Source organism: Emys orbicularis, chromosome 6 (genome assembly GCF_028017835.1).
Source record: "Emys orbicularis isolate rEmyOrb1 chromosome 6, rEmyOrb1.hap1, whole genome shotgun sequence".
NCBI lineage: Eukaryota > Metazoa > Chordata > Testudines > Emydidae > Emys > Emys orbicularis.
Window position 1 is genome coordinate 121,124,336 of NC_088688.1, and position 124,039 is coordinate 121,248,374.

Here is a 124,039-nt window from a genome sequence, read left to right on the forward strand (position 1 = left end):
GATTCTGCTCATAGTAGATTGTGCAGCTAGTCAAAATAGGACTGTACAGCTGAGTTCCACTGGAGCATGGTGTCACTTTGCTGGGACTTCAATATGCCCACTGTTTGTGCTATGTTCCTTGGCTAGGCTCCTTCTCCATGGAGATAAATTAAAAATGGTATTTCTTAGACACCACATTCTTGTGGCACCAATTTGAGGCGGCATTCGCTGCAAACTGTGCAGATCAGTGACTCTCCCTCTTCTTTCTCATACATGAAAAATGAAACATTGAGATTTAAATCATCATCACTGGGGCACCTGAGTTAACCCCTCCCTGAGATGAATAGAGCAGTTCTAAGCTATTGGTCCCAGCTCCCTGCACACTCACCTCTGCATCACTTATACTCAGTTCACATTTTTGAAGTTTTCTTTACAACCACAATAGCTAGTGACTTACTTTTTTTTTTTTTTTAATGAAAGCTGAGATTTCGGAGAATAAGATAGGCACCAGTATAGTGTATGGGAGTGTACCAGCAGATTCCAAGCCCAGATCTTCACTACTTTCTTTTTATAATATATATATATATAAATAAATAATAAAAAGCTCCCTGGCACCAATATCCCAGGGTTGGTCTACATGGGAAAACTGACCAGCAGAACTATGGCCGTATAACTATACCGATAAAGCTATACCAGTATTTTGCAAACTCTATTCCAAAATAAGTGTCTTTATTCCAGTATTGTTCGGCTTCCAAAATAATTTATCCAACCAGTAGACTTGGTATGCCAAGCTTCAACCTAGTGCTGAAATGGGATGCCAGAATTGAAATGAGCCTGGAAAAGAATTTACAGAGACAGAATCTAAACTTTGACTTGAGCAGCACAAACACACACTTTCAAAGGCACTGAAAGAATAATAAAACCCTAAAAGCGTGACATTTTGAATTCGAGGGCAGATCTTGAACTTTTATGGGTAACAATTTCAAAAGTGCCTAAGTAACTTATGATAAGTTTCATGGGACTTAAATGCTTTGGGAATTTTTACCCCATATCACTAGGAAAGAGGAGGATAATTAGACACAAACAAGATTATTTGTTCACAAGGTTAATAATTAGGTTTTATATACTCAAACTGAGATACTGGCACATAGTATCTCTAACTACCTGGGAAACCAGGATACTGTTACAAAGACTAAACATAAAAAACATTAGGGTGCACTAATAATGTTCCTGCACAGAGCGAATGAAAGTGACTGATCTATCTACTGAATCCATGTCTGTCTTAGGATAGACAAAGATGACTTTGTCTGCTTTCATTAAGGTCAAGTACAGTACATAGATACTATGACAGATACTTTAGAAATGCAGATTAGAACAAACCTCTCAAATTCTGGGTGGGGCGTCCTTCCTTCCAACTGAATGAAAGAAGAGAGGAAATCAGAAAAATAAAATGTAGGAATGATATGTCAGGCAAACAGTATTACTCTGACTGAGCTGACAAAAGAAATTAAGTAAAGAAGAATACTGTCAGTTCCATAATAATCTACAGCACCTCTTCTCAGGTGAAGCCAGACTCAACCATGGAAGACAAGCATATGAATCCAGAATGAAACAGGCTTTTTTAAAATAAAAAGGTCAAATGTTTAAAAAAACAAAAAAAACAGTTGTTTTTTAAACAGCTCACAATCTGTTTTCCAAATCATATAAAGTAGTTCTGAAAGATGGCAGCTTCGACAATGGACAACATATTCATCTCCTTCATTCTGAGAATGAACAGCCCTCATTCCGACTCTAGTCGAGGTAAGACAGGAAGAATAAGATTTCCAAATGCAGAGTCTTGGGTTATGAAATATCCTGAAGAATGTGCATGTGCATGCTGGAAAGAGGAAAACACTTGTTTAAATCATTAAACCCCCGCCAGCTCCATAATAATTCAGAGTTTAAACTTCATGTTTTGCATTTATTTTACATTTGTCTGAGCCTGCTCATAAGCTTTGGTATCAAACTTCCAAACAGATGAATTAGTCTGCTTCTAATATCCCACTGGGATTCCAATTGGGGACCAATTCCTGCTCCCATTGATTTGGGACCTCTATTGATCTGTGGGAACCAAATGAGTCACAAACCATATGCCGAGAACTGTCAGTATAGATCCCCACTCTTGATTGTGCTTGTTGTGTATGTGATGTTTCACTCCATATTCTTTATGAAAATATGCTTATGATATGAATGAATAACTGAGATGTACCTTATGCAAGATGGGTCTTGCAAGACATCATTGGAAAGGTTATAATTTACTGAATGTGATTATCCAATTTGCATGCCTGTATCATTTCTGTATCTGAAGTTAGGAATATTGACTATGTATCTGTATTTCAACTATGCTATTTTGGGTGATGCCTGCTGCTAACACTTCAGGTACAACAATGGAAAAGCCAGACAGCGATAACGGCCCATAAGCGAGGACAATAGACTGTGAAAAGCTTGGCCTTCCTGTGGACACTCCATACTGCCACTGACTCATGGACGCTGTGATCCTACAGAGTCAGGTGGTCTTGTCACCTGATACTAAACATTACCTGGGACTTCTTGTAACCTTCCACTGGAAGGGAAGGGGAGTCAAGTTTGGGAAACAAAGGATTTCTGTCTTATGTAAATCCTATTTAAGGGTGGGGAGGAAGGAAAATGGGACTCCTCCTCTCTATGGCCTGTCTGCGCACGAAGAAAAACTGCTAAAGCCACCTGAAGGGAAGGCCAGGCGGGAGTCCAGTCTGAGACAGAGGTCCAGTCTGAAAAGGAATATAACTGGAACTCAACCACAGAAACTTTGCAACCTGCCTAAAATAACATTTAGGGTGAGAATTTACATTTTGTAACCTTTCTTAAGTACATTGAGCTTAGCTTGTGTATTTTGCTTTATTTGGTCAGAGACAGAACAAAGCAGATTCATCTCTTATATGCACTTAAAAGTCACCTTTTGTAGTTAATAAACTACTTTCTTGTTTATAACATAACCCAGTTTATATGATTTCTAACTGGGTGGGCAAGGAGTTCTGCATATCTCCCTCCGCATTGAGGGAGGGGGTGAATTTCATAAAACCTTTGGGTTTCATAGATTCTAGGACTGGAAGGGACCTTGAGAGGTCATTGAGTCCAGTTCCCTGCCCTCATGGCAGGACCAAATACTGTCTAGACCATCCCGGATAGACATTTATCTAACCTACTCTTAAATATCTCCAGAGATGGAGATTCCACAACCTCCCTGGGCAGTTTATTCCAGTGTTTAACCACCCTGACAGTTAGGAACTTTTTCCTAATGTCCAACCTAAACGTCCCTTGCTGCAGTTTAAGCCCATTGCTTCTTGTTCTATCCTTAGAGGCTAAGGTGATCAAGTTTTCTCCCTCCTCCTTATGACACCCTTTTAGATACCTGAAAACTGATATCATGTCCCCTCTCAGTCTTCTCTTTTTGTACCCCTTAAAGGGAGTGGGCACCAGAGGGTTGGGGCAAGCCCCTAAAGCTGAATCTTTCCAGAGCAGATCTCTCTCTGTGCAGCTGGGTGTGACCCTGCCTGTGTGCTTGGCTGGAAGAGGCATGTGAGCCTAACCTAGCAAGGCCAAGTAATGGGAACCCAGGCTGGCAGAATAGTCTGACTCAGTGGTACCCCAGCACATCAGGTGACACCCCAAAGGGCCCAAACCTGTCAGTGTACTTAAGTCAGAGCTATCTAAAAAAGGCACAGGCCACCATGTGCATGCTTTCTTGGAGTACCAAGTGTTCCTATAAGGTCAGGTTAGTCGAAGCCCCAAGCCCCCTTGCTACTTCCCACTGCCAAAGTGATGAGGCCAGAGATCTCTAACTTCTCTCCACCTCTGCTTTTTTTATTGTGATGCCAGCTAGAATTTTGCCTCGAGTTCATTTGTGCTGCTAGCATTTGGGGGCTTTTTAAATTGTTTTACAACAATGTAATGGTGTAACAGCAATTTGGTAGTGCAAACCAACCTACCGATAGTGTATCATGGAAATAAGGAATTGGAGGCATGCTGCAGTCATGATGGAGGGGTTGGAATTTCATTTATGTTGCCAAATATAGAAAAATCTTTAAGAAGAAACCTTTCTAAGGATACTTTATCTAAGCTCTGTAGATACAAGGTTGTTCTCTGCCTGGGTTAAAAAACAGAAGTAAAACCAAGTAGAGGATCTGGACACTCACCTGTAATGCTGCTTTTTGCTGTGCCGCTATGTGCTGCTGCTCCGCATGATCCCGGAAATCCTTGTTCAGGGAAGATCTTGTAAGAGCAATGCTGTAATAAAGACGAGGAAGGTATAATTGCGCCTCCGTAAGAAACGCCGCATTGTTGTCATGTTGGGTCATGGGTAGAATGGGTTCCATGATTTTCTACGATTTGGGATTTGGGATTTTGTTTTTAAATCCATGACTTGACATTTGGGATTTTTTTTTTTATATGCAAGTGAGAAAATGCAATAGCACTGGCTGAACCATTTTGCTGAGAATACCAAATGTTGCCACACTAAACCCAGAAGCCTAACAGACTTGGAGCCCGATTCTGATCTCACTTTTCTTGGTGTAACTCCACTGATGTCAATCGAAATCCACTGGTGTCGTGCCAGAGTCATTTGACAGTCAGTTTCTTAACTATAGCTTTTGCCCTTTTCCCCATTGCCACCCAGTGACTCTCCTAAAATAGTATTTGTGATGAAACTATATATGTGATAAAACAATAGCACTAACCATGGGTCCATATTCTTCATGATGGGAAGATCAGATGTTTGGCAGAATGGCTGCAGAACTCTGCATATAGGAAAAAGGTTTCCTATTGATACAGAACTCAGATGAAGGCCCTTTTTTGCTAAAGTGTTAATAAGCTACAGAATATAAAATGATGGCTCAGATATCTGTGGGCAACAAATAATAATTTAGGCTTCAATTTGAAAAAATAATCATTGAGACATGAGTCCAAACAAAATATTACCTTTCCTTAATTTTTTTTTTAATTTAGAGCCCAATCCAGCTCACACTGATTTTGATGGGAGTCGGATCGGACCTGTAATGTCTAAAGTGCCAGATTTTTAAAAGAGCTCATCACCCAGCAGCTCCCATTAAGGACAATCAGAGTTGCTTCATGCTAAACACTTCTACTGAGCTGGAGGGGGGAAAAAATCTCTAAAAGTAGCAGTTCTCTTGTTAAGACCTATGTGAATACTTGGAGCTAAGTAGTGACCCTCTGACCAGAAGGATTTATAACAAACACTAAACTGCACTGCTTTAAAAAAACTGGAATAGAATACTATTTTCACTTATTTTATTAGGGGAAGATATTGTTTTGCTATCTAGATTTAAAAGGGTAAGTTTTGAAGCACAAGAAATAGCATATTAGCTTAATGAACATTTTCTGGGAGCATGCTCCTTTAAGAGGGCTTGTTTAGCAGTTGTGAAGCACCCCTATTTCTCTCTCTCAAGCGGAAAGCATGTAGGTCAAGATTCAGAATCCAGAAACAAATACAATCATCATTCTTGCACTGGTTAATGGGGACATGCAGCACACAATTCTAATATGTATTTTGTTTAGATCTACAGATGATTACCTGTAAGGAAAGAACACACTTGTACATCAAAGAAAATCAAATTTTGTCCAAACAGGTATATGAACATAAAGTACCTGGCTCCAGGGTGATTTGTGGAAGACTGGTTTTGCATAAGTAATTTTCTCTTCTCCTTGTCTAGTTCTGCCAAGATTGCAACCCTATTTTTATTCTGAAAACCTGGTAAGAATCAGAAAAATATTAGATTTGCCTTTTTACATGGGGCACCTATAACCTTATGGAATTAAAGTCCCTGCACAGAATGACATTATGATGAATATACTAATCTTCAAAGCTTTGCACCAATCTGAAAGGCTATTAATAAATAGGTTTTATTTTTCCTCTCCTCATTTTATAACATGAAATGGCTTCCTAAAGATATCATACATATTAATATATTTTAAAATATATTAGCTATCATCTCTAGTTAGGTTTTCTTCAGGAACCAGTTTTACAGCTATAGCCAAGATGTGTATCCGTTAAATATTTGGCTTTTTGATAGTGTCAGAATACAAATTAAATTTATCATATTATATATATATTTGTGAATGGACATACAATTTTAAAGCATGACAAGAATGAATGAATGCATTCATAGGGCATGATTCTTTATACCAGAGTCAGGGAGAACTCATGAACTATAATGAGAGTTTTGCTTGAATAATGAGTAAATGATCAGGCCTATTTGCTCTAAAATTAGACATATGACAAAATTCTCCTTTCCGATCCATCTACTCTAGCTCAGACGCAAGTATCCTGCTTTCTCTACACCGCCATAACCTCTCACTGAAATCAGGGAGTTTTGGCGTGACTGGTAATCAGAGTATTACAGTTAAGTTCTACTGTATAGATCTAAAAAAGTTTTGCCCTTGCTTGGTTCATTGAATGTTCTTAGGGAGCAGAAAGGAATCTTAGGCGCAAGGGATGGTTTCAGGTGACAGAATGAGTAAGGAGGGAAACTGGGACACACTTAAAATGGCTGCCATCTTAAGGAGCCACTATTTGTGTATTTTATATCTGCTTTAAAAGACTTGTACCAATACAAATCTAGGATAAGGCTGGATCCCCCGCAAGGACCAACTGTCAAGAACTTACTGCCTGTTACTTTGATTTCTCTCAGTGCCTCATTCCTAAATCACAAAACAGTCAAAAAAATAGCCCCACGTTTAGGCTTTCAGTGACCAATGCAAGATCAGTTGCCAAGAAAATGAGAAACCATCCATCACCCGAGGAACCCGATGTTGCCAGTATAACATCTGTCTAGATATCAGAGGGGTAGCCATGTTAGTCTGGATCTGTAAAAAGCAACAGAGTCCTGTGGCACCTTTAAGACTAACAGATGTATTGGAGCATAAGCTTTCATGGGTGAATACCCACTTCGTCATGCGTCTGACGAAGTGGATATTCACCCACGAAAGCTTATGCTCCAATACATCTGTTAGTCTTAAAGGTGCCACAGGACTCTCTGTTGCATCTGTCTAGATGACTCAGTTGCCCCTGCTCTGGGACAGCTGAGCCTCGGGAGAGGAAAACAGTTGTAATTTTTGCACTCTGATCTTAGATATTTGAGATACCAGTACCATCCCAGGGACATTTTAAGTACCTCTACATATTACACAAGCCCCGAGCTAAATCCAAAATGTCAACAGCGTATCTACTCCAGGCAGTCTTTAGCCACATGTTTACAAGTGAACACACTAGATCTGGTCAGTGGAATGGGGGCAGGCTTCGTATAGAGAACCACCCCCACTGCAATCTGATCTTTCTTAAAATACATGGACCAAATGCATACTTGAAAATCAGAGCACCAGATGGGGTAAATGAGGGACACATTTTTAATTGGTATTTTTAGCTAAGATTTACATTATGCTGGTTATATAAATTCATGGAATCATAGGACTGGAAGGGACCCCGAGAGGTTATCTAGTTCAGTCCCCTGCACTTATGGCAGGACTAAGTATTACCTAGACCATTCCTGACAGGAGTTTGTTTAACCTGCTCTTTAAAATCTCCAACGAGGGAGATTCCACAATCTCTCTAGGCAATTTATTCTAGTGCTTAATCATCCTGACAGTTAGGAAGTTTTTCCTAATGTCCAACCTAAACCTCCTTTGCTGCAATTTAAGCCCATTGCTTCTTGTCCTACCCTCAGAGGTTAAGAACAATTCTTCTCCCTCCTCCTTGTAACAACCTTTTATGTACTTGAAAAGTGTTATCATATCCCCTCGGTCTTCTCCTTTCCCAGACTGAACAAACAATTTTTTCAATCTTTCCTCATAGGTCATGTTTTCTAGACCTTTAATAATTTTTGTTGCTCCTCTCTGGACTTTCTCCAATTTGTCCACATCTTTCCTGAAATGTGGCGCCCAGAACTGGACACCAGTTGAGGCCTGAGTAGAGCGGAAGAATTACTTCTCAAGTCTTGCTTACAACACTCCTGCTAATATATCCCAGAATAATGTTTGCTTTTTTTTGCAACAGTGTTACACTGTTGACTCATATTTAGCTTGTGGTCCATTATGACCAGATCCCTTTCCGCAGTACTCCTTCCTAAGCAGTCATTTCCCATTTTGTATGTGTGCAACTGATTGTTCCTTCCTAAATGGAGTACTTTGCATTTGTCCTTATTGAATTTCATCCTATTTACTTCAGACCATTTCTCCAGTTTGTCCAGATCATTTTGAATTTTAATCCTATCCTCCAAAGCACTTGCAACCCTTCCCAGCTTGGTATCGTCCGCAAATGTTATAAATGTACTCTCTATACCATTATCTAAATCACTGATTAACAGAATCGGACCCAGAACTGATCCCTGCGGAACCCCACTTGTTATGCCCTTCCAGCATGACTGTGAACCACGGATAACTACTCTGTGAATGGTTTTCCAAACAGTTTTGCACCCCCAATTAATCTTGTTTTCATCATGAAACCGGTTATATGCTTCAATAATTTTAGAGATGTAGGATAAAAATAAGCTATTTTAAACTGCAATCCAAATGTCTGAAAAGGATTATGAACTAAGTATGATTAGCAACATATTTGCCACAGTGGAAGGTAGTATTATATATTGGAAACACTACAGGGGAACAGCAGGGATCTTTGTCCTTCTACTACCTCTTCTCTTTCCCCATCTCCCCAAGACTAAAGCGTAAGTGATTGTTTGCTCTGAAATTATATAGTCAGGCACAGCAAAAAGGGAGGAATAAAGCATTGGCAAGGCTGCTGTCCATTAAGCAATTTGATTCAGTAATTATAATTTTAACTGTAAGTAATCTGATTAATAGTATTCATGTAATTGAAGAGTGTTCTGTGGGGGAAAATACCCAAACATTTATATAAAATCACAGGAAAAGGGTCCTATTTAGAGAGAAACTGGCATCTTCAGTAAATCCATTCTGATCAGATCTGGCAATACTTAAGAGGAAGACAGTTTTGCTTAAAAGCACTTCATTAAAGACCAACTGAAGAAGCTAGAAAAATCCCATGCTGCAATTGTAATGTTTTTAATTCCTCCGTTCTGCCTTTATACAATTCCTATACCAAAATGTGGTTATACAAAGAAGCATATTACCACTGTCACTAAGGGCCTGATTTAAACATACAAATGCAAACGGCTTTAGACTAAGAATTCTTCTAATGAAGAACTTTCAATTCACGCCTTCACTAATCTGGTAATTTCCTTCTAATAGCACTTAGAATGTCTACACTTTACCAAAATTTAACCTCAGAACATCCCTGTTATGTAGATGGGCAAGAAGTATTATTCCTCTTTTGCTGACAGGGATAGTGAGATGAAATGATTTGCCCAAAGCCACATAACGAGTCAATGGCAGAGCTGGCTCTAAAACTCAGGACAAGATATTTACAGCTCAAATCTGCCCTTTTAAAGTTTGGCTTCTGTAACTTCAAGTGCCATGTTCTGAACTCAGTGGGTGAGCTGAAAACCTACTTGCGTCAATGTGATTTTTCATATGCAAAACAAGTGTGGAACATACCTTGAATTGCATGAGAATCCACTTCAGAGAAGCAAAAAGCACAGTTTACCAAAATTGATGCCCTAGAGGGCTTAGCTTACACAAGGGGGGAATTCGTGTTCATGGAATTCTGGACTTTGGGCCCCAAAGCAAGAGAAAGCAGCATGGATTTCTTTACAAACTATCTCCTGCTTCCCCAATGCCTTTTCTTCTCCCAGAGTGAACATGACCCCTACCCCAAGGATATTTTACAAGAAAATCTGAAACAATAAAAGCAATGACCTATGAAGATTCCCCTCATAAGACTTACAAGGCTTGAACACCAAGTTACAGATTGTATAAATGTGACTGATGGCCTAATTTGGCCCACAAAACCATGTTTCCCCTACTGATGAGGCTATGCAATGTGTGTGTGTGGGGGGGATCTTGACTTTAAAAGGTGAGGTTGAGATAGCAGGGTTGGCAGCTGGAAGAATCTTTTTACTTGTAATCTAAGCACATGTGAACTGAAAATCACCGAGAAACAATGAAACTCATAATGCCACTTTTTGGACCACTTTTCAGAACAGAGCCACACCTTGAACCCAGATGTAAATACATACTGTACACTGAGTCTCAGTGCATTTAAAAATATTCCACCACCACATTCCTCGTTCTTTCTGCTCAATTCAGAATACGTTTCAAAGTAATTTCTCTATCAAAATACAAATCATCATCATAATGGTGATCTTCATTCTATGAGGAAATATCTGAAATAGCAGAATCCTAACAACTTATGCAACATATTTTGGGTTTCTAGGCAATCTGTAAGTAATTACTCCACCATTTTTCATATGGCAATTGTGACTACTGCAATCGCAAAATACAATATAGCAGACTATTACACAATTTTTTGGTGGTAATTTACATTCTATGGTCTCACATATGTTCTGCAGCAGTTAAGCAAAATGAATATTAGTAACTCATTAAATTACACTTGAATTATTAAAGGATTATTAATATTTTATCTGTCCCTCATGACTATGACCACATATACAGATGAATATAATTTGTTCATTAGGTTATGGATGCAAAATCCTCCAGGGAATGTCAAATCTACTAATGCCCTCAAGGGCGAGGTTTTGCATTTGGATCTCTGAAGAGTTGTACAATTGCTGGATGACTCCCTCTTGATTACATCATCCAAAGCAAGAATACAATTTTCTTTTTACACTGTATTGTGGCTTAAGTTGGATTAATGATTCACAAGTTTCATAAGACTGCACTTGGCTAACACACTCATTTTTAAACCAATCCCTGCACCCTCTATATGAGGCTTTGTCAGCATGAAAGAAAAAATGTTTAACCAAAAATCGGTACTACTTAAAGTGAATAAATAGCAGCTAGAAGACATACAAGAGCACCTAACAGAGGGAGAATAACAGCACATAGAAAATTACACTTTTGGGCCAACATCAGTGCCTCAAAAGTTTATCTTATGTTAAATTGCAGAGCTCTGCTGTGCAGGTAAGCTGGCAGAATTTAGCCCTGTGAGAGAAAAATAGGCAGAACGTATTTCTTCCATTTCTCTGAAGTGGGGCCTAGAGGAAGAGTACTTTCTCAGAACGTAACTATTGTGTTGCTACCATCACACTAATGCTTCCAGGAAGGTCACGTGTAGAATAAAACCTATGATGCTGTCACACAAGACATATACCTTCTTTGTTCCCATCTTTGTGCATGAGTATATCATCATCAGCAGCAGCACCAGTCCTATTAATACATGTAACAAATGGTTAAGAATGTATTACCATTTATTGCCAAGCACTCAGTTTATTTCTTGCTTTAAAAGCTTATTTTCAAAGTGCACCACAGTGGTCTGTAAACACTTCCTGAGGACACTGTACACCACACTAAAAGCTTTTCCTTTTCTTTATTAGAGGAAATTTATAAGTGCTCCATGATATAAAAGCCCCAAAGTAAGGCTTTTATTCAGAGTCCTATTTGGCTTTGCAGTCCTCCTACACATCTCACCTTTGGAACTCCAATAAAGGAGTGCTTTTATAATGTGTTCCGATGAAACTAAAATAAACCTGTTTAGCAAAACCTTAACATTTATAGTTTGAGTTCACAGCTGTAAGGACATGGAGTTACACTACTGATAAAATATCTTTAAAAAAATGTTTGCTCAATTGCTTGGAGCAAAAATATACAAGACGATGTTTACTTATATAACGTACGCGTGTGCGTGTGTATGTGATTCTTTTGGTAAGTCTGAATAAGTTACCTGTTCAAAAATTAAGCAGAACGGGTGTGAAGTGAAGTCCTTAACCTTGTGCTTTTAATTAGGAAGCAAGGCATCAAAGAATAAATTCCCTGAATAGCACCAATATTGGTGCTATTCAGCAAGCCCGATAACAACAAGCAATGCATGAGCCAAGTGTGTCTATCAGTCTGCACCTAGGCTAGTACTCTTTGGCCAGGCAGAACTAGGAGATCATTGCTGAATCCTTCTGACTCCCCATTTCTTCTTTTTGTCTTAGAGTCCCGTTCTTTTGCCCATTTACCTTTTGGTTCTTTAAAGTTTTAAGAGGGTTTTTTGAATACTTTTGTTTATAATCTTTATACCATAAAATAAATATTCAGCCCCTTGAGTGATTCTTAAGGGAGTACTTGAGAAATATAACCTAGAAAGGAAAACTGCAATTATTTAATTTTAAGCTACCTAAACTTTGGGGGAGGAGGAAGAAGAAATCATGTGAGTCAGACTTGTAAATCTGTATTCAAATCTTTAGAAGTGAAGCTCTAAATTCAGCACTGGCATATTTGTTAGGCTCTGTAATGTGGAGTTAAACTGATTTTTATAGCCAAAACCAAGGTTTATCATGTATTTACAAGGGATGGTGTTTGAGACCAAATCCTGCAAAGCTGAATCCCATTTGAAGTCAATGGGACTATCCCGCCATTTTTTTTTTTTTTTTGCAGAATTCCACAAAGCTTTTTATAAGTACTTTCTTCTCCAAATCACCGCATCTGCCCCCCACCCCCAAATCCATCTATTTGATACAACAATCTCTTTCTTTCATGTCCAATATTGGTCTGGGCTTATAAACAAGTCCTTTGTTCCACTTCAGCGGTGGCTGTACTTCAGTGACAGGTGAAGCAACTTCTGTATTTAAAAGTCTGGTATTGCAAACACTTACGTGGGAGAGTAGCCCCACTGCATTTAGGTGTACAGTTACTTGTGTGCTAGGGTTTATAGGTTTGGGGGCACAGGCCACTACCCTGGAAGACATTCAGTGCAGGGGGCTGCTCATGGGACTCTACCTACACAGGACAACTTGGAATTGGGGCCATACTTTGTAAACCACATTGGGATCACTGTGTTCAACAAACCAGTATTTCCCAATAACCAAGCACATTATTTTTTGCCTCCTGTTGCTGTTCTTTTAATTTCAATTTTTGCCATGGTAACATGTTAAAATAAGCCAGATTTTTCTTTGGGTACTAAATTGGCACTTAGACAAATTTAAATATACAACAGTTGTCATAATATAAACAAGCTTTAAAAAAATAGTTAGCATTACTTTGTTTTGTGTTTCTTTATGGTCTCGAGCTCTTGTTATCTATTCTTGATGGCTAAGATCTCCTCTCATCTTTTGTTCTCACTTGCAGAACTGTGCCTCTTTGGACCTTCAGTATGCTCCCAGATGCACAGCTTGGCAACCAAGAGCCAAATTCAGTGTACAAGAGCCGCTGAGAATAGCAAAATAATTGGAACTTAAAAAAAATACTACATCACTGTAAAGTCTCATTTGTTTTCTTTTGGGATTTGAGTTTAAAGAGACATGCACTAACTCTGTACTCCCAGTATAATTAGTAGTTTTGTATTTCTCGTACCCCTTTTCCCCCCCCCACTTAAAAAAAGTTAAAACAAAAAAGGGAATCGAGTCCTATTGAGATCTTGCTTGTTTTCTAATCTACAATCTTGGAAACTGGATTCCTGCCTCAAAAAATGGCAGAAATTGTTTTCCCTTAAATTATACTTATAGGATGAAATCCTGGTCCCAATGACTTCAATGAGAACAGAACATCACCTCTAAATTTTCTCCTTAAACACACCTGAAAAATGAATGAATAAAACAAAAGCAAAGTGTCTGCAGTTGAATAGATATAAACAAGAATACCTAATTTAAAAATTACCTTGACCTGGAGGGTTTGCTGCCATCTTGCTACTTTCAGTAGTAATTACCCAATTACAGTTAGAACTCTCCACTTAATGCAAATCTGCAAAAATGGACAAAACATAAAATATTAACACATTCTTTGAAATTAAATCCTAGCTCTCATTCAATGTGAATTATGAAAGAGACTACTTTTAGCACCTGTTACAATGTGTCACTCTGATTCAATGCCACAGTTGATCAAATAGTTGAATTCCCTATTACAGAAGCTCCCCGACTTATGCAAGCGTTCCGTTTTGGAACGCCTTGTGTAAGTCAAATTTTGCGTAAGTCAGGAACGTATCTCCGACAATTACACACACACAAAAAGCAGCTTACGGGACTTACAGAGCTTTTTCCGTAAGTCAGGTTTGCGTAACCCGGGGAGCGTCTGTATTATATTGTGGGCTGAGTGTTATTTTGAAATCTGAGTTTTTACAAGACAGTCTTTTGTGACAGGAACCAACAGTGTCTAATATTTGTTTCTCCTACTCCTGTCTTCTACAGGGTTTACACCAAGAGAATATTTAGGTTTATTAAATGGGGCATTAAGTTTCACTTATACACTTTTCTATTATTAACTCATTTAGAAAGATTCCAAAGTGTTATTAGCTAGACAACTAAGTTCCTAATCAATGCATCATATCCCTAATGAGACAGCCAGAACCACTTTCTGACTCAGTCATGAGAGACTTGATTTTGCTCCCAATGAGTTCCATGATGAGACTTGCATAGACTTCAGGATCTGTTCCATACTTTCAAGTCTGTTGTAGTACCTTAGCTGCATGCAGAAATTAATTTAAGAACTTGTACTATGTGATTTATTATTGTAAGTTATTTATGTAGCACCAAAAACATCTAACACACTTTATATTTATGATTTATTATTTATATGGGATGTCTCAGGCAACACAATATGCACTGATCTCTTCTCACACACAAAATCCCTACCCTAAAACATTTTATTATCTAAGGTGCTGATTCTTCAAACCCTTATTACTAGGTTTGATGCTTATTACCTGTAAGGTAACAATGAGGTACTAGGGCTACACCTGGCAGTAAGTATTTGAAGCAGCAGGCCCTAAGGCTGTGTCATTAGACTTTATTCCCTAGCACTGATGCAGCTCCACCAAGGAGGCAACAGTGGGACTGCTAGCACAGACTGAGCCTTAGGGCTTGATCCATGTTGTCTAATCCTGCTCAGAGCAGGACTAGCTGCAATGGTAAGTAAGGTGCCAAGGACTCAGCAGTCACCTGATCTCACTGGTTGGTGCCGGTGATAGTAGCAATGGTGGGTTGTTTTAGGTAGAAATATTAATGCCAACAATGCCTAAGGGAAGGTAAATACAGAGGGGGAGGAGAGGAGCAGGTCAACCTGTGGCAGTAAGATCAAGTGGTTGCTTTGCTTATCAGGGCATGTAGTGGGAGAGCAACGTAGGCTTGTTCTGGCGTGGTTCAGAGGGGAAGCCTCTAGTATGGAGAGGGACTTGGGGAGGAGACAGGAGGTGGGGGCTCCAGGTGTAGGAGGGCTCGAGGAGATGGGGTAGTCCTGGCCTGGAGATGTCAGGGCAGGTACACAGAGGCTCCTGACACAGCCTCCCCTGCTGGCTGCCAGAGAACCATGCCGGGACTCATGTCCCAACAGTCCTGGTGGCCCGAGGGCCAGGAGTGCACATGGCCCATATCCCCCCAGCAGCCTGGGCACACCCACGCCGTGGAAGGCCAGTGAGTTCAGGGGCACCTACCCACAGGGCCAGCCACAGCCCCCCCCCCAATACCCATCGCCCCACCCAGCGCTGAGCTGAGTCCCACCCACCCACACTGACACTACTGAGGGGCAGGCCCCACTGGAGCTGGTCTGACAGCCCCTCAGGCTGAACCCCTCCCCCCCCCATGCAGCCTTGGACTCTTCCCCTTCCTTCCCTCCCGCCCCCGCTTCAGGAGCGGACTCGACTCTTCTCCTCTCTCCAGCCTTGGACTCTCCCCCCCCCCCCGGGCTGCAGGCTTGGACTCTTCCCCCTCCCTCCGCTGCACGGTTGGACTCCCCCAAAGCAGCTGAACTCACCCCACACCCCGTTCATGACGCAAAGCACAGGCGACACTCACGCCCGGCCTCCGTTTTGCTTCCCGGGCGATACTGAAACACGTCACCGCTCCCGTGGGCGGACTCAAGCTTGGTTTGACGGGCAGCCTTTGGTGGCCAATCACCTTGGGCGATGGGAGGAGCCATTCAAGTGGCGAGTCCGTTGCGCAGCGCCACCTTCCGAGCGCGTGGGGAGCTGGAGGGCGGGAGAGAGGGGTGGGCGGGGCCTGTGTCTTGGCAACAAAAAGGGGGCGGAGCGATCGCAACCTCGGCCGCTAATAGGGCGTGGTGGGGTGGGGTTGGGCGGGGCGGCTTCCTGGGGTAGTGGATGGGGGCGGGGCTCCTTGGGGAGTGTTCCAGTGGGAGGGGTTCACTGAGGGGGCACCCTGGGGTGGGGACCTGGCCATAGAGCCTGAGGGGGCACCCTGGGGTGGGGGGAATCATGTCACAGTGGGAGGCTGGGGGTTAGCTGGGGTAGATCCCAGGCAGAGGCACACCAGGGCACAGGGTGAGAGTGACCTCTGACCTGAGGGCAGCTCCCTTTCTCTCCTTGGCTTGGGGGAGTTGCACCTAATTTTGAAAACCCTAGGCCGCTGATTTCCTTCTAAGTTATGTCTTTGATTTTATTGACCTGACACTAAACCCCTTTTAATCCTTCCCTTCCCCCTGTTTAATCTAACGTTCCTGAGGCTGTCAGAACATTTAGGATACAGATTTTTCCTGTAACTGAAAATGAAATGTAAGGCTTTAGAGCCCTGGTCCTGCAATGTGCTTTGTGTGGTTCTGTGCCTGTGTGAACCCCACAGAATATGGGGTGCTATGCAGAATCCCAGGACACACAAACAAAAGGCAGAACTACAGACATTATGAATCATTGTTTAAAGGTATTGCAATGATTTCATAAATTCAAACTGAGAATGCAAGTGGCTTGTTGTTTGCTTGTTTTTCCTAGAAGGCACACAAAGGTCTTGAAGTGAAATAAATAGTACTGTGATTTTGCAAATAATAATGCAAGCCCCAGAAAAAAATATATAGAGGAACATACATTCAGGGGCTACAACACTAGGCCCTGATTTAGCACAGTAGTTGAGCATGTGCTTAATTTGTAAAGTGATTTTCCTTATTGAAGTCAATGGGACTACTGCTTAAATCCTTTGCTGGATTGAGGCTTTATTTAATGTTTAGAACCAGAGAATAGCTTACTTAGAGGAGGGTGAGTGGTTTCCTGGCTTACACTTACACACATTTACTTTTTTTTTTTTAATATGGCACTACAGAGTGTGACACTGGCAGACTAGGTGCCAGCTCTTGCCAAGGCTTTAGGCCTCAGCCAAGCACTGACAAATTCATTGGTGAAAACCAATCCAGCTCACCTGTGTGTTAAGGTGGGTATTGGACTTATAATAATGTGTTTAGACTTTATGAACTGCTTGTAAATGGCAATATGAATGCAGGAACAATTTATGGCAAAGTGCAAAGATCACACATTCTGAGCGTATTTGGGGCATGCTACTCACTAGCTAATTTTAAATGGAAAAAATGTGGTCAAGAATTGAACAGACCTGTTTAATTTTTAATGATGGCCATGGATTCTAGAAAGACTGTCTTGCATGAATTCCAGAAGAGTTTGTATATCCATGTTGTAAATCATTTTTTAAATTTTTTATTTATGAGCACCAAGTGACAGAATTGCAGATAAGCACATCCTTTGGTGGGAGATTAATGCTAACCTGAAGAACAATCATCCCATCATCTACAGATTAATTGTTACTTTACTTGGTACCAAAAATACTTTAAACCCATCAAATCAGTAATACTGTTATTTGAAGTGTGGTCCTTTATACGTGTAAGTTTGCTCACCTAAAAAAACCTCTCAAGAACAAATAATCCACTGCTAAAAATATAAATAAATATTTTACCCCTAGGCTGCAAACAGGTGTGGAAGGGAGGTTTAAATTTAGCAAACCAAAAGTAGTGGTTTTTGTATATTCAAATCTCTTTTCAGGCTGATGCCACATAAACTCTATTTAAGTTTTCAACTCCATTTTTTTTAAAGCGACAGCAGGCTTTTTCATGAAGTAAGGAGGATGAATTTTATGCAAATCAAGTGGAAAATATAAGTACAGAAAATGTTACAATATTAATAATGGCAAGTGTCAGATCAAAGGCTCTGACCAGCCAAAGCGGAGTTTATTATTGGCAATCAAACCTTGTAATATTGAGTTTTAGGACTCAGGTGATCTGAGTTAATTTATATGACAGACATCTTAAGAGTTTACGAAAATGAGAGACTGTTACATACAACTATTTTCTATGACATCTTTTCTCATTTGAGTTATTTTAAAGTATTAACCAGTGGGCTGGATGCCCATGGCAACATCCAGAGATTAAAAAAAAAACAAAGTTTAACATTTTTCCCTGTTCATGTTGTCTTAACTTGAACAGGTGTTTTGCTCTGGTTCACAGGACAGCTATCATATCATTTGCCCATTGTTGCTAAGGTAGTCATATGTATACCTGAAGCTTTGCCTGTTTGCTGAATTTGGTGCCTATAATAGAGGCAGTTTATGGGTGGTGGCATAAGCAAATTCAACTCATGTGCAAATGCAACAGTAAAATTGTGCAATTAGGTGAAATAGAAAAAGTCTGATGCATATGCATGAATTAAAGCTGTGTAAGTCTAGAAATTCTCAGAAAGAAGTTCCAGGACTTTGTTATTAGGTAGGAAACAATTCTGCGTGTTGCTGAGTGCCTCAACCAAAATGCTAGTGTCAACTCCCAGTCTGAATAGCATGTTGATGCTCAACACCTATCTACATTAAGTGTTTACAAGACTCTGGTTTTACTGTAGTATCTGAGTGTCTTACAATCTTTTTATGTATTTACTCTTACAGCACGCCTGTGATGTAGGTAAGTGCTATTATCCCCCTTTTATAGATGGGGAACTGAGGCTCAGAGAGATTGTGACTTGCTCAAGGTAACAGGGAATTGAACCTGATTATCATACCCTATCACTGTAGCTTTTTTCCTCTCTATTATTTGTTAGTGCTCATTACCTTGATGGATCAGGCTCCGAACTGGAACAGTGGCCCTTTGGCCCTTATCCACTTGCCAATTTTACTTAAGATGGAGGTTACCTTGCTATCTACGCTATTCCTTTGTACAGTATTTCCCTATACTTACTATAGGAAATACCTTGAATATATCAAAAACTGAGGTTATCTAATTGCAAATACTTATTTAATTAAGGTATATGGCAAGTTTTCAAGGTCCACCACTATAACCAGCTATGGAAAACAATGAAAAGCTACATATTTCTTGGTGCACAAATATCCTATCAATAATACAAATAAGTGAATTAAATTTATTTCAAACAAAATGCAGTCCAGTCCATCCCAATTCAAAGTGTCACATGTGCATTCGGACTCAGTGAGAGGAGGAGAATACTGTATCCTATTAACCAAGGATGCCCTCTGCCAGGGACATTTGTACATACTTTTCAAAACTTCAGTAAGGTTTAAAACTTGACAAGTTCCTCACTATCAATTCATAACTTTCAGGTTTATAATTAGATTATGCAACCAAAACCAACACCTGAACAGCAAATAAACATCTGGCAAATTTAGAGCTGCCTTGCTGTTTGTTTTAGGACAGTTTAAAAGTTATGCTAGTAACTTTCAACTATTGAAAGTAAATGGCTGACATTATTCTATGACTATCTAAATCCTGTTAAAGTCAATGGAAAAAACTCCCATTATCTGGGGAGCTGGATCAGTCCCTAAGGCAACAAGTTGACAATGTTTATGCTCCTCTCCCTTGCGCATCAGGGAGGGGAACAAAATTGCATTAGTGATTGTTCAAATGCGGTGGCATTCGGAGGGGAATGGTTGCTACATGGCATGTCTCTTCCATGTTCTTCTGCGTAACTACTGACAGCTCCCCTGCGCCAACAAGATACGATGGAGTTTAGTGTATATCCAGAGGCAGATGTAGGTGAAATTAGGGAAAAGCCTCTGTAAGTGTCATGTTCCCATAGGAAAGCGTTATAACATACAGAGCAAACTGACAGTGTAAATTGATGCTGAAAGTTTAAACATTAACTACTCCTGCAAATTTCATATGTGCGCAGAGGGGTCAAGGGACAACCTAGATGGGAGAGCAACTGAAAGACAAACGTAGGGACAGATATTATTCATGGCTGTAATGAGATCTCTGCGGTTTGGCCCACATTTCCTTGCAGATCCTTTAGGCTAACATACTTCCAGCCACTGTCTGTGGCACATTTTCAGGGCAAGGACTGCCCTCCTCTCCTTTCCTCTTCTAAACAAGTGTTGTTTTAGCAATTTGTCATCTCTTCCCTCATTTGTCAGTGCAATAGTTTGCTTTTCCTGGGGCTATCAGGTGCTCACTTGTTACTTTTGCTTTTGATTATTATTATGTTACTCTGTTACCTATACCCAGTGATCTAGATCAAAGTGTTTTTTGTTTTTTATAAAGGTAATGAACATCACCTACAATTGTAGCACTGAATATCTGGTTTTAAAGAAGACCCTATGGCTGCAGTTAAAATTAGCCTTCAGCATTAAAAATATTTCTTTTATCACTGAATCATGTGATGTATAAGCATGAAAGAATGTTGCTTCAAAAATATTGTTTAGGTGAAATGTTAATATTAGATTCCTTAAAGATTTGTATTGATATTTGTCATATTTCATGCACTGATAGGTTATATTTTAACAATATTGTGATAAATCCTATTGTTTTTCTAATTTTCTATAACTTTTACAAAAATTCATGACAAAATCTTAAATTAGAAGTGTCTTGAAACTCACCTAACCAATCTGACCATGTTTTCTGCCCATCTGCTCTATCTATCTATTTGTAAAGCTCCTGTCACCATAGTACTGAACATAAATGCAACACTCAAAGCTAATGAGCTACAGCCTTTCAGGGTGGGTTTGGCCAGCAGCATAAACATATTACCCACTAAAGGCTGCGTGTGGCTGGAGAAGTTAAGATACAGTTTAGGATAAATTTACATCAACAATTTACAGATTGCTTGGCATATGTGTAAATGGTATACATGATAGCTCACTGGGCTGTAAAGGGTTAGCAGGAGTTTGGGATGGATCCATTACTCATGAGTGACAAATCAGTGAGTTATGGAGGTCACTGCAAATACACCCTCTTGTATTCTGTATTTGCCATGTGTATTACAAAACAAACTATTCTAGGAATGTTTTATTGAGTTCTTAAACATTTTATGAAAGGTATTTTAGATCCCTTTGCCTGTAAAGCCAGATGCCTTAGGCCTGGTCTACACTAGGAGTTTATATCGAATTTAGCGCCGTTACATCGAATTAACCCCGCACCCGTCCACACCACGAAGCTATTTAATTCGACATAGAGCTGTCTTAAATTCGACTTCTGTACTCCTCGAAAACGAGAGGAGTAGCGCTAAATTCGAAATGGCAATATCGAATTAGGCTAGGTGTGGATGGAAATCGACGGTAATAGCTCCGGGAGCTATCCCACAGTGCACCACTCTGTTGACGCTCTGGACAGCACTTCGAGCTCGGATGCTCTGACCAGCCACACAGGAAAAGCCCCGGGAAAATTTGAATTCCTTTTCCTGTCTGGGCAGTTTGAATCTCATTTTCTGTTTGGACAGCGTGGAGAGCTCAGCAGCACTGGCAACGATGCAGAGCTCTCCAGCAGAGTTGGCCGTGCAATCTAATAGAAAGAGGGCCCCAGCATGGACTGATCGGGAAGTCTTGGATCTCATCGCTGTGTGGGGCGATGAGTCCGTGCTTTCAGAGCTGCGCTCCAAAAGAAGGAATGCAAAGATCTACGAGAAGATCTCTAAAGCCATGGCAGAGAGAGGATACAGCCGGGATGCAACGCAGTGCCGCGTGAAAATCAAGGAGCTGAGACAAGGCTACCAAAAAACCAAAGAGGCAAACCGACGCTCCGGATCCCAGCCCCACACATCACGTTTCTACGAGGCACTGCATTCCATCCTAGGTGCGGCCGCCACCACTACCCCACCAGTGACCGTGGACTCAGAGGATGGGATACTGTCCACGGCCGGTTCCTCGTCGGAAATGTTAGCGGACGGGGAAGATGAGGAAGGAGATGAGGAGGACGAGGCAGTCGACAGCGCTTGCACCGCTGATTTCCCCGACAGCCAGGAGCTCTTCATCACCCTTACCGAGATCCCCTACCAACCGTCCCCAGCCGTTACCCCGGACACCGAATCAGGGGAAGGATCAAGCAGTGAGTGCTTTAAACATCTAAACATGTAATTTTAACATAACTGGTCCACCGTGGTAACACACGTTCCCACGCCATGAGTCCAGTAAGTAGTCCGGGATCATGGCACGGCACAGCATGGCGGCATACGGCCCTGGCCTCTGCATGGTCTCCCGAAGCATTCTTCCCCTCTCGCTCTCCGAGATCCTCATTAGAGTTATATCGCACATGACGCCCTGCTTTAAATTAGGGAGGGGAATGTTAGTATTGGGACTGCTTTACAGCCACGCGGTGGAGGCGGCAGAGGGGCAGCATACAGTGATCTTTCCCGGGGACAGCCGCGAGGTGGTGGGACAGGGGCAGAGCTCATGCTTCCCTGATTGCTGCCAGCAGAGAGTGGCCTTGCATTCAGTGCGAAAGGAGCCCAGTGCTACTATTACATTTTTAAGCTGCCACAAGTCTACGGCTTACCATGTTTTCCTGCAACAAAAGTAGAGGTGTCCTGCCACGCTTCTCTGATAGCAACTGCAAGACCCCAGGCACTGAAGGCGAGGGCCGAAAATTCGACCTTGTCCTGAGTGCGCATGTGAAAGGTCCAGTGCATGGTGTTGTTCACAGAGAAAGACTATGTTCTTTGTTAGCAACTTCATTTATCTGTCTCAGGAATTTACTCCCTTTTTCCCATTCCCACAGACACATCTGCGACTGTCTCCCAACCCAGCCTGGCATCACACTCCCAGAGGCTAGCGCAGATTAGGAGAAGGAAGAGAAAGACGCGTGAAGACATGTTTTATGAACTTATGGAGTGCTCACGAGAGCAGGCAGCCCAGACGACACAGTGGAGGGAGAACTTGTCACAAATGCACAGAGCAGTCATGGAACGGGAGGAGAGGTGGCGCCAGGAGGACCAGCAGGCTACTCGAACCCTGCTTGGACTAATGAGGGAGCAAACGGAGACGCTCCGGCGCCTAGTGGATGTTCTGCAAGACCGGAGGCAGGAGGACAGAGCCCTGCTGCTGTCTATCTCTAACCGCCCTCCCCCGCCACCAAGTCCCACACCCCCCTCACCAAAAGTCCAAAGAAGGAGGGGCGGCAAGGGCCGTTAAAACTTTCAGTCGGCCCCTGCACACTGCTGCAGCAATGGAAGGCTCTTGTTCCAAAGTTTGAAAAGCCCTTTCCTACCCATCTCACAATAGCCCACGTCCAAGTTTCCTCCCCCCCTTTTCATGTGCGGTTCATAATAAAACATCTGTTTCTGTTAAGTACTGTTTCCGAGAGTGTCTTTTAGAGGGGATTCTGTCTGAAGGGGGGGAAGGGGTTTGTTACTTGGACAGGACAGTCACCTGTAGCAGGCTACAGAGGCGGGGGCAGGTCCAGCATCAGGACACATACACAGTACAGTCACCAGTTACCCTGGTCAGTCTGGGAGGCGGTTTTCATGTTCTGGGGTGCGAGGGGGTTGATCTGTGACTTTGTGGCGGGGGAGGGCAGTTACAGATCTTCTGCCGCGGTCCTTATCCTGGATCACAGAGCCACGCAGCAGGGGATCTGTTACCCTCCGCCCCCTGCCAGAAAGTCACTTGGCCGACACATACATGCAGTCCCGCCCAGGACTGCTGGCAGGCTGCGTTGAAACAACCAATCCAGCACTGCGGAGCCTGTCATTCCCGGACTTTAGAAGCATCATTTGCATCAAAACAATAAACGAGCCCCCCGCCACAGTCTGCGTCCCCGGTTTAAAACATTCCCGCGAAAACAGTAAGAAAGAGAACCTTGTTCAGTAACAAAACGGAACAGATTTTATTTGTTGGGAAGGTGGGGAAGGGGGTATGTAACTTGGAAGGATAGTCAACAGTAACTGGGTAAAGAAACGGGGGCAGGTTCAGTATCTGTGTCCACAAAGTGAACAGTCACTGGAGACCCTGCTCAGTCAGGAACCTGGCTTTCAAAGCCTCCCTGATGCACAGCGCGTCCCGCTGGGATCTTCTAATCGCCCGGCTGTCTGGCTGGACATAATCAGAAGCCAGGCTATTTGCCTCAAGCTCCCACCCCGCCATAAAGGTCTCCCCCTTGCTCTCACACAAATTGTGGAGCACACAGCAAGCAGCTATCACAATGGGGATATTGGTCTCGCTGAGATCACAGCGAGTGAGTAGGCTTCTCCATCTCCCCTTGAGACGGCCAAAAGCACACTCCACCACCATTCTGCACTTGCTGAGCCGGTAGTTGAATAGTTCTTTCCCTGAGTCCAGTGCGCCAGTGTAGGGCTTCATGAGCCAGGGCATGAGCGGGTATGCAGGGTCCCCGAGGATGACTGTAGGCATCTCCACATCCCCAACAGTTACTTTGTGGTCCGGGAAGTAAAGACCTTCCTGCAGCCGTCTACACAGACCAGAGTTCCTGAACACCCTAGCGTCATGAACCTTGCCAGGCCATCCAACGTAGATATTGGTAAAACGTCCCCGATGGTCCACCAGTGCTTGCAGCACCATGGAAAAGTACCCCTTTCTGTTGATGTACTGGCTGGCCTGTTGGTCCGGTGCCAGGATAGGGATGTGAGTCCCATCTATAGCCCCACCGCAGTTTGGGAATCCCATCTCGGCAAAGCCATCTCTGATGAGCTCCACGTTTCCCAGGGTCACTACCTTAGATAGCAGTAGCTTGACAATTGCCCTGGCTACTTGCATAACAGCAACCCCCACGGTAGACTTGCCCACACCAAAGTGGTTAGCGACGGACCGGTAGCTGTCTGGCGTTGCGAGCTTCCAGAGGGCTATGGCCACTCGCTTCTGGACAGTCAGGGCTGCCCGCATCCGGGTGTCCTTTCGCTTCAGGGCAGGGGACAGCAACTCACACAGTTCGAGGAAAGTCCCCTTCCGCATGCGAAAGTTGCGCAGCCACTGGGATTCATCCCAGACCTGCAGCACTATGTGGTCCCACCATTCTGTGCTTGTTTCACGGGCCCAGAATCGCCGTTCAACAGTATCAACAAGACCCAGTGACAGCGAGATGTCCTGGGCGCTGGGTCTCATGTTCTCAGAGAGGTCGGAGCTAGTGTCCGACTTCATGCCGTCACGGTGGTGCCGTAGCCTCCTCTCATGATTGATCTGCAGCTGCCTCTGGTACAGGTGGAGGAGAAGCTGCGAGGCGTTGAGAACTGCCACAACTGCAGCGATGGTCGCAGCGGGATCCATGCTCGCACTGCTGTGGCGTCCGCGCTGTCAGTAATCGGAAAAGCGCGCGAACTGATTTCCCGCCGGCGCTTTCAGGGAGGGAGGGAGGGAGGGCGTGAGTGACGGACGGATGACGACAGGTGCCCAAAAGCACCCTCGACACATTTTTTTACCCAGAAGGCATTTGGGGCTCGACCCAGAATTCCAATGGGCAGCGGGGACTGCGGGAACTGTGGGATAGCTGCCCACAGTGCACCGCTTCCAATGTCGACGCTTGCCCCGTTAGTGTGGACTCACAAAGTCTCACAAAGTCGAATTACTGTCCTTAGTGTGGACACACACGTTCGACTTAGTAATATCGATTCCACATAGTCGAATTAACTAAAATCGAAGTACTCTCGTAGTGTAGACAAGGCCTTAGTTACCATGAATCCAACTGTGCAAGTTAAAGGCACATAATCAATTCATTTCTTGCTTGACTGCCTTTTATCACAAGCTTCCATAATTTTTCACATGCTTATTAGCTTCACACAAGTGCATGTATTACTTTCACAGCTTTAAAGGCTTTGGCCCGGCAAAGATTCACAAACAACACTACATGCTTAACTTACATGTACATGACTAGCCCCACATACTTCAATGGAACTTCTCCCATGTATAAAGTTAAGCATATATGTCAGTCTTTTTAATAGGGGGAGGGGAGCAAAACCATATCCTGCAGCTCTGCAGGGCAAGAAACAGGAGCTGCATTCTGTTGGGAAGGAGATATTCTGTCCTTCCCAAAGGGACACATGAAGTCATTGTACCTTATATTCACGAGTCATTATGTATTATATATTTCATGATAATTTTATACATGCATATACGTGTGTGTGTGTGTGTGTGTGTGTGTGTGTGTGTGTGTGTGTGTAAAATACCTACATAGATACTATGCCTCTCTGCAAATAGAACAAAAAGAAAAATGATGAATAAGGAAGCAGATAAGGGAGAGAGTCAAGGGAGGAGCATCAAAAAGAGGGGACAGTTTTCATTTGCAGACATGACCAACTGGCTAAACTTTAAGATACGTTTCGGACACACTCCAACTCATCTTATCTACAGTACCTTTACTGTAGGAAGCAGGGTGGATTTGATTTAAATCACTAGTCAGAAAGAGTCGATTTAATCATGGATTTCTACATAAAAGTGCATTCTTGTTGGTTGTTATAACCTTAATACATATTCTTCACAACTCAGAGATAGATGTAGGTTTCATTTTTAGAAGGTACACACTATACATTTTTAAAGTGATTTATTTGGAAAACTTTTCAGATTTGTTTTACAGCTATATCAGAAAATGAATGATTGTTTGGTTATTTCATTTACCAAAGGTAATTGAAGCAGATATTTATGAAATGATTGGGTGGTGAACTATCTCCAGTTCAACAGGTTAATCATTAATATTTGGAGGATTTTCTTGCCATGATGTATTCGGAGGAGAACATCACCAGACAGACATTTAAATTGTTTTATTTAACTAGAACAACAACGTTATGTATTCTGGAGTTTTTTCTTCAACAGCAAACATAATATTTTAACAAAACAAGCATATGAATGTTTGAATTTAGTTAAACATTCAAGTTTTTGAAAATCAGGTTTGTTTTTCTTAAAATTGTTTTTAACTGAAATAGTTAAATAATTTTAAAAAATTAAATTGACTGTGTCAGCCAGGTCAACATGAGAAACTTAAAATATTGGCTTCTGCAGCTCAGTCGTCTTCACTTTCATTTTCCTGTTTGTTCATAATCTGGAAAAGAAAAACAAGCTTTCCTGCTTTTTCAAGTCCCAAATGATTTCTCAATGTGGAATGAATTAGTCCAAAGGAAGAAAATATTCTTTCGACATGGGCAGAAGAAGCTACTGCTGTTAAAAGTGAGATTATCACTTCAACAGTCTCTGAATCCAAGTGCTTAAGTGACTTCCACCAGTTCACTGGTGTGACTTTCTTTAAAACATCATCAGCAAACATATATTTCTTGAATGGTTCTTATTCCCAAACTGGGTCTCTTTCATGGCCTGCTGCCATTATAGTTTTTCCCATCTAGTGAGAGAATGGTATGGTAGATCTCAAATCAATGAAGGCTACACTCAGAAAGACCTCAAGACTTCTGGAATATGCTGCTCAAACAGTTTCACTTTTGTTTCTACTGACTGTCCCTCCCTTCTCCCATTTATCTCCAGACTTCTTCTCCTTGTCCAGATCTATTCTGTCCCCAACAATCTATTCATTGAACTTTTTGAAACTTTGCACTTTTAGAGAGAGGTAAGGGATTGACTCTGTGTACACAAATTTGCACAGGGACAATAGGGTTGAGGTCTGTTATTTCTCACCTCTATATTATTTATTTAAAAACATTTTTGCTGTTAGAACATAAGAACGGCCGTACTGGGTCAGACCAAAGGTCCATCCAGCCCAGTATCCTGTCTACCGACAGTGGCCAATGCCAGGTGCCCCAGAGGGAGTGAACCTAACAGGTAATGATCTCTCTCCTGCCATCCATCTCCACCCTCTGACAAACAGAGTCTAGGGACACCATTCCTTACCCATCCTGGCTAATAGCCATTAATGGACTTAACCTCCATGAATTTATCCAGTTCTCTTTTAAACGCTGTTATAGTCCTAGCCTTCACAACCTCCTCCGGTAAAGAGTTCCACAAGTTGACTGTGCGCTGTGTGAAGAAGAACTTTCTTTTATTTGTTTTAAACCTGCTGCCTATTAATTTCATTTGGTGACCCCTAGTTCTTGTATTAAGGAAAAGTTATTTACTTATTCCCATATCTACTTTCTCCACATCACTCATGATTTTATATACCTCTATGATATCCCCCCTTAGTCTCCTCGTTTCCAAGCTGAAAAGTCCTAGCCTCTTTAATCTCTCCTCATATGGGACCCTTTCCAAACCCCTAATCATTTTAGTTGCCCTTCTCTGAAACTTTTCTAGTGCCAGTATATCTTTTTTGAGATGAGGAGACCACATCTGTACGCAGTATTCAAGATGTGGGCGTACCATCGATTTATATAAGGGCAATAATATATTCTCCGTCTTATTCTCTATCCCCTTTTTAATGATTCCTAACATCCTGTTTGCTTTTTTGACCGCCTCTGCACACTGCGTGGACATCTTCAGAGAACTATCCACGATGACTCCAAGATCTTTTTCCTGATTCGTTGTAGCTAAATTAGCCCCCATCATATTGTATGTATAGTTGGGGTTATTTTTTCCAATGTGCATTACTTTACATTTATCCACATTAAATTTCATTTGCCATTTTGTTGCCCAATCACTTAGTTTTGTGAGATCTTTTTGAAGTTCTTCACAGTCTGCTTTGGTCTTAACTATCTTGAGCAGTTTAGTATCATCTGCAAACTTTGCCACCTCACTTTTTACCCCTTTCTCCAGATCATTTATGAAAAAGTTGAATAGGATTGGTCCTAGGACTGACCCTTGGGGAACACCACTAGTTACCCCTCTCCATTCTGAGAATTTACCATTAATTCCTACCCTTTGTTCCCTGTCTTTTAACCAGTTCTCAATCCATGAAAGGACCTTCCCTTTTATCCCATGACAACTTAATTTACTTAAGAGCCTTTGGTGAGGGACCTTGTCAAAGGCTTTCTGGAAATCTAAGTACATTATGTCCACTGGATCCCCCTTGTCCACATGTTTGTTGACCCCTTCAAAGAACTCTAATAGATTAGTAAGACACGATTTCCCTTTACAGAAACCATGTTGACTTTTGCCAAACAATTTATGTTCTTCTATGTGTCTGACAATTTTATTCTTTACTATTGTTTCGACTAATTTGCCCGGTACCAACGTTAGACTTACCGGTCTGTAATTGCTGGGATCACCTCTAGAGCCCTTTTTAAATATTGGCGTTACATTAGCTATCTTCCAGTCATTGGGTACAGAAGCCGATTTAAAGGACAGGTTACAAACCCTAGTTAATAGTTCTGTTAACAAGCATGTTATATCTGAAGACACAAATCCACAGTTTGAGAACTGCAAAACTAATCATCTCTGATGGTATCTTCTAGACTGAGCATTGAGTCCCATTGGGTAGATAGAAAGATTAACCTAAATAATCTATACAGAAGCCCCTGAAACCCCATAAGATTGGGTCCCCAATCCATGAACTATTGGAACTCATTTACAAAACTTTTCTTAAACATTACATGACTATATTGTCTCATACTATAGAATTAGAATTTATAATCCCTATTCCATGATGAGATAGCTTTGAGCTATAATGTATCTTAATTAAATCAATCTTTAGATAAAGTTTTTTTCTTCAAAACCTATCCAAAAAATCCGATTTAAATAAAAAATATCCGATTAAAAAAAAAATCATTGATTTTTATCCACCCTGGTAGGAAGTATGCACTGGAGTAGGCGCCTAAACACTTACATGTTAATGTTAATAACATACTAAACAATAAGATGTAGAGCTATGGCAACTCCTGTAGAGCAACAGCTGTTCTGAAAAGTAAATTCAACCTGTCATTCCTCTCCCCGCTCTCTCCCTCTACAATCATTATAAGGCTAGGTGCCATTTTACACATTTATCCTCTAAACAACAAGGTAAAGATAAAGGCAAAGATACATAATCAGAAGAGTTCTTACCATGTATTGGAAGCTAATTGAGGGACTCCTTGTCCCCCACACTGAGCAACTGTGATGCCATCTGCCGTGGTAAATACATACTTGGAATAAATACTTGATTGTCTGCAACTCCAGGGACAAAATAGCAGTTTTGCATCAATGCCCGTTTATGTGCCTACCCTTGGATCTGTAAATGGGCTATCATGGAGGTATTTTCCCATTACTCAATAAGAAGATTAATAGCAATTGCTACAATTCCTGCTGTGAATAAAAGCACCTTATTACCTAAATGTTGTATTGCTGACTTTGTTAGTGCTGGTGCTTGTTGCTGTTTTTATTCAGTCCTCTTTTCTCCTCCAACATATTTTAAAATTGTAATAGATATAAAAATGTGTAAACCTATTAGGGATTTTGATTGGCAGTAAATGAAAGACCAAATTCTGCCCCAAAGTCCCCTGTGTATCTGAGGGTGGCGTTTGTCTATACTAAGATTTTTGCATATAAATTCCCACTCTTGCTAACGTTGGCCCATTTCCAACTATGGTAGGTAGCAACCATGGGAGCTGTGGTGAAGAGGAGGCGTCTACCGCTGTCAGTTTTTAACACTGTGGTTTAGACCTGCTCTGAGGAGGTTAAGACGATATAGCATTAAACACCAAAAGCAGCACTACCTTGTCTACACTAGTGCTCCCACGATTGCTGCCACCAGTTGAAGACCAAGAATGGGACTTTTTTCCCCTAAAGATCCCTAGTGTAAACACCCGTATATCCGAGTAAGGCAAGATTTCCAAGAGTACATTTTAAGCATGTAGTTGGGGCAATGATGTCCACATGCAAAGGATCAGAATTATGTTCAGGAGTTAATTGAATCATGTGCTGCAAATCAAAATGTAGGCTATAATCTGACCTGGTTGTACACTGATCCTAGAACCATCCACTACATGAAGAGCTCCCAATGAAGGCAAATGGAGTGGGTGCGGGGTCAGGGCCAGGCCCCTAACAGTCTGAACAGCTTCTCAGATTTTCAACAAATGTCAAGAAACGTAAGTGTCCCCAAGTGGACACCTGTCCATACCCACTTGCTCATTAACATAGGGGCCCCATTCACTTTGTGCTCTCATTTGAGCTGCATGTCAAATTGTGACATTTAGCCACATGTCTGAATAGAGGTAGTGCAGAGCTGAGCTGCCCCAAGGAGCTCAGGGCTCTTTGAACACTAGCCAGGCCCCTGTGTCCACACAGTATCTGTGATGGATGGTGCACTATCCAGACCAGTCTGTAGTGGAGAGAGAAAGTCCTAGCCCCAGATTCTCCCTGCCCCCTTAGGGCCACACTGAGAAGCAATCCTTATGCTCCCCCAAGCACAGAGCCTACCGTCATGTGAGGCTCTTTGCTAGGGTTACCATACGTCCGGTTTTCCCCAGACATGTCCGGCTTTTTGGTAATCAAACCCCCGTCCGGGGGGAATTGCCAAAAAGCCGAACATGTCCGGGAAAATACCGGCCGGGCACTTCCCCCTCCCGTGGCTGCTCTGCTCCTCCCCTGACTCTTCGGCTCTGTTTAAGAGCCGAGCTGCCCGAGCGCTACCGGCTTCGGGCAGACCCCTTGCCTCCGGACCCCAGCCGCTGGCCGGGCACTTCCCCTCCCGGGCTCCAGCTGCTCTGCTCCGGCGGCGCAGGGTCTGGAGGCATAGGGGCTGCCCGAAGCCGGAGCGCTCGGGCAGCTCGGCTCTTAAACAGAGCCGAAGAGTCAGGGGAGGAGCACAGCAGCTGGAGCCCGGGAGGGGAAGTGCCCGGCCGGGGGCGCAGGGTCCGGAGGCATAGGGGCTGCCCGAAGCCCAAGCGCTACTGGCTTCACTGTTTGCCGGGCAGCTTCCAGACCCTGCGCCCCCGGCTGGGCACTTCCCCTCCCGGGCTCCAGCTGCGCTGGGGAAGCGCTGGCCAGGGGCGCAGGGTCTGGGGGCTGCCCGGCAAACCGTGAAGCCGGTAGCGCTTGGGCAGCCCTTTTCGTGTGTCTGGGAGGGAGGAGGGGGAGTTAGGGCGGGGACTTTGGGGAAGGGGCGGGGAATGGGTGGAGTTGGGGCGGAGTTGGGGCGGGGCCGGGGGTGGGAAAGGGGCGGGCCAGGGCCCCGTGGAGTGTCCTCTTTTTTTATTTTTTAAATATGGTAACCCTACTCTTTGCTCACTCCCTCCTCATGCATCCATGTAAAGACCTATCACAGCCTGGCCCTGCTCAGACAGCTTCTATCAGATCCTTTCCTCTCCTCATTTAAGCAAACAACAATTCTTGCATTAAAGGAGGGAAAAATACCAAAGTAGCATGTGAAAATTTATGTGAAGTGATGCAGAGATAAAAGGTCTTCTTGCAAAATAGTCATTGTAGTTAGTACAAATTATACGATATCTGAAATTCTTGATCCCCTGAACCAGCTCAAAAACTAACCCTTTGCCTGTTTACCCAATTATAGCAGCATAAAAATGTCCTCTGTTCTGTTTTGTTGTTTTTCAATAGGTATGATGGAAGAATGAAGAATTCTTAGGATTTTGCTTAGCGTGTTTGTCAGCTTTTCATTTGGCATGAGAGAGAGAGAAATTGAATTTGAGCCTCTCTTGAATAAGTTATTTGGCATGTTAATTACTTAATTTTCATCTCACATGCTGTATTTCGATAGGGTTGTTTGTTTGGCAGCTGATTTTCAAACTTGGTAACACCCTAATTCAAAATAAATTAAAAATAAAAAGAGCAATGAAAACATTTTCTACATATGGTCACAATCAGATTCATAGCATGCTAATTTGACCTATAGGGAACAGAACAGAACATTGCAAACAGCACTTTTAAATCACAATTTCTTAAGTATGAGATCCCTAGACAAACTGTAGGAGCCAATTTCTGTACTCCTAACTATGTAGAAAATACACTTTTCTTCTTCAATACTTGGCGGTCACTCCCTAGGCCTGCTTGCATAGGGCCAGATCTTGCAACTGGATCATTATGAGACGATCCATGCATCCCAGTCTCTGATGTAATAGGAGTGCTGTGTGGGTTGAGGGGTCCTGCCACCTGGATTCAGGACCTGGCTGTATTCTTTTGTTCTTTTATTTAATGCACAATAGGTTTTGGGCTTCTCAGTGCTCCCTGTTGAAAAATGTTGAAGCCCACACAAGTGCTTCCAATCAAGATTATAACAGTGTTGCCAACTCTTGTGTGTTTAACACAAGTCTCATGATATTGTGGGGTTTTCCTCAAAGCACCAGCTCCTGGAGTCAAGTGATTACATGACAACCTCAGCTCCCTTTTAAAAAAGAAATTAAGTTCCTGTCTGTTGCAATTCAGGAGAAAGCTGGAAAGTGTGACTTGAGTGTATCCCAAAGGCTCCGAGACCAGAAAGCAAAGAAAAAGAACCCAAGTGTTATTGTTATTTTTAAAAAGTCCCTGGATTTCTAAGCTAATTTAATGAATTTTTGAGGCCTGACTCCTGATTTTTGAACTTTTTGGGTTGGCAATGCTATGTTTTGTACCTGCAACTCAACCGGCTATACAAACATCATTGGAATAGGAGCGTAAAAATATCTTTGAGATCTGAACCCTTCACCTTTAAGAGACTCATGTTAATACTAATCAGTACAAAATTGTGGATATTCAAGGTTTTGCAGAACACAACTTATTAAGAAAAAAGTTATTTGGCAAAGGTTCAAAGTTAAATAACCCATGAATGATGCAGCAAAGAGAACTACTGTACAATTAAATTTCTTGGCATTCTAGTAATGTGCAGAAAAATAAGAAACGTGTAAGTGAAGCACGAGAATAATTTCTGTCCCTCTGCACTGCAGGACATTAAGAACATAACAAGAACAAGATAAAAAGCAAAGTGTGGTTCATATAATCTGAGATTTGTATGAAGACTTGCAGCCTTCAATCTGGCAAAATTACCTGTGGTTTAAATGTGGTAGTGTTTGTTTGTTTTCCTTAGTATGAACTGCAGGATCAAGTGTAAAGTTATCTAAAAGGAGGAAAAAACAAATTTTAACTTTGCATTTGATCTTTTCTAACAAACCCAGTACACTGCATGATTTTCACAACATGTAAATTTAACAAAGCATATTCATAGAATCATAGAACTGGAAGGGACCTTGTAACCGTGCCTTAGTGGGTCATAACTGAGAATGCCAAATTCAGGAGGAACTGCTGAGATATAGGGCAAACACAACCCAAAACTGGTGGTTATTCTTTTATAAAAGATATACCAAACCAGCCACAAAATTAAACTCCTGTTTCACCACACTGGCTAACAAGAAAACATAAAGGCAGTTTCCTCAGGCATTCCAGTTCTTATATCACCACCAAAAACACTGGATTCAGAGATGAGTGGTTCTTTACAACCGGTCTCATCAAAGAATAGGTTCTTCTGATCCCAAAGGACCAGCCACACACCCAGGTCAATATATAACTTAGGCCAGGGCTAGGCAACCTATGGCATGCGTGCCAAAGCGGCACACAAGCTGATTTTCAGTGGCACTCACACTGCCAGGGTCCTGGCCACCGGTCCGGGGGGCTCTGCATTTTAATTTAATTTTAAATGAAGCTTCTTAAACATTTTAAAAACCGTATTTACTTTACATACAACAATAGTTTAGTTATATATTATAGACTTATAGAAAGAGACCTTCTAAAAACGTTAAAATGTATTACTGGCATGCGAAACCTTAAATTAGAGTGAATAAATGAAGACTCGGCACACCTTCTGAAAGGTTGCCATCCCCGACCCCTGACTTAGACCTTCCCCAAAAATCACGCTGTTGCCAATCCTTTAGTAACTAAAATCTACAGGTTTATTCATAAAAAGAAAGGTGAGAGTTAAAATTGGTTAAAGGAATCAATTACATACAGTAATGGCAAAGTTTTTGGTTTAGGCTTGTAGCAGTGATGGACTAAACTGCTGACTTAAGTCTCTGGAGTACATCCACAGGATGGGTCATTCAGTACATTGTTCAGAGCTTCACTTTGTAGCAAACTTGCTCTAGAGGTAAGAAGCAGGATTGGAGACAAAATGGAGAAGATGCAGATGCCTTTTATAGCTTTTGCCATGTGGAGGGCATCCCATTGTTCTTACTGTGGAAAATTACAGCAACAAGATGGAGTTTAGAGTCACATGGGCAAGTCACATGACCATGCATTTCACCTAGTCACAGCAGGAAATTCCATTAAGTGTAGATGGGCGTCTCCCATGGTCCATTGTCAGTTAAATGTTCTTTGGATGGGCCACTCAATTTGAATAGTCCCTCCAAGATGTGCTGGCTAATTACTTCATGGGCATTACCCCAGGAGCAAACATTTGAAATCCAAGTATAGAGCAAATACTTATAACTTCACATACAAAAATGATGCATGCATACAGATAGCATAATCATAACCAGCAAATCATAACCTTTTCATAGACACCTCACTCTACAACCTTTGTACAATATTCGCTACAAATATATAACAGTGGTTGCAACAATGATCTATATGGTCATATTTTAATCAGATAACCTCACAGACCTCAAGAGGTCATCTAGTCCAATCCCCTGCATTCAAGGCAGGACTAAGTATTATCTAGACCATCCCTGACAGGTGTTTGTCCAACCTGCTCTTAAAAATCCCCAATGATGGAGATTCCACAACCTCCCTCAGCAATTTATTCCAGTGCTTAACCACTCTGACAGTTAGGAAGTTTTTCCTAATGTCCAACCTAAATCGCCCTTGCTGCAATTTAAGCCCATTGATTCTTGTCCTATCCTCAGAGGTTAAAAAGAACAATTTTTCTCCCTCCTCCTTGTAACAACCTTTTATGTACTTGAAAAGTGTTATCATATCCCCTCGGTCTTCTCTTTTCCCAGACTGAACAAACAATTTTTTCAATCTTTCCTCATAGGTCATGTTTTCTAGACCTTTAATAATTTTTGTTGCTCCTCTCTGGACTTTCTCCAATTTGTCCACATCTTTCCTGAAATGTGGCGCCCAGAACTGGACACAATACTCCAGTTGAGGCCTAATCAGCATGGAGTAGAGCGGAAGAATTACTTCTCGTGTCTTGCTTACAATACTCCTGCTAATACATCCCAGAATAATGTTTACTTTTTTTGCAACAGCATTACACTGTCGACTCATATTTAGATTGTGATCCACTATGACCCCTATGTCCCTTTCCACAGTACTCCTTCCTAGGCAGTCATTTCCCATTTCGTATGTGTGCAACTGATTGTTCCTTTCTAAATGGAGTACTTTGCATTTGTCTTTATTGAATTTTATGCTATTTACTTCAGACCATTTCTCCAGTTTGTCCAGATCATTTTGAATTTTAATTCTATCCTCCAAAGCACTTGCAACCCCTCCCAGCTTGGTATCGTCCGCAAATTTTATAAGTGTACTCTCTATACCATTATCTAAATCATTGATGAAGATATTAAACAGAACCGGACCCAGAACCGATCCCTGTGGGACCCCACTTGTTATGCCCTTCCAGCATGACTGTGAACCACTGATAACTACTCTCTGGGAATGATTTTCCAACCAGTTATGCACCCAACTTATAGTAGCTCCATCTAGGTTGTATTTCCCTAGTTTGTTTATGAGGTCATGCGAGACAGTATCAAAAGCCTTATTAAAGTTAAGATATACCACATCTACCACTTCCCCGCATCCACAAGGCTTGTTACCCTGTCAAAGAAAGCTATCAGGTTGGTTTGACATTATTTGTTCTTGACAAATCCATGCTGATTGTTATTTATCACCTTATTATCTTCTAGGTGTTTGCATATTGATTGCTTAATTATTTGCTCCATTATTTTTCCGGGTACAGAAGTTAAGCTGACTGGTCTGTAATTCCCTGGGTTGTGCTTTATTTCCCTTTTTATAGATGGGCACTATATTTGCCCTTTTCCAGTCTTCTGGAATGTCTCCCATCTTCCATGACTTTTCAAAGATAATTGCTGATGGCTCAGATATCTCCTCAGTCAGCTCCTTGAGTATTCTAGGATTCATTTTATCAGGCCCTGGTGATTTGAAGACATCTAACTTGTCTAAGTAATTTTTGACTTGTTCTTTCCCTATTTTAGACTCTGATCCTACCTCATTTTCACTGGCATTCACTATTTTAGACGTCCAATCGCCACCAATCTTCTTGGTGAAAACCGAAAAAAAGAAGTCATTAAGCACCTCTGCCATTTCCACATTTTCTGTTATTGTCTTTCCTACCTCATTGAGTAATGGGCCTACTCTGTCCTTGGTCTTCCTCTTGCTTCTAATGTATTTGTAGAATGTTTTCTTGTTTCCTTTTATGTCCCTAGCTAGTTTGATCTCATTTTGTGCCTTGGCTTTTCTAATTTTGACCCTACATATTTGTATTATTTGTTTATATTCATCCTTTGTAATTTGACCGAGTTTCCACTTTTTGTAGGACTATTTTTTGAGTTTTAGATCATCGAAGATCTCCTGGTTAAGCCAGGGTGGTCTCTTGCCATACTTCCTATCTTTCCTACGCAGTGGGATAGTTTGTTCTTGTGCCCTTAATAACGTCTCTTTGAAAAACTGCCAACTGTCTTCAGTTGTTTTTCCCCTTAGACTTGCTTCCCATGGGATCTTACCTGCCAACTCCCTGAGTTTGCTATATTCTCTTATGCAAATAAAACTACCTGTCTCCTATGTCAAGAGCTATCCACTACCCAATACTAAACTCCAGGCACGGGACAGAGAGGAAGAGAAACAGATATAGCACAAATAGAAAGAACAATTGATTTTATTATACAACAGATGCAGAATGGACTTACAACTGAGTCTTACTATAGCTGGATTTGCCTGTTTGTCTGAGTCAGGGAGGCCCATGTTAAGTGCCTTTGCATTTCTTCCAACAAGACTTCAGCCTGTTTGTATCCTGGAGTTCATAAATCTTCTTGCATCTAGTGAGACAATTTATTACTTTAAAAATTGGTTTGGATCTAAAAGACTCCTTTTCCTCAGTAGTTAGTGTCAGATAGGAGGATAAGGATGACATGTATCAGATCCAGTTAGACACAGTCCAGGCAACTTACAGAAATGAGATTAGTAAGCAGAGAGGCAGAAAAATACATTGCTTGCACATACTACATTCTCTAGACCAATAAATAAATCATTGCGATGGAGCTCTGAGTTTGAACCATGTGCTGGGGAATTATACTAAGTAGTGACCTCACAACATCGTTCTACAAACCGGTTGCTCAGGCATAGTGGTGGATGTGATTATTAAAATATGCCTAGATAGATGGGTATAAATGAGAACGGTTTTCTGGTGTAATTGAGAGCAGAATTTTGCCCCAGAGAGGCAAGTTCTGAAATCACGGCGTGCATGCTTCATTTGGAGATTTGGTCTGGAACTGGTAACTCTACTCAGTGACTGTGATTGAAGGAATGGATGAGAAGAACTGCTGCTAACTGGTAAGCCTCTGGTAAGAGGTATGGAGTCCAAGGTTGCCCAAATCCTCCTCTGAGGTCACCCGAAGGAAACTAATTCCCAAAAAGCATGCCAGATGAGAAAACCTGCCCAATGGGTGATCACAGTGGTTTCCACATCATCTGTGTAGATGTTAGTTACACAGGAAAATAATTTAGAGAGTCTATTAAGATATGTGTGAGATGATTCATGGTATTGGTATTGGGTTTTTTTCTGAAACAGTTGTTTAAAAAAATATAGCTAGCAAGATATATAGTACAACACACATAGCATAATGGCAACTGGATTCTAACTGGGGCCTTTTGAGTGCTATCACAACAAATATTAAATAATAATAAAGTTATTTATAGTAGGAATTCAATTTAAAATAATAAAATAATGTATGGAGATATACCTATCTCATAGAACTGGAAGGGAGCTTGAAAGGTCATCAAGTCCGGTCCCCTGCATTCACTAGCAGGACCAATTTTTCCCCCCAATCCCTAATTGGCCCCCTCAAGGATTGAACTCACAACCTTGGGTTTAGTAGGCCAATGCTCAAACCACTGGGGCACATCTCCTGACCAATTAGACCTGAGGACTGGAGACTTTTCAAGCTCTATCACTCAGCGGCTCTGTCACCACTAGTCAGTTTCACCATCAGGTAATGTATTTGACTTCCCTGCAAAGGAACACTTACATTTTTTTAAAATTTGCATTTTTAAAGAAAATATATGTTATAGCTTTTCCTTCACAAAACAGCACTTCCTTGTGTAATGAATGTGGATTGTGCTCCTATTCCTATATTTATACCTCTGCCATATTTATGTAGGCCCAAATCTGTAAACACTCACATGCTTAACTTTACACAGTCAGTATGTACTACTCACATGCAAAAAATTACATACCTGCATAAATGCTTGCAGGATCAGGAGCCTAGACTGTAAGATTTTAAAGGGATTATAATCAGAAGAGTTTTGCTTAATAGTGATCCTCTCTCCATAACATACTACTCTATTACATCTAATTAGTGCTGAACAAATAACAATTTATCCAACAAATGTAGCTTCTTTATCTGCTCACGGAATATTTGAAAACAGACCGCAATTTCCCCCAATTTATTAATTATTCAAAAGCTTTCAGCACATTTTTAACTCTATGCATTGATAGCTAAATTCTCTCTGAATTTTTGACACAGGCTATCCAAATTATGTTGGTTAGTTATGAAAGTTCACACAAATCGCTCATGGGTAAAGGTGCATAGGCATATAAAAAAGGCTGAGTTAAATAGTCCCAATTTAAGTTTGTTCAAAAATAAAACTTTTTACAAAAACTAATATAAATAAAAAATATCAAATATATTTTCTTTAAAAATGCAAATTTTAAAAAAATGTAAGTGTTCCTTTGCAGGGAAGTCAAATACATTACCTGATGGTGAAACTGACTAGTGGTGACAGAGCCGCTGAGTGATAGAGCTTGAAAAGTCTCCAGTCCTCAGGCCTAATTGGTCAGGAGATGTGCCCCATTACTAGGCCAGAGTGGGGTTTGGAAGTCAATGAGCTAATTAGCCAAATAACAGACAAGGGGTTTCAAAAGAGCACAGGAAGAGGAAGGAAGTGAGTGAGGAAAAAGGGGAGAGTGAGAGAGTTAACAGAGTCTGACAAGGGGTGCTCTCTGGTAAAGGCCTCAGCAAAGGTGTGCTGATATGTATTGGTGGGGGGAATTAGACACTGTAAATAAAGTATATACTGATGTTTTCGAGCAAAATGGATTCAGAGCCATTTGTGTTCGTGGAAGAGGTAGGGGCATAGTGGATGTACCCTGTCATGCTACTCTAGTATCACTGTTCAAGTGGAGTGAAAGTAAACACAGGAGGAATACTGAAAAGGGCATTCTTTTATTTATTACAGAAACACCTAGTGGCCCCATTTGTGCAAGGCTCTGTACAAATACACATGTCAGTGTTAGATACTCTACAGATACAGAGCTGGTTACAACACTTCAAAATCTGGAATTTTCAGTGAAAAAAAGGAGAAACATTTTCCTGGTTTTTAATACCAGCTCCTTTTATAGTCTAAGGCCCAGATACTGTATATCAATGGAGCTGCCTACAGTGCATAAAGTTAAGCACATACATAAGTCTTTACAGAATCAGGGGTTAAATAAACAAGATGGAGAAAGGAAAATTGAGGGATGAAGTGACTTGCCTGAGATACTATAGTAACTCAGTGGTAGACTCTAGGAGTGAAATCCTGGACACACTGAAGTCAATTGACTTCACTGAGGCCACCAGGTCTCCTGAGTCCCTGAGCAGTGCCCTATCCACTGGACCACATTACCTGTAAGGGGACCTATTGCTACTCCCATTAAATTACATGGGATTTTTGTTGAGCAGAATTGAGTTCAGGGTATCATATATTTGTTATGTTTTAGGAATCTGAAATTTTATCCAAAATACAGAAAAGGCATTTGTTAAATATATGATTTTTACCTTGATAGTGTCTCTTTTTTACAATTACTGGTGACCATAGATTAACATAATTTGTTGGGAAATAGTCAACATGTTTTTTGTAAAGGGAAATCATGCCTCACCAATCTACTAGAATTCTTGAAGGGGTCTACAAGCATGCAGACAAAGGAGATCCAGTGGATATAGTGTATTTAGATTTTCAGAAAGCCTTTGACAAGGTCTCTCACCAAAGGCTCTTAAGCAAAGTAAGCTGTCATGGGATAAGAGGGAAGGTTCTCTCATGGATTGGTAACTGGTTAAAAGATAGGAAAAATAGGGTAGGAATAAATGGTCAGTTTTCAGAATAGAGCGAGGTAAATAGTGGTGTCCCCCAGGGATCTGTACTGGGCCCAGACCTATTTAACATATTCATAAACGATCTGGAAAAGGGGGTAAACAGTGAGGTGGCAAAATTTGCAGATGATACAAAACTACTCAAGATAGTTAAGTTCCAGGCAGACTGTGAAGAGCTACAAAAGGATCTCACAAAACTGGGTGACTGGGCAACAAAATGGCAGATGAAATTTAATGTTGATAAATGTAAAGTAATGCACATTGGAAAACATAATCCTAACTATACACATACAATGATGGGATCTAAATTAGCTGTTACCACTCAAGAAAGAGATCTTGGAGTCATTGTGGATAGTTTTCTGAAATCATCCACTCAATGTGCAGTGGCAGTCAAAAAGTGAACAGAATGTTGGGAATCATCAAGAAAGGGATAGATAATAAGACAGAAAATATCATAATGCCTCTATCTAAATCCATGGTACGTCCACACCTTGAATACTGCGTATAGATGTGGTTGCCTCATCTCAAAAAAGATATATTGAAATTGGAAAAGGTTCAGGAAAGGGCAACAAAAATGATTAGGGGTATAGAAAGGCTTCCGTATGAGGAAAGATTAAAAAGACTTTGACTTTTCAGCTTGGAAAAGAGGCTACTAAGGGGGGATATGATAGAGGTCTATAAAATCATGACTGGTGTAGAGAAAGTAAATAAGGAAGTGTTATTTACTCCTTCTCATAATACAAGAACAAGGGGCCACCAAATGCAATTAATAGGTAGCAGGTTTAAAACCAACACAAGAAAGTATTTTTTCAAGCAACACACTGTCAACCTCTGGAACTCCTTGCCAGAGAATGTTGTGAAGGCCAATACTATAACGGGGTTCAAAAGGGAGCTAGATAGATTCATGGAAGATAGGTCCATCACTGGCTGTTAGCCAGGATGGGCAGGAATGGTGTCCTTAGCCTCTGTTTGCCAAAAGCTGGGATTGGGTGACAGGGCATGGATCACTTGATGATAACCTGTTCTGTTCATTCCCTTTGGGGCACCTGCCATTGGCCACTGTCAGAGGACAGGATACGGGCTTGATGGACTTTTGGTCTGACCCAATATGGCCATTCTTATGTTCTCTGAAATTCAGATTCCCCTTGCAAAGATTTGTGCACATCCTTAACAGTTATTCACTGTGAGTATTCCCACTGAATTTTTGAAAATATTTATGTGCATAATGGCCCTGACATGGTCTCCAGTTGGGCAAAGATTTATCTTTAAGTATGTGAGTAGTCCCCAATTAAGCCCAGGTGCAAATTTTTGCTAGATTGGGGCCCTAACCAGACAGACAACGACTGGCTTCAAAAGTCTTGCTTGGTTTGATCATCATTATTATTATTTGTATTAGAGCAACACCTCAGCGGTCCCAACCAGGAATGATGACCCATGGTGCCAGGTGCTGTACAAATAAAGAGCAAAACTTAGTTCCTCCCCTCCACAGAGTTTACAGTCTAAGCACCTGACCCTGGGATTATGTCCCGCACAGCCCTGCGCACATGGTTGGCATGTCATCCGCAATCTAACCGCCCAGGTGCCTCTCGCCCAGCCCGTGGCGCTCACACCGAGCCCCGCCCCTGGCCACGCCCCGCCGGTGCTGGCAGAGGGCCCGAGCGGGCAGCACCAGCCGGAGGAGGCGGAGTTTTTCCCTCGCTGCCGCGGCGGCTACATTGTATCTTCCGCGTCCGCCCCGGTGCTGCCCGCTCCCTGCGCGGCGGCTGGGCGTGGAGCTCGCGGCTGGGTTCTGGCCCCGCTCCGCCGGGCTGCAGCGGGCGGGGGCGGTCTCTGCTTCGGGCCGCCAGCGGCTGCCTGGGCCCGGGGTCCTTGCCCGCCTACTGCCGCCGCCGAGCGCAGCCATGTCGGCCGGGGGCGGCGGGCTGGGGACCCCCCGGGCCCTGCCCTCCTCCGGGCCCCGGGCTCTGCGGGACATGCCGCACCCGCTGGCCGCTTCCAGCAGCGAGGAGGCGGCCTCCGAGCTCACCCCCAGCCCGGACCTGCTGCTGCCCCGCAGCTTCGCTGACAAGGTACGGCCCGGCCGGGCTGGGGTGCGGGGTATTGGGGAGGGTGAATTGCGGGGCTTATTTTCCTGCCGGCTGCACCGCTTGTATCCCGGAGCTGGCCCTGCGTGCAAAGGAGCCCCCAGTCCACCCCACCGGCGATGCTATTGACACATCAGCAGGAGCGCTGGGCTGCTTTCCCGGGGGGGGGCTGCTTCCCCCTCCACACGCCGCCGCGTGGGTTCGGGTCGCGCCCGGGAGTGTGGTCGGAAAGACGTGAGTAGCAGGCGAAATCCCAGAAAATCCCCCCCCTCGGTCTCTTGTTGTCTTGGCTGCTGGTTAAACGGGCAGGATGTGATCAATGCTCCTCTTCTGTTCAGTGTTCGGCCTTTATTGCTCATGAGGGATGATGTATCGATCCCTGCCTAGCAAGGTGTAGGTTGTAGCCCAGCGGGGAAAGCGCTGTGCTGTTACTATTCTTGCTTACCCTTAGGCTTGTCATCCATTTGAATGTGATCCTCTCCTCTGGAGCTGCTTTCCTTGCCACTTTCCCTTCTCACCATAATAATATGGCAGGTAGTCTGTGCTGTCTCCACATCCCCTCTCTTTCCAGGCCTGTGTGCGTGCATACTAGGAGTCTAGGTGTCTTGAGAAGTGCTACGTTTCTAAATACCTTGTGACTCTCTCCTCTCTTGAGGGAACTTGGAGCAACATTGATTGCTTTCCTGGGCAGACCTCGCATTATACCGGTGTTGCTTGTTCTTGCAGTGGTTAGGTATTTCTTATTGAGCGTGCATGCAGGCTTTTTTTTTTTTTTTTTTTAAATTGTAGTTGAATAAAGAAATCTGGTCAGGTTGGATAGTTGTTATGCCTTGGGCAGCTTGTGGGGGTGGGCCTGAAGCTTTCTCAAACTAAATTTCATTCAGTCAATAGATAAATATAGGGCCTGGTCCTACAAGGTGCTGCAGGCTTCCTGAACTCTGAATGGCATCCTCCGCTCTCATTGACTTGTGCAGGATGGGGCTAGGTGTCAACAGTTACAAATCTGCCGTCCTTTGTTCTGGAGGCTTTGTGGCTGCCCCTGGCTTTGTCTAAATCCACATGAGTGGAGCTCTCTACAGGGCAAGACTGAGGTGATCTGGAGCCCTAGGCATACCCTTTTTGCCCTGCCATGCTTCTCATTGCAGGGCAGTGGTCATCCCTCCCCATACAAGAGCTGTCTGGTGCCACTGCTCCTCTCTGTAGATGGGGCCTCTCCCTTATCCCTGATCCACCATTCATTGTCTCCGAGGGGGATGGTGCCTCCCCTGGAGGAGAGGGGACTTGCCCACCTAAGCCGAAGTCACCCTTCTGTGACTTGACCAGCAGGCAAATAGTTGACCTGTAAGTTATCAACATTAGGCTTTGGGGTTGGTACCCTTTGAGATGGCGTGGGGCAGCTCACACTTCAGAGCTGCGTACTAGGTTGTCAGTGCACTAAGGTGGACATTACTGCCTTGGTTTACCTTCAGGTTGTGAACTAACATGATGTCTTTGCATCCGTAAGGGCTGGAGGCTCTGGCCTTGGCTCCACAAAGGAGATTTGCATGAAAGTAACTGTAGTGGTGCAAACTCAATGTGCTGCACCAGTATCGCTGATCCCGGTATGTTACTGGTGTAAGTTCTGCTCTGAGACATAACTACACTGGTGTGAATTTCCCTAGTGTAAACAGGGCCTTAAACTCGGTCCTTAAATTCTGGAGTGCAAGCAGGTGCACATCTTTTTAAGAGGCAGCTGAGAGTCAGGTGAGCTTTGTCACCCTGATCATTGGGGTGGGTGGGGGGGGGGGGGGAGAGGTTGGGAGAAGGAGGAGAGGGCTCTGCCCAACAGTAGCCTCAGGCCAGCTGACAATATGCTCGTAGGAAGTAGTGCAGGTGAATCCACCTGTGCTGCTGGAGTCATTTGTGTAGGGTAGGGATGAGTGCTAGCTGCTGAAAATGCTGTGTGTGAGATGAGGGAATAGATGCTCATAGTAATTGGCCTTATTCAAAGCTTGTCTCTGAGTAAAATATTCTGACATCAAAGCAGTGGAGAACAGCAGACTCAATTAGCTCTCTATCTGAACGCCATATCTTTGGTATAATCTCTCAAATAAAAAGGGATGCCCTGAGCCTAAAAACCCAGTAGGTCAGACCTGAGAAAAGAGCCGAGATGCTCCAGTATCTGGAGAAGGATTTGGCAGTAAAATCCAGAAGACAATGAATCTGAGAGCATATCGTCGGGGTGTTCTGCCTTTCTGTCCCAGAGCTCTCCCTCCTCTGTTTAATGTTCACAGAACTGGCAGGAAAAACTCGACTTCCCTTTTGCAAGAATATAGGGGCTTTCTAAATAAGCAGCATCTCTCTCTAATCTTATGGTAGTAGTAAAGTTTAAACCGCTTGTGCGGTTAATGCCCATTCCCAAAACACTTCAATAGGTTAAATTTAATGCCTGCTGGCTTGCCGACTGGCCTGATTGTCTTAATCTTTGGCTGTGACTTCATCTCTTGGCAGGCTAATTCACTGGCTTGAAAAAATGGGTAAGAAGATGCAAGTGTGGTTGAACTCTGCTGCCATTCTGGCCTAGGTTCATAGCTCTTTCCACTGCCCCTCTAACTACCATCTGTGCACAGAAGCTACATTTGTTTGCTCTTTGTCTCCCGCACCCCCAGCAAAATGCATTTGCCAGGTATGAAGTGCTATAATACTCTCCTCTGTATAAATTGAGATTGGGGTCCCAATTCTCCCTGCTGTAAGTAGACACAGCCCCATTCAGTTAGTGGGCTTATGCCACAACTGAATTTAGCCTTGACTGTCTGCTCCATGTCAACCAGAAAAGCCCTACAATCCTGATGCCTATTTAGTAGAGGGATAGGACAATTTACTGAGTCCGCCTGAGGGGTTGGATTATGCACTTGTTTAGAACCTTTCAAGCAACGCTTCCTAAACCCTTTGAAAGCTCCAACCCTGCCATGTTGGCTGGACAGTACAGAGGAAACTTGCACTGCCACTGTTTTGTGCCCCACCCCAGAAGGGTTGTGTGCACCCCACACTCAGCAATGCTGCCTTAAAAGGTAAATACAGACCTAGTTCTGTTTCCTGGAAGCTGGCAGAACTCTGTTCGTTGCCTTTATTTCCCCACAGTGCTCTTCTCCTTTCTTCTCTTTGGCAGAGCTGGAAAGGACCCAGGCTGCTGACAGATAAAGCTTCTAGTGAATTCGTTTAATGTGCAAGTTTCTGGAGAGTCAGTGGTAGCTCGTATACAGAGGGCACTGGGGTACCACGCCCACTGAAGTATGCAAAGGCACTTGTGTGACTAAATATGAATCGTGAACACCTCTGTGCTTGTGATTTGTATTTAGTAGCAGCCTCAGGGTGTGTTCTCCCTGTGGCACACGTACAGACGGCACCATCAAATCTAATAAAAGGTAAGCCCCAGGGATTTTGAGTGGGGTCTGGAGTGTAGAGTCTGTAGAGCATTCTAACTGCCCTACGTAGTCACTGCAGCCTGTAGCTTGAGTGGTGAATCCAGCGCCTCAGACCCCACTCAAAATCCCCCACAACGTCATTTCCTTATCAAGGAGCATCTAACCATTTGACCACCTCAAGGTCTCTTTTCTTGTGACTGGCCAAGTCTTGGTTCCATACGTTAGGATGGGACAAATTATAGTTTTATGCAGTCTGCCTTTTGGCATTTTTTTATCCCAGAGAATTGGGGTCAGCTCCCTCTATTTGCACCTGAAGCAGCTTTGGTATGATGCTGTGCATCACTCAGGAGGCCACCATTGTCAGCAGCCATTGATGCTAGGTATGTAAATTTTCACTCCCCTAAGCTCTCTGCCTAGAATATCCTTTATGGTAGGTGGTCGTCCCCCAGTTATCAAAGCCTCGGTCTTATTAACGTTCACTCCATGTCCTGCCTGCTGAAAATTGTGATGCTGCTGTTCAAAGTTGGCTTTCAGGGTCTCTGTCTTCTACACATTTGACTGTCCTCAGCAAACAGCAAGGTGTCTCCCTTCATATATTCTCACTTATCACATCTGTGACAACTGCTAACAAAAAAGACTCAGTGCTAACCCCTCATGCAGGCCAATGTTTACTGGAAACTCTCTCTGTTGTAGTCCCATTTGGTTTTGACTATGCTAGCTGCTCCGTTGCACATCTCCTGGGTAAGATGGACCTATCCCTCAGGCACACCTCTCTGTCTCAAATTCCCATTTGAATTCTCTTGGTACACAATCATATGCCCTCTCCATGTCTATAAAGACCATACTCAGATGCTGTCTCTCTTCTCTGAACTTATCCATAAGAATTCTTAGAGGATTCTGACTGCAAGAAGCTGGGACTGGATGATGGGATGGGTCACTTGATGATTGCCCTGTTCTGTTTGTTTGCTCTGAAGCATTTGGCACTGGCCACTGTTGAAAGGCAGGGTACTGGGCTAGATGGACCATTGGTCTTACCCACTATGGACATTCTTATGATAAATATAGCATAAATTGTACTTCATCCTGGCATAAATCCTTACTGACAGTTTCAAACTTCAACCATTCCATGCAAATGCTTTTCAGTAATCATCTCCCATACTTTCATAGTATGACATCAGCTTAATTGGGTGATAATTAGAACACAGTATATTCTCTCCTTTGTTTAAAACTGGGCACCACAAAGCTTTTGTCACTCCAGCATTCTCTTTCTTAAAAATCATTGAACAGACTTGTAAAATACTTGCTGCCTTCCCTTCCCAGTGACTTCAGTGCATCCACCCATACTTCATGTGGCCCTAAGTGCCTCTGCAACCTCTTCCTTCTGCATGCAATCTGTCAAGCCTGGTTTCGGCTTGCGTGGTGTTAGTTCCTTCCTTGGCTTCTCCTCGTTCAGCACTCTTTCAAAATTATCACTCCAGGCTTTGTTGATTTGTCATATACCATGTTCATTTCTAATAGAAGCAAACTGATTCACATCCCTCATTATTTTCTCTTGCCTTAGTGAGTTTGTAGATGGTCTCTTCTCCCTCATATCCTCCTAGTTGGTTATGTAGCCCATTGCAGGACAAATTTTTTATCTGTTGTAACACTTCGGCTGTTTTGCCTCCATACGCCTCTTATCCTTGCTCAAGCCACTGGCCTGCCATTTGTTGACCTTGTTCTTCTCAACTGAAGCTCTAACTTGAAGAGTCCACCACCAAGTCTCCCTCCTTATCCTTTTCAGCACCAGTTTAATCACTCTTAGGGCTTCATGTGCCATTTCCAGCTATGATAACTTGTGAATCCACAGGTGCTGTTCAATAATGTAACCACATAGCTTGTAAGAATGGAGCCTACCTAGCCATGGTTGAAAGTCTTCACGAGCCTCTCACACTTTGTGCTGCTTTATCTGGCATCGTCTCTGCAGTTTGGAGTAGCATAAAACAAACTTAGTTTTGCAAGTATCGTGAGCTATGTTGGAACAGGATTGCAGAATTGGTTCTCTACAGCCTCCGATGCCTATCTCGTTGGCACAGCTCCTTCATTCTGACTGATCTGTATGGGGGGAAAAAGAATCTTGGCTCTTAAAATAAGGTCTGTTAATCTCTGCAGCTTCTACAGTCTTGGCTGTCCAGTACACGTTTTCCTTTGTATGCTGCTGCTGCCTCCATAACTCCGAAACTGGGCCTTTGGGCACCAACCATCCCTGTCTCTCTGGCTCCCTGCAGTGAATCCATCTAAATCCGACTCCTGCAGAAGGCTGGTTCCTTCGGGGTGCAGTGCTCTCAGTAAGTATTTGCAGTGACATCAGGGAGCCTTTTCAAAACAAGGTCACAATTAGTTGGTCACCTGGCCTACGGAATCTGAAAGTCCTTAGGTTAGCAGAGAGCAGTCCCTGATCCGTGCTGCTGTAGAAACGATCATTGCTTCCTTTCTCTCTGTGTCCCTTTTGTCTGTCAGTCCCAAGTCAGAGCCCCGTGTCTAAGAGCTCAGCTCTTAACACATCACCTGCCACCTCTTGTCTTTGTTCTCTGAACACAGCCATGCTGTATTCACATGTTCAGCTCCCTCTGCAGCGAGGTGTACCTTTTTGGTCATTGGGATTGGTTCCCAAGGTCTCCCATTCAAATGTGTTGATTCCATTCCGGAGAGCCATAATGTACATATTTCTCAAATACCTAGCCTGATCTCCCATGTCCTAGGGGAAAAAATGAATTCTTTCCCCCACAGTGGATAGTGATGCCAAGGTCATAGGTACAGAGCAATACATAGCACATAAAATGGTCACAGAAAATGCCTAGATTTGTCACAGATGCATACTTAACTGAGATTTTGGCATTTTTAAGGTGCAGACACCCAGTCACAACTCTTCTTGCCACTCTTTGTGCATATACATTTGTGAGGCACCCCCAAGTGAAGGCCTGGTCCATCTTCTAGTACAAAACAGTGTGCAAGTTTGTAGTGCTTTCATTTGTCTGCCAGACTTCACCCCCAACGCACTTGCAGGCTCCCAATGAGGGGCACTTTCTAAAACTTCATCGCTTTACTTCCAGTGGAATTATTGCTGTTTAACTGGCTTAGTAGGTTGTGGTTAGGGTAGGTACAGTATAGTCTCCATCCTTAAAACTGAGCTGTCTGCTCCAGACTCTCCTTGGGGTCTCTCCCTTCTTGGGTCTCTCGGTTTCTGCCACTTCTCTGTGGAATTCTTCTCTTCTCTCCCATTTCTCCCCCCCCCCCCGCTTATTGGCTTTCCTTGTCATCCCTTGATCACTGTCCACCTCATACCTGAAGAGAAGCTTTAGGGTGAGATTCTCTGGCTTAACTCTGTTCCCATTGAAATGAACAGTAAAATTCCTATTGACTTCAATGGGAACAGAGTTATGCCAATGTGGAATGAACTGGTTTTTTTTTTTAAATCCCACCCCAAGGAATAGAAATTCTAGTAAACCTTAGAATCATAGACTATCAGGGTTGGAAAGGACCTCAGGAGGTCATCTAGTCCAACCCCCTGCTCAAAGCAGGACCAATCCCCAACTAAATCATCCCAGCCAGGGCTTTGTCAAGCCTGACTTAAAAACCTCTAAGGAAGGAGATTCCACCACCTCCCTAGGTAACCCATTCCAGTGCTTCACCACCCTCCTAGTGAAAGTTCCCCCCCCCCCAATATACAACCTAAACCTCCCCCACTGCAACTTGAGACCATTACTCCTTGTTCTGTCATCTGCTTCCACTGAGAACAGTCTAGATCCATCCTCTTTGGAGCCCCCTTTCAGGTAGTTGAAAGCAGCTATCAAATCCCCCCTCATTCTTCTCTTCTGCAGACTAAACAATCCCAGTTCCCTCAGCCTCTCCTCATAAGTCATGTGCTCCAGCCCCCTAATCATTTTTGTTGCCTTCCGCTGGACTCTTTCCAATTTTTCCACATCCTTGTAGTGTGGGGCCCAAAACTGGACACAGGACTCCAGGTGAGGCCTCACCAATGTCAAATAGAGGGGAATGATCACATCGCTCGATTTGCTGGCAATGCTCCTACTTATACAAGTGCCCCTTCACTTAGCTACGCCTGCTGGGGCACATCACATACAGCAGCAGAAGAGACCCATAACTAATAGGTTACGGCAGGTGGGGAAAAAAAGCTCCCCATCTTCTGTGTTCTAAAGGTTAACAGGATTATTCCTCTTTTGTGTATCTTGTTGAATTACCTCTTGATCCACTAAATACTTTACAGGAGTCCCCATTGTATTGACTTTTGCTTGCAAAGATAAGGCTAGACAGATGCTGAACTCCACCCAGAAATTGATCTATCACTTCACAGCCCTAGAGACAACTTAGGGCTTCCCCTGCTCCAAAGTGCAAGTATTAGAATGGATGAGCTCCAGAAACCACTGCGTATTAACAGAAATGAGTTACAAGCTATATTGGCAGTGTCAGAGCTCTTAATTATGGTTCCAGAGAAGCAATTCCTAGTTCTGAGGCATTTTTCAAAATGCTGACAAGAATTCATAGAGGGACAGTCAAATATTTAGTGGCTTTCTCGTGTTATGCTATATTTCGCTAGATGAAATTTCAAAACCTCTTATTTCCATGACGTATTGGTCTTCCACAGAAATAATCTCAGCTGCTCTAGTCAGAACTATATTTAAATAAATGTGCATCTCGGAACCAAAAATCTGCTCTCCAAATGATCCCTTCTGTATAAAGGATTAAGTTAAGAGAACAGTAGAAACTATTGGCTTCTTGTTTTGAAAAGCCTTTCTTTCCTCCACTCCTTTTTTAACTTGAAGAACGGGACTCAAACCTTGGCCTCCGTTAGCACTCCTTCTAGCAGTCTTCCCCCCACAACCAGGCTGCTAGTAAATTCTGTCAGCACTTCCTCTATATAACTTCCACACTCAATCCCTTCTTCCACCATTCCTGCTGCTGACACCCTGCTCCGCATCCTAGTTATCTCATCTCACCATCCCCTGATGGTTGCATCACACCAGATTCCATTCGCTATGCTGTAGTTAAGCTCACTTTTTGTGTAGATGACTCTTCCAACCTCAATCCTTGCATTGGCTCAAGATTTCTCTTTTGCACTATATTCTAACTCCTCGCTTCCTGACCCAGCCTCAATAGAACCCGTCATATTGTGCATCCTGATCTCTTCCCATAAGCAGCTTTGCCCCTTTTTCAGGATGCCCCATATTTCTGAAATATCTCTCTGGATCCTGTGTCTTCTCTTTCAAATCCAAGGAAAACTAGAAGAAACAAGTCAATAGTGAGCTCTGCTTCTCTTATTGGACTCTGCTCTTACAAATTGACAAGATGTGGGCACACATTAGTGTCTTGTGCTCTTGTTATAACCTGTCTTCCCGTAACAATCAATCCTTTGCTTTCCTACATCGAAGATAGGGCATGATCCTGCAAACAAGGTATAACTTTTACTCATTGAATTAATCATTGGCATTGCCTATCTTAAAACAATTATAGGGTTTTGGCTGCTTTTAACTGCTGTCCTAAAAAAGCCTAGCTAGATGCTTCTAGATTACAATAGGACTTCATTAAACGTCCATCTCTATTTTGTGGCCCTTAAAAATTCACCAATAGCCCTACGGTATTGCATTTGAAGCTTGCTTTGGATTTTAAGGTTCACGTACAGTAACTCCTCACTTAAAGTCATCCTGGTTAACGTTGTTTCGTTGTTACGTTGCTGATCAATTAGGGAACATGCTTGTTTAAAGGTGTGCAATGCTCCCTTCTAACGTCGTTTGGCAGCCGCCTGCTTTGTCTACTGCTTGCAGGAAGAGCAGCCCGTTGCAGCTAGCTGGTGGGGGCTTGGAACCAGGGTGGACCGGCAGCCCCCCCTATTCGCTCCCTGCTCCCCTAAGTTCCCTGTGCTGCAGCCGCCCAGCAGGCTAGCAATTGCAGCTGTCCCTCCTGCCCTCTGCCTTGGAGCTGCTCCCCGAGACTCCTGCTTGCTGTGCAGGGGAAGAGGGAAGGAAGAGGGGGGCTAATGTCAGGGTTTCCCCCTTCCCCTGATCCTGCACCCCGCTTACCCCATCTTCCATAGAGCAGGGGGGACACACCAGGGCTCAGGAGGGAGGGAGCTTGCAGCAGTTGGTCTCAGCAAGCTGATCTGATTAACAAGGCAGTGTACTTAAAGGGGAAATGCGCATATCTCCCTCCATTCCTGCTGCCTTGTCGAGTGAGAGAGTTAACCCTTGAGGGCTCAGCCAATTGCTAGTTCATCATTTAGCAGTAAGGGAAATATCCCACCCTCTGACTCCTCCACCTCAACCAAGCTTCTCAATCCCCATCACTGTGTACCAGTTTAAAATTGTTTAAAACTTGTAGTGTGTGTGTGTGTGTGTGTTAGTGTCTTTTGTCTGGTGAAAATTTTTTCCCTGGAACCTAATCCCCTCATTTACATTAATTCTTATGGGGAAAGTGGATTCGCTTAACATCGTTTCACTTAGTCGCATTTTTCAAGAACATAACTACAACATTAAGTGAGGAGTTACTGTATACTCTTTTTACCAGAGGTAGAAAGATTGGGGTTTCTTCTAATTTATTGTGAAACTTTGCCTTATCCACATTCCATATATGAGTAGAAATGGTCTTTCTACAGAATCACTTTCTCTCTTCCCACACACATAGTTGTCTTTAAAAATTAGGTATAGAAATAACTGTCAATTATTTAAAAACTGAAGGCTGTGCAGATCATGTATCAGCTGACTTGGGGTGGGGCTTGCATGAGTTTTAGGAGGCTGGCTTTAGTGTCAGACAGCTGTTGCATGACAAACTCTTAAAGATTGGAAGTGATTATGTAAAAAATATTATGGAATATATGTATATAAAATAAACCTGATCTGTTCTTTAAGTAAAAGCATTATTTAGAATTTGTCTTCCTGCCTGGGTCTTAAAAGTTTTAGTCCTGGAAACATCTTGCTGTTAAAAACATTGTGGGGAAAAACTCACATCTTTAAATATTCCATTGCTATCTAGTGGTTGGAAGGAATTTTTAAGGCTCTTTATACTACATCTGTTTGTGGCTGCATCTGTGTGGTGGGTTTTTTTTTTTTTTTTTTAACTACAGCAAGGCTACTGGAGTTGGAAATATTCATGTTTCTCTGAGTGTTAGGGCTCTTTCTATACAAGGTAGTCTCTAATAAAGATGAAAATAACCTATGTACTCATTTTGCACACCTCACAGTCTTTAGTGTAGCTAACCTTACAACATCCTTATGAAGTAGGTCAGCATTGTTATCCCATTTTACACGAGTTAAGAAAGTCCCAGAGATCTGCCCAAAGTGACACGGGAGGGTGTTTCTGGTGGAGCAGGGAACTGAACTCCGGTCTCCCAAGTCCTAGGCTGAAGACCTAACTGCTGGACCAACCTTCCTCTCATTATGGTTGAATTTTGTGTGTGTGCGCGCGCGTCTTGCACATGATAGCAGGTGGTTAGTTTGATAGGCAAATGCCGTAGCTTTAGCTGGATGGGGGTGGAGGGTTTATATACAAAGAGGCTGGTGGGTGTGAGAGGGTGTCTCATCAGGCAGTGGCAGATGGTATTAAAACATCACTGACAGGCATTGAGGAAGTGAGCCGCTCTGCCAGGAGAACAGGGCCATTCTATGAATGTGGGCGTTGCTCTGGGCTGTAATGTAGAGGCACCAGATGGCTGGCAGACTGAGAGGAGAGGGTTTGATTTGTTTAGGTTGGGGGCGGGGGCAGGGAGAAGGCCGCACCAGCAAAAGTGGTGAGGAAGAGTAAAGAGCCCATAGGAAGAGATCAATCCTCCTTTGCTTTTCCCCCTCCCCCAAGCACATACATCCTTCAAAGACAAGGCAAGCCCCCCTGCACTCCAACCCCGTTCCCTGGCTGGAGCGCCAGGCAGGCAGGCTGAGAACTAGTTGCTTTTCCAGTTCTTAAAAGCAGGAATTCCCAATGAACTAGCCGCTAGCAGCACTTGAGGGCAAATCATGCAATTATGGTAATCAAGACCTAGAGTAAATGAATGTAGAATCTGGCCAATTGTAACCTGAAGTTAGTTGTAACTGGCTTAATGAGCCAGCATTTTCAGTGCCACATCCTTGAGTTGTGAAGGATGTATTGATGCAGTAACTGTTTGGTGAGCAGTTTCTTGCAGGGGGTAGAAAGTGGCATACTTGACTTCATCAGCACTGAGACATGTAGTTCCACAGTGGTTGGCCTACTGCCATATCCTACACACGAACCATAAAAGGCCAGTAACGCCTGAATTGGCATATGGGCTGCATATGGAGGAAAAGGGTTCGTTAAATTCACACTAAAAAATAGAAAAGATAGCAATAATCCCGTAACCATCCGGCTACTTTCTCGCATGTATGTAAAGGATGGCATCTATGTTCCTGGAAGCATCTCTTCTCTGATGGCTCCTCTCCAGTTAAGGCAATGGTGAAATCTTAATGAATGTGTGTGTCACTTAGGCCTGGTTTATACTAGAAAATTAGGTTGGCTTACCTTTGTTGCTTAGGGGTGTGAAAAATCTACATCCCTGAGAGATGTAGCTTTTACACCCTAACCCCTGGTGTAGACCGCACTAGGTGGACGGAAGAATTCTTCTGTTGATGTACCTACCACTTCTTGGGGAGATGGAATAACTATGCGGATGGGAGAACCCCTCCCATCAGTGTAAGTAGCAGGGGCATAGCCACGGGCGGGCCACGGCCCACCCACTTAGCATCCAGGCCCACCCCTGGCTCTGCACCTGCCCAGCGCTCCAGCTGGGGAGCAGGGTTGGGGCACGGGGGTTTGCCTGCCCGCAAACCCCTGTGCCTGAGCCCCCCTCCCCAGCTGGAGAGCTGGGCGGGCAGAGTGGGACAAGTCCTCACACCCCAACCCTGCTCCTTGGGTGTCCGCCTGGACCCTGGGGGGCCCCTGGCCAGCATGTCTATTGCCCCCTGCAAGGCCAGCTGGAGAGGGTTTGGGGGAAGCAGCCCCGATCCCTCCTGCCCCCCGTCATTGCCCATCCACCTGAAGTTGGGGCCTACCAACTGTCCCATTCTGGCTACGCCACTGGTAGGTAGTGTCTACACTGAAGCACTACAGCGGTGCAGCTGCAGATGCGGCACTGTAGCATTCAGTGTAGACATACCCTAAGAATGGATCTGACAAAACCCCAGGCAGTGAGGCTTTGAGACTGTATGTAGCACTTTGGTCCTCCAGAGGGCAGGCTAGATGTAAAAAGGGGAATATTTGTATCTGAGTAGAAGACCCGCTCATAGCAGTGAATAGACTAGCCCTCATTCCTAGGGAGGACCGAAAGGAAGCCCAACCCCATCTTGCAATAAGAGCGTGTCTGGGTCACATTAAGAGTTGGTGGTGCCTGACTCTGCTTGTGTATTGAAGGACGTGGAGGTAGGATTAAAGCTGCTGTTTGCTTGAATCTTGGCTGACTGTCTTTAGTGTCGCGTCCTCTGCATCGACATTTTTAGTCAGTTTCTTCAGATAGTAATGCCTGTTTACAACCCTTCCATACTGCATCCATCATTCTGGAAGATGAGGCTTTTTAATGCAAGGCCATCCAGCCCTCTTTCATAGGGTCGAAAACACTGGCCTGAGGAAACTGGCAAGTGACCAAGCTTGCTATTTATTTACCACTCTCTTGCGAGTTCGCTATTGAGACTCAGTACGATGTCCTAAAAAGGCTAACCAATATGACCTAAGACTACTTGGCAAACTGAATTTACTGAGCCCTGCCTCACTGTTCTCTAAAGCATGTTTAGGGAATATAATCCTAGATGATAAATGTATATATTTGGGATTTGGAACTTTATTTATTCTTTCCTTGTCTTTCACCCTCCCATTCTAGTCAGGAGGAGCAGGACAACCATGTTCTTCCACTGGCAGCAATGTTTCCTTTCTGTGGAGGTCCCAATAATCCTCTTCCCCCAGGGCAAGAGGAGCACCAAATTCTCTGGCTACTGCCATGTGCAGCTCCAGGGCAGTAACTGGGATGGGGTATCTTCGGTTGGCTCTGCACAGCAGCCCCTAGTGGTGCAAGGCACTGGCACTCAGAAAATGGGCCAGTTCTTGTGGCTTACGGTGGCAATCAGGGCTGTAAATACTTGGGGAAGGGTTTACAAAAATCTAGGATGGTTCTTCCCAGTTTGGAGCTGCTGGAAACTGCTTTGGGTTCAAGACTCCAGTATCCCAGCAGCCAGCAGGACATTAGAATCCAGAATGTTACCATTAGTCAAGCAAATAAAAATGCAATTTTTTTTTTATCAGAAAAAGCTTGCACTGCTATTCTGCATTGGTCTTCTAGGACTAATATACTATCACTTGTTACATTGATCTGAGGGCGAGTTGGTCAGTATTTCCTTTAGCCCGTGGTTATGAGTGGGAAACCACAGCTCCCGCCACAATGGCTCTGCCAGGAACTTGATGCATCTACAGAGGCACTTTTCTTGATTGCTAGGATACAGGTGGGCCTATAGTCTGTCTTGTCAACACAGTCCTTGTTAATCTTTAAGAAATGGTGAGGCAGTGATTGGGATAGCGTAGGGAGCAGTCCTGCAGCACAGAAACTTTATTTTGTCGTCTCATCCCTCCCACTTCCCCTCCTCCCCATGGCGTACTTTTTGTGAGAGTCTGAGACAGTCTAGTCAGAAGCAATACAGACAAATAGGGGAGGGGTTGCTTGGCATCTCTCTCATCTAGTGCTTGTCTCTCCACACAGTAGTGCTATTCCTGGATCTCCCTTGCTCATGTCTGCACCTGGCTAGTAGGGGATGAGGTGGTATAAAGGGTCCTTTCAGTTTCTGTTCACAACTGGCCAGCATAGGTCTTGCTCTTGTCATGCCTTATCCAAGTTGGGAGCGGTATTGCTTCAGTTACTGACTCCTGCTGGAACCACGAGTGCTGCCCTCATAGGCACCAGAAGGGATCATGCTCTGTGTGCAAAGCACCCCAGAAAACTAGGTCTTGACAGAAATTCTCTGGCTGGCCTCCTTTCCTCACAATCCTAAACTATCAAGCTGTCTTACTCCTAAGTGTTCATTAGGATAGCAATATGGAAAACACTAATTTGCATTCCTACAGATCTTCCTTCCCGAGGATCTCAAAGCATTCAAACTCTCCTCACTCCTGTGAAGTCGGTAACTAGTGTCTTCATTTGTCTTCTGTGCTTCAGTTTCCCCATTTGTAAAGTGACTTGGCCAAAGCTGATGTAACCTAGCGCCCTGACTCATTTCCGTGCTCTGCATCTTAGCACTGTGATAGTGTAGAAGTGCCTTTCATTCTGTAAACATGGCGCTGGGTGTGGTATCCTGCTTGTCTCACTTATATATTTCTGAGTAGCATCGCGATTTGCACCTGCCTTCTCCTTACTCTTGCATCACCCCTAAGAAAGCTGACTCCACTGACATGTAGTTAGTATGAAATTGAGGGTTAACCTAAAAGATCTCAGGTGGGTCAGTTACAGGCAGTGGAGCAGGAACAGGAATAAATACGCAATGACTTCCAGGTCCCAAATTTAATTTGTGGGCTCTCTTACATGGAGATGGGCTATGTGGTGGTAAAACATTGAGTAACTGCCACTTTTCTTTATTGAGCTTATTCCTAAGAAAACAAACTTGCACACACACAAGGCTGACATTGCATTTTAAAAATGCAAACTGTTAAAATGCTTCATTTACGGAGTCTGCTCTCTCTGGGAGTGAGGGTATGTCTACGCTGCCACGGCCGTGCTGTCGCATGGGCAGTGTAGTCACACTTTATCGCTGGGGGAGAGCTCTCCCGGTGATGATAAAATAAAATTAAAAAAAAACTACCCTGAACAAGGGGTGGTAGCTTTGTCGCCAGGCGTGTGGCTCCCGGGATAAAGCGCTGTCTTTAGTGCTGAAAAGTGGCAGTAAAACTTTTGTTGCTCGGGGGTGTGTGTGTGTGTTTTTTCACACCTCCGAACAACTAAAGTTTTTATCGCTGAAAGTGGCAGTGTAGACATAGCCTTAGTCATTATATAATATTCAAACCAGTGGCATCCTTGACTGAGAACTTGCCATAATGTCTGTCTGTCTCTCCAAGCAACCTGCTATAAATCTTGCTTTGTAACTGTTCCTAGCTATTATATAATAGTATAGTATTTGTGCAAAAGCACGAGGGAACAATTGTTCAAAAGATCGTCCCTCAAGATACTGAAGAAGGGTGGGGGAGGAGAGGAAGAAGTATGCCTGCTTTGGATAGCACAAATAGGGGTGGCACTTAAAGCTGGAAAACTTCCTTCTCCTTTTTACTTGCTTTCCTGTCTTTCTTTAATAGGAGTCTCATTTAGGCCAAATTGGTATTTAAAGAAAACCTATCCACATTTGTCACTTCCAGTAAAGAAGGATGTATAATATTATTGGCCTACATTACTCATGTACTAAACTGTCGCATCTAATCTTAATCCATTTCATAATATGATATGGCCAGACTTTTGAAAAGTGACTAATGATCCTTATGTATCAGAGGGGTAGCCGTGTTAGTCTGGATCTGTAAAAAGCCACAGAGTCCTGTGGCACCTTTAAGACTAACAGATGTATTGGAGCATAAGCTTTTGTGGGTGATCCTTGTGTTCCCTTTGTGTCACCTTAAAGGGGCCTGTTTTTTTTAAGGCAGAAGCTCAGTTTTCTGAAAATCAGGCCCTTTTAGGGTCTCTCAAGTTAGGAACCCAAAATCACTAGTCACTTTTGAAACTCTTGACCTAGAGCTGAACTGAAGTATTTGGAGGTCTCTACCATCTCTTGGGGAGTCTTAATTCCTGTTGGTAAAACAGCTGTAATCCAGCCTCAATGCCTCTCCTTTTGGGTTAGACTTTCCAAAAGGGACAGGAATGTCCTCTGTACATTTAGAGGAGTTTATGGTTGGAGGATGTGCTTTACTGAAAGCTATTTAAATCCATCATCTTTCAGATAGTGTCTCAAATTGCAAATGATTCTCCCCTCCCATGTCATCCCAGTCGTTGTCCTGTAAGCAAAAGAAGACTCCAGTGACTCAGATACTTAGTGCAAAATGCTTTATTCTGTTCCAATGAAAGAAAATAATTCCACAAAGCATTGTACTGAGGGGAGGGGGAAACCTCTGCCCTCCCTGGAAGTTGTTTAGCGTAGACAGGATTCACATGTTAACAATAAAAGACTTCCTCCTGCAAAGGAAGAGCCGGAGTCCTTGGAGTAGTGTTTTATATATTGGTGTCAAATGTTCCTGTGGAAGTCGGAGCACTCTAAGTTGTGTAAGTATGTCTTAATTGTTCTGCTAACTTGAAAATTTTAATGAATTAGCTTTTTATTGCTTCACAACCATCTGATGGCAGGATAGAGAACTATCTATGCTGAATGTGGGTTTGTATAGACCAGGGGTTCTCAAACTGGGGGTTGGCACCCTTCGGGGGTCATGAGGTCATTACAGGGGGGGGTCACGAGCTGTCAATTTCCACCCCAAACCCTGCCTGCCTCCAGTATTTATAATGGTGTTAAATATATTTAAAAGGGTGTTTAATTTATTAGGGGGCTCGCACTCCGAGGCTTGCGACGTGAAAGGGGTCACCAGTAAAAAAGTTTGAGACCCACTGGTATAGACTCTGGGGGAGTGGTAACTGTTTCTAGCTACATAGAAATGTAAACAGCCCTTCAAAGAATAGAAGTATCCACACCAGGGGTCTCAAACTCAATTTACCTTGGGGCCAGTGCCAGTCCTCAAATCCTCCCCAGCGGGCCAATAATGTCACTGAAGATGGTGTTCAGAAAAGAAAACGTTTACATTATATTTTTTATTTTGCATTTCTTAAAAATAATAAAACTGTCATACAACTTTATACACTTCTTTGCCTGCCAGAGAGTTTTTAGTGTTTGCCAGACACCTGGCAGTGCTTCAGTTCTGTCAGTTTGTCGATGTTTGGCCTCTGTGACTGAGCAGTTGAAACCTTCAGGATTGCAGCAAGGTGTGCGTCGGATAGCTGTGTTCGGTATTGTGACTTGTTTATATTCATTGTGGGGGGGGGGAAAAGTGACGTTGCCTCCGTGGCTGACTTTGCCCGGCAACTAACGATGCTGACTCTGCCTGGCCACTAGTGATGGTATCTCTGTCCCTCTCCCCCAGCCAATGGCAGTTGCGGGGGGCAGCGCCTGCAGCAGACAGAGCCGGCAACGTGGTTGCATGCATCTCTCCTCCGCGGGCCGCAGTGGGGAGGTTCTCTGGCTGCAGATGGCCCTCGGGCCAGGACTTTGAGACCCCTGATCCAGAGTGTTGATCTCTGGGATTTTCAGTGCGGGACTGCTGCGTGAAGCGGAGTAGCTACTTGTTATCCCTTGGAATTTTTCTAAATCATTTAGCCCACTCCAGGTGAGGTGGGCCTGCCTCTCTGCAGCAGCTGTCAACTTCCGCTGGCCCTGTGGGAACTTCTGGGAAAGGGCAGAACCTCTGGGGCAAAAAGATGGCAGGATACTTGGGCTCCAAAGCTTCCTTTTAAAGGCTGGACACTCTTGCATCCTGACCCTTATTTTGTAGGAAAAGAGACCCCAGTGGCTCAGTTACCTGTTAACCTCTACCAGTGACGTAGCTGCTGTTCTGGTTGATGGCCGCTCCCCAGCTGGAGGCAGCATGGGGATGCTGAACTGTCAGATGCTAGTGAGTGGTGTTTTTTGTTGGAAGCTACTGAACTGTCCCATGAGCTGACTCAGGATTTAAATGCACGTCTTTGAAGTTAAAAGGTGACTAGTGCGTAAGCCCCCTTTGAGTTTGATTGGACGTTGTGCGGTGACCCAATACGCTACAGCAAGGTGTGCATTCATGGTCTAGTCATCAACTCCTCCTGAGGCCGAAGGTCAAGTGCAAGAAATGAACACACTGTTGTGACCCTAGGGTGTAGCTGCTGCAACTTAAATAAGCTGCCTCCTGCATCCTGGCCCCAACAACTGGGATGAGGGGACATGGCGGTTGGGGGGCAGGTATCTCTAGTCAAGAGGGTGCTCACCGAGTAGGAATAAGGCGCAAATAAGCTCTCCGTGAACACTACTTGGCCAAAACATGGATTTAGGGTGTGTTGGGTCTTCTGGCAAAGGTGTGTTTTTAAGAAGGGGCTTCAAGAAAGAAAAGGGAATGTGCATAGTAGACCAGGAAGGGGGTTCTAGATAGATGGGGCCACTTGGGAGAAGGGCATAAAAGAAACCTGGCTATTTCACAGTTAAAACTTTGTGAACTGTACTAGACAGAAATAGTTTAAGTCTGTGTTTTTGTTTTTTTGGTCTTCCTCCAGGATCTCAGTCTGCCCAATGGCACTCCTGTAGATACTTCCAGCCCAGCCTCCTCCTCCTCACTGCTCAACAGACTGCAGCTGGATGACGACTTGGATGGGGAAACTAGAGACCTCTTTGTCACTGTCGATGATCCCAAAAAACACATCTGTACAATGGAGACGTACATCACGTACAGGGTTACAACAAAGGTACTAGGCAACTTTTGAACGTGTTACCCTGAGAAAGGAAAGCACTTGCTATCTTTTGGGTGGTTGTTCCTTTTTGGGGGGGAGGGGAAGGTCTCTTAAACTCAGCACAGAAATAGCAACTTAATTTGTCCCTTTTTGTCAGTTAATGTGCCAAGGATGTGATTGCTTTCAATAGACTCATTGAAGTGTGGTGTTTGTTGAAACTATGCAAAACTGTTAACATCATCCTAGATTTTATCTTTAGTAGCTTTTTAAAAAATTGGTTAACGGAGTTTTTTCAAGAAACCATTGATTAACTCTGCTAGACTGACTTCATTAGTTTAAGAGTATCAGATTACCTCTTGTATAACCTGATTGAGGTGTATAGAATCATGTTTCAAATATAGCTCAATTTTCCTTTGTAGCAGAGAAATATTCCCTCACTGCTGTTTTCATAATCTCTCACTTTTTTTCAGCACTGTGCCTCCTACTATATTGCTTCTGCACTTGGATGACAACTAAATGTCTCCATGTGCACTCTCCTCTGAATGCTGCTTAAAATTCACTCTCTTCCTTTCTGTAGTCTCCTCTGCTGTCCTAAATATTAGCCTTGCCTTTGCTTTTCCACATAGGGTCTTTGTGATGTGTCAGAGAGGTAATGGACAGTATTACATGAACTACTCATAACAAGTGTGGTCCAGGAATGCTCCTGACTGCAAGGAAAGAAGTATATACTACGGAGTTCTCTCTATGTATAGCACATTCATTAATCAGATGTCTATACGCTAGTGAGAAGAAAAATACACAGTTGGACTAAAAGATAATGGGAATAGAACCTTCTATAGGATTGAGAGGCAGACTGCTACGGGTGGGACAACAACTGGAATCTTCACAGTTGTGTAACTCCCAAGAGTCAGCCAATCTATCTCCCAAATTATGGGTAGGATGTGTCCTTTGTGTGGCATGAAGATACCTAAACCAATACAGAACTATGGCTAGAGAAACGAAGGGAGCCATGCCTTCATGAGAAGGAGATGGCTAGGTGATCTGAAGAGGAGTTTTTGTATTTTTTTTTTTCTTTTCTGTTTTGGGGAACATCTTTGGCACTGCCTTTGGTATTTCAGTGGTGGCACTAAGAGGAAGGCATATGCTACTGGAAGTCACTGGGTTGTATGTGTAGAGGGGAAAAGCGTGGCCTTGCATTGACCACATAGACCACTTCAGAGCCAAAAAGCTTTTGCCAACTTTAAAGGGTATAGAAAGAGGCTCCTTCACTTACCAATCAAAAGTATTGGCAGATGACAGCACAGGGTACCCTGTGCCCTTGACCAGTGACCAAAGACTACTCTGAGGACTAATGAATCAGTCTGATTTACGTCATCTACTCCTTCTGTTAGAGGATAAATTTTTGGAGTTAGTCTTAATATTTCCAGCTGAGGAGTCTCATGATGATTCCCTGTATACATGTATGGGCACAGCAAGATTTGAACAGAATAAACCAATCCCTTGAGAATTATGTTTCCAAAACATAAAACAGCCACTAGGCTTGTTGCTGTTGATCTTAATTTGAAGGCTTTCTGATACTGCCACGATGGGCAGCAGTATAAAACTCCGAGCAACAGAACTACCATCAGAGGCATTTCTAATATGGATGAGAAACTTGGTTTACCTGGCTGAAAGGCTAGCTAATGAAAATGTTACAAAAACATCAAACCCATATAGTTTCAGTACTTCAGCAGCACTCAAAGTTTTAAGTTTTAATTGCAAGTAGAAAGGTATTTACCTTCACTTTACTGATCATGGAGAGAAATGAAGCACAGGGCGTGTGAGCGCTCCAAAGTCTCGTAGGAAGCTTGTGGGAACAGAACCCAGATTTGATTCAGTCATGTGCTTTATTCCACGTGGCCGTGTCTGCAATCGCCGCCTTCTGCTCTCCAGCTAGTAAGTACATCCTTCCCTTAGGTAGTGTACGCCTCACAAAGGACTCGTAAAAGCCATTCTTGCAGCACCAGATTGCTCTTTCTGCCTGGCTTTTATCTTGAAAAATTTAAGGACTTGTCTACTGGAAAGACTAACTGGAGAACCTCTGAAACCTGAGGAGATGGAAACTGAAAGCTAAACGAAGAGGAATGGATATCTTAGATTGGTCAAACAATAATTTCTGCTAAAACTCCTTTTTTTTTTTTTTTTAAATTCCAGTGCCTAATGGATTGTGGAGACAGAATGCCTCTTAAGAGTCAAAATCCTCATGCCTTCAGTTAGGGTAAAAGGTTTATAATGCACATTTTTGGGGATGGGAGAAAATGAGTCTGACCTCTAATAAATCCAGGCTTGACCATCTTTCTGAGGCTTTAGAAAACAAAAAGCAGCAAACCTATCCCTTCTCTCTAGGTCATAGGGCAACCTTTCAGGCCTTTATGCACTATAGAGAAATAATGACCATGACACCAGATTTATAGACCCTCTGTGGACCACCTTTCTGATGCGTGTGTCCAAGAACAACCCGTACTGCTCATACTGCAAAAAGTATTTGGGATACTAAAAATGCTCACAGTCCAGTGGTTTGAAAAACTAAACCAGACAGCTAGTTCTTATTATAGGAATTTCACTTTAGTGGTGAAGCTGATACACTGGAGGCTAGAGAGTTTGGCAAATAGAATTGTTCTAAACCAATCAAGCTGTGACTGTTACTAATTTAGAATGTGCTGGAGAGGAGTGTTTACCTTACTGATTTCTTTTTAATAACTTGCTGGTTAGAAGATGCCAAGGTGGCATAGATAGATGAACAAACATGTTTTACTGCTTAGTTCTAGAATCTCCAGTATGTTTCTCTCCTCTAGCCTGACCAACTTATTGAGGTTGCTTAAGACTGACACTTACATGAATAACTATCTGCCAAGGGTTAAAATGTTCCCAGTGGCCTACTAGATAGCATGTGTGAACTGGAAAGTAAGCTGCATCTTACTGTCTCCTGGATAATAAAATCAGCATATTGATAGAGTCATAGAAGATTAGGGTTGGAAAAGACCTCAGGAGGTCATCTAGTCCAGCCCCCTGCTCAAAGCAGAACCAACCCCAACTAAACCATCCCAGCCAGGGCTTTGTCAGTCTAGGCCTTAGAGGTTTTTAAGGATGGAGGTTCCACAACCTCCCTAGGTAATCCATTCCAGTGTTTCACCACCCTCCTAGGGAAATAGTTTTTTCCTAATATGCAACCTAGACCTCCCGCACTGCAACTTGAGACCATTGCTCCTTGTTCTGTCATCTGCCACCACCGAGAACAGCTGAGCTCCATCCTCTTTGGAACCCCCTTCAGGTAGTTGAAGGCTGCTATCAAATCCCCTCTCCTCCCCCCCCCCCCATTCTTCTCTTCTGCAGCCTAAATAAACCCGGTTCCCTCAGCCTCTCCTCATAAGTCATGTGCCCCAGCCCCCTGATCATTTTCGTTGCCCTCTGCTGGACTCTCCAATTTGTCCACATCCTTTCTGTAGTAGTGGGGGTGGGGGGCAAAACTGAACGCAATGCTCCATATGTGGCCTCACCAGTGCCAAATAGAGGGGAATAATCACTTCCCTTGATCTGCTGGCAGTGTTCCTACTAATGCAGCCCAATATGCTGTTTGCCTTCTTGGCAACAAGGGCACACTGTCGACTCATATCCAGCTTCTTGTCCACTGAAATCCCCAGGTCATTTTCTGCAGAACTACTGCTTAGCCAGTCGGTGCCCAGCCTGTAGCAGTGCATGAGATTCTTCAGTCCTAAAGGCAGGACTCTGTGCTTGTCCTTGTTGAACCTCATCAGATTTCTTTTGGCCCAATCCTCCAATTTGTCTACGTCACTCTGGACCCTATCCCTACCCTCCAGCGTATCTACCTCTCCCCCCAGCTTCCTATCATCCGCAGACTTGCTGAGGGTGCAATCCATCCCATCATCCAGATCATTAATGAAGATGTTGAACAAAACTGGCCCCAGGACTGGCCCCTGGGGCCCTCCACTTGATACTGGCTGCCAACTAGACGTCGAGCCGTTGATCGCTGTCCATATCCGGTTGGTCAGGCATGACTTGCCCTTGATGAATCCATTTTGACTGTTCCTGATCACCTTCCTCTCATACAAGTGCTTCAAAATGGTTTCCTTGAGGACCTGCTCCATGATTTTTCCAGGGACTGAGGTGAGGCTGACCGGTCTGTAGTTCCTCGGGTTTTCCTTCTTCCCTTTTTCTAAAGATGGGTACTAATTTGCCTTTTTCTAATTGTCTGGGACCTCCCCCCATCGCCATGAGTTTTCAAAGATAATGGCCAATGGCTCTGCAATCACATCAGCCAACTCCCTCAGCACCCTCGGATGCATTGGATCCGGCCCCATGGACTTGTGCATGTCCAGCTCTTCTGAATAGTCTTAACCTGTTTTCATCACTGAGGGCTGCTTACCTCCTCCCCATACTCTGCTGCCCAACAGGCCAGAGCTGGAAGAAGAAAAAAAATAGCATTCTAAAATTGAGCTGGTGTAAGTGATTATATTAAATATCCTCTTGGGGTAAATGGGATGTGGCTGGAAAGCCTCTGTTTTGTGTACAGGACATGTACAGCTAATTACTGTCATAAAGTAGCCTTGACCTTGGCAGAACTATAATCCTTAAGACAATGACTTAATCATAATTGACCATAGGGGATAGTGGGAGACTGCATCTCTAGGTCTGTCCACTTCCTGACAATGAAAACTGACCGAACTAAAACTATTCCAGCTAATGCTGTTGTCAAGATGACACGTTGATCTGATCTCTTCCACTCTGGGAAAGTTTGTCTAGTTAAAACCATATATTCATTAGAATGTTTTTAAAAAGTATTTTAGGAGAGGCACTTAAAATTTGCCACGGACATGAATGGAAATAGGGTATGGACAGAAAGAATAGTCCTTAAAAGTGGAAAACGAAAGTTAGCCTGTCCTGAATGGGGTTCTTGTATTCACTAAAAGTGCAACCATCGGCTTCTCAGTGCTCTTGTAGAGCTTTGATCTTGTCCTGATATGTATAGATTCCTGGCCCCCTGAGATGTCCCTGTTGGCATTCTGACGCTAGGCATGATGAATGTGCTACAGGGCATATCTCTCTTCTGCCCCCCTCCCCCTCCCCATCCACACCAGTATTGGGAGAGAAGTCCATACACCTGTTAGTTTTAAGACTTTCAATCTCCTGGAATGTCCCATTGTAGACACCACTCGGGAATGGCAAGCTCCTAGGAACGTGGGACTGGAAGGGACCGCCTGGGTCTTCGAGTCCGGTCCCCTCCTATCGCAGGCAACCCTGTTTTCTCCCACTTCTGTAAGGTTGGGTTGAGCCTTTGAATCCTCTTCAAAGTATCCCTTGTATCCCTGTGCTAAGAGGAGCACTTCTAGTTTCTCAAATATAAAACAGGTGGCTGGTCAAACTTAAACACTTAATCTGTTCTGAAAGCTTATTCTTCACTACCCAGTGATGGTCAGGACATTCTACTACTATCTTGTCTTGCTGTGTTAATATGCTGAATTTTGTTAGTATTCATCAAAGGACAAAGCCTGCCATCCCAAACACACAGTAGAAGCTGCAGGAATATCTTTCTGGGGCCTTGGCTACACTTGCAAGTTAGTGCATTAAAACAGCCCCCGGTGCCCTAACTCCTGAGGGGTCCACACTGGCGAGGCACGTAGAGCACCTGGACTCTGCAGCTGGAGCGCTCCTGGTAATCCATCTCCAAGAGAAGCATAAAGCTTTCTGCGCCCTGGCTGAAACGCCCAGGCATCAGTGTGGATGAGGTGTTGCATTACTGCCACTTGACTTCAAGGGATTATGGGATGTTTCTGGAGGCCAATCACAGAGCAGGCATGCGTCTATCCCCTTTGAAAGCTCCGTTTCTGACAGCTGGCATGCTTATCTGCTCTGGGACAAACTAATGGGACAACCATTAGTGTGAAATGCTCCTGCTGCAGAGGTAGGGGTGTGTGTGGGGGGGGGCGCCGGGGGGGCTGATGTTGGGGTTTTCCCCCTTCCCCCTGCTGCTGTCTGAACTTGCAAGAGAGCATGCTGACACCCTCTCTGCCCCCCAAATCAGTCTCTCCCCCATACATACAACACACTCCCTGTCACACTCCACCCCCCCATTTGAAAAGCACGCTGCAGCCACTTGCACACTGGGATGGCTACCACAATGCACTGCTCTCTGTGGCGTTGCAAGAGCTGCTAATGTGGCCACACCACTGCGCTTGCAGCTGACAGCGTGAACACACGGCAGTGTTTTCTCTGCTGCGGTCTCCGAGGGCTGGTTTAACTCCCGGCGCTCTACATCTGCAAGTGTAGCCAAGCCCCAGTTTCTTTACTGTTCTTCCTCTCCGCTTTCCTCCACACATAAACAAGGGACCTTCTCCTGTGTAATTCTCCAACTGGTGTTTAATCAGTGAGCTGCAAATACATCTGGTCTTCCAAAGCCATGAAACAGAACAAATGACCTCTGATGCCACTGAGTGAGTCATCAGATGCCAACCATGGGGGGGCAGTCAGAATGCATGAACTTCATCTGAAATTTTAAGCATCTTGGCTTCTGTCTTTTTTTTTTTTTTTTTTTTAATTATTATTAAAGGCTTTCACCCATTCAGACTCTCTACCTGTGGAACAATTAATGTAGCAGCTGCAGAACTGTTGCAAAGTCTCCAAGTATAACTTGCAAATCCTAAACAATTTAAGATGAGCTCCCAGAGTAATGCTGTGGCAGAGAGAGCCAATGGATCTATAAATGGAGAAGGAGGGGGATAAGAACAGGTGCATGTTTTTTGCTCTTGTTTTGGTTTTTCTTTTAAATCTCTGCATATGGAGTTGGTGAGACTGATGCTGGAATACAGCATCCAGTTCTGGTATACACTTGAAACAATTGGAGAGGGGGAAACGAAGAGCCACAAGTGCTTGTGTGTCTTACAGTGAGGCTTAAAGAGCTCAATCTGTTTGCCTTCTCAAAGATTGAGAGGTGACTTGTTTACAGTGTAGAAAGTACATTCATAGGGAGAAAACATGAGGCCTTAAAGGGCTCTCTAACATAGAAGAGAAAGGTATAACAAAAACAGAAGCTAAAACCAGACACAAGGCGCACACTGATGGTGGATTCTCAGTCTCATGCTGTCTTCAAATCAAGAGCAGATGGTTGGACACTAGTTACTGGACAAAATAAAAAGTTAACTGGATGAAATTCTGTGGCCTGTGTGATACAGGAAGTCAGACAAGGTGACCGAACGATCTTGTCTGGCCTTAAAATCTATGCATTACCGCGGTGCGCTCAGACGTAGCCTGGGACTCTTTTTTTCCATCTGACTTTTGTCAAATGGAACTTACTGACCCCATGTAAATGTGTATCCCAATGGCATGTCCAACACTCTTCTCTTGGAAATGATTCAGTCTGCAGGCTCTTCAGTGGGGGTTTCTGTACTCTGCCACATGTGGTAGCCAAATAGGCTATGGCTTCTAGCTTCTCCTTTAGTAGCCATTCTTTTCTCATCAGGACATTGAGGTTTCTGTTGGAAGATTAGTGAAGTTACGAGGGCCCTCTGCCTTACGACCCAAGGGACTCACGAGATAGTTAAGCTCTTAGCGCACGCATACCAAAGCCATGCACTGATCAGTGCCTGGGAGCTGGGACTTGTGAATAGTCTGGTAGATGCTGTACAAGCAACTCCTGGCTTGCTTACTTGGCTGCAGCCTATCCAAGGAACATATTGTATGCATTATCTATTTGTAGTTTTCCTCCAACGAAATTAAACTTGAAGGTTTTGCAGCGAGGAGTTTCTCTGGTTCAGGATATTTCTTGCCCTTACTGTCAATGCCTTCTTCATTAGTGGTTATCTGGAAATTGATTCTAGCTCCAAAATACTACAAAATTATGGCTCGAGTCAGAATTGGTTTTGGTGCTCACTTCATTTTGGAGAAATGTCTGCCCAAGGACTGTTAAATTGAGCGATGGTTTTAAGTTAGCTAATTTCTCAGCCTTGCCTAGAAATGAGACTGTACTAAACCTGGGGCTTTGGCAGAGCCCAGCAGTGACACACGCATGTTCTCGCCCACGATTAATCTGTCTCTTGAGTAAACAAGTCATGAGTAATCTTTTTTTTTTTTTTTTTTTAATCTTCTGTTGCTAAAAATATTTTGCTCTCTTGGCATGAGAGAAGATTTCATGCAATTTCCCCTCAAATGTGTACATTTCAGTGGGTTTTTTTTAATACTAACTTCTCCACCCCACACATTTCCCCTTGAGGAAATGTTCTCTTAATGGAGATATCTTATCTCCTAGAACTGGAAGGGACCTTGAAAGGTCATCGAGTCCAGCCCCCTGCCTTCACTAGCAGGACCAAGTACTGATTTTGCCCCAGATCCCGAAGTGGCCCCCTCAAGGATTGAACTCACAACCCTGGGTTTAGCAGGCTAATGCTCAAACCACTGAGCTATCCCTCCCCCCTCTGCTCTGCTAAGCTAACTCAAAGTAGATCTTCAATAGAACACTTATCTGAATAACTAAACTGAGTGTGTTTCCAAATATTTTATCTGTGGTACTTCCATGGCCTGAAGCTGAAAAATATTTTTTTTCTCCCATACTGGCTCCCATACTCCCATTCCAAGGACTCAATTTGAGGCATGAATTCTGATTGCCAGGCTTGTTTGTTTCTTCCTAGTTTAAGGTAACTAGGCCACTTTTGCTACATGCTCTAAAATGAAAAGAAAAGCTTTGTTTAATGTATATCTCTTAAAATTTTCATTCATTTTCTAGGGGATACTGTCTAATCTCTTTCGTTACTATTTCCAGACCACACGGGCAGAGTTTGACTTGCCAGAATACTCCATACGCCGACGGTACCAGGACTTTGACTGGTTGAGGAATAAGCTGGAGGAATCTCAGCCAACACATCTCATTCCCGTATGTAGTAAGCCAGGGTCAGCTGTTGCTGAACACTTGTATATTCAGAATGTGTCTGCTTAAAAAAAGTGAATCTTCTGGTTGTTCGGCAGTTATGGATTCAAGGTGTGTAAAAATGCAAAGCTTCGTTCTATTCTTGTCTTCTAAAGTGAAATGTTCTAACTTTAGAACGCAAAGCAGCACAAAAAGGGCTTACCCTGATCTGTCCCAGCCAGCTTTGAAATTTTATGGATCTTAAATGCCAAGTGCTTGCCCATATGATGCAGCCTAAACCACTAAAGGTCACTCAGGTTTAACTCCGGTTGAAAGGACACCAGTGGAGGTGGCATCTTCCTAGTTTCCCTTATAACATGACACATGTTTAGCCATTTTGTTGGATACCAACCCTATTCTGTTTGCCCAGCTGTTGGCTTCCAACAGCACTGTCCATTGCCAATGCATTCTCTCTATGGCATCACTCCTCCAGGTTTCCTTTGAGTGGGAACACCCTTCCCTATGACGTACTTAGTTATAATATCTAGTATTTAAACTACATGCTCTCTCTGATTTGCGTGTGTAAGGGGTTATAAAGAAAACTCCCTACTCACTTTGTTCGGGCTATTCATGCTATTTGGAGGACTCCTCTTACAGGGAAAGGAACTGACTGTTCCAAATTTTTAGAGGAGGCCTGTGGCTTGATCAGTTGTGTGCATTCACTGCTTGAACAGACAGCTGGGCCTCTGTCCACTGAAAACTTGTCTAAATAAGGCCCTAAATAATTATCCCTCTCTCTGCAACTGACAGCCTTGTTACTCTGTGTTTGTGTGTGGTCTGAAAGGATTGGTGTCTCCTTTCTTCCTCTTAACATAGTAGCTGGTTTTCACTCTGGGCCTTTGAGGATTATAAGTAAGGTTGCATGAACTCCTGTCCTGACTGGCCACAGGGCAGACTGATGTAAAACATTACTCTTGGTGCGTATAAGGCACGGTTAGCAATGTGTGTTCCCATGTGCTTTGTTACTCATAGACTTTAAAGGGAAATCCTCCTGGAGCAAGGCTGTGTAAGATGCTGAGTGAGCCTTTGTGTACCTAGGAAAGCTTGCTTGTGAAGAGGCTTTCCTTCTGATTATTTCCTGTCTTTTAAATAGTAGTAATCGGCTCCCCTCTAGTTATCTAAAGGGCCACTAGAACCACTCCTTACATCCATTATGTGATACCTCTACCTGGACAATGAACTAAAATACCAACTGTTTAACTAGATTAAAAAAATCCATCCATCTCTTTTGCACCTTTTTGTTTTTTTTAATTTAAAGCACTAGAATAATGCAAAGAAAATCTAGCTCGATTGTATTGCATTTGGGACCAGTGCTGGCAAACCTGCATCACTGCTCCGCCTACTCTTCCTGGGGCCATCTGCGACTCCACCAATGCTAGTGTGGTGTGAAACTCACGTTCAAGTACTGGGCACGTTGCAGATCATCCTGCGGCTCTTCTTGTTTTTAGCAGTAAATCTCAATTTGCTGTTCCCCTAACCCCCTTTACAAACGGTCACTATTTCTGGACACACAATCTGCATCCCCTTGGTACTGAACAACCTTGGCTTCAGAGTTCAGGGCAGAAAAAGATAAGGAGAAAAGGCCTCATGCTGAACCATCAAGAAGCATGAGGCTTGCCTGAAAAAGCACTCAATAGTATTCGAAGTCTACTTGATTTCACTTCCCCAAGTGCTTGTCTGGGAGTATGAAGCCAGATAAACTTTCCCTGATAGTAAGAGTGTAGTTGGGACTAAGTCAGCTACAAAGAGGGATAAAATTTTTCCAAATTGGATACAGAGAACTACTGTATATGGTGATGGTCACTCAGCTCCTGGCTGCTCCTACACTGGATTCCCTAGCCGCAGTATAGTAGCAAAATAACTTTCAGCCATTCCCTCGAGGTGAGTTCAGTGTCGGAATGTAGCTCGGGGGGGCAGGAGGCAACAGCACTCAGTGAGGATTTTAGTGTGTGCACAGAATGATTTTAGTGTGGTGGTTTTTTGCTCAGGATACAAAGGCATCTATCCTTCATGTCTGTCACTGCCCTCTTGATGGAATTCTAAGTGTGGGTGATTTTTGTAGGCCTTCAGAAAGGAGTGACAAAGGATAAAACAACAAACATTAATTAGGGTGACCACGCTGGGGTCAAACTTGGGATGCTGGCTGGGTGTGCTGACAGCTGGAGGTGTAAGGGGGCTCATCAGGGTAGAAGGGTCGCTCCTCTCTGCCAAAGGCTTCTTAGCCAGGTTTTCCCTTGTACAAGGCAACCAGCCACCTACTGTCTTGAGTTCTGTGTTCTGCCCTTAGTCTTATGCATTCTTTCCTCCCTCTCTGCCTGTATGTAATGCCTAAAGCCCAATTGTCCCCCTCGGCTGCCAGTCTCATGATTCTAACTAGACCTGCACAGACCTACCATATTATGGGGCACTCTAAATCCTGTAGTATCTCACCCTTGGCCTTCCAGGGCTTTTGAGCCCAAATGTAGTGTGTTGCCCCTAGCCCTCTGATTTATTGTAGGCATGTGTTAAGTGGCACAACAGCAGAGGGACCACATGAAATTGGAGTGGGAGGAAACCCTTGGATGGGTTTGTGTTTATCCCACAATTGCTGCACTTTCTCTCCTCTGCCTTAGGGCTTATCTCGTGGCTGGGTGATGTGCTGGGTTCCTTCTTTGTGCAGCTGCCTGTGATGGCATCTAGGGCGTCACAGCTCAGGTGACAGATTCTCAGAGTATTCCAGCATATGTCAAGAGAAGACCTCTGAAAGCAAACAAGGGCGTGTGGTACAGTGTAGGTGGCTGGATATAAGGGTTGTGTTTAGGTGGAGCGGCAGGGAGAGCAAGAAACTAGAAGGGCTAGGTGGACATATGAGTAGCTTGTTTCATTGAAGCATGAGCAAACCAAGTTTCAATACAATCTCTGGCAGCAAACTGGGGCAATCCTTGTAAATGAACATCTAGTCACCCTAGCTATAAAGCGCACACAGCCTTTGCTTTAACTTTCACTTTTTTTTTTTTTTTTTTTTTTAAAGAGGTGATTTTTCATCTAGGTTAGAATTGAGGAAAATGTATTGCAGCTTCCTGTATCCCCTCCTGGTGGAGCTGTGTTAAGCTACTGCACCTGCCCTTCCTAAAAATTCTGAGTGGGGAAAATGGAGCAATTCCTGAAGCTCTCCAGTTTGACACTGGAGAGTATGGAGCAGTGCACTTACAGGTTACAGATAAATGGCTTCTCTGTCCACACCTGCTGTCATGTTTGCTTAGATGTCTTCTATGCCAAGTACTATTGCATATTTGCCATGGAAGCAGAAATTATTTTAATCAGTTTGCACTGTAAGGAAATATATTTGATGTACTTGCACACACGTCTTGTATAAGGATCTTTGGTAGCAGTTGGAAAGGGCTTTCTCCTGGTCTTGTGCATCTTTTTTCCTTCGGGAAGGTACAAAATAAACCTATTAACTCAATGAATAATTGAGTTCCTCCTCCCCAATCCTCTGAAATCCTACTAAGCCAAATTCTGCTCTTAGACCTGTGCAAGTCCATTGAAGTAATTGTTTGCATAGATGTAACTGAAAGCAGAGTTTCGCTCATTGTGCAATACTGCTGCAGTTCAGTATTGAACTGGTCCATTTTAATAGTTGGGAAATCACTCTCATCTCTTATTTACAGACCTGTATCTTTAAGCCCTTTATGTAAAAGGTTTCAGAATTGTATGACTACTTAATTAAAGAACATGGAGTCAGTTTACAGATATCTGAGAATAATTCAATCCACTAAAGAGCAATCGACTTCCAATATCTCTTCATAGATCTAAATATGAAGTACTGCAATCAAGTGACTAAATGAAACCACCACGATTTGCTTATTTTTGCTTGTAATATGATTCCCAGGATCTTTAGACTTTATTATATAAACGGCCTTAGCTTTTATATGCATCTTCTCCATAAAATACATTGTTTTTCCACTTTATGGTATACTGGGTATTGCCAAAGACTCATTGTAATATTTGCAGGACTGTTTTGAAAGTGCTGCTGATTTGCTCTCAGAGTACTTGGCTTGATTTTTGTCACAGGCACTATTGGCTACATAGTAGCATGGATCCCAACCATTTGTGTTTATAAATGGCCAATTCATTTGCTGCTTGGAAATTTATGTAAATGAACTTATTGGGAGTGGTCAGGTAAAAATAAATAACATTTGTGGGGAAACATAACTGACCTCGGAGTGCATTTTTAAAATCTATCTTCGTTTAAAAAGTAAGGGGTTTGTAAAGATTGGTCTATGGCTTCTTGTTGCGTTGATTAAATGAATGGGAATCTCATCTATCAAAAGAATCAAAGACTGATTCAGTGTCCCTCTTCCTCCCCTATTGTGGTGTTGGTGAAGTTGTACAAACTTATCGCTTAGCTGGCATCGTCCCACTGCAGTTATGAAGTATCAGGAAACTCCCTTTTTTTCCCCCCCTCTTCAAGTAACTCATGGATCTTAAAGAAGACTATTATGATAATCTAGTCTGACCTGCAAGAAACATTCCACTGCTCCAACATGCCATTGCATAAATCTAATAAAAATGTAAATTTATGGAATTTCTTGTTGAGATACTTGAAGTAAACCATCAAAATTAGAATCTTTCCGAATTCCTGTCCAGCAGAAACACCTAAGCTTTGATTGTCATAACCATCTGTGGGATGGATCAACTAACCTTGGCAAACTACCTTTTTTTTTTTTTTTTTTTAATGGTAATGCTTCCTTTGCTGTGGTCCCATATGGTACCTATTAAAATGCTGGAGAAACTAAAGTGTTTCAAAACTAGTAATGGTCTGGCACTGTTTCCAGTGTGGAAGTCCTTTCACTTCATTTTTACCACAGGTTTCCTCTTTCCAACTTCAGACGGCAAGAAAGATTCTCTTCAGTGAGAGACTTCTCATAAGTTGCTGAGTTGATCTTTATTTAATGATGGGTATATATTGCAGTCTGCACCGAGTCTGACATTCTTTCCACTCTGACAGAATAGGAAAGCAAACTTGGAACAAAACATGGTGTGTGGCTTTTAAGGACAAATCCTCCCCCCCCCCCCCCCCAAACCTAGTATCACAGATTTGGTGTCCAGGCTGCTGTACGGAGATGCTACAAATGTCTCAGAAGTACAAAACGATCAAATTAATGCCTCCTTCAATTGCAGGCATGGTAACTAGAGGTGTGCCAAACCCTTGATTGGTATTTGGCTTTGGTCACTGCCTCTATTCATGCTAATCTGAATGGGAGGGTGAAAATGTGATTAGAGATGTTAATGCAGCTGTACTGTAGCTTGTGATGTTTGCCCTCCCTCCATGCAGAAGAAGGCTAAGTGAATTACCCAAGGTCACACAGCAAAATATAATAGCAGAGCGGAGAATAGAACCAAGGTGTCGGTCCTGCTGCATCTACCAGACCAGTTTCCCACAAATGTAAAGTTTTTGCTGCATATTCCGTAAATATAAACCCTAATTAATGGGAAATGGATGGCCAGTTAATGTTCCAGAATTAGTAGATTCATTCCAGAGCTTGTGATGGATATCTACCGCAGGGGTTAGTGCTCTTCATCCGTCATGTTGAGGGAGGAGTTGAGCACTAAGGTATTGCAGAAGTGTAGGAGGGGAAAAGAACAGGCCCAATTGGCAGGCACTACTTTAAAGAAAAACATACCCCATACTTAAATTTCACTTTCGTTGGCAATGACCGCACACCTTACCATGGTATAGGCCTGATCTTTCAATGGGGCCTCTACCTGGCCTTCATTCATTTGCACACGCACCTTTAACAGTAGGAAGAAGAGAAGCTTAGATTTTACCTTCAGCTTCTCCAGGGATGGTTGAGCCAAGAAGCTCAAGTAAGTATCTTTGAACCGGTAAACTACTTTGTCACAATTTTTAAAGAGGAAAAAATGCTTGCAAAAGTCTACTACTTCTTCCAACCCACTCTAAAGCATTTGAGCTTTCAGATGCTTTCCCAAACTTTTTTAGGGTTTGCCTGAAACTTCTTAGCAATGAGCTGGTCCAGGAAGGCATCTCTATTCAGAGCAGCACTTAAGCGTGGGCATAAGTCCCACTGAGGTGAATGGGATTTAAGTACATACTGAAAGTTAAGCATGTGCTTAAGTGCTTTCCTGAATTGGCGCCTAAATGTAGGTAAACTAGGTACAGTAGAGGGAAGTTTTCTTCCCTGGTCCACTCCACACCCCCATATGAGCTACATTTGTAATGTCTCCAAAGGCCATCGGCCAGTTTTGTTCCTGCTACATTGGTATGGTACTTTGGAATGACACCACTGAGTTAAATTGAATTAGTCCAGATTTATTTCAGGATAACTGGAAAAAAATGCAGTTCCAATTAACAGCGTCTCTATTTACTTGTGTCAGGACTGAACTAGCTAATTAATAGAAACAAGGAAGTATTAGCAAAAGCAATTGGCTTTTATTCTACTGAAAACAGTCTCTCTGCCTTTTTTTTTTTTTCCACAGCCTCTTCCTGAGAAATTTGTGATGAAGGGAGTTGTTGATCGCTTTTCTGAAGAATTTGTGGAGACGAGGAGGAAAGCTTTAGATAAATTCTTGAAAAGAATTGCAGACCATCCAGTACTTTCTTTCAATGAACATTTCAATGTGTTTCTCACAGCCAAGGTAAGCATATGAATTTAAACATACAAAATCTAGAGAGATCTAAGAAACACGAGCTGTTGAAAATGAACGTGATAAATGAGACTAAAGAGAAGAAACACAACCAACCATGCTAGGCCTAGGACAAGTCCATGCTCAGCATAGCAGAGAGCTGCTGCGGATGCAAGGGCAGCTGTAAACAACCTTTCTGTCTTCCCTCTCTGTTGGACGTTCAACCCTATGGGCTGCTCTAGCTTTGGGGGCCATTACATCAGTAAGGATCTACCAGTGTGCTCTGGCCCTGTTTATTTCACACCTCTATATTTGTAGGAAGGATTCCTTTTGGGGCTGAGGATCTGGCTAACTCTCTTCAAAAGCACCTAACGCCAAATGGTTATTAACAGTGACAAAAGTGTGTTTTTATATATACAATATAAAAGTTGCACTTGCGTTCTCTCTGTGTGCAAATATGCCAACTCTGCAGGAGCTGATGTGAAAAGGAAGGGGTTCACCCACAGAGGTAGGGGTGATAGAAGTCTGCCTGTTGGCACTTTGGCTCCTGGGAATGGGGCACACTTACTGTACCCCTGAGTCATCCATGAACACAGACCTCTCTGAGACCTTTTTGCTTTTAAACAGTGTTCTTTATTTAGTGTCTCAATGCCTCCACCAATACATATCCGTGCATCCCCACCTTAACATTGTTTTCCAGCTTTCTGGCCCCTTCTCTAAAGGGTGGGAGGGGGGTGGGAGTGCGTGGTGGGTGCTGTGGTGTCTTTACTCAAGGAGCTCCTCTTGTCAGGCTCTCCTAGCCTTCTTTCTCTTCCCCCTTTCTTCTTGAACGCTTCCTTCCTGTTTTCTTTTTTTAAACTTCCCTCCTGCTAATCGGCTGAGTAGCTCGTTAACTTCCTAACCCCTGCTACCCTAACGTACAAGAGGGTGGCAAGGCTGTAAAACATCCCATTGTTTATAGCTGCGTCTGATGCACTCTGTGTGCCTAGCTTATGTGAGAAGCAGAGGTGAGCTTTTGAATCAGGATTTAGATGCCAGACTTAACAGCCTACTTTCAGAAACTTCCTCTGCTGTGCTCTGAAATTGAAGCATGACTCTTTAGGTGGGGGATGGTACTTGGTTTTTCTACATGCAAACAATATATTTCTTGTCATCTTAAGGATCTTAATGCCTATAAAAAACAAGGAATGGCGTTGCTCTCCAAGATGGGAGAGTCCGTAAAATATGTCACAGGCGGTTATAAACTCAGAAATCGACCGCTGGAGTTTGCAGCCATAGGAGACTACCTAGATACATTTGTTCTCAAGCTTGGAACCATTGACCGAATAGCACAGCGGATTATCAAGGAGGAACTGGGTAAGAACTCTGGATGTTTCATTGTGCAGATGTCTAGCACACCACAAGCTTAGTACGAGGCAGTACACTGGTGGTACTGCTGAAACTACCTGCATTCAGTGATTCTGGCCTATTTTATTTATTTATTTTTAGTGGGTGCATCAAAAGGAGGATTCTGTAAAGACTCGTGTCATCTTATGACAGTTGTATAATACGTATGAGTTGGGTACTTGTTAAGGTGCAAGCAAAAGAGTCCCAGTGTTTTAACTCTGTTGGATCGCCTTTAACCATTAGAAGAGCAAGTTATTCTGTTTTGTCAGCAATAAACAACAAAACGGAGTAGGGTAAATAATGAAGAGAATTCTTCTCTTGCAGTCCACCATATTAAATGTAATCGCTGACCCCAATGTTTAATTCCAGGATTAGACAGCTAGAATCTATAGACTTCCAGAAATCCCTACTCCAGTATACTCCCAGATGTACTCCTACTTGGTTGTCTTGAGCTTCTTGGACCAGACTAACTAGAGCCTATTACAAATCCGCTAAAATTCTGATTTTAGGCTGTGAAGGGAAATAAAGGTCACCTGAGCTCAGGGATCGGCAACCTTTGGCATGTGGCCTGCCAGGGTAAGCACCCTGGTGGGCCGGGCCGGTTTGTTTACCTGCCGCATCCGCAGGTTCGGCCGATCGCGGCTTCCAGTAGCCGCAGTTCGCTGTTACAGCCCCCATTGGCCTGGGAGAAGTCACGGCCAGCACGTCCCTCGGCCCGCGCAGCTTCCAGCAGCCCCCATTGGCCTGGAGCGGCAAACTGCGGCCAGTGGGAGCCGCGATCGGCCGAACCTGCGGATGCGGCAGGTAAACAAACCGGCCCTGCCTGCCAGGGTACTTGGCACACAGCCCGCTAGGGTAAAGGTTGCCGATCCCTGCCCTAGCTCCTGCATAGGCGACATGCAGTAGCTGTCGCCTGGCCTAATATTCTAGAAGCAGTAAAACAGGAGGAATGCTACGTACTTTGGTCCCCTTACACCTTGCTCTCACTAATACTATCCCGTCTTTATTACTGGAGTTCTTTACTGCCAGTTAAGATCAGACTCTTGGGCTCTGTGTGATTCTGTATTGCTTCTTTGAGGAAAGCAGCTAATCTAATGCAAGCACCGATAAACCTGACCTCTGTCTGAAGAGGCTTGGTGGGAAACGGGGATAAAATGGATATTAATGTTCACTGGGAAAGAAGGGTGCTTTGTAAAGTCTAGAGTTTTTCTGGTAAATACCTGCCTTACTTACCACTCATCTGCATCTGGTTACATGCATCGATTGATGGTAGTGACCTGATCAGCCCTTCCAAACATTCGAGTGGAGTATGATGATTAAATCAACATCTCTGCTTTTTTTAAACCAAATTGCCTAAAACGTCACTGTAGAATTGAAATTTGTTTCCTCTTAATGTCTCTTCCAGAATACCTGGTGGAACTGCGAGAGTATGGACCGGTTTACTCCACCTGGGGTGGGTTAGAAGTGGAGCTAGCAGAACCTCTGGAAGGAGTGTCTGCCTGTATCGGGAACTGCTGTACCGCTCTCGAGGAACTGAGTGATGACATGACAGAGGACTTCCTGCCTGTACTCAGAGAGTACATCTTGTACTCGGAGTCCATGAAGGTAACAGACCATTTGACAGAAGTCCACACTTTTGTTTAGAGGCTGGGAGTGGAATAAGCATAGAGAAACTTAGCTGTGAAATGTCATCTTGTAGGGATTGTTTCTCCTAATAAAGAAAAGCTTTTTATTCTTAGTGTTTCTGACCAGGATCAGACAAATGTTATGCACATAAAAATATTAAATTTGTGTTAGTCTTTTTCTGCCTAAACAGGGGTCATGTGCATTTGATCTACATTTTAGAATTGTTCTCCTATTGGTAATGGCAATGTTCTTGTCTTTCAACATGCTGTGCTTTTTAGGAGTCAAACTTGAGTCTTGGAGAGCCCTATCTAAAACTGTTTGTATGAAAGAGACAGATACTACCAAAACATGTTACTAAAATCTGTGACTGTGATAAGCTGGACTCTGCATGGAACCTTTTTACCAATCTATCTCCCTTGGTTGTCTACCATCTAAATTCTGTGAACCAAAACAGTGACATAACTTTTAAGTAATGGTGTTCAATGACCTAGATTTGGTGTGGCTATTTTTCCCCTTGCAAAACATCTGATGTTCCTGGTTTTGTAGTATGCCACTTGTTGGATACAATCCTAGCATACTACTTGGGCACGGTACAAATTCCTCTGTCACAAATCTGCATGCAGGTTCTGTACAGAACGTGCCTCTTTAGTGAGTAAGAGCATTGATGCAGTCTGTTCAATATGCAGGATCAGTTAATAGGCATTGTTTGTTTTTGTGCTTTAAATTATTCTTAAATCTCACTTGGGATATTAGGAGTTAGGGATATAAGGAGTTAGTTGATACCTTCACTAAAACTCTTTCTCTGTCATGTGCTTGCATAAGTGTTAACCTCCTGCATTACATTTCTTTCTCTGTTCAGATTTGAGGCATGTATTAGGTTTTTTGTTCAATGAAGCATGCAAAAAATATTAATTGGGTTAATCATGTTGAGTGCTGAAATTAATCACTCTGGTTTTGGCTTGTTGTTTGAGTCTGGGGCAAGGCTTTACAGAACACAAGCCAACATAGATGCAAAGCATGAGACTTTCAAACATGAGGTGGAACTAGAAGACAGTCTTCTCGTCTAGAGAGAGCAGCTCTGGTGAGCCCTTAACAAGGCAATGAGATATGCTTATCCATTATATGTATTTCAATTGCTGGTTTTGGAATTACAATCCTCCTTCGAAATGTTGTAAGTTCAAGGACTTTAGTGTCTCTACTTTGTCCTCATAAAGACTGAATTTTAGTCCTTTTCCAACTTTCTTTTAAAAGTACATATAACCTTTAAACTAAAAGAAAAACCTGTATGCAAGTTATCTAATGAAAGGTTGAATTACCTCTGTTTGTCTGCCAGTTAGTTGGAGCACAGTATTTTAGTACAACAAGGAGAAGGTCTGACTTCAATCCACAAAACCCAGGAAGAAAATTCCTTTCCTATCGAGTGGTGAATCCAGAGGTGAAAGTAAGCTGATCTATGGTCCAGTACGGTGTACCTGCAAGAGCCAGTACGCCGTGCCAGACTGGACTGGCTTCCGCGACGGTGATTTAAAGGGCCCGGTGCTCCAGCCACTGCGGGGAGCCCCGGGCCCTTTAAAGCGCCGCTGGAGCTCCGGCAGCTGGGCTCGGGCGGGGATTTAAAGGGCCCGGAGCTCCGTGGCGGCCAGAGCTCCGGGCCCTTTAATTCGCCCCGGGGCTCCCAGCTGCCTCTGCAGCTGATAGCTCTGGGGTGATTTAAAGGCCCTGGGGCTCCCAGCCAGAGCCCCAGGGCCTTTAAATCTTGAAAGGCCCCGCCTCTTCCGGTTGAGGCCACGCCCCCACTCAGGACTCCAGAGTACCAGTAAGTCCTTTAAGTTACTTTCACTCCTGGGTGAATCTCACCCCAAAAAAGAGTTAGAAAGATGGTGATTGTAATAGCCGTTTAAATACTTACTTTACGCTCTGCTGTACATGAAGGTATGAGACCTCTTCCAAAGAGCTTGGTGTTTCTTCAGGTCAAAGTCAAGGATGGAAAAACCATCCACAGATGGCAACTTCCTACTTCACATAGCTTCGGCTGGGAGTGTCTTCGTGCTCTGCTTATACCCAAAAGCAGGCACCAATGTGTCATGATGGCATGTTTGCCTTCTCCTCCGGACTGCTTCATGAAGCGTGTAGGAGTGGGAAGCTAGTGATCACAGAAGAGGACTATTAAAGTATGAGAAACTTTAAACTTTTTACTCTTTGCACCGCTCACCTCAGAACTTCAAAGTTCCTTCCAACTTCTCCACCTTTGTCCTTAATTTGCAGATGGTGGAACTTAGCCACAGAGAGGTTAGGCAACTGCCCAAGGTCAACTAGTGAATGGGTGGGATTGTCAGGAATAGGGCCTGTCAAATGATGTCCAGTCTTTTTCTATAAACACTAGAGTCTTCCATGTGCTAAAGCACCTTGCTTCCATGACTAAATATGTTCTGTTGTAACATATGAAAATTTGTAGATAACTTGGTAGCCTTAGAGGTTTGTATTTTCTGTCTTAATTCTTATACTTCTGATTAAATCCAAACCTTTACTTTTTTTAACCTGGTTTTGCTTCTCTTCATCTTTGCCTCCTACATGGAACTCGTTTGTGCCTTAGTCAAAGGACTACCCAGAAAATGACAACCTTTTAAACTCCTATTAGTACCAAAGCAATCTTGCATCACAGCCATCCATATCTGGCTGAGAAGAGTGGGTCAGTCTCCCTTTGGAACTGCTCAGATCTTTTTATCTTGGACTGATGGACAGGGACTGCTGTCTGGTGAAGCGAGGAATACCACGGCACCTGTGCAAAGCTCCAAGCTTAGAGGTTCTGTTAGCCTGATCATATCCAACAACTGAAAAGGAGACTTGCTACTAGGAATTGTAACAGAGAGTAGTAGGAGCATGTGAAAACATGGTTATAACAAAAGCCTGGTGTATGCTTAATGATTGGTCCTGCTTTGAGCAGGGGGTTGGACTAGATGACCTCCCGAGGTCCCTTCCAACCCTGATATTCTATGATTGTTTTGCTATAGGGAAGGCTGTCAGGTGCTCTTTGCTTATAGCTGCTCTTATGCAGTTTTATCCCAGACTAAATGGCCAAACTTTAAGTTGAGGAGAGATCATTCCTTAGGGCACCATCGTAGTCTGAGCTGAACAGTTCCTGAGCCTTCGAGAACTAGAAGAACTAGTTGTTTGACACACGACCTCAAAGATCTGGGGAGGAATGAGGATGTTTAGGAGGCTTGTGTTTAAAACAGTTGCCATATTTGGAATGTCCCAGCAATGACTGAACAATCATGGTAAAGCTCTTCTCGTAAATGGAAGCAGCTAGCCTGCCTTGCTTTCTGATTGCAGATATGCTATATTCCACGGGGAAGTGCATGTGAAGGGTAAGAAACCCTGTTATGTAATTTATGCTGACTGCTATTAAAAATGCTGTGATTAGACAAAGGCATATTGGCAGCATTAGTACATGCCGTCCCCAACGGTGTGCTTGGGTATTAGGTAAATGGCATAGCTCTAAAACTGCATTATAAATATTTAAAGTGCCTGACGTTTTAAAAAAAAAATTCCATGATTGAGTGGGATAAACAGATCTGTCATGGGCATGAGTGTTTGAAAAGACCTTCTCGAGGGTGTCTGAACAGTTGTGTTGCAAAAGACAACTCTTTCCTGCCACCTATTTCCCTCTCTTGGGCTCTAACTTCTTTGTGTGACTCTTGGGGTGTGCTCTGGACTGAGTGGAAAGCCACACATAGGTCTGGAAGCTGTGGACCAAGGTAAAGAATATTATCATGTCAGTACATAAGACATTTGAAAGACCTCCTAGAAGGGGAAGGGACCTATGCCAGCATTCCCTTCTATCCTTTGAGGATGGCCTAGCAGTTACAGCACAAGACCAGGAGTCAATTTGGGTTATAGTCCCAAATCTGCCACTGATGTGCTGTGTGGCCTTGGGCAAGTCCCTGAGCTGCAAGTGCCTCGGTTTCCCCACCTTATTAAATAAGATCCCTATTTCACCAGAATGTTGTGCAAATAAGTGTGATGTACTCTCGGATCCTTGGCTGGAAGGTGGTCCAGAAGTGTCAAGTAGTAAATTCCTAGCAACCGTATAAAGAATGCTAAGTATTTTGGGCCATAGCTGAGACCAGATAACATGGAGATGCTAGAGACATTCCTCCTTCTCCTGTACATTTATTTGGTAGCTTTTTTGCATTTTTTTTCTTCCGTCTGCTGGGAAAAGGTTAACTGGCATCCAGACCTGCGCAGTCAGTTAGTGTATGCTTCTGAATACATTGTCTCTTTTCTCCCCCCACTTCACCCCCGAAGTATCCGTACTCTCCAGTCACTTGTCCTGTGAATCTGCTTTACTGATACAATGCCTGTTAATCACTGGACCTTGCTGGTACAGGTCCAACTTACTTTACTGGTTCCAAACATCTGTATCCATGCTGGCCACTTATGACGAGGCAACTATTAATTTAAAAAAATCCTCAGTAAGATTTACTTTCTCCCAATATCCCTTTTGTACGTGAGCGGAAATACCTGTTAAATACCAGTCATGCTTTAGGGGCACTAAAAATCTCAAACAACTGCAGGGGAAAATTCCACCTAGTCTCATATTGAGAACTGATGTCTCACATTTTGCTGCAGGCAAATGTAGCCAATAACATGCTTAACTTTAGAAACTGGAAATAAAGGGTTTTTGATCTGTCAAACATTCTCTCCTTTATTGCCCCCTGTGTCCTGGGGGAGATTGTGTGGTATCCTCTCTGGAATAGGGATATTGTCCTCCTTTGTGTCATGCTCAACTTTGAGTACATGCTTGGCATTTAAAAAAAATTATAGTCCTGGAGGTTACAGTACTGAGACATTCGTCTTTAGGAACACGAATCCTCCTCCGCTATACTTCAAACTGATAAAACCAGACTCTGGTAATATTGGTTGATTCTTCATGTTTCTTAGTCTCCCAGAGCATCAGTTACTCCCCTCCCAAGCAAAAACTTTTACAAGTCATTGCCCAGTATGGTTGTCACGTTTAATACAGTATTACTAGTTATGCTGTAAACTCAAAGTGGGCAAGCAACAGCTACCCTAGGCAAAGACAAAACTACTTCTCTATGACAAACCTCTATTATGTAATTGGTTACTCCCTAGTCCTGTTAATATTGTAACTATCCTTACTGGATATCTTGTACTGGTTGTAACGTAAAATTAGCGGTTTTCTAACTTTATTAATAAGGATCTGGAGATCCTTATTCAGTGAGGGCTAGTCAGCTAGAAAGCATGAACTTTAGTCACTCAAAAATTGAACGTTTCATGTGGGAACCTTTTTCACCATCACATAATGCAAAAACAAGGGAGTGCACAATTTTGTCCAAAATTGACCTTTTGGTCTGAGACTCAGCATGGAAATTCATTTCAAAAGGATTTTGCAGAAAGCTGAGTGGGCAGGCTGTAGTAGAAATTCATAGCTTTAGGAACAATGTTGCCTACCAACTCATTCCTTCCCTTGTTGCTTGGGCACCTTGGAAAGCTTTACAAACTAACCCTCTCAACCCCGTTCAGTGTTAATGTTGATCCTTTTCATCGTTTTCATCTTCATGAGAAGATAAGTGACTTGCCAAAGGTCACAATGCAAGTCATTCGCAAAGCTCGGAGTTTTGACTGTCTCTAATCAAACAGCTATGAACATCTGACATCTGCTCACAGATGCATTCAGCCTGGAGTGCTTTTTTATTTTTATTCAAAAGCCTCTTCATAGACTCCCGTAAAACAGGAATGGCCTCTGAAAGGCACACCTGTGACTTTAGTGGCACTTCAGTTGTTGAATCCAGTCCCCAACTATTGTGGGGTGAGGGGGAAGAGGGAGTCAAAATTTTGTACATTTTCAGTCTTACGTTTTTGGTTTTTTTCCTCTTTCCTAGAACGTACTAAAGAAAAGAGACCAAGTTCAAGCAGAGTATGAAGCAAAATTGGAAGCTGTAGCCTTGAAAAAAGAAGACCGCCCCAAGGTTAGCATTTGAAACCACTTCACTAAATGAGTGGCATATTTGTCATTCAGTCCCTCTCAACTGAAAACTCTGTGGAGAAATGGAGATAATTTTTATGTTTCTAGATCTGTGTTCAATCTCGTGCCTTTGCGAAAAAAGCAGTGCACGGCAGAGCAATGTCTTGTCATATAGCTGCAAGCTGGCTTTAGGAGGCGAGCCAAGGAGAATGTGTTAATAGCCAAATTCAATGTAGAAAGGAGTAAGAGTAAGCTTGCAGGGGAAGATGAGTCGAGTTAGAAATGCTTTATAACTACAGATATACCACTGCAGCAAATGGAATTCTTTGGCTGTTCCACATGGGTGACACCTTGTCCCACTGTAAGGCCTAGCTGCTGTAGGCCTGATCCGAAGCCAATGGAAAGCTTCCCATTGATTTCAGTGGACTTCAGATCAGGCCCTTTAAGAACAAATGAGCTTTCTTATGTTAGTGAGGTGCATCCCTTGCCGCCTTCAGGACAAGTTGCTTCCTGGTCTCGATGTAAAACCCAACCAAGATTAGCTACTATTTGGTATTGATTTACCTGCTTGCTTACACGTACAGATACCTAAAGGTGGAAAGAGATGCACACATAACAAGCAGGTAAAATCAACTCCAAATAGTAATCCATCTTACTTGGGTTTTGCATTGAGACCATGCAGCAACTTGGCATAGCATTTCTGTATGATAACGTAACGCTTCCTACAAGTTGTATTTTGTGAATTATGGCAGCAACGTCCATCATGAGCATAATACCCTTAATCTCTCCTTCCCAATCTGCTCACGCTTTGACTTTTTTCCTCTCTCAATCTTCTCCTGCAGTCTCTTTCTGTCTCTGAATCTTGAGGAGCAGAAACTGAAGAAACTTAAATGGGGAGCTTGAGTTAAGAGCTTTGCATAACTATCCCTCACTATTTTAAATTTTAATTGAAGGATCTTATTAGCACTTGGCTGGGAAACACTGATTCAAGGTGGCTTCCTCCAACTTCAGTGCTCCCCACTGTGCCTAGGGTTTGCAGCCCATTTAGTGGATGGAGTACCCATAGAGTTGCTTCTTTAACACAAACAGTTCTTAATTTACATTGGACACAAATGTGTCCTTCGGTAGAAAAACAGCCACTTCCTCTTTATAGGATTTGAGACATTCAGTGCTGAAGAGTTTAATGCAACAACATTATGCATTTTCAGTAGCTATTTTCATTTTCTTGGCCCTTTCGTGTTTTCCAAAATAGCAAAGTTTGCTTCCCTTTAAATGTGACTGCTTGCAAATTTAACTTAACAGCTTTCCAGCTAGACCTATGCAAAAGCCTTCCAACACAATGAGATCGTCCTAGTTTGTTTCCTTAAGCACTCAAATACAGCTGAGCAAATGGACATCCTAACATTTTTTGTTCAAACAATGCTGCCGCTGCTACCTAGAACCTGGGACAGGTTGGAAGTTTTTTAAAATAGTTAAGTCTTCTAAACCTTTGAAACAATTTAAAATGAAAAAGCTGATTAGCGATCACTACTATACTGGGCAAGGTTATCATTTGATCTCTGGCTTTGTCTTGCTTTCACGGAACTTTTTTTAGCTGTTTGTATGGTCTAATGGAATGTAGAAACCAAACAAAAAACAGGCCAGAAGAACTGGAATTTGCAGTGAGTTGGACTTTTGTTGCCCCACATTGCAGTTGTACTGTTCTGTTTGTTTTGGGATCTGTTGAAGTTAATATGTCAACAAGATAATTCTGTCAAAAATCTTTCTGGTGGTCTAGCAGAAGTTTATTTGCTGTGGGTTGCAATGATTGAGAAGGATCCAAGAAATATTTTTGCTCTTTTTCACCACTGGAGGGCATTCTAGGATTTGCTGTACTTCATAACCTGACCTGATTCCCAACACTCTTGAGTCATGTCCAAATTCTAACAGCAGTTTGCCTTGATAGTCTTTTTTTTTTAATTATTTAAGATCAACAAGTGTGTATTTATGAAATCAGATTCTGTGATTAAAATAATTCTAGCGTTTAAGCCAGCAGATACTAAATCAGGATATACTTTGCTTAACTTCAGATAGTCCTCACATGTATCCAATATAATTGTATTTGGTGTGACAGTCCATTTGCTATCTCTGCAGTGTTTTGCCTTCAGCAGTTGCAGGTATAGAAGGACCCCTCCCATTCTCTCCTAACTTGGGCCTGGAATTCTGTATTAGAAACATTGTATGTATTGAAATCTCAATTACTAATGTAATAGAAGTAAAATAATAAACGTACCCTTAACTAAAGGGACTCAATGAGCACTAGCACCAATTGTGGAATCTGGCTTTGTCCCAAAGCTTAGAGGCACAATGAATCTATGGGAATAGTAAATAGTCTGATTATACAGAACTTCTGGCTGAATTCAAAAAGGCAGACTTGAGTTCTTTCACATATTATTGGCAATGTAAACTGAATTGCACATAGTCAAAGTAAACCCATAAGAAGGAAATGCAAATTCCCATCCTTGAGTAGCTTGCAATGGGTTAGTCCCTATCAGTGATCATATGTGCATGGGATTTTTAGCCTTAATTCTGATTTTTTTTTTTTATTTTTTATTTTTATTTTGGGCTCTTAAGGACTAAACCTGCTACCAAATTCATTACACGTTAATGAAGTACACTATAGAGAGATATACAAAATCATCAGTGTCCATTGCTGCATAAATGGAATTCTAGACATGGTACAAATTCTACAGCCAAAATCCTAAAGTCCTAAGGTTACACTGATTATGTAGGGTAGGGATTTATTCATACAACTTCCATTAGTGCTTAAATCATCTTGACTATCTAATGAAGAATATCAACTGTATTTTTGATCAGTCTCAACTGGATACATGCTTCTACTTTCCTCATTCCACATATACTTAATGTCAAAGTTTGTCAGAGCAGCACATTTCTTCTTTCCCCATGATGGTATTTCTGCTGCCAGAATTAAAAGGCTTAAATCAATAGTTGGTTGAATTACCTCATTTTTAGGTTAATGAAAATTTAAAATACTGAAGCCTCTACTCCCATCTTTAAGTAGAACAAGATTACTGAAAGCATATGCATGTAAAAATTAATTTACAGCTGTCAGTTGGCTTCCTTGCAGTCGGTTAATATATTCAGGGGCCTTAAAAGGACACGTTGTAATTTAAGCCCAAAATTGGACCCAGTTTTATTCTCTTGCGTTTACAAATTCAGAGAACACTCTTGTGGTTTTTGCCTGCCCTGGCTATATGTTCGAGTTACTGTCCTCTACTGGACGCTCGCCCTTCTTGCCTGGCCTTCACGAGATGGAGCCTGTCTTCCAGGCTAAGCACCTCCGCTCCCATTGACTTCAACAGGAGCTGCAGGTGTTTGGCATCTCTGGAAGACCAAGGGTAAAACCTTGATCCCACCGAAATAAACAGAAGTTGACTTCAGTGGAACCAGGTGCCCCTGAAAAATTATACACTGGTCCATTTATTATCTCCTCCTTCCCCCCCCCCCACCCCCCCGGTCCATAATCTCTATCAGCCTACAGTTAATGGAGAACAGCTTTTCGGTCAGCCCATAGAGGTTATGACTGTGATCCCTGATTTAGAGCACGCATGGCTTAGCTGGTGGCCTTCGGTGTGTCCTCGCAACCAGGGATTTGTTATGGGACAGGGATTCTGAACCTCTGGGTTGCAAGACCCCCTAGGTGTTTCAGTGGAGTTTTGACAACCCTCCCTATTTCTCCCTTTCATTTAAGGGAAAAAAATGTGTGTATAGCCCTTATGGTTTCAAAGATCCCTGCCTGAATCTATGGGCAGCCTGAAATAAAAGATCTCAGAGGCGCTAATTGTCACACCAACCTCCGTCACAGCGATGTCCATTCGGTGGCAATGGGGTTTGACTTTTTTTTTTTAGTATGCCTTGAAATTTGGTCAACGTTGTCTCTTGTCTGTCTTGGGCCTGCCTACAGCTGCATCTTGCCCTTCCCTCGAGGGGTGTTAATCACATTTCACGGTATGCTCCCTGCACTGTTCATGGAGCGAAGCGGCAGGCTGGTATCCTCCACTCCTCTTCTTCCCCGTTTGGTGTATCTGTCCCTCTGGTGGGCTCAGACCCACGCACACATCAAAATGCTTGTTATTTATTGTGATATCTACAAGGCATTGTCTCAGTAGCTGGCAAAGGATTCTGGGGTTTGTGTATGGCCACTAAAAGAGAAGCACTGGAGCAAGAATTATCGTTACAAAAGAAATCCACTGAATTCCCCCAAAAACGTGGGTTCCCAAAATCAGAAGCCTGTTTTATTAAATGGCAACACTATAATCATGAAGTCCTCCAAGAGTCAGACTTGCTATTGCTGTGGACAAGCCACATGTAACTGGGGAGACACTGATTGTGCCCTGTCTTAAACGTTCTTTGGGATCTGCCAGTCAAGTCAAAGCAGTTCCCATCTCCAGCGATGCAGTCTGAGAACAAATTCTTGATGTTGCTGCAGAAGTTTAGGAGCAAGTGTCTAGAACAATTCAGGAGAGCCAGGATTTCTCAACCCAACTGGATGAAATTACAGATGTGCCTTTTGCCTAACTCTTAAATTTGGTTTCAGAGTACTTTGTTTTTCTGTATACTGACAGGTGGAGGAATTTCTTCAAAGCTTTCCAACAATCACTTCTAGCAGCTGGGTTGGATTGGCACGGTTAGGTTGGTAGCTTTGGCACCATCCTTGCAACTGTGACCAGAAAATGGCAGCCTTGTGATTATATAATCCAGTCTATTGCATCCCAGGCCATTTGGACACCTTGTTTAAATTACTGGGAAACTTCAGCAGCAAAGTGGATACTAGTGGGACTGAAAACCGTATTTGAGGCTGTAGAAGTTCAACATTGTAGCAAAGGTAGCCAGGTGGCATGCCCTGGACTTACTTCATATGATGAAATAGACACTGTGCATCAACAGTTCCTCTTCTGAGTTCAAATGTGGCTTTCATGAAGCAAAGTTCTGAATCCCATGCCTGAGCTCAGAATGCATGAGATCTCCTTGCTGACATGGCTCTGCTCTTGCAGAATATTTCACTGACCAGCACTGACTTGGTCTGAATGCTTCTCTCCAGGGAGGGACTGAATATGTTGTGGGTTCTCAACATAAGGAGTGCAAACAAGTGTAATGGGCTTGCAACTACCCTACCTTTCTGATATTGCTAAATGGGCAGGGCAGCCTTGGGGTATGGAAAAGGCTGAGAACCAGTTATAGGGGATTGTAAAAGTACTCCTGAAGCGTGTTGAAAGAGCTACATCTCAGGGGGCTTGTGAGCATTACTCAGGGTATGTCTACGCTGCGAAGTTGTCAACAAAACTTTTGTTTTTCACGGGTACTTAAAATTTTTTTTGCTGATGTAAGTGGCAGTGTGAACGCGGCAAAGCTAACGCTGCTCGCGGGGCTGGAAGTATTTTGTTGGCAAACGCATAGGCGCCGACTCCATGGGCGCTCCGGGGCTGGAGCACCCCCGGGGAAAAATTGGTGGGTGCTCTGCACCTACCGGAAGCCAAGCTCCCCCAGCTCGCCTCCACCTCCTCCCCTGAGCACACCGCGCCCCCGCTTCTCCCCCCTAGCTCCCAGCGCTTACCACTGTGAAACAAGCTCCAGGAGGGAGTGGGGAAGAGCGGGAATGCGGCTCGCTCTGGGGAGGAGGCGGGGAAGGAGGTGGAATAGGGGCAGGGAGGAGGTGGAGTTGGGGCAGGGTTGAATGCAGGCGGGGCAGGGGTGGAGTCAGGGCGGGGCCGGGGCCAGAGGTGGGTCAAGCACCCACCAGCAGAAGTTGGCGCTTATGGGCAAAAGTACTGACACAGAGCGTTTACACAAGCTGACTTTTAGTGACGAGTCTTGTCACTAAAAGAAGCATGGTGTAGACAAGTCCTCAGTGTTTGAGAAGCAAAGTATTCTCCCCCTCTACCCCAACCTTTTTTGTTCGTTTGTTTGTTTCCCCCCCCGAGGGGAAGCTGAAATGGGTTGTGATCTGCCCCTGGCCAGAGGGGGAAGTCACTGTCAGATGTGGTCTAAGCACAAGATTGGGAAACAGGAACTCCTGGATTTCTAATCTCAGCTCTGTCAGCAGGCAAGCATTCTGCCTGCACAACCTCACAATAACTAACGTACTTAGGCTCAGTGAATTCCAATAAGGAAAGCCTTCCTTGTAAGCTTCCGGAGGGGTTCAAACAGGTGACAAACATTTTGAAGTAACAGAAAATGCAATGTCTCCTTTGCTACTTAGAATGTAAGTGAGGGCTAGAAAATAAACACTTACAGGGCAGGCGTAGATACTGTGCTTTCTTGCCCTGTGCTTATCAAAATACAGCACTACTTGATTGTAGGGTGGGTTAGACATTCCACACTGACGATAAACTCATTTTCTTGATCAAATATTTAAACGTGTACAAAGAACTCCAACTTGGAGCAGGAGTTGGATTCAGAAATTATTTCCTGGACCGTCTCTACATAGAAGCTTGCCCTGGCTTAAATAAACCTTCCTTTTTCAAATGAATGTAGTCAAATCCGTAAGTAGATAAGGCCATTGGTAGTAGATTTTAAAGTAAAGTATTGCTTGATATTAAAATCCTAAAAAATCATGATTACTAAGTGGCTTTTATATTGATCCATAAATGGTAGACATATTTCAACAGTAAAACTGAGCCATTGGAATTCAGCTGAGTTGCTGCAGAATTAAATTTCCCTTTCCTTGCAGCTCTGTCTCCTGGTTCAGAAGGGGCATGGCTCTCCCTCGAGTATCAAACTCCAGTATAATCCTGGCAGTATCCGTTTAGAGGAAGCTGACAGATGTGAACCTCCTAAGATAGAAGCGTATCTTCCTGCAGGGACCAAAATGAGCCTTGTTGTTGGGACAATATTTCCATTTTGGTATCCTGAATATTGTACTCTGGAATGGTCATGGCTTATACTACACACCTTCAGGTGGGCTCTCACTGAAGTCAATGGTAAGATTCCCATTGCCTGCAGAGAACAGAGTTGGCCTAGCCACCAATGAGTACGTCTGAGAATTCCAAACTTTGTCTCTTCACTAGGCACTAGCCAACTAATGATCAGGTTGACGAGAGGCTGCTCTTCAGAGGAGCTGAGCACCCACATCTCCATTTGACTTCATTGGGAGTTTCCATCTCCTCTGAAAATTGGGCCTTTTGGCCCTTGTTCTGCCAGTTGCTGAAGTGATTAGCAAGTTAGGAGGTATTTCTGTCTAGCTGCCTGAAGTATTTCTAATGTGCCTGTTGCTGTAGCTGGCTTTTCTGGCTATATGCCCTCCTTCATTTCTGCATGCAAAGCCAGTTTTGTTGGGAGTGGTGTACACACAAGTCGCTGCAGTCCGTGACGCAAAGAATTTCCAATATAATTTATGCTCGTTTTTTAGTGCTGTTCCTGGGATCAGTGGACCTTAATGCAGATTGTGGAACCTGGAACGTTAAGGTCTTCAGTTACATCCCATTTACACTTAAAATGCTGCATTGGCGCAGCTGCAGCACTTCAATGAAGACGCACTCCCATCGGCGTAGTTAATCCAGATCCGCAAGAGGCAGTAGCTATGTCAGCAGGAGAGATTCTCCTGTCGACCCAGCTCTGTCTACACTCGCGCTTAGGTCGGTATAACTACATTGCTCCAGGGTGTCGATTTTTCACATGCCTGCGATGTAGGTATATCGAAATAATTCTGTAGGGTAGACCAGTGATGAGCTCCCAAAATCCTAATAACCGGTTCCCTACCGGGTCCTCGGCGGCACTTTGGGGACGGGGGGGGGCCTTCACTCGCTCCGGGTTTTCAGCAGCATTTCAGCGGCGGGTCCTTCACCCGGAGCGAGTGAAGACCCCGCCGAAGTGCCACTGAAGACCCGGTAGGGAACCGTGCGGTGAGTACAAGCCCCATGTGCCTGTCTTCCTGCCCCCCCATCCGACCCCAACCCACTTACTGCCCCCCTCAGAACCCGCAACCCATCAACCCCCCCCCGCTCCTTGTCCCCTGAACACCCCCTACCCAACTCTCCCCGCTCCCTGTCCCCTGACTGCCCCGACCCCATCCACCACCACCCTGACAGACCCCCTGGAACTCCCACGCCTACCCAACCCCCCCGTTCCCCATCCCCTGACCGCCCCCCCCAGAACCTCCGCCCCCTCCAACCTCTCCCAGCCCCTTATCCAACCCCTCCTCCCGGCCCCCTTACCATGCTGCTCAAAGCTGCAGAGCTGCCCAGAGCGCTGGTGCCGCGGTTCACTGGGGCTCTGCGAAGGGGGGGGGAGCGGGGCAGGGGCCGGGGGAGCCTCCCCAGCTGGGAGCTCAAGCGGGCCGGATGTGGTTTGCCCACCCGCTGGCCCCTTTACAACTGGTTCTACACCGGCTTCTAAATTTAACAGCCGGTTCTTGCGAACTGGTTCCAGCTCACCACTGGTGTAGACCTGCCCTCAGTCTCTTCTATGTACAGTTTGTTCCAGACTTGTGCCTTGTCTGGCCCTCAACTTCTGCCTTCGTAACTGCACATTGGATATGCTACAGAGCAGCCTACTTGTAATGACCACAGATCCTGTAGATTGTACCTCTTAATCCACTGGTCACTAAGCAGACTGTATGTATGTACCCAGGATCCTTAGTTGCCGCTTATGGATATAGACAGGAATACCATACATCTGGACTATTCATCTAGAGCTACATTCAGTATGTGTAGCCTCAAGGTATTAAAAGGAATATTTCAACAGACAATCCTTTTTTGAGAGTTCTTTAGGTTTTGTATGGAGGTATCGGACATGGAAAATCAAGGAGGCGGCTTACCCTTTGTAAAGAGCTAACATTGCTGAGAAATAAGGTTGATCTCTTTTGAAGGAATTTTTCTTGTGAGGCTTAAGTGCTGTTTGTTTTACTTGTGTCAAATTCCCCTAGAACTTGCTTTCTATTGATGCTGTGTACACTAATGCTTGCAGGGGCCCCATCTCCGCCCTCTTTGTCCTTTGTGCTAGGTGCAGAACAGACAAAGTTCCTGCCCCAAAGATCGCATGGTCAGAAACTCGAGAGAGAGGGTAGAGGAAAGGAAGCACTATCGCCATTGCCCAGATGGGGAGCTGAGAGACAGTCTTTCCCAAGGCCACAGTCAGTCTGTGTCAGAGTCAGAAATTGACCCAAGATGTCCAGAATTCTAGTCTAGCGCTTTAAAGCACAAGACCATCTTTCCACTCACTGTAGCTTGACTAAGCTTCCCTTGGCCTAGTGTTGTGCCTTGCGCCAACTAAAGCTTAGGGAGTGTGGAGACACACAAAGCAACCTACAGTTTCCCAGACTACTCCAGATGGTGTGAATTTGGGTGCAGGTGAGGATTTGGCTCTACCTGTTGCAGCCATTTTACCTGTTGCTCTTTTCCGCTCCTTTCAGTAACTAAAAATGTCGTGTGTGAGGTAGAAGGTGAGGTAGAAGGTAAGGAAGTGGAAGGATGAAGTGACACCAATATATTTTTATTCATAATTTTTTGACCTATTTAACATGGTCGGGATAATTTAAAATTTATTTTAAATGAGGGGAGACGCATGGTTGGGTGGGAGGGGGACCATTATTCCAAGTAGCCATTATCTTGCTGAAAAATCTGCTTCTTGCTTCAGGTGCCGGCAGAAGTTGAAAAATGTCAGGACCGAGTGGAATGCTTCAATGCTGACCTGAAAGCCGACATGGAGAGATGGCAGAACAACAAGCGCCAAGATTTTAGGCAGCTGCTTATGGGAATGGCCGATAAAAACATCCAATACTATGAGAAGGTATTGCCCTGAGCTGCAGCTGCAGCAGATGGTCTCATACAAATAATCCCTTTGAGTGACTTACAGTCAGGGGTGGCTTTCAAAAATTGCAAACCCTGTGTTGTAGTAAGAACTAGCGCTCAGTGTGAGGACTTCACATCAGGTGTTTAAGGTTTTTAGGTTAGCTGTCGAATCAGTAAAGGCTCTTGATTAGCCTGTGGCTTCCACTGAAAGTTTCCGGTATTACCACTTCATTATGGTTTGAGCTGTAAATCATTAGACAGTGGCTAAATGTAATAGGGGCAATGGAGTTACACAAGGGAAGGAGTTAATCCAGTAATTGACATTTTCTACCAGATGGTGATTTTTTTCACCATCCCTTATGTTTTGCCCCTTTTTGTCTGGACCTGATGCTGCTAGACTTGTCTGATGACAAGCAGGAGCATGTGTACCAGGTGCTGCCCCTGCTGCCAGGTTAACTTGGTCCTGCAAATACTTACCGTTGAGCTTATTAGAGTAAGGAAGGAGTCTGTGCCCCCCTCCTGCTTCCGACTTTCACTGAGTCACTGGAGCAAGAGCCAAATATGCTACATGGTCCTATGGGAGGATTCCTTATATGTTAAGGAAATGGAGGTTGGGGAATAGCAATCTTAATTTTACCCTTGTGCATCATGATTAACTTTTGGCTACTTGATGTACTGTTTCTGAAATGCAATATTCTTTTTTCCCTGCAGCCTATGCTGCATGTGTAGCATAATTTGCCACAGTAGACGGTCTCTTGTTATATAATATCATTGATGCATCTTCTATTATGAAATTACTATAAGGTGAATGTGGGTGCACAACTTTTTGAAAAATCACACTCAGAGTAGTTACCAATAGTTCATTGTTTAAACTGGGATGATGTATCTAGCAGGGTCTGTCCTGAGTCCAGTACTAGTCAATATTTTAATCAGTGACTTGGATAATGGAGTGAAGAGTACATTTAAAATCTGTGGCTTTCACTAAACTCGAAGATATTGCAAGCACTTGAGGACAGGATTAGAATTCAAAGAGATGTTGATAAATTGGAGACTTGGTCTGTAATCAAGATGAAATTCAGTAAAGACAACGAAGTACTTCGCTTAGGAAGGAAAAATCAAATGCACAAATGCAAAATGGGGAATAACTGGGTAGGCAGTAGTACTGCTGAAATGAATCTGGGGGTTGTAATGTATCACAAATTGAATATGATGCAGTTGCAAAACAGGCAAATATCATTCTGGGGTGTATTAACAGGCATGTGTAAGACATGGGAGATAATTGTCCTGCTCTGCTTGGCAGTGCTGAGGCCTTAGCTGGAATACTGTGTCCAGTTCTGGGTGCCACGCTATAAGAAAGATATGACCAACAGGAGAGAATTCAGAGGAGAGCACCAAAAATGATAAAAAGTTTAGAAAACCTGACCTCTGAGGAAAGGGTTAAAAAAAACAAAAACAAAAAAAACTGGGCATGAGATAAAAGGACAGAGGGAGGACATACATCTTCAAATAAGTTAAGTGCTGTTATAAAGAGGATGGTGATCGATTGTTCTCCATGTCCACTTAAAGGTAGGACAAAAAGTAACTGGCTTAATCTGCAGCAAGGGAGATTTAGATTCGATATCAGGAAAAACTTTCTTACTATAAAGATAGTTGAACAGGTTGTGGAATCCCTGTGTTTAGAGGCTTTAAAGAACAGGTTAGACAAACACCTATCAGGGATGGTCTAGGTATACTGGGTCCTGTCTCAGGACAGAAGGCTGGACTAGATGACCTCTCGAGGTCCCTTTCAGACCTGCATTTCTATAGTTGTTCATTATTTATTATTTGTATTACTGTAGCGCATAGGAGCTCTTACAATATCTATGGTTCTTTACTTCATTCACTGCCCATCTTAGCAGTTGTGCCTTACGAAAGCACAAAAAAGGTATGAGATAATGTTGTTCGTTTAAATGCCATTGTAATCTATATGCATGAGGAGGGCAAAATTAGTTTTGGCACTTCTTGACTCGAAAGCTGAACCCCACAGCCTGAACGAAGTTTTTTAATAGCATTTCCTAGGTTTGCTTTAAAGGAAAAGGATTCTGTTGTCCAGTACTATTTAACTAGGCCCTACTCGAATGCCCTGTTCTGGGCAAGGTGTGCTACTGAAAGTGGGAGTTGCTGACAGGTGTGCGCTGAATGAGTATTTGGGTCTAAGTAATCATAAAAATAAGCCTGGAATGAAAACTCCCTGTGTTGCTGCCCCCCGTTCTGTAGCATCTACCTATGTTTGTAGGGATTGGGGGTGGTCAGGTTAGTCAGAAGCCTGGAACCAGGGTCAGCGTCAGGTGTTGCACCATGGGTCAAAGCAGGAGCGAGTGTCGGGAGTAGGCTGTAGGAGGAGGGACCTGGAGTGAGTCAGGCAAGCAGGAACTGGGAGCAGTCTGGGATAAGGAGGGCAGAAACAGCCTGGGAGGCAGGAACCAGGAGTCAGGCAAGTGGACCAGGATCTGTAGTAGCAGCCAGCCAGGGATTCACCTAGTTGCTTGGACAACTTCCTGTGCCTCTTTCTAGCTCAAGTAGTGTGACCCGGCCACCGATTGGCTGGGACATCTCCCCCAGTCAGGAGCTTTGTGGGCAGGGCTCTTGGTGAAGGATCATAGGCCTCAAACCGAGGGTTTCCAGGCAGTGCTCAGAATGTTCTCCCCCCGTTCCCCGCACTTCACCCAAACCAGTGGAGAAGGGGACTAGCGATATCAGCCTTGTGTTTAGTGCGTCTTTAAAATAAATGTCGTTTAAACTCACTGCTTTGTTACACCTTCCCCTTACTGGCTTTGCTCTGGTTTTCTCTCTTTCCCTCTCCCCCTCCCTCCCTCCATCTTCTACGCAATGTGTCTAATTCCCTACAAAGTATTCTCTAGCTCTTCTCTGACTTTCTTCTCTCTTAGAATTTGCGTCTCCGTGTTGTACCTAACTCATTAGACAGATTCTCTCACACATGGGGCTTGAAAACTTTACCTGACATCAAGAGTTAGATTTCCCCTTCCCTACCCCCAAAGAGCTCACCCTGTTGGGGATTCACCTTGAAAATCTGGCATCACATTGGGAGCTACTGTGTGCTGAGCACCCTAAAAAACCTTGGCTCTTACTGAGATCCCTAGGTGGGAGTGGAGCTCTCTTGAAATTCTGGCCCCTAATAGCCAGAGGAGTGAGGTCCAACTTTTTAAAGGTATTTTGGCCTCGCAGCGCTGCGTGTTGCAATGCCCAAGTCTCATCTCAAACATTAATAAGATTAAGGGTCCTAAGTGCCTAAATCCCTCTTGAAATTGAGACTTAGGTTCCTAAATCCATTGGGTGTTGCAATGTTAAACAAAGAAATGCCAAAATATCTTTAAAAGGCTGGGCCCAAGCCTGTTAGATCTGCATGAAAGATGTTGCCCTGGATGATGTTTCATTTGCATAAGAAACCCCAGATAATTGGATTCCTATCCAGAGGTGTCTCTGGAGCCTAACTAGATACTCAGCATTTATTCTGCTAGACAAAGGCTTATTTGAACAGTGAACCCCTATAGGTGCCAGAAGGGAAGTAGGAGCAGTTTCTCTGTTATGTCTTTATCACTCTGCCCAGCCCTAGGGCATAGACCCAGTGTCTGTGTCTCTCTGCTTAGAGCTTTACCAAACCGCTAGCTGCTGTAGGCTGCTTACAGCTGTTAGAAACCGTCTTTGCCCTCAAAATAACATCTTACAAAGCCACTAGGGAGCCTTTCCTTGCCACAAGGAGCTGGTAGCTGTGCCCGTTCATGCTTTCCAAATATTGTCTGACGTCCTTTCAGTTTAACTTTGGAATTTCTGAAGTTTCTAATCATTTGGAATTTTTGATGACTAAAGTTCTTCGTGTCCCCCTTAACTCCAGCCTAGCAACTTCTTTTGTCTGGGAATTTAGAAAACTGTTTCTTAACTTCCTGTCTTTCGAGCTACTAAACTGATGGCTAACAGGACCACGCTTTGTGAGACCTCTTAACTTGCATGTCTGAGTGGTGGGACAAGAATGAGGAGGCTGTAGTATGTAATGTAGTCCTATTTGGTTTTTTTTGCAGTGCCTTACGGCGTGGGAGTCAATTATACCACTATTACAAGACAAACCAGAGACCAAATAAGAAGCTCCATAGCCCACAGACTTCTCTACACAAGTGCACAGTACCACTAAACCTACTGGAGCTGTATGATGCACTACTTTGTTGAGAGTTACCTGAGAAATGCCAGCTATGCCCAGTTTGGTACAGACCCATTGAAAAGCATTTGGACTTCTTCCTCTTTTTGTGTTAAGCCGGTATGTTTCATCTTTTGAGTTACCGTAACGGTTCCTTCTCCAGCCTGTGGGGTGATCGTGGGCTTGTAATGGAAATACACAGGGATCAAGTCGCTTCTTGATAAAGAAAACTTTACCTCTTTATTCCAGAAGGAACTAATGAGTGGAATACTAAAACGATGAAAATAAAACTCTAAACTGCAAGGTGCCAATATGACATCTTTATTACCATCCTCTTTGTTTGCTAAATAAGGGTTGATTCCCATGAAACAGTGCCCACCAACCCACCCTTCTTTTTTGTGTGTTTTGTTTTTTTTCTTGATGGAGAGGGAATGGCCAGAAGTGGACACTTACTACAATTAGTAAACTCCCTGGATTAAGCAATTTTGGAGCTGAATCTTTGTGTGGGAGTTTGGGCTGGTCCTAGATTAGAACATACTGACACTTCTGCAGAAAGCTCGTGATGCAAGCCTGAACTGTGGTTCATGTGTGTCATGCACTCTGTTCGTATTGAATATTTCATACTCATTTGTTTACCTTTGGTGATATGAAGTAATGTAAGTTGGCTGAAGCGCACATGTGACAGATTTGGGGATCAAAGGAGGACTGGCGTGTGTGTGTGTGTGTGTGTGTGGGGGGGGTGAGTTTATGATGTAGCCTTACAAAGTGTGTGATGGGAACAAACACAAGTCTGTTAACCTTTTATCCCCAAAGCAAGCACAGACAGTTCTGTGATAGGATTCTTTGATCCATGCTTTCACTTGTTTTCAGACTATAAGCTAGATGGGAATCCCTCTGGCCTTGATCATTTAAAACATACCCATCATAGTAAGGATGGGTTCTTGCTTTTTGCCCTTTTTCTTTCACAGCAGCCAAAACCCCCAAAGAGTCAAGTGCTTGCTGACACCAGGTATCATTGTGCATGTGTGAAACTTGCCTTAAACATGTCAATGGCAGGTGATAGAGGCAATACCTTCTTTTCCCCATTATGTACATTTAGTGGTCATGCTTGTCTCTATTGATCCTCATTGAAAGGTCGTCTTAAGAGTTGCCCTTTTTAGCTATAAATCTATTTTCCTACCAGGTTTTGTCAACCTTATAGCCTGCAGAATCTTTTCCTTTCCGTATCCAGTCTCTCCAGTTCACCGCCTTTTTTGCTAGTGGCTTTAGTACCTACCAAAGGAAAGAGCACTGCCAAGACGGGTTACGGATACTTTGAATCTGTTAAGTCTTCGTTTGCTGCTTGACCAGCTTGTTTCCTCCCATAGGAACTCCAGGGTTTAATTATTTTGGCAAACAGGAGTGTAATATTCAGGATTCTAGGGTCAGCAAACAACTTTTTATTGTTTTATATCCTCTCATTTTCTACCAAAGCTATTGGAATGCTCAGTCGATCCCCGGCACCATTCTGGCAAGGAATCCAAAGTTTAATTTAAAAAAAAACAACTCAATTCTTATTTGTATCCCATTTACAAAGACCATGCAAATTCCATTTAATTTGTGGATTGTCCCCAGCTAAAATAAATGCTATAAAATATACCTGAAGTTTCTTCAGGTTTGCATAGTCTGTTCAAACAACTATTACATAAAAGTTGTGGCTGTTAAATTATTAACATGGGAGAATCACTGGGCATAAAATTTGTCACGGTTAAGGCAGTTTTTCTACTTGACCACATCACTTTCATTGATGTAGTTTTGTGATTCTAAACCTGCAGTTCCAATTTGTCAGCGTACGTTTGCTGGGTGAAATCAGGGACCTGGTGTCAGGTGGTTGGTTGAAATTGCAGCATAATAACAATATTGTGTTAGTAGAGCGAGGGAAGACTTTAGTAAGAAATGATTCTCTAACAATCTGATTATTTTTTTCCCTCCCTTAAACCTTTGTCTATTTGTCCTCTCTCCAATTGTTTGATATTAGGAATTGATAATTAAGGCATATTTGATTTGCTGGGGCATATTGGATAGGAGTTGCTCTGATTTGCAGTGCTGTGCTTTTTGTCATTAATTCATATAATTTAGCATATGAAAATGATAGAAAACAAAAGGTTTCATGTGGTGAAACCAGAGAATTGTTTAATCCCTTCGAATACAGTTTCTACCATGTCAAATTGGTTAGGTTTTTGAACATAATTGTCTCTGAAACATCAGCATAAACCTAGGGTCAAGTAAACTTGTCTTCAACTTCCCCAATGAACAGGAAAGACTGATTAGGGATTGAGAAATGACAGCTTTTTCTAGCACTGTTCTCTCACAGAATGATCAACTAAACTGCATTTCTGCTGAGCATTTCAAAAAAAAAAAAAGCACTTTTCCACAAGAGAACATTTGAAAAATGCAGTGGTTCTGTTTAGAGGGGAGTGAATTTAATCGGTTTCCTTTTTCTTCTGAGTTCCCGTGTTCATGCCTTTTGCCCTTCAGGTTTAGTTAGAAAACTGAAGACCAGTCATCAGCTTGTAGTTCCAGGGGCTTGGTTCTTTAAGTACATTTGCCATTTCTCAGAAAATACATATTATACAAGGTACTGTTTGCAAAGGACATTGCTGCATCGGGTAAGGATTTTCATGGGTAGCAGGGGAGCTTTTATAGTTTCACTTAAGGCATTTAAGTATGGTAACAATTTCACCACCTGCAACAATGGTGGGGTTTCTGACTGACTCCAGTCAACATACACCTAATGTTTTACCTAATACTTACACTTAATGTTAACATTGTTCTGCTGTACAGTCTCTGAAGCCAGTTGATCTTTAAATTACTAATCAAGTGAATGAAGTGACTTCACGCCTTGTTTGTTGTCAAGCAAATGCCTTTTGCAGCTAAGCCATTAGAAAGCTGGCACTTTCTCTACAACCAACCAAATGAATGGCTTGGAAGGGTTCACTGTAAGTACACATGTATCTGGAACCCCTTAAGGGGGAGATATGTGGACTGCAAGTTTGGGTCACAGATCAGAGGGTGCAGGCCCTAGATCATGTTGCAGATTGGCTGTTGCTCTAGTGTGAAGCAGACACCACCTGCTGTCATGTTAAAGAACATAAATCATGGTTTAAATTAGAAGCAAGCTTTTGGAACGTGTTGCAAAAGGGGAGTTCTTGCCTGTAACTGCAGTCATACGAGCAGGATACTGTGTGGTGGTTCCCTCTTAAACGCAACTAGCCTGTTGCTGAGTCTGTCTTAATGAACCCTCACAATATGAATCATGTGACAATGGTGGCGAGCCAGGTATTGTTTCATAGTCTGAACATGAGATTTTGTGCAGCATGTTAGTAGCACAGAGTAGCCCAACTGACTTACAAAATGACAAGCGTTTTCAGGGCTGAATTCAGTTGTCACAAGTGACTTGTTCCTGTTCATGCTGCATCCGATCCTACCCCTTTAAATGCAGGTTTAAAATTCTCTTGCAGTTCATGGTATATGTGTGGCTATCTCTTAGGGCCCAAGTTTGGCAGTGTGTAAATAGTCTCACTAATTTGTGTGACTGTAGAAAAGCAAGCCTTTCACAAATACTGAGCAGAAATCCACTGAAAGAGTAACTTTGTTCCACTCTTTTTTCCCCTTTAATAGGTGTTTAAGCATCGTTCAGTACATCCCAATGGGCCTTTTTCTGTATATAGAGATTGATCTGGCTCAAAAATTGACTCTCCAATATGGGGCCAAACTCTGATCAACCCAAACAGCAGATACGCACTCCACAGAGATGAACTTTCTGTGGCTTGGGCCCATCCACAGCTTTAAAGCGTCTTGCATTTCCTTTTAACAAATCTTGCTCCACAGCTGCCCTGTGGTGCACACTGACCCAAGGCGTGTGCAATTTCTTGCTGTCTCTCCATCACTTCTGATAAGTGTGCAATTTGGAAAGTTGTGACTCTCTTGAAATGGCACCAGCACATCCAGGCAAGCACTCTTTAGCTCTGATTTTTATATATAATCTAAAAGGGGGTGGGGGTGTGTGTATGTATGTATATTCTCTCATCTGGATTTCACTGATGCAATAAACTTGGGAGACTTAAGAAAACACAAAATTATGGCCTTCTCAAGTAATCATTTAAAACGAAAGCGCTCCAGGTCTGCTCCATTTCATAAAGCAGTCAGCTCTTTCCTTTACTACTGGTAGTTACCAGAGGGTAAATTGTGGTATGTTTATACTTAAGTTCCTTGACAAAATCATTTTGGTGTTATCACAAAATGTGATGGTGTGATAGAGGGAGGAAAGGAGGTGGAAAGAAAAAACAAAACTAGGAAAAGCTCAGCAAGGGTTTAGGTTGTGTGAATGTGCAGTTTATCTATCAATGAGTTACTGCATTGGCCTTTCACCTCTGGAAACATGGCTTCAAATATGGCTTCAGTGCTAAGTGCAACTTGATGGCCTCCATCACAAACCTTTGTCTGCATCACTAAACCACTGCACACACATTGGCATAAATGGAAGGCCCTATGGAGGGTCTACAGGTAGAACTGGCAGTGTTTGTAGAGGGAGCTCTGTGGTGGTGTTTTTGCATAGCCTGTCCACACTTACATACTTGTTTAGGACTTGGTCCTGCAAATAGTTACGTATGTGAAGGGTTCAGTTCAGTGGGACGATTTGTGTATGTTTGCAGGATTGGGGCCTTAATCCAGTTTACCCATTTAACTCAAGAAATGATGCAAAATTAAAAGAAAATGGGCTGCAGAATATTAAACGGAAACTGTCTTCAATGGGTGGTGCTTTTGACCCAGTGTTTGTGTGTGCAAAACTGTGGGCACAGATTCTGACTTTTATTTAACAAGCTGTTTGATGTTCAGCCGCCTTAAACACTACAAGGTAGGGAGACAGTCTTCTTCCTTTTTGGTTTTAACCAGCTTTTTTTTACTATAAACAATTGAAGGTCATTCAAGAAGGGAAATAACTTTTTTTTTTTTTCCCAGGGGAAAAATTACTAGTATTTGCCAAATACATTTCTGATAATGTGAAACTGGGCACCTCCAGAATATTTTGGTCTTTTGGGGATATATGAAGGTTTAAATAAATATTGATATTTTAGATGTATTTTTGTTACTTTTTTAAAATTTTGGTTGGAAGGAATAATAGATCATTATTGATAAATACCTGCTTGACACACTAGTTTTGGCAGGAGGTATTTGATATATAGAAATAGTCACAATTAACCGTATTAGTTTAGGGTTAAGGCAGACAGTGCTTATCAAAATCCTAGATTTTGAATAACTCCTTCTTGCTTAAACTATAACACCAAAAAATATAAAAATCAAGGGTGCTTACGTCCTCCTGGCCCTGGATAGCTGAGGCCCTAAACCTACACTCAGTGGTACAGTGAGACACTTAGGTCAATAGTTGTCATGGGGACAAGGTTCTACCTACACCGATTGCAGGATCTGAGCCAGTCACCCACACAGCATACAACTAGGTGATGCTGGGTTTTGTTATGCAACCATTAACGATCTACAGTATTTCATCTCTTTTGAGGGTGGAGATTGGACAACATTGTCCTGTTCATTCTACTTCCTATGTGCCTGCACTCATGGTTCCCTTTAACATTCAGGGGCGTTTACGCCATGAGGCAAGTCAATGTTGCCATGAAATTTAACTTCTGCCAGCATATTTTTAGGAATTCATCCCTTTTGTCGCTCAGCGCATGACACCATGAATGGAAATGTTGCTGCCTAGGTGCCCAACCAGTGTACTGTATTTTTGACTTTTGTAAAATCGGTTTCTAGAAACTTGTTTGTTTTTCATACTCTGGTCACCCTCACATCACCTCCCATACCAGGATAAACCAAAATGAAAGCTGTGAAGACTTGTCGTTGTGTCTGAATTAGCTAGTGGATGATGTACAGATTGGAGTGGTTTTTGTTTCCTACACTCCCACCAAATTTACCCCCTTTTTTTTTTTTTTTGCTTTTCTTGTTAAGCTCACAGGATATTAAATGTCTTTGATTTCAGGTGCTGGCATGTTTCTGTTCCTTTTCATTTTAGCTCTGTATAAACATACTCTGTGCATTGTTACTATGGAACTAGTATTGATAAAAACACTTTGAGGTAAACTCTTTGTAATGCTTGATAATTATTAGTGTGTACATTTTTTTAAAGACACTGTTTCTTTACCTCAATTAATTTAAAGGAATGGACCAATAAATGTATTAAAGGATGATTTCTTTACCTAATAGTTTCATTTTGTGTCGTCTTTATCACATCTACAGTATGATGCATGCCCTTGTACTTATTTTGTTCATGTATTTACTGCCCTATCTTTCTCTATGGTGGTGAAACTTGTGCTTTTGATACTCCCTCTTTCGGGGTGTGTGTGTGTGTGTGTATGACAACTCAGCTGTTTACACCTACTGCCTTGTAGTACGCCTCCCCAGAGTGCGAGCTCCTCACTTACACATTTATCCTTGCAGTATTGCTGTGCCTCAGTTTTCCATTTATAAAATGGGGAGAATGAGATGTTCTCTCTGTAGGGGAGAGATTTGTGCAGGGTGTCACAGAGCCAGGTCTTGACCCCAGGGCTCCTGCAACCTAGTCTGGCATCTTGACTGTCCTCATAAGGAAAGGTTGGTTATGCACAGTTTCGGGGTCTCAGCATAGTGCAGATAAAGTAAACAGCAGGACATTTTCTTAATCCTCAGGTTGCTGGGGATTTCTAGGGTCTAGTTCACACAACTTCCTCATGATGGTCTCACTGCTTCATGGCAGGGTCACTTTGAATATTACCGCTCATCTGTCAGGGACCACTCCACCCCCCCCCCCACACACACACACACACACTAGACTGCATGGATATGTTGGTTTGATGGGCCTGGTGTTAGATAACAGGATTCGGAAATCCTCTGCCAATGTCCTGCAGATGCTCTCTCCAACAGCACGGTGTCAAGGCATTTAGCACATACACCTGTTCAGTAATTCTTTATTGATGCATTGATTTACAACTTATTTACTTTTTATACATGGAAGTCAGTTTAATTGCTAAATTCTACATATTGGGATTTCTGGGTCCTCATGCCTTTCAGAAATAGTTTAACACAGTTAATAGTCAGTGGCTGCTGCTGAAATAACTTCAATTTTGCATCTACAGTATGCTCTAAAAGAGTATCATGCATGAGCTCTACTCCCACTTCATTGCAGGTGCAGGACCTGTGCCTGTACTGGTCTTGTACAACAGTCCCTGATGGTCTGACTATGATCCAGCTTATAAAAAGTGTTGTGGTTTCTCAAGATGATTAATAGGTTTACAGTGGGGGGGGGGCGAAGGGGGAGAGAGAAGGGGTAGGCTGTTCTACAAACACAGAATAAGACAGTTCAGGCCCTGAAGGGCTTGCAATCATCTTTAGGGTGACAAAACAAAGGATCGAGCTCTGTATCTTCCCTTCAGGTCAGCATCACTCTGAAAAGGGGCTTCCTTGTATAAAGGAGTTTGCCCCTTTTTATATCCCTCTTCTTTCTATGCCTTACCCTCCCCTTGCAAATTAAATTGGAGGGTGGTTAAGGGAAATTTTTAAGCTTATGTAAACGGTACCTATTCTGACGCACCTAATCCTCCCTTCCAGGACTGACTTGGCAGCAATTGTCCCTCCCTCTTGCCTGTCCATAAATTCCTCCAGGCAGTGCTGCTGAATGGAGGTGGTTATTTCTATGGCCGGGCGGAGCTCTGGCTCCAAATGTTACCACGCTAAAGTTTTTTGGACTAGCAGCCAAGATGGTGTCATCCCCTCCACTGGCATAAATTTGAAATCAAATGCTGCTGGACTGTCTATCACTTCTGTACTGCAGAAGCAGCAATACAAGCTCCTCTCCCCTCAGGTGAGGGAGATGATATGCTTATTGGCCTCAGCCTATGGGCTACCCATGAGAGCAGACTGTGGCATGGATACCTGTCTGCTGTCACCTAAGCTAACCTGTTTAATTTCAGCCTAAATCCATAGTGACTAAAATTAGTGTGGCAGGCCCGAAGAGCTGTCTTCCATCATCTGTCCTCTTGAGCTCTGTAGTACAGTAAGGTGCTCTAACCAACAATAACGCCCAGAGCTGAAACTTGCAGTGGCGTGCCATCATTCTGCTAGGATTTCAAAGGAGCCCGATGTTGAGCGTTGCTTGTAGGCCACAATGCTGCAGAAAATAAAATGTGGATGAGAATGTGAACAGCTGCTCAAAAGCCAGAAGCTTTGATGGGTTCTGGTATCACTAGTCTAGTAGGAATTTGGCATAACAGGGGAAGTTTTGTTTCAAATTGCTAACCATTCTGACTGGTTTCTCACAAGTATTTGTACCGTCACTTTTATGCTTGCTAGCCATGCACTAGGTCACAGAAATCGCACACTGTAAGCTAACTGCCACAGGGAGTAGCCATACACGGCTCTGTATGTGTAATCGCCTTGAACAGCTTTAAGCAGTGGTGCTCGCTTAAACTGGTTGGTAACTGGTAATTGTGCACTGACCTTGTAGAAAGGATGGGACAAGTCCCAGCTCAGTAACTGGTGCATACAGGAGAACGGCTAGGCGAAGGTTGCCTCTCACACTAAAGACCCAGTACTCACAGGTGGTGGTGGTGGTGGTGGTGGTGGTAGCAGCCACCAGCTAACCCCATAGGATTCAATGAGCCCCGAGCCATGACCACTATAGGAGCATCCTTTTGTAAGGAGTCTCACTAGGGGCCAGAACTGCAGTTTCCACTTTATTGGGGTTAATTAACTCATTGGTGTTTAGTTGTAGAGATGCCACTATTTGACACAATGCCCCAGGAGTTGCATGCTAGCGGGTGGCCTGTGAAGTGACCTCACCTGAGACCAGCCTGCTAGGTACTGTGAAAGATGTAGACAAGCAAAGCCAGGACTTTGTCTGCGAGCGGCCTTGTGGTGAGTACTAACACCCTATTCCAGTTATGGAACCACATTCAATGCTGCTGTGGTGTTAAATACATTGTAGCTTTTTGCATGTTGTTGTAACTACACTGTCCTGTGGATCATAGGGTAGCTGGGCTGATTGTGAGAAGGCACAGAATGATTAGGTGGCTATTCCTGTCTCCCTGTTCCTCCTTAGTCAGCACGAAGGGCAGGTATCCAGAGGAAACGTCACATTTTGCCCTTACAAACGCATTTAAATTGGCTTCCATTTAAGAAGCATTTATTTTGTCATTTTTTTTCTGAATGCCTCTGCAATTAGCACTGCGTAATTACAAACTGGGAAAAAGTCTCAGCATGGTCTCCTCGAAGGTAAAAATGGCTTTAAGTTGCTCATTGAGATGTGACTCAGCTCTGTCCTTCCGGAGAAAAAAAATTCAGAGGTGGGTACTGTACCTGGCTGTGGAAAAAACAATGATTTTCTCTTTGAGCCTATGTACTGCTGTTGCATGTCATGCAGCTTGGAACGGAATGTCACGGTCCTGTTTCCTCTGCTAGGTCTGTTGAATTCTAGGCTATGGCTATACTAGAGAGCTTACAACTGCATCCTGTATGCTCTGTAATGTAGTCGCTCTAAGCGGATTGGGGAGAGCTCTCCTGTCGGCTTAATTACTCCAGCCCCTGTGACCAGCAGTAGAAGCTCTCCTGCCAACGTAGTGCTGTCCACACTGTGCTTAAGATGGCATAAGTTATGTCACTCAGGGACCTGGCTAATTCACACTCCTGAGCGTCATAGCTTATGTCGACTTACGCTGTAGTGTAGCCCTAGTCTTCCCTGTGGTGTGTAGGACTCTAAGGACATATATTTCTTTTAATTGGTGGGTTTTTGCTGCTTTGATATGTAAAGAAGGCTAGAATATTTTTTCTGTCCACCGGTTAGCTTTGTAATATCAAATCTGCTCTTGCTGGAGGACTTCCTGGAACTTGTGGGGGATATCAGCGTATATTGTTAACACTCCCACTCCTTGGGTAAAGATATCATTTCTCCACCAAGTGAGTCACAGGAATTAAACAAAGTATAAAACAGGCTGACTAAAAATCCTTCCTCTCTCTGTTTTCATTCTTTTGCACATGATGCTAGTTTCACTAGCTATCCACTCACCATAAACTCTATCCAGGAATGTTCCAATGCCCTTGTTCCTTTTATATTTAAAAAAAAAAAAAAAAAAGTCTTCTCAGGCTCTTTGTTTTTAGACATGTAATCTGATTTTTTCCCCCTTCCCTCCTTTTGCAAGTCACTTAAGGGGGGAAAAAATCCCTTAAACAAGATCCTTCCCCCTCCTTACCTGATGGGGATGACACTTAAGCAGCCAGCGACACAAGACAAAATGAAACAGAACCCGCTGAACCAGTCCAGAACGTTTTGATAGATCTTGTTGTAGGCTGTGGATGTAGCTACCCCAGTGATCACTAAAGACAGCTGCAGCAAGACAAACACTTTACCTGTAAACAAGCAGATAAATAGTTACTCTTTGCCAGAGCCTCAAAGAAAGAAGGAAAACCACTATATGTGGAGTCAACATGGACAGAAAGCCATATCCGTATTTAGAGCCAGGCCCTTTGACACATACCCAAAATGACATTTATTAACATGGAACCTGTAGACAAGACCACTCTTGTGCCAGAACTACTAGTCTTAAGAACGTGTCTTAGCTCCTCCCCTGTAGTTGTGGACCACCTCTGCTAAGGAATCAACAAAAACTCAAGTAGTTGCCATTTGTGTGTGTGTTAGAGCTTTCTTCTTTCCTCTACTAATACCCCTGTCATCTTTTCTCATGAAAAGCAAATTCATCTTTATAACAGGAGCTGGGGCCTGAAGCAAAACCTCAGCACCACATGCTCCTGGAACAGTTTCATTTCGGTTGAATTTAGCTGCTAGAACTTTTCCTTATGCGTTCACTTAGTCCCATAGCTGCCCGTGGCCGTTGGGATAAGATCTGAATGTAGTGATTTGGATCTCTCTAACTACCCACAACCTTCCTGCAGGATCAAACAGGAGAAGAAAATGTTGTGGGGGAAAAAAAACAGGTAACTGATTAAAGCATTATTATGCAGGTCAAACTTCTGAAACATGCTACCACAATGCCAAAAGGTGACACCCTCCTAGGAAAGGATTAATGTGATTACAATCAGAAGGCTGCTTGGGGGTTGGGGAAGAAGTGATGTGCTATTAAAACTCATCCCAGTTCATCTGACTGTTTCTGCAGTGTCAGTTAAGTGTTGATATTTTAAATCCTCATCACTAGGTTTCAGAGGCAATAGCATATTATGATGAATAGGTACAAGTCATATTTGCCTTAGAGCTATGGTTTCACTGTGGCTTGGCTGTAGCTTCTGTAAGCCAACATTTCACTATTTCACATGCGGAAGCTTTTATCTTGATGACTGTGAGGGTGAGAAATGTAACTATTTTAAATGGAAAGCTTAAATTCTGCAATGGCTAACAGGGTCCCAACCATGAAGCACTATTATGAGATGTCATTGTTCTAGCTTGTGCTTCTGCTGACTGTGATGGAAGACAAAGACTGATGTAATAACTCTGCTTGCTGAAGGATGGAGATCAAAGAATTATTGTAGCTGACCACAGTGTGTGTTAAGGATCCGTTTATAAATGCTTAACATTTAATAAATGGTGAATTGTTAGCATCCAACATCTGCTTGTAACTATGGTTTCATCACTGTACTGCACATACTATCCGTGTCTAGAATATCCTAATACTATCTATTAATTAGCCCTTTATAAATGGAACCTGGAGCTAGCATGACCATTTAGCCTTGTCCAGGGCTGTGATTAGGGCCTGGTCTAACCCAGCTCCAATTTCAGCCATTCGTCGCCAGCCACTGGTGTGCTGATGGGGCTGCACCCTTCTAGTGTAGACAGGCAAAACTTCCGAAAGGAGAAGCAGCCCCGCTATTGCAAACTGCAGTCTGCCCTTGCGGCTCTGTGTACATGAGCAAAAAAAGGTGAGTTGGCTTGAGTAGAACCCCTCCCTTTAGGCCGGTTTGGGCACAGTTCAGCACCTTTAAGATCTCATAATGCAACCAGCTCAAACAAGCTCAAAGGTATTCAATTGTTTCTACACAGCAGGGGGGGAGGGGAGGGGAGAAAGGGGGAGGTTTGAGTTAAAGTATCTGTTCAAAAAGCCCCCCCCCCCCTTGCCAATTGAGATGGTCTGGCCATTTGCACTACTGCAGCTCTACCGGTTCTAATTGTTATGATTTTATTAAGCAGATGGCAGCACTTGACACACAACCTGCTCTTCCACCCGACAGTGAATGAGAGCAATAGCCATAATTGGGTTTCTGTCCCATTTCCCGACACACACACACACCCCCTGCACACACCAGCTTACCCACAAATCTTGTTACTCACCATAGGACGATCCTTGTACATGTTTGGATAACAGAGATCTGATGGTTGGTAAGGGGATGAGAGCAAACAGCATTATGGCCCGAGCTGTAACACACATAAATAGGTAGCTTTCATCAGTACCTGTTGTCAAAACAGCAGCCTACTGCCCCTTATGGTGAGGCCATAAATTGCAGATCGGGGGTGGGGAGCAAATCACAGGCAACAGCTGTTAATTGTAGGATTCACTGTGTGTTGTGGGCACTGTGGTTCTTTCGGTCGCCGCAGCTTGACTTGGTTTCAGTTCCTCCACAATATTAAAAAATAACCCTCGTGCTCAGGTAGGTCGTCCCATTCTAGTGAGTGGAGGGGAGTCTACCTGTCAGCAAAGAGAGTTACTCCTCTAGAGGGCAAGCAGCAGGACTCATGCTCTTAGGGCCCTAGCTTCATGCACAGGCAGAATGTTTTATAGGAGGATTGTGTTATCTAGGGAAGCGATGGCTCTGCTATTGGTTGGGCCTTAGATTGTAAACTCTTTGGGGCACGGCCCGTCTTTTTGTTCTGTTTGTACAGTGCCTAGCACAATGGGGTCCTGGTCCATGTGACTGGGGCTCCCAGGGGCTACTGCAATACAAGTATTTAATAACATCTTACAAACGATGCAGGATTATAGGTTGGTGGTGGAAGCTGTTTAACCAAGTACCCTTTTTCCTACCCCATTCCCCTGAAACCTTGTTCCCCCACCATGTCTCTATGTTGAATGAGCAAAGCTGTTTAGAAAGTCCATTCCCCTTGTGTTTCTTTACTATTCCACCTTGTCTCCAGAAAGAATAATTTTCAGTGGACTTTCAGCTTCCATTGATGCAGGGTATAACAGCATCACACAGACCTTATGTTTGGTTTGTTTTTGTTTTGCTCGCCCTTAGCACTGTGTCCCTGTCAGTCTTTCAGCGCGGAGATTTAAAGCTGAATGGTATAGGCCTCTTTCTCTCTCTACGCTTACCAAACTTTAATCTTGCCGCTGCTCACTGTCACTAAACGATACAGATTCTATGCTGCAGCAACTGCTTCCTCCCACCAAACTCAGCCAGACCCTCCCTCTTTACCCTCAGAGGGTCAAGAGGCCGCCTTGGTCTATCCCTGTCTAGCCCTTGTCCATTTATGCCTGTGACCCACTAACCCAGAGCTGTAACAAGGAATTTTTGCACCCGAGGCAAGGGCCAGCTCCAGGCTCTTTGGCGGCGGGTCCCTGGGTCCCGCTCGGAGAGAAGGACCCACCGCCGAATTGCTGCTGAAGAATGAATGAAGCGGCAGCGGCAGGTCCTTCCCTCCAAGAGGGACTCAGGGACCCTCCACCGATTGTGGTAGAGCTGCGCCCCTCCCCTTTGTGTGCCCAAGGCAAGTGCCTCACTCGCCTCGCCCTTGTTACGGCACTGACTAACCCTCTCTTTTTGTCTGATGACTGAAGCGGTGTTAATGGGCTACTCTACATGGAATGGTCCCTTACAATATGTGCTAACTACTTACTCTAAACAATCTGTTCCACCTGGCATTTTTGCCGTGACTGCTGGGAGCGCCTTTCCCAAACCTGAAGAAGAGCTCTGTCTGGCTCGAAAGCTTGTCTCTCGCCAACAGAAATTGGTGCAATAAAAGATAATTCCTCACCTACCTTGTCCAATTCGGCCATGTCTATACATACAGCGCTGCAGCGTCACAGTTCTGACAGTACAACTGTGCCTCTGCAGGGTGTGTGGTGAAGATGCTCTAGGCTGGTGGGAGAGAGCTCTGCCATTGGCATAAAAACAACACCTCTATGAGCAACAAACTGTCAGCAGGAGAAGCTCTCCCGCCAATATAGCGCTGTGCACATGAATGCTTATGTCACTCAGGGATGTGTGTGGAATATTCACCCCCCCCCCCCGAGCAACATACATTTTGCCGGCATAGGCCGTAGTGTAGACATGGCCTTACTTAAAGTTCAGGATTTTGGATACCTAATGCTAATCTTTTAAACTGCTACAGTAGCTCTAGTTGACAATTAAGCTTCCCACCAACCATAGCTATCCCTTATTGTTAAACAGCAACAAAACTTTGTCCAATCATGTCCAGTCCATAGGATGCCTCCATTTCATCTTTGCCAAGGTAACCAAAACTTTCTTCCTTCTCATCCACAGGCCTTTCCTTAGAAGAAGCAATATTACCCATAGTCAAGACAGTAAGTTGTTTGATTAGTATTAATAGCTGAAAAGGGTTTTTTCTCCTATGCAAAGCTGCCTTTCAGCAGTTTAGACCTGGGATATGATCTAGTGAAAAATTATCAGCACTAACTAGTCTTTAAAACGAATGATTTTATAAAAAAAAATATGATAGGTAAAACACCCAAATCCCTCCTTGAAGCCAACATGTGACATGAAGTTTAGCACTGTTAATCCAGCAAAGACAGGGGAAAAGATAGGGCTGACCCAACACCTTTAGGTAAAATTCAGAGCTGATCAGAATTTTGCACCTTGGGCTCAAAGTGGCTGCTGGGGTAGCAGGCCCCCTGCTGCCATCTCAGGAGGAGCAGAGTGGGGAGTCGCGGGGCTGCTCTTGCTGGCCTTTCTGCCCCCTCTCCCCCCGGGGAAGTAGGGACAACCCTGTAATGAGACAGCAAAGAAGAGGTATGTGTGAGGGAGGACATAGGAGGAGGAGGAAATTGCTTCTTACACTGTCACCATGTTGACCTTTTAATCTTTAAATCCCGATGTAATAGGAGAATTTTGTGTGGGTGAATAATTTACTGGGGCTAGAAGAGCCTCTTTGGAAAGTATCAGAGGGGTAGCCGTGTTAGTCTGAATCTGTAAAAAGCTTATGCTCCCAATACTTCTGTTAGTCTCTAAGGTGCCCCAGGACTCTTTGGAAAGTGTCTCTCCCACAGTGTTTCCTGCTCTGAGGTTTTCATTGAAGTGACCAGCAAAGAGCCTTACACTGCTGCTGAAGCATGTCACTTAAGCATCTCCCTTTTCTCAGCCTGCCTGCCACCTAGGGTACATGGGGATCAGTAATTCTCACTTGCAGAGGCTGTGACCAATCATGTCACAGTTCGACTCACCAACGTAGAACAGGAATGTCCGTCGCACAAAGGCCATGATGAGAATGCCGACGCTGAAGGACAATATCCCAATGATGATCATAGTCGTGTCCCTTAAATACTTGGAGAACACAAAAACCCCCAGGAAACTGGTAATAAAGATCATGTAGCCAGCAGCATTGCCGTAGCCAATCTCCACGGGGCCCCAGCTCAAAGGTTTCTTAAGCAAAAACAGCGGGAGCACATCCATGGCTCCCACAACTGCTAGGTCATACAAGACAGCCCCGATGAAGAGCATTGCAATGATGAGTTTTGATGGTGCCAGAGGACCACGCCCCTTGTCCTCCCAGGAGCCCGAACTCCCTGCCGTTCTTTCATCCTCCGGTAGCTGGCTGTCAGGCTGATCTATGTCCTTGAGTTTGCTGTGAGCTGTGTAAGCTGGGCAGGTGCCTTCAGGCGTAGGGACTTTCAGAACAAAGAAGCTGTAGAGGAAGCAGAAGGCATAGAAGGCAATGCTGGAGGCCACTAGCACAGTGCCCTGTCGATAACTTATGTGGGAATGGACGAAGATGTGCCCAGACGCTATGCTGCCCAAGAAGCCCGCCATCCCATAGGTCAGCTCAATAACAATCAGCCGCAGTGACCTCCTGTGTTCAGAGGAGCCCAGAGCCCCCAGAGCCATGACGCCAGCCCAGTAGGTGGTGAAGCCTCCTGTCAGACCGTTTAAGGCTGCTGCCCCGTACATCACCTCAATAGGCCACCCCAGCAGGATTAAGAGGAGCAGGAGAGACCTGGAGACCAGATAGCCGAGGAGAGGGAAGCAAATGGTGATCTTCCTGTTCTTCTTGTCGCCGAGCTTTGTCAGGCCATAGGCCGTCAACAAGGGGCTCAGGCCCAGGACCAAATTGTAGATGATGTAGAAGTCAGAGACAGCTTTCTGCTGCAGATCCTCAAGCACGTGCGCCGGGGCAGTTGAGTTAGTCCGGTTGTAGTAGTTCTTCACCACTAGCAGCAGCCCTGTGTCATAAAAGGAGCTGGCTACCTGGGCGCCAGCCACCACGGGCTCAATCCAGGTCCTCACCGCCATCCCTCCAACCATGATGGCTGCTGCCGAACCTTTTCTTGGGGCTACTGGCAAGGAGGTGGGTGGGGAGGGGAGGGAAGAGCGGCAAGGAGCTGTGCTGCAGACAGCAGGTCCAGAAGTTCTGGTCTTAAAACCGAAAGTCGCTACCGCCTGCAAGTTAGCACAGAAACAGAGTTGTGTGAGAGCAACACTGGCTGCACCTCCCCTCCAGCCACACGCAGCCCCGTGCAGCAAATGACTCTGCTCTCAGTCCTGCCTGTGCCCGGGAAGCTTTTGTGTGCATGGAGCACACCCTCCACTCTCTTCCTGGTGTGCATTCAGAAAGGTCACATGGCCCTGCCTTGGGGAATTTCTGTCTCGCATGAGGAAGTGAATGTCCCCTGGTTGTGGCTTATATTTCACCACCCCTGAGCTGAAGCATGCAAAAGGAATCACAGCAAAGCAGTAGTGATGTCTACCTACGGGGGGGGGGGGGGGGTGGAGAGGGCTGAGGCCACTGGACAGTAGCCCTCCCCCACTCCACCACACTCTATGTTGCCCCTTTCATGCACCCCCTGTTTGTTGCTGGTGGCTTTTGAACCTGTTTACCCTCCTCCTTCCCACCGCTCCTCCCCCAAAAAACCTTTTCCAACAATTTGACCAGCAAATTGAGGCAGGAACTTCAAACAAACAAACAAGGCTGTTACACTGACCTGTCTCCACAGCCACTCCTGTGTGCATTCAGCCTCACTGCGCTTCTCAAATGCGGACACTCCTGATGGGAACGCTTGGCTTACACACAAAGCAGAGTCTAGCAATAACCCCCTTCCCACACTAGCTGAGTAACCAGTGAGATGAGGAGTTAGTAGCCGCGGTGAGTAACAGGACACATACTGGAAAATGTGTGGCAACATCACCCCCTCCCCCTGGGTTCTCCTGGGGGCCGAGACACCAGAAGCAGCAAGGCAACTGGAAAAGGGAGGCCGACTCGCAGGAGACGTGCTGTGCTTTCGCAAGATCTTCTTGCACAACCCATCTCCCCAAGCAGCCTCTTTCCATCAAATCACCCCACCACGACGGCTACACTGCTGGCCTTGCTCCATTCCTGCTGCTGGGAAAAAAAACTGACTCCATCTCCATGTCTCACCCCCTCTTTTCTTTGCCCTGAGGCATCGGGTCCTGCCTAGGGCTCCCCTGCCTCTTCGCTGCCCCGGCGCTGGGCTGGTGGGACGGCAGGTGCGGCCGAGCAGTTGTACGCAGGGAGCGGTTTGGCCCTGCTGCTGTCGGCCCCGTGGGCGCACTATGCGCATTGATCCTGGGAGCGGGGGAAGGGCCAGTGGTGAGCTGGAGCCGGTTCCCACCGATTCACAAGAACCAGTTGTTAAATGTAGATGCTGGTGTAGAACCGGCTGTTAAAGGGGCGGGCGGGTGGACAAACAACTCTGGTCTGTGGGTCACATCTGGCCCACGGGACCGTCCTGTCCCCTGCCTGAGCTCCCTGCTGGGGAAGCCGAGGCTTCCCCGGCCCCTCCCTCGCTGAGCCGCAGCGTGCCGAGCCGCCGGCACCAGCGCTCTGGGCAGCTCAGCTCCTGCCGCTTTGAGCGGTATGGTAAGGGGGGGGGTGGGCTGCGAGCTCCAGCGGGCCGCGCGGCATGACCCGGCATCCTTACACGCTGCCCTGAGCAGCATGGTAAGGGGGCAGGGCCGGGGCTGGGAGGAGGGGTTGGATAAGGCAGGGGTTGGTTGGAGGGGCGGACTGGTGGAGGTTCTGGGGGGGCGGTCAGGGGCCAAGAAACGGGGTTGGGTAGGGTGGGAGTTCCGGGGGGTCTGTCGGGGTGGTTGTGGAGGGGGTTGGGGCAGTTGGGACAGGGAGCAGGGCGAGTTGGGTAGGGGCAGAGGTGAAAGTAAGCCAGTACGCCCCAGTTCATACTGGCAAGCGCCAGTGTGCCATATCGGGGTGGCCCAGCTTCCCCAGGGGGCAATTTAAAGGGCCTGGGGTAGGGCTGCAGGGCTCTGGGAGCTATTTAAAAAGTCCGGGGCTCCTACTGCTTCTACCGCCCCGGCCCTTTAAATAGCCGCCGGAGCTGCGCCACCACTACTCCAGGGCTCCGGCAGCTATTTAAAGGACCGGGGCGGTAGAAGCAAGGGAACCCCGGCCCTTTAAATAGCCCCCAGAGCCCCAGGCTGCCGCTGCTGCTACCCCGGTGGCGGAGGAGGGGAGGAGAAACTTGCGGGTTCTGAGGGGGGCAGGGCAGGACGTGGGTTGGGGTCATATGGGCGGGGGGTGGGGAGGGAGACAGGCACGTGGGGCTTGAGCCCCTGGAAGAAAGTAGCTAATGTTCGGTATCCAGCCATCCGCAACACAGTGGCACGAGCGAGTCCCTAATGTTTTTAATGATAGGACCGGCTAAGCTCAACAGCCATAACTGAGCACCCCACCAGTATCGGGGCGGGGGGAGGAAACAGGGAGGGACAGAAGGAGAAATAAAATCTGTGCCTAACCCTCGGTCTAGCCCTTGAGGGGAGGGGAATTGGACAGTGGGGGGTATTTTATACAGGTTCGTTCAATAAATTAACCCCTTGGCAGATTTTTTTAGTTGCATCCTTCTACATACATTTGCATCCAATGCAAAAGAGCAGCAAAATACCGGGGCCTGATTGGCCAGTGATTGCACTATTTGTCTCATTGCACTAAGGCTGCTGGGAGGGGAGGGGTGTTGTTTGCTTTGTGTAAACCAGGAACTCTTCTCTCCCCCATCACTAGGCTTTCCAATGTCTGAGAAAGAAAAGCAGGTGAAATACACCCAGAAATGGCTGCAAGGACAGGCCCAGGGGCACCTCTATACCCAAATGACAGGTGATCAGGTCGTGAGAGCAACCTTTAAGTAGCAGTAGGAAGGTCAGCAAAGGCAGAAAACTTGGTTAGCATGGACTGTGCCTGGCAAATCTTTGTGCCTTTGCTATGTAATGCAACTATCCCCAAATCATGCTGATGCAGGGACAAACTCTGATCTCTAAACTTCAGTGGTGTTACTTGAGATCATGGGCAGCACGTGAACCACCAGCTGGGGGGGGGGGCGCTAGCCCCAGCCCTGCCCCCCCCACTGCAGCCACCACCCCCTGTCCCAGGCTAGCGCCCCCCAGCCCAGAGCGCCAGGAAGGTGGGCGGCGTGGCTCCAGCCTCAGCCCCAGCCGGGGCCACCGCACAAGGGAGCTGCAGAGGGGGGCTGGGGGCAGAGCATGGGTGTGGCCACACCTGTTGGGGAAGCACAACCTCCCCCTGCCTGTGATACCCGCCGCCCATGCTTGAGATGCAGACTGGTGTTGAGTCTAGCCATATAGCTACACGCCATACATGAGAAATCAAACAGCATCATCGACCTCCCTCAGCTAAATCACTTTGAGGCCAGCGAAGTGGGGCTCTCGCAGTCCAAGGCGGTTAGGAAGGAAGGAAGTGAGTCACACAGCGGCTGACTCAGCAACTGAAACCAGCCCTCTCCCTTGAGCACCTCTGAGCACACCTGTGCCAGTCTGGCCTCTCATTTAGGCAGCTCTGAAACTATTTAGGCCAAGTCAACACCTTAAACTCCACCCAGAAACTAATCCAAAACCAGGGCAGGCCAAGGAGATATGGTGTAACATGCTGTCCGGATGAAGAACTGTTTACTGTAGCAAAGCAGCAAGAAAAAGTTCTCTTGGGCCTAAACCCTCAGTTTTCACTAAGGCCAGACTGCCACTGACTCAGATAGTTCAGACACCCCCTTACATGACTATCCAGAGGTGAAAGGAAGCCGGTACGGTCTGGTACGGCGTACCGGCAAGAGCCAGTACACAGCCGACAGTACTGGCAGGGGACAGCTTCCCCAGTCCACCAATTTAAAAGGGCCCTGGGCTCCCGGCAGCAGCCGGAGCCCCTGGCCCTTTAAATCGCCGCCAGAGCCTGACTGCTGGAGCCCTGGGGTAGCAGCAGTGGCTGGGAGCCCCAGGGCTCCGGTGGCGATTTAAAGGCCCCACCCATTCTTGTTGAGTCCCCCTTGCTCAGAACTCCGGCCCTGCATACCAGTAAGTCCCTTATGTTACTTTCACCCCTGTGAATATCCCATTGACTTTACTGGAAGCAGCGTGTATGTCTCCCTAGACTTGAGCTCTCAGCCAGAGGAGGAAATGAGATGGGTTTGGATGCCTACTAGGGGTGACTGCGTTGATCCTGCAGTGGAAAGTTATTCATGCCTTGTTAGCATTTGTAACAAGCTCCGTGGTTTCAGGTCACTGTGATGCAGAAGCGGCACTCGTGTTCTTGTAACATTGACAGATCCCAGTCATCGTCGGGCAGGATCAAACCTGGGACCTCTGGAACCAAATGCATGAGCCTCTACCGCATGAGCTAAAAGCCACATGGCTGCTGATGGATGGTATTGACTTGTCAAACATTCCCGGTGAGGAGGGTAGATAAGTAGAGCCAGAGCTGGCCTCACTAATGGTTGTTTTACTTCCCTTTCAAAACCAGACGGGCTGAACAGCAGAAGCAAATATCTCCTGGTTTTTCTCTCCTGCCACCTTTATTTATTTTTCAGTCTAGAGTTCTGTGCTGAGCCAGCAAACTCCTTGGGTTGCACTCTCTTGTATGCTGCTCTCCCTAGTGGAAAAATCAGAACACTGCAACCTCCAAATTATTTGGAGGATTTTCTGCAGGATTTGGTTCTCCCTTGAGGAACTGGAAGTATATAGGTAACTAATGCCTCTTATGGTTAGTGGGACCTCCCCCCATTAATCCCTTACCTGTAGAGGAAAATATCCCTTTATCGTGTTGACTATAAGCTAGTCTTAATTGAGGAATAAATCTCATCACAATTCCTAAATAATCCCCAAATATTCCTCTGTGCATCACCTGACTTTCAATAACTTTTCTCACTCATTGAAACTTTTTGGAAAGGGGGAGGATTTAGGCATGGAAAAGAGATGAGACACACCTCTATGTCCACACAGTGGCACACAAGAGGAATGTGATGACTAAAACAACAGCAGCATTAGGTTAAAAAATTCCAGGGCCGATAAAGCAAAAGTGGCAGCTGTGGCAAGCTTCCAGCCATGACACAATTCATAGTAAAAGAACAAAAAGGATCACTGTTGACTCTAAAGAGCTGTTGAAGCCTAATTTAAAAAAAGTTATTCAGAGACAATGCTGCTTAAACACCCTCTGTCTATATTTTATTTCAGAAAGCTCTACAAACGGGTATGGTAAATAACAAACAAGCTAAGAAGACAGGCCCTGCTTTGAAGAGCCTACGAAGTTAAGAGGTAGTAAGACGACTGGAGAAAAGACACCAGAGAGGGGGAAGGGTTATGATAATAAGATCAGGTGAGTTACTCTGGTTAGGAGGAGACATCTTTTAATGGTCTTGTGTGTTTGTTTCAGGGGAAGATGCGGCTGTTTAGGTTTCATGGAGAAAATGTGTCTTTAGCTAGGACCTGGGTGGTGAGAGTGGAAACACGTCAGGCAGGAAGTGGATTCCAGCCATAGGTGGCCGCACAGAAGAAGGTACTGAGGCTAGAGTGGGAAAACAAAGTGAGTTTTTAAGGTTGGGCAGGTGAAATAGAGTTGGAGCAAAAAGGGGCTGTGGAAGGGAGGCTCAGGACCATGACACCGATATGAAAGGCCGGGGCAAAGGACTTTGACCATGCGGAGGATTTTTGTGGGTGGACGGGAGAAGGTGAGATGGAGACACGAGGAAGCGGTGATAGTTGAGGCAAGAGACGATTAGGAGCCGGACGCGCGTTTGAGCAATGGGAATGGAAATGAACGAATGAGTTCTAAAGATGCTGCAGAAGAAAACCTGGCAACAGGAACAATACAGGAGGAGAGGATTCCAGACTAATGGAGTTTATGACGGAGGATGGTGAAGTTGGCAACAGTGAAGAAAAGGGATTATGATAGGAGAGTCCAAGAGGAAAAATGACGAGTCTGTTTTTCACTGTACTCTGTTTGAGTTGGTGGCGTGATCATGGTGGGAAGAGATGCTGGGAAGGCAGCTGGAGAATACAAGATTGCCTGGAGGGGGAGGGAAGTAGCTCTGTGAGTCCAAGGTATAGAGGGGGTATTGGTAACTGTGTAACCAGATGAGGTTGCCTGGGGGAAAGTGTGTATAGGAAAAAGAAGAGGGAACTGAGCTGAGAACAGTCACCGAGGAACTCCGTGAAGGAGCAGAATGGGGATAGAAAGAGAACCAGGAATATCTATAACTGTGACCAGCTATGATACCTAGGGCTGAAGTTACTCTCCTTCTTAACGACAAAATCCCCAGGAGACACCCCATCCCTGAAAATCCATCACACAGTAAATTAGCAGAGACATTTCACTTTCCCACAACACAGTTAGGGCTAACTCTGGATTTATAAGCCCCAATCTTCCTCGGCTGGCAAAAGGCAGGGCTAGAGTCACCACCAGTATTGGGCACGTAAACTGCAACAGTTTCTAATACCGAGACCAGCAAGAGCCTCTAACATCACTTGTTTCTCAGGTGCCTGGGTATTATGCTGTACTAGATATTAAAACAAAAAAAACCGGAAGGAACGCAACACTTGTTTTTAGTCATGGAGCTGTTTAAGTTTGCCAGGCTCCTCTCTGCTTCATGTCAAGTCAAACAAGTGCGCTTCAGTTGTAAAATTATCTACAGATTCCACACTAATACTACACCTCTGGTGACGTTTACAAGTTTAATTGATCCCTTTTTCCATTCGGCAGTTCTTCTCACTAGGGTGTGTTTGTTTAACACCCAGAACGCAAAAACTAAGCTTTTCTGGTCTAAAGAAAGCCAACTGCCCAGAGCATGTCTGACGCCCTGCTTGTTTGTAATGAAAGCTATGGGCTGTTGGCAGGCTTCCACTCGGTC

At 44.1% G+C, this 124,039-nt stretch overlaps 3 protein-coding genes across 8 annotated transcripts; 1 reads left to right on the forward strand and 2 right to left on the reverse strand.

Annotated features, from left to right (window-relative positions):
* Positions 1-716: 716 nt before the first annotated feature.
* On the reverse strand, positions 717-15,903 carry INIP (INTS3 and NABP interacting protein). Of its 6 annotated transcripts, XM_065406190.1 has the most exons (7): positions 13,741-13,825; positions 13,125-13,293; positions 11,255-11,310; positions 5,662-5,764; positions 4,734-4,793; positions 4,194-4,284; positions 717-1,855 (listed from the first exon to the last, which is right to left on the reverse strand). In XM_065406190.1, exons 3-7 carry the CDS (start codon positions 11,277-11,279, stop codon positions 1,760-1,762), a joined length of 375 nt encoding a protein of 124 aa, XP_065262262.1. In that variant the 5' UTR covers positions 11,280-11,310; positions 13,125-13,293; positions 13,741-13,825; the 3' UTR covers positions 717-1,759. The 6 variants fall into 6 exon arrangements, with proteins under 6 accessions (XP_065262262.1, XP_065262263.1, XP_065262264.1 ...); XM_065406191.1 differs by lacking the exons at positions 11,255-11,310; positions 13,125-13,293 and adding an exon at positions 15,826-15,903 and having other exon boundaries at positions 13,741-13,824; XM_065406192.1 differs by lacking the exon at positions 13,125-13,293.
* A 27,159-nt stretch (positions 15,904-43,062) lies between these two features.
* On the forward strand, positions 43,063-100,805 carry SNX30 (sorting nexin family member 30). The gene is made up of 10 exons (XM_065405926.1): positions 43,063-43,230; positions 61,200-61,319; positions 61,948-62,136; positions 70,931-71,041; positions 77,555-77,713; positions 78,862-79,057; positions 80,493-80,692; positions 86,620-86,706; positions 96,336-96,488; positions 100,567-100,805. Exons 1-10 carry the CDS (start codon positions 43,063-43,065, stop codon positions 100,624-100,626), a joined length of 1,443 nt encoding a protein of 480 aa, XP_065261998.1. The 3' UTR covers positions 100,627-100,805.
* An 8,013-nt stretch (positions 100,806-108,818) lies between these two features.
* On the reverse strand, positions 108,819-117,185 carry SLC46A2 (solute carrier family 46 member 2). The gene is made up of 4 exons (XM_065406872.1): positions 116,108-117,185; positions 113,041-113,124; positions 110,954-111,110; positions 108,819-108,876 (listed from the first exon to the last, which is right to left on the reverse strand). The coding sequence occupies exons 1-4, from the start codon at positions 117,183-117,185 to the stop codon at positions 108,819-108,821; spliced, it is 1,377 nt and encodes a 458-aa protein (XP_065262944.1).
* Between the last annotated feature and the right edge of the window lie 6,854 nt (positions 117,186-124,039).

What these genes read in the sequence shown, in the direction of transcription:
- INIP (XM_065406191.1), bottom strand. Translation starts at nt 13,765, where the DNA reads ATGGCAGCAAACCCTCCAGGTCAAG. An exon ending in ACAAATCACCCTGGAGCCAG is followed by an intron (nt 4,794 to 5,661) that starts GTACTTTATGTT and finishes TCCTATATGCAG; the next exon opens with AGTTCTGCAGCCATTCTGCC. An exon ending in ATGAAGAATATGGACCCATG is followed by an intron (nt 4,285 to 4,733) that starts GTTAGTGCTATT and finishes TCTTTATTACAG; the next exon opens with CATTGCTCTTACAAGATCTT.
- SNX30 (XM_065405926.1), top strand. Translation starts at nt 43,063, where the DNA reads ATGTCGGCCGGGGGCGGCGGGCTGGGGACCCCCCGGGCCCTGCCCTCC. An exon ending in AAAAAGAAGACCGCCCCAAG is followed by an intron (nt 86,707 to 96,335) that starts GTTAGCATTTGA and finishes TTCTTGCTTCAG; the next exon opens with GTGCCGGCAGAAGTTGAAAA. An exon ending in ACATCCAATACTATGAGAAG is followed by an intron (nt 96,489 to 100,566) that starts GTATTGCCCTGA and finishes TTTTTTTTGCAG; the next exon opens with TGCCTTACGGCGTGGGAGTC.
- SLC46A2 (XM_065406872.1), bottom strand. Translation starts at nt 117,185, where the DNA reads ATGGTTGGAGGGATGGCGGTGAGGACCTGGATTGAGCCCGTGGTGGCT. An exon ending in GACATTCCTGTTCTACGTTG is followed by an intron (nt 113,125 to 116,107) that starts GTGAGTCGAACT and finishes TGTGTGTTACAG; the next exon opens with CTCGGGCCATAATGCTGTTT. An exon ending in TGTACAAGGATCGTCCTATG is followed by an intron (nt 111,111 to 113,040) that starts GTGAGTAACAAG and finishes GCTTGTTTACAG; the next exon opens with GTAAAGTGTTTGTCTTGCTG.